At 36.7% G+C, this 144,179-nt stretch overlaps 3 protein-coding genes across 5 annotated transcripts in view; all 3 read right to left on the reverse strand.

The window, feature by feature from the left end:
- Positions 1 to 29,807, reverse strand: part of LOC133640916 (calmodulin-alpha-like) — a 50,455-nt gene extending 20,648 nt beyond the window's left edge. The window contains exons 1-3 of the mRNA XM_062034617.1: positions 29,633 to 29,807; positions 11,469 to 11,499; positions 7,314 to 7,457 (exon numbers count right to left, since the gene is read on the reverse strand). Coding sequence (XP_061890601.1) covers positions 7,314 to 7,457; positions 11,469 to 11,499; positions 29,633 to 29,635 — 178 coding nt within the window. The 5' untranslated portion in view covers positions 29,636 to 29,807. The remainder of the gene's footprint in view (positions 1 to 7,313; positions 7,458 to 11,468; positions 11,500 to 29,632) is intronic.
- Positions 29,808 to 35,575: 5,768 nt separating this feature from the next.
- Positions 35,576 to 59,684, reverse strand: psmc1b (proteasome 26S subunit, ATPase 1b). Its single transcript, XM_062034819.1, has 11 exons — positions 59,598 to 59,684; positions 59,075 to 59,128; positions 55,039 to 55,135; positions 48,558 to 48,682; positions 48,272 to 48,457; positions 48,065 to 48,193; positions 47,214 to 47,310; positions 41,385 to 41,574; positions 41,171 to 41,322; positions 40,936 to 41,090; positions 35,576 to 35,856 (listed from the first exon to the last, which is right to left on the reverse strand). The coding sequence occupies exons 1-11, from the start codon at positions 59,598 to 59,600 to the stop codon at positions 35,722 to 35,724; spliced, it is 1,323 nt and encodes a 440-aa protein (XP_061890803.1). The 5' UTR covers positions 59,601 to 59,684; the 3' UTR covers positions 35,576 to 35,721.
- A 10,346-nt stretch (positions 59,685 to 70,030) lies between these two features.
- Positions 70,031 to 106,653, reverse strand: kcnk13b (potassium channel, subfamily K, member 13b). Of its 3 annotated transcripts, none has more exons than XM_062035099.1 (4): positions 106,294 to 106,653; positions 83,547 to 83,941; positions 83,181 to 83,414; positions 70,031 to 70,345 (listed from the first exon to the last, which is right to left on the reverse strand). In XM_062035099.1, the coding sequence occupies exons 1-4, from the start codon at positions 106,631 to 106,633 to the stop codon at positions 70,187 to 70,189; spliced, it is 1,128 nt and encodes a 375-aa protein (XP_061891083.1). In that variant the 5' UTR covers positions 106,634 to 106,653; the 3' UTR covers positions 70,031 to 70,186. The 3 variants fall into 3 exon arrangements, with proteins under 3 accessions (XP_061891083.1, XP_061891082.1, XP_061891081.1); XM_062035098.1 differs by having other exon boundaries at positions 83,181 to 83,417; XM_062035097.1 differs by having other exon boundaries at positions 83,181 to 83,941.
- Positions 106,654 to 144,179: the final 37,526 nt, after the last annotated feature.

The raw sequence follows: 144,179 nt of genomic DNA on the forward strand, positions 1-144,179 counted from the left end.
CTTGTTACCAACCATTGTGTATTATTCAAACTCCCCTAATTCAGCTGGCTAGTTGTTATCAAGTGTACTAAAACCCTTTTCAACAGGATTCTGACAACTAAGTAGGCTAAATAACTTTCAACTTTAATACATGCTCGGATAGGCCAGTATCTGTATCGGATCGGAAGTGCAAAAACAATATCGGTATCGGATCGGAAGTGCAAAAACCTGGATCGGGACATCCCTAATGGTGACATTGGAGAAGTTACCACACTTCTAAGATGGCACCAAGTATGGAAAGCCATGATTAATACGAATAACATTTGCTAAAATGCTAGCGTAACACGCATGATAGCACAAGAGAAGTTTGCATACTTCTAAGGTGGCGCCTGCCTTCGCAGCAGGCCCATAATGAAGTCAGTGGAGACTGAAAAGTAACCTTTAGATCCTGCCCTTTATGTCATTGTCTTTTATGACTCCTATAACTTGGGACTTTGATCGAGTCTTTATGACACGGGTGTCCAAACTTTTTGCAGCTAGTGCCGAATACATAAAAAATGAAGGATGCGGGGGCCCACATTGATACATTTTGTACATAGATAGGCTCCAGCACCCCCCCGCGACCCCAAAAGGGACAAGCGGTAGAAAATGGATGGATGGAAGATACTAAAACCAATACAATGTAGGTCTATCAATACATGTTTAACTATCTGAACACTAGCTTAGCGCTATCTGTAAGAAAGCATATTCTACATAAGCCTCCCCTAAAAATTAATCATTTTCAAGCATTAAAATGGCAAAATGAAGTAAAAATGCCCAAACTACAGTAATATTAGCCACTTGACAAGACCAAAACAATCAGTGTGGCCATCTTCAGGCAGCATTACTTACATTAGCAGGCTAATGTTTAGCCAGTTTTACTGCCGAATGCCTCAGACTTGGTACTTGGCACATGCTAACTGTTAGCATGCTAACATTACCGTGCTAATTTTGCAGCCGAACACTTTAGTCATATAACTTGTTATATGACAAATGCTAATTGGGAGCATGCTAACATTACCATGTCTACTTTTTTAGCCAATTTGGCAGCCAATCCCTTAAGTATATAATATAACTTGGTACCGTATTTTTCGGACTATAAGTCGCAATTTTTTTCATAGTTTGGCCGAGGGTGCAATTTATGTGTGAAATTATTAACACATTACCGTAAAATATCAAATAATATTATTTAGCTCGATGAGGTGGCGACTTGTCCAGGGTGTACCCCGCCTTCCGCCCGATTGTAGCTGAGATAGGCTCCAGCGCCCCCCGCGACCCCGAAGGGAATAAGCGGTAGAAAATGGATGGATTATTTAGCTCATTCACGATAAGATTTAATGGGATTTAGCGATTAGGAGTGACAGATTGTTTGGTAAACGTGTTCTATATGTTATAGTTATTTGAATGACTCTTACCATAATATGTTACGTTAACATACCAGGCACGTTCTCAGTTGGTTATTTGTGCCTCATATAACGTACACTTATTCAGCCTGTTGTTCACTATTCTTTATTTATTTTCAATTGCCTTTCAAATGTCTATTCTTGGTGTTGGGTTTTATCAAATAAATTTCCCCCCAAAAATGCGACTTATATATGTTTTTCCCCTTCTTTATTATGCATTTTCAGCCGATGCGACTTATACTCCGGAGCGACTTATACTCCGAAACATACGGTACTTGACACATGCTAACTATTAGCATGTTAACTTTTTTTTTCTTTTTTTAACTTAATTTCGCATATATACAGTACATAACCATTTAACTTTTTACTTGACACATGCTAACTGTTAGCATGCTAACATTACCGTGCTAATTTTGCAGCCGAACACCTTAGTCATATAACTTGTTATATGACACATAATTGTGAGCATGCTAACATTACCATGTCTACTTTTTTAGCCAATTTGGCAGCCAACCCCTTAAGTATAATATAACTTGATACTTGACACATGCTAACTTTTAGCATGTTAACTTTTTTTCAACTTAATTTTGCATGTATACAGTACATAGTCATTTAATTTGGTACTTGACACATGCTCACTGTTAACATGCTAATAATACCACGGTAACTTTGCAGCCAAACGCATATAGCTAGTCACATGACACATGCTACCTGTGAGCATGTTAACGCTAGCTTGCTAACATTACCATGCTAACATTATTTGTCAGTTTTTCAGCCAACCCTTAGAGTCATATAACTTGGTACTTGCTAACTTTTAGCATGTCATTTTTTTTAAAAATTAAATAACATTTTTTGCATGCATACACTTCATAGTCATAACTTGGTACTTAACACATAACTGTTAGCATGCGAATTTTGCAACCGAATGCCTCATATAATTTGATACTTTACACATTTTACCTTTTAACATTAGCATGCTAACAATACTTTGCTAAGGTTACCAGGCAAACTTTGTTTTTGCCAATTTAGCAGCAAACCCCTTAAGAGGCATGTGACTTGGTACTTGACACATGCCAACTATTAGCATGTTAACTTTTTTTTTTAATCTTATGAGCTAATTTTGCATGGGTACCCTTCATTGTCATATAACTTGGTACTTGCCACATGTTAACAGTTTTGCATGCTAAATTTACCATGTTCATTTTGCAGTTAAACACCTCTGATTCAAATAACTTTGTACTTCACACATGCTACCTGTTAGCATGCTAACTTTGTTAGCCAAATGCCTCAGAGTCATAACTTGGTACTTGACACATCCTAACTATTAACATGCTAACTTTTTTTTTTAGCTAATTGCACGGCAAGGCACTACTTAAATTGCAGTTTGTAGTTTTTTTTGCAGTGTTCCAATCTGCGGTGTTAATTGTGTCTTTAAAATGTGTCGCGGGCCAATAAAAAAACAAGCTGCAGGCCGCACTTTGGACACCCCTGCTGTGTGAAGACATTTGACCTGCTGGCTTGGATAGTTGGTAGAAAACGGCAGGCAGCTGGCAGATAAACATCATTTCAGAAGCAAGTCATGTGAGTTTGCGTGAGTCAATATTGCCACATGGCTTGGAACTGGACCTGGCCATCCCCGACCTTTGCAAACCACAGGTTTTATTTATTTTAGTCATTGATGTATTTAATTCATGATGATTCAAGGCTAAAGTGGGGACAAGTGCTAGCACCTGCTGCTTTAGCACAAGTTATTGTTAGCACCCAACACAATTTGGTACCCTTCCACATCTCCATGACAACTCAGCATAGATACACCCAATTTTTTGGCATCTTTTTTTTTTTTTTTTAACAGCTGCAACAGAACGACATCAGCAGATACGATATATAAACATACGATACGCATATTTAAGATTCCAACGAGTAAAATTCAGGCTGGTATCAGCGATACTGATAATTTGTGCAAACATACCTAGCGTGTCCGCTACATTTAAAAAAAATTGCGTATTTGCAGATACTAACATATCTAACACAATTTTAGAAAAAAAGAGAAAAATAATTCGGAATGTAGTGAGGAAAAGATTAAGTATTCGAACTAATAATTAATAATAATATACTTAGTCACCTATACCACAAAGTCGCAGTTTTTTTCATAGTTTGGCCGGGGGTGCGACTTATACTCAGGAGCGACTTTTGTGTGAAATTAACACATTACCGTAAAATATCAAATAATATTATTTAGCTCATTCACGTAAGAGACTAGACGTATAAGATTTCATGGGATTTAGCGATTAGGAGCGACAGATTGTTTGGTAAACGTATAGCATGTTCTATATGTTATAGTTATTTGAATGACTCTTACCATAATATGTTACGTTAACATACCAGGCACGTTCTCAGTTGGTTATTTATGCCTCATATAACATACATTTATTCAGTCTGTTTTTCACTATTCTTTATTTATTTTAAATTGCCTTTCAAATGTCTATTCTTGGTGTTGGGTTTTATCAAATACATTTTCGGCAGGTGCGACTTATACTCCGAAAAATACGGTGTGTGTGTGTATATATATATATATATATATATATATATATATATATATATATATACATACACACACACACACAATATATATATATATTAGGGCTGCAACTAACGATTATTTTGATAATCGATTAATCTGTCGATTATTACTTCGATTAATAATCGGATAAAAGAGACAAACTACATTTCTATCCTTTCCAGTATTTTATTGGAAAAAAACAGCATACTGGCACCATACTTATTTTGATTATTGTTTCTCAGCTGTTTGTACATGTTGCAGTTTATAAATAAAGGTTTATTTAAAAAAAAAAAAAAAAAAAAATTAAAAAAGCCTCTGCGCATGCGCATAGCTCCAACGTATCGATGACTAAATCGGCAACTATTTTTATAATCGATTTTAATCGATTAGTTGTTGCAGCCCTAATATATATATATATACATACATATATATATGTATATATATATATATATATATACACACACACACACACATATATATATATATATACTCACACACACACCCACACAACATACATACACAAAACATTACTTTCTACTATATATTTTAAAAACAATAAATTATAACAGAATGGCGCCCTCATACTTGACTTTTTAGTATGCGGCCCTTGTTCTAACATATTAGAAGCTTTCAAAATAAAAATAGAATACACTTAAAATATAAACTTTTAGTTAGTTGATAAAAAATTCAAATAATGCTAACTTATGAATGAATTAGAAAAATTACACCATCCATAATAAACACTGTTAAATGTGTAACTGAACATTAATATTTTCGTACGGGCAGAATAGGTTATGCAGTTAAACAATTGTATTATTATAATGTTTATTTTATTCTTACATGGGAAAAAACAACAGTAAAAATGTAAAGAAAAAGAGCAAAAAAAAGCACTATGTAAAAAGAAAAAGCTGAAAATATAATATACTTAGTCAGATTTAATACACAGCCTAAACAATATCTGTTTTTAAATAAAAAATATCAATGTGGACTTTTCAGTATGTGGCTCTTGGTGGAAAAAGTTTAGACATCAAAAGTATCGAAAGTTTGATTTGAGGATAAAGATCTGGCATCAGTGGATTCTCCCATATGTTTTGATATCTGTCAGGGCATTCAAACGCTTCTCCAGAGAATTCCTCTCCGGTCTGCTCGACCGCGCCCCGTTTAATTTTTTTGGTAGGAAATCCAGTTTTTGTCCTTCTTTCCTGGCATCGACGTTTTGTTAGTTTTCGCTACTGCCGCAATGGAGTCGCAAGTCGCGTGGTCTGTGATTGAATTCAATAACGCGACAGATGCATGGACAAAAGAAAATATATCCCTCGCAAAGATCTGCACTTTGTGTAAATATCTTGACAAATAGGAGATGATTAGAAAAGTAAGGAGGAGCAGGCAGCAGCTCACACATCCTCTTACTTTCTGTAACATCCAGGAAGAAAAATGTCCCAACTGTAAACGACGTGACGGAGTCCAGAATAGTTTTTATTTAAATATTGGCAACATTTGTGTTCCTCACAAGGAAACCTTACAGCAGTGGTCCCCAAACTACGTCCCGCGGGCCGGATCCGGACCGCCAGCTTTCAAAATAAAATAAAAAATGTATTATTTTTTTTTCAATTATTTTTTATTTTATCTGTCCTTTTTCGGCCATCAATCAATCCTTTTCTACCGTTTGTTACTGGGTAAAAAAACCCAAAAAACGTTACCTTCCAAATACAATGTTAAAATATATGAGAAATACAAGCTTATTGCATTTGAAAGGGCGCACTTGCAATATTATTATGTATTATTACATCAGTGGTTATTTGGTGTGGAAATAGTGTCAACAATATCGTTTATCATCAATGTTTATAGTTAAAAAAATATTTTTTTAATTATTATTATTATTTTTAATCTGTCCTTTTTCGCCCATCCATCACTCCATTTTCTACTGCTTGTTACTGGGTAATATATATATATATATATATATATATATATATATATATATATATATATATATATATATATATATATATATATATATATATATATATATATATATATATATATATATATATATATATATATATATATATATATAAATTTTATTTTATCTATTTATTACATTTTTTTATTTGTCCTTTTTCGCCCATCCATTAAAAAAAAAAAAAAATAAATAAATAAAATATATATATATATATATATATATATATATATATATATATATATTTTTTTTTTTTAATGGATGGGCGAAAAAGGACAAATAAAAAAAAAGAAATACACACACATATATATATATATATATATATATATATATATATATATATATATATATATATATATATATATATATATATATATATATATATATATATATATATATATATATATATATATATATATATATATATATATATATATATATATATATATATGTGTGTATTTCTTTTTTTTAATCTGTCCTTTTTCACCCATCCATCACTCATTGTCTACTGCTTGTTACTGGGTAAAAAACAAAACAAAAACAAAAAAATATATATATTAGTTTTATTTCATCAATTTTATTTATATTTTTTTACTTGTCCTTTTTTGCCCATCCATTTAAAAAAATATATATACATCAATCCATCCATCCATCTTCTTCCGCTTATCTGAGGTCGGGTCACGGGGGCAGCAGCCTAAGCAGGGAAGCCCAGACTTCCCTCTATGTATTTTTAAAAAAAACGTAATATTAATTTTAATCTGTTCTTTTTCACCCATCCATCAATCCATTGTGTACTGCTTGTTACGGGGTCTCCTAGACACTCAAGCAAATCGTAGTGTCTAAAAATGCATTTTCCCATAGATAACATGACGTCATCACGCTTGCGCCGCAAAGTTGGGCGGGAGCAACGCAAGTCTGCGCTCTTTCAGTCAATCAGTGCACGAGGGAAACAAATGGCGAAATTGTGGAACTCAGAGTGTAGACTTTTTAAACATCAGTGGACATGTTACTTTTTTTTGTTCAATATAAGGAAAAGGCAGTTTAGATTATAAATATACTGTATATATATGATCCAATCAGGCCCCCGGGTCAAAAAGTTTGGGGAACCCCTGAATTAAATCCATAAACTGTTATAAAATTGAGTAAATGGTTATTTATTGTGATGTAGAGAAATGACATATTTTGAGATGCTAATGTTGATGCTCCTCTTATAGACACACCTAATAAATGTGTTCGATGTTTTTTGCTGCTAAATTAAACACATTAGCAGTTTTATAAAAAAAATAAAAAAAAACTTAAAGTCTTGTCGCATACTGCTCATGTTTAAATAACTTTTACTGCGAATGAATATCGGACATTAGAAGAAGGTACTGACCGTCAGCGTCCACCTCGTTGATCATGTCCTGCAGCTCGGCCTCTGTGGGGTTCTGTCCCAGCGACCTCATGACGGTGCCAAGTTCTTTGGTGGTGATGGTGCCGTCTCCGTCCTTGTCGAACAAGGAGAAGGCCTCCTTGAACTCTGGCAGGGGGGCGAAAGGGAGACCACGTTAGAGCAGCACTCAAAGTCTTGAAGAGTTTTTGTGTGTTAAAACAGACCAAAGGCACATTTTTACGGTGAATATAAACCACAGGGAATACAGAGGACTAACCTTGGAGCCTTTGCACACGCTAATTAAGCCTAATTAGCCACCAAGGGGGGTTTGGTGGTAAAAACAACTAAGAAGCCTCCAGTTTGAGAACATAATCCTCCATTATTTATTCACCAAGATGCTGTAGTCAATGAAACTAACTGTAAACCTAGAAAATGTATTTTTAGGGCTGGGCGATAAAGCGATATCAATTTATAACGCAATGGACACGTAACCGATATCAATAAAACGTGTTCGATAAAACATTACATTTATTTTTTTTCCCTTTTTCGTCGGAATATAGCAGTTGGTTCCATGAACAAAGGCAGGAAGTGATCACTGATCAGTGGGAGTGACACGCTGACAGCCAATCAGGTAACAGCATCAACTATCAAGTTTGCTTGTCTGGCATTTGATTCTCTGCATGGAGTGAGAAGAGGAAGTCAAAATGGAGAAATTGTGGATAAAAGAGGAAAAGTCACCTGGACAGTATGGCACTTTTTTTTCTCAAAGGGACTTTAGTAAACCAATGTGGTCTGTAAATGATGCAAGGCGCTAATACCACACCACCTTAGCCGAGCTCACCCTTTAGAGCACTAAATCTGCAGAAAATAGGTCTTCTCAGGTTTCTTTAACTTTAACATTTTCACACTTTGCACTGTTTTCTTACTTAAATAGGCATTTCTTATTTTTGCACCTTCATTTTAGGAGCTTATTGTCAGGGTTTTGCAGGTATCTGCAAATCTAAAAAAAATGATTATTAATGCCACTTAAAGAAAATTCAAGACCCAGTTCCTACTGCAAAAGGTCATTATATATACACCGTAGTTAAGTTAAAGTACCCATGATTGTCACACACACACACACACACTAGATGTGGCAAAATTATTCTCTGCATTTGACCCATCACCCTTGATCACCCCCTGGGAGGTGAGGGGAGCAGTGAGCAGCAGCAGTGGCCGCGCCCGGGAATCATTTTTGTTGATTTAACCCCCAATTCCAACCCTTGATGCTGAGTGCCAAGCAGGGAGGTAATGGGTCCCATTTTTATAGTCTTTGGTATGACTCGGCCGGGGTTTGAACTCACGACCTACCGAACACTCTAATCACGAGGCCATTATTGTATTTATTTAGCCGAATAATTTTATCTGTACAGATAAATATATAGAATACATATATATATATCAGTGTTTCCCACACATTCATTTATTTGTGGCGGCCCGCCACGAAATAATTATGTCCGCCACAAATAAAAAAATAAAAATAATTTTTTTTTTTTTTTGGGTCCTATCCAGCTTCTCAGGCAAATCATATAGTTGATGTAGATGCCCATATAGGCTGTTCAGATTTACTTTACAAAAGAGAATTGTAGGATACTTCTCTTGTTGCCTTATTTGTATTTGACCACTACGGTTTTCTGTTTATTTGTTACTGACTGTGGCAGGACACCTCTGCCTCTGTTTCACTTTAGGTTGCTGGTAAATAATATGGTTGTAGTAGTAGGCTAAAGTTAAATTATTTAGTATGCACTAATTAAAGGGGCAGAGCTTTAAGAGACATTTTAGCTTTTATATTTTATAAGATATATTTATTGTAAGAACCACAATTAATAAATATATTTCAGTGAATAACTTATTGTTCAAATCTGTATATAAATATGTACATAAAGTGTTGTAATTATATTGTAAAATGGATGGACGTTTAAAACAAAACTGTTATTATTAATTAGTAAGTATACATTTTTTGAGCCTTTTTAGAGAAAATCATATTGTAGTAAATTATGCAAAATACTCGATGATGTAATGGTGACCACGCCCATAGCCACGCCCCCACCGCCACAGGTATCTTGGCAGTTTATGGGAAACACTGTGTGTATATATATATATATATATATATATACACACACACATATATACATACATATATATATATATATATATATATATATACATATATATATATATATATACATATATATATACATATATATATATATATATATATATATATATATATATATATATATATATATATATATATATATATATATATATATATATATATATATATATATATACACACACACATACATATATATATATATACACACACATACATATATATATATATATATATATATATATATACACACACACACATATATATATATATATATATGTAAATATTACATATATGTTATATTGCTACTATGTTACATTTTTAGTCTACTTTATACCTGCATTATCCTTTCCATCCTTTGTCACTGAGCTACTGTGTGGAACAATTTCCCTTGTGGATCAATAAAGTTTGTCTAAGTCTAAGATAACATTGACAATGATAATCTCAAATAGTGTACATCAACTGTAAATTAGAATTGGCTCACAAAACTCTTTAATCAGAGACATTTTTTTAAATTTATATTTCTGCAGTTGTAGCAGCAGCTGCCAGTTGTGGTGGCGACTTTGTTGGTCATGCCAAAGAAAATTGGCCCGGTTCACTCCTGCCTGCCTTTAACCGCCGACTTGTGATTAGCTAATAGCATGTGAGATTTCAACACACTACATTTTTATAACGTCTTTTGACATCAAATTGAAGGCTTTTTAACGCCATTATAAGGCCTTAGTTTCTTTTAAAAGACCAGCGGGATACCTGATTGGTAAATGTTCCATGTGGTTTTAGAATGTTGTTTACATTGTTTGAGTGTTTTCCATGCTTGTGTAGACATTTCCATTCCAAATAAAAATGTTAACATTTCATATACATTTCTCCCAAAAATCAATAATCATCGATATAAAACACTTATATTGTGATAGCGTTTTCAGCCGTATCGCCCAGCCCTAATGGGTCTTAGTCCTGGCTCCTGTGAATACTTCTACTTAAAGGGAAACTTCGGTTTTTTTCAACCTGGGCCCTGTTTTCATAATTTTTTCTGTATATGTGAGTGCTGGATAAAACATTTTTTGAGGTCGCGCCAGTATTGAGCAGGGCAGGCAGCCTCCAGCCCAGCTAACGCTCGTACACAGGGCAAATGGCTCTCGTCAAAATTCGGCCTATAAACATGCATTTTTTTCACACTGACAGGCTCAGATAGTTACAATGAGTGTCCGACAACATACTAGAAAGGAGAAATTAACGTATGTCTCTACCTTTAGCTGGAGATCGCTGTATGTTGTGAGCTGTGTCCAAATCTCACCACGCTACAAATCTCGTTCCGAAATCTCGCGATAACTCGCGACAAATCAAATCGTCCACATCAGGCAAAAATTCAGCCATGACAGACAAACAAACAAACTTTTCTATAAAACTAAAATAACAGTCTTCGGTAATCCAACAGAAAATCACTTCAGTCATCTCTCTTCACCTCAGTCAGGTAACTGTTTTTCCACCGGTGTTTTGTCGCGAGTTATCGCGAGATTTCGGAACGAGATTTGTAGCGTGGTGAGATTTGGACACAGCTCACAACATACAGCGATCTCCAGCTAAAGGTAGAGACATACGTTAATTTCTCCTTTCTAGTATGTTGTCGGACACTCATTGTAACTATCTGAGCCTGTCAGTGTGAAAAAAATGCATGTTTATAGGCCGAATTTTGACGAGAGCCATTTGCCCTGTGTACGAGCGTTAGCTGGGCTGGAGGCTGCCTGCCCTGCTCAATACTGGCGCGACCTCAAAAAATGTTTTATCCAGCACTCACATATACAGAAAAAATTATGAAAACAGGGCCCAGGTTGAAAAAAACCGAAGTTTCCCTTTAATCCCTGATCATTTTGCAGAGAGCTGATGCGCTCCCAACGGAGTAGGAAAAAAAAGCCCCCCTCCGCCCCCCTGCATTCCATGTTACTGAGCCGTGTTGCATAACGGCTGTGACTGAAAAGTTTCATTGAGTAAAAAAACGTTCATACCTGCGATCTGCTCTTCTGTTAGTTGGTCGGCCTGTGGATGGAGAGAGAGAAGGGCGGGGTGAGCGGGTGGCGAACAAACAAGTTACTCAGCACGCACATTTTCCCCAAACCCCAAACGTACTGCTCATCACATTCCACATCCACACCCACCCTCCCCCCAGCCCGCGGTGCAACACTGGCGCCCGTGTTCAGGGCCGTGTTGGCCTCGGACTGACACAGCAAGGACTAAGATTTATTCCAAATTAGCTGCTGCAGACCAGTCCCAATCGATCATTTCCTTTCTGGGGTTTTCTTAGCAAAGCATGATCAGGCTGTGTTAAACCGATGTGATCCGTATCGCACTTTAATGACACAGTGAGTCTCATTCCCAGTCGCTCCTTGATTGCTAAGATCATTCTCACTGATCACATGTTGCCACCGCCTTGAAGAATATTCTTTGAGCGACGTATTCATCTGACAATAAATATTGTCCGGAAAGAGCAGCACGCAGACAGATGTTTGAGGACATACCGTAAATTACGGATTATAAACCGCTACTTTTTTCCTACGCTTTAAATCCTGCGGCTTACAAAACAGTGCAGCTAATTTGTGGATTTTTCTTCACTGATGCAAATAGTTTTTTTTTAATTTAAAACAGGCAAAAAGACTGAAAAGGTATGTTATTGTTTGTGCTGTGACGCCAGCCTTTGGACGAGTTAACTTACTGCAGGTGCTGCAGTGTACTTCTGTTTAGAGCTTTCAACCGGAAGTACCGTCTTCTAGCCGTCCATAGCGTTTCTACACTTATGGATTCTTCATTCATCGCTCCAAGCAACGTTTGTAAGTTATACAATATAACTAAAACGATTCATACTTACTAAACTGTCTGTAGGAGTGTTTTCATGCATATTTGTACTTGCTATTGTATTGTAATCAAGCGAGCGTCGTTAGCATTAGCTAATATGCTAACACATTTGGTGTCTGTGTTAGTATTATTAACTCACAATGGCCTTCTTTTTGTATTGTGTCAGTTTCACATATCCCTCAGTAAATTCACCAAACGTCAACGTGGAGTTATTGAGTCTGTTTAGCTGATTGGAGAGCTAGCTTGCGCAGCTAGTGGGTCCATGACGATGACTTCGGTTTTGTTTCATCAGCCGTTTTACTGCCGTGTTACAGACACTGTTTGGAAACAGGTATGTAAATAAATATTTACTAAATATTTCTGAGTAAATAACTAATCTCACAACGTATATACCGTAATTTCCGGACTATAAGCCGCTACTTTTTCCCCTCGTTCTGGTCCCTGCGGCTTATACAACGGTGCGGCTTATTTACGGCCTGTTCTTCTCCGACACCGACGAAGAGGATTTCGGTGGTTTTAGTACGCAGGAGGAAGACGATGACACAATGATTAAAGACTGACTTTTCATATACCGGTAGGCTGGTTATTTTGATAACGTACAGGCGAGCACTTTGTATTACTTTGCACCGTTGTATTATTTGTACTCTGCACGAATCCTGTTCGCCATGTCAAAGATGTGAAAGTTTGATTGAATGATTGAAAGATTTATTGTTAATAAATGGGACGCTTTGCGTTCCCAAACAGTCATCTCTGTCCCGACAATCCCCTCCGTGGTAGCAGGAACCCCTATATACTACGGTAATTACACATCAAAACCCTGCGGCTTATAGTCGGGTGCGGCTTATGTATGGAGCAATCGGTATTTTCCCCTAAATTTAGCTGGTGCGGCTTATAGTCAGGTGCGGCTTATAGTCCGGAAATTACGGTATCTGCGGCTTACAGTCCGGTGTGGCTAATATATGGAAAAATATCCCCCTCCCCCGAGCTAAAATTGTGCTTATATAACGATGCACTCTTTAATCCGGAAAATACAGTAATTTATCTATCTTTCCACCATCAGGGACCAATAAGGAAGAGTTGATAAAATAAGGAAGGGTTGATAATTCACTAAATCGAGGGTATCCAAACTTTTCCCACCTAAAAATGAAACCTCCCGGGTGTACTTTTGATTTGGTGAACGTTAATGATCCCAGGAACCCTAAAGGGTCTCAGTCATTTAAGTGTTAAAAATAAGTCTTATATTAATGTATTTTTTACATCCAAAACATAAATATCCATAGGTCAACTTCAGATCTATCCGTTGACCTACATTTTTCTGCCCATTTAGTGGAATATTTGACGTGAAGTAATTGGAGCCCTAAATAAGTAAATACTATATAACAAAATTGCTTTTGGTTGATAGTTTTTTGAGCAATGACCGTAAAAAAAAAAAAAAAGATAGCACTTAAGGTCTTGCCGATCCAAAAGGGTCCCACTCTTAAGTGTTACAAATAATGCATACATCAATATATATTATTTTCACTTTCAACGCTTACATCTCTAGATCAACTTCAGATCTATTATTATACAGATAACCAATCATAGGTGTAGTTCTGTTAGGTACCAATCGTATATATGGAAACACTTGGTATCTGTGCCTTTTATAGAATGTGTATATATATTTTTTTATTATTGCTGCTTTTATTTATTTGTTAAGATGCTTTTTACTGAATATGCACAAGCACTGTTTTTAATATTATGAAAAAGGCATTATCATATAATATTAAAAACAGTGCTTGTGCATATTCAGTAAAAAGCATCTAATAAATAAAAGCAGCAATAAAAAAAACAACATATTTATTTAAACATAACTTTATTTATATTTTTATTTTTTACTATTATTTATTTATTATTGCTGCTTTTTACTGAATATGCACAAGCACTGTTTTTAATATTATGTGATAATGCCTTTTATACTGTATTTTGTTTGGTTTATGTACTGTATGTGATTGTATGTCTATTTTTTTTTAACGTTTTCTTTGCTGTCAAATAAAACCTTTGTTTATACGGAAAACACAAAATATACAATATTTTCACCAATTATTTTTTAAAGTGGAATATTTATTATGACATATTTGGAGCCTTGAATAGGTGAATAATTCATACCAACATTGATTTTAATGAATTATGGCAGTTTTAAAATACAAAACAGCCTGTATGGCAACTGTGTTATTAGTTTCAAAATCGCCACAATTTTTCGTTACATTACACATGTCTGCTCTTTTATTTGTTATTATTTTTCAAATGTGCTGCGGACACCCCTGCACTAAATAGAAAACACACCAACAAAAAAACAAAACACCCATTAGAGAGTAGCATTCTTCCTAAACACCAAAAAGGTTCCATTCCCATGGTTCCAGTGAATTAGTCACATTTGCCAGTTCTGCCTCCCAGCCAATTCCCACAGCCGATCGGCGCACTTAAATGTTTGCACCTGCAAATTAGCTCCGGATATAGCCGCGCATTGAGGTCATCGCTGAGTCCCAGAGTGGCGGAAAAACAACCGTGTTTGGGGCTCTTTTTTTTGTGTATCTTGCCAGTCATTTCAATCTGTGGAGACTGAAGCCGAGCTGAAAGGCCAAAGAAATAACTAACGATGCACGATAACAAAACCAAAATAAATACTGTTACGTGATAACTTTATATATTTTATTTCTTACATTCAGATATAACTGCAGTTTGTGCACACCTTTCTTTGGGGCAGCTTTTGTGAAAGAAGTGTTGTAACGATACTGGGGTTTCAGCTGGCTGATAAGGTTTGATGTGTTGATGCTTGATTTGGGGATCATTTGAAGCAAATACCACACAGAACAATGAAGAGGTCCCACACGATCAACGCCATGTTTGTTTACAGTGAGCTCAGGGGAAGAAAAGGAGCGCTTGATTTGCTCACCCTAAGTCTTTGGAGCTTTTTAAAAAATGTATGAAAATAGAAAAATATTTTTTTTTGTTTTAATATGGTTTCTTTAGGAGGACAAACATGACACAAACCTTCCTAATGGTTACAAATTCCACTGTTTATGTTAAACATACTTCACTGATCAGAGTATTTGGCGGGCGCCGTTTTGTCCTACTAGTTTTGGCGGTCCTTGAACTCACTGTAGCTTGTTTACAAGTACACAGAAAGACATGTTTTATACCACTCCTTTGTGTCATTTTGTCCACCAAATGTTTTACGCTGTGCGTGAATGCACAAAGGTGAGCGATGTTGATGTTATTGACTTGTGTGTAGTGCTAATCAGGCATTTTTGGTCACTGCGTGACTGCAAGCTAATCGATGCTAACATGCTATTTTGGCTAGCTGTATGTACATATTGCATGTATTCCTTTAGCCATTCTAAGCCAAGTCATTTCCAGGAGTTATCTCACCCTCTGAGAAGCCTTTTACTAATGTTTTCCAATGTTGTAAAAATGTGTGGAATAAATATTACATTTCAACATTTCTGTCAACAAAGATTTGTGTCAGCCTGCGACTCATAGTCATTTTGATAGTAGGCTAATATGGACACTTATATAATGTGTCGCCTTCATTATAAGACTTATAGAAGGCTTTTAAGTTTTTGCGTCTTCAGACAGATTTTTAAAAATATATTTGGTCCAATATGGCTCCTTCAACATTTTAGGTTGCCGACCCCCAGCAATCTGGCCTCGTTTGAGCGTTGCTTTTATCGGCACTATTTTGTAATGTTAGCGGATTTATTGGTATGGGGTCATAATTCGTCATATTTATCCTGCACCCCTATAAATATTGATATCTTAGTTGCTCAGACAGTAATGTTTATACAAGTTTAGATTGTGGTATGTCGTTAGCATTTAAGGTAGCTAGCCAGCTTTTCCAGTTAACGTTCAGTATCACCGGTTCGTTGTTCAAAGTGCGGTCATCAATCGCAGTTTTACAATGAATTCAAATTAAAACGTAATACTAAGAATAATAAAAGGGCAATTTTAATGTTGATGTGACATTTATTTGGGGGAAAAAATAATGAAGATCATGGCAAGCAGAGCAATGTTTATTTTAACTATTTCATGGTGTTTGTGTTGCGCCCTAAAAAGTGTTAATACTGTAAGTATTGTTCTTTTCACGCAGCAGCTGTTTGATTGTAACGTACGTCTTACTTGTAGTTTTTATGAACAAATTTGGAGGTGTTGGAAGTCGCCATGTAAAATCACTAATGCTAATCGTCAGCATGTCAATAGCAAAGTCAATGTATATTAGCATAAAGCGAGCATTTTTTGGAAAAGTTGTAGCGTGTTTTGAGTCAATTTCTTTGTTGGCATTGGAATTTGCAACATTATTTCAGGGTTAGTTTGGCTGAGTCCGCTCTCGGTGCTTCTGGAGTGACCGCCAAGTGTAAATAGCAACCGGGCGTGACGTCACGCGCAAACTAGGTACTGTAACATGGGACCGTTGGATTTTGGTAGGTGCCACTGGGATTCGGCATCCATTCCTCGTTATTGGATTTATCTGTAATTATTCATATCAATCCGATATGTATCATGCACAATTATATGTTACTTTGTACAAAATTCTATGAAATGCTCGAACTGAATTGATCATTTTGTAATTTCGTCCAACTTTTGAGTCATTTCAGACAATTTCATGCTTCTTGTTACTTGAGTCCTTGAATTGATCATTTTTGTAATTTCGTCAAACTTTTGAGTCATTTCAGACAATTTCATGCTTCTTGTTACTTGAGTCCTCCTTTTCCGATCTTTGTACGAAGTTAAGCTAAAAAGCTGGAGGCGTGGTACAAAACCTATCAAACACATTGTCAGTCTTCTGCACCGACTCCAAAGTTAATTTTACGCGGATCGGTCCTTGGTAGGACCGGCGGGATTGGGTCGGTGCCAATAAAAGTAACGGAATCGGTACCCTTTCTTAGCTGCGGCCCGAGAAATCATCAATACCGTCCGCAATGCCACTTTTAAATCTTGCGGAATAAGTCCAGTATTTCAGAGCCTTGAGAGAACTAACCAATGTCCCAAAGGAGCAGGTTATTGTTTCAACCCATAGTCATGGTCGTAATTGTGTTCCTGACAAAACAAATGGGCTACAACAGCAGAATTAGTTCGTCTCAAATAATGAAGAGATCGACTTCTTCTATCCACGTGACAAGATGACTTTTCAGCTCAGCTATGCAGAAAAACAAAATGCCTCATGACTTGAGCAGCGAACGCCGGATGAATCGATAAAGCCCGGCTGGGGAATGGTGAATAACCCCAGCAGCACTCATACGATTAGCGGACATGATTCAATAACGTCTCTGGCAAACAACGGGGCTCGCTTTTCTTCTTCCTTCCTGCCTCCAAAAGGAAATGTCAAGAGTCCCAATGTCTTAAACGTGCTGGCTCATTTTCTTTGTGTTTCTGCCACGTCTTTGTTGCTTTCAGTACTGCTGTGCGATATACTTTTTAACGCTGCCTGCGTACTGTTCCTCATGTCGTGTCTTCAAGAGATGCAAAAATAAGACGTGTTCAAGTCGCTCGTGACATGTTTTGTAGATTACTGTAAATTCCTGAAGCTTTGAACCCTAAAGCTTATAAAACAATGCGGCTAATTTATGTATTTTTCTTCAACGGCCATAATGTTTTGCGCTCAATAGTTTTCATTACGCTACAATTTTGTATTAAAGTTTGCGCCATCTTATGGAGGTGTTGCGGGTTGAAAATGTACTTTGTTCTAATTAATGCCTTAAACTGGAAGTACAAACGTTCATAATTTTTCGTTCATAACTTTTAGCAACGTTTGTAAGTTTTACAATATATCTAAAACAATTCTTACATACCATAAACCAGGGGTGTAAAACGTAAAATGAGCTGCATTTGTTTTTTTTAAAGAAAGAAACTGCTGTTCTAAATGTGTCCACTGGATGTCGCAATAGCAATTCAAGTCTAACCCACGACACTGTTTAGAAATGACGTGTCAGATGGATTGGCTGCCGCTACTCCAGTCAGCGCAGGTGCAAGCAATCAGCTGCTCCTGTTGTGGCTGGCGGCAGTATCGACGCACAATACATTCTTTCATTGTAAAGTATCCACTTAACGGCTAAAATAACGAAACGGTAAGATGCAAAGACTTGAGTCAACTTGACCATCATCTTTGTAGTTAAGAGTTCTATGCAGCACTTGCAATTAGTTGAATGCACGATGCACACCCTGAACTCCATTGTAAAAATGTGTGTTACTACATTTGTTGTGTGTGTTTTATTTTATGCTTAAATCTACTCACATTGTTAAAGTTTGTAGTTATGTTACCTTGTTTCCGGCTATGGTGTCATTTTGATAAGTGTAATATTTGAATGGTAATAAATTAATGTGTTGTAGCAGTTGCGGATTTCACCAATGCGACGGTTTAAAGAAACACTCGATTGCTTTTCCAAGCGTTTTAAATGGTGAATCATAAACAGGAAGTGCTTAAAGTTTGATGGCTTAAAAAAAACGAGACAGTCTAAGTCAATTGTGTACTTCATGGTGTTTTTGAAACTGCACCAATTTATTCCTCAAAATGTTCTACTAACTTGAAGTGTTTTGCCAAGATGATTATTTGTAATATGCACATTTTCAGAATGTGCTTGTTCTATTTTTGGCCAAAGTAAGACAAAAAACAATGTGAAGTTTATTTTTAAGTTTTAATGTCATGATTTTACTAGTTCGGCCCGCCTGGGAATAGATTCTGCTCCATTCTGCCCCTGAGCTAAAGTGAGTTTGAATCCCCTGTACTAAACTGTCCCATGTGTGATGTCTGCATGAGTGCTTCCATGCATGTTTGTATGTGCTATTATAATGTAATGAAGCTAGCATGAGCCAACACGCTTACAAGTGTCTGTGTGAGTAATATTAACTTACAACGGCATTCTTTTTGTATTGTTTCGGTTTTACAAATTCCTCAGTAAATTCACCAAAACTTCACCGTGGCGTTATTGAGTCTGTTTAGCAGATTGAGAGCTAGCTTGCGCTTCTAGTGGGTTCATGACGATGACTTCTGTTTTGTTTGATCAGCCGTTTTACTGCCCTGTTACAGACACCGTTTGGAAACAACTAAGGTAAATAAACATTTACAAAATATTTCTGTGTAAATAACTCATTTCACAACCTATATATCTGCGGCTTATAGTCGGGTACGGCTAATATATGGAAAAATATGTTTTTCTTCTAAAATTTGGTGGGTTCGGCTCATATACAAGTGCGTTCTATTGTCCGTAAAATATCGTACCGTTGTTTGGTCCATGTCTGACTATTTTCATCAATCATCTTTTTGGCACCAATTCCTCTTTGGGGTTTTGTTGGTTTAGCTTCCATTGTGCTTTTCGTCTAAGCTACATTGTTGACATCCATGTTCTCGCCCTCAAGTTATTTCAAATGACATAAAAATGCTCCCGCAAAGCAGCTCCAGTTACATTAGCCACAGCCCACACCTTAAAATTACGTAACAAATAACATTATTATATCGTACGATAGACATTTTTACGTCATACTATGAAATTATTCGTAACATTGCAAAGCACAAGCTCTTAGACTATGTTCACTATGGAGAGTATTATGCCCAATTTAGATTTGATTTTATTTAATCCGATCTTTTTACTTGTTTGCATTACTGCAGAACCTTCAGACTGCAGTTGCATCGATCTGATTCATATCCACACACGAAAGAGGCATGGGTCAGATTTGAAAAAAAATGTAATTGTACCGTTCTTATTGACATGAATAAATCAGATACCCACACATAAAGAGAATCTTTGAGGTCCTTGATATGGGGGGAAAAAAATCTGAATTGACCTGAAGAGAGAACATAGTCTTAGTATTAATGATAAAAGCTGTAAGGTCACGTGATTCGCATTACAGATTTACAAGTTAACCATTTTAAGGATGTTCCGATCAGACATTTATGCTGCCGATTTCCGTCATCCATGAGTGAAATCGGCTGATACCAATACCGATAGCATGGACTAACTGTAAATGTCCAATGTATTTGTGGCAAGTTTAAAAAGATCAACACAATACTATTTAAACTAGTTATTTATCTTGCATTACACAATATTTTGATCAAATCAAAGTCACTAGTACACAGTAACTAAACTAAAGTAAAAACTACTATATTCTACGTGTTTAAATCTTTTGGTTTTTGCCCTCAAAGTCCTCCTGTGTCCAAGGAATGATTCCCTGAATTTGCAAACATCAACAAAAACAAAGATTTTGAGAAAATAAAAATATTGACCTAATCACTGGAGTATCAACTACATTCTGACATGACCGTAGGTGTCGACACCACCAATTAATGGATCGATCCATGTCAGGTACTTCTGACTGTGACAACGCTGACACATCATCAGTATCCTCTTTATAACTCTTACTTTGTGTTCATTACCTGTTAGTAACTGCTTACTTTCTGCTGTAACGTCTACACTTTTTTTTACCTTTACTAAGCACTATTCTGATGCTTTAAGCTTGTTTAGCTAGCATGCTTGCTCTTGCTTTAGTGATCAGAATACTTAGAAATGACACTTAAGATACTAAGAAATACAGTTTATTTTCTGTAGTGGAGGTGATTGTTTACTTAGTTCGAGGAGTTTATCCACACATATTAAGCTGCTAGCTTGTCGACCGTGGGACAAAAAAATAATGTCAGCCAGGATCGGCGTTAATCGGCAATGGCGATCAAATACTTTTTCATGATAATTGTCCCGATACTGATCAGTGGCAGATCGATCGGCATATCCCCAATACATTCTGATTTTTGTCTTAAGTTACAAAATAATTCGGTACTCACCATTAACTTTGACGATATAAATGTGCAGAGGGCAGATTACTATGTACGGACTATTATCATGTAAATTATATTATTTTGTAAAAAATTTGACGATTTTAACCTTATGAGAAGCAGACTACTTTCCTACACAAAGGTTCATTTCATGTCTACGATCATCATTATTACACTTTGTATCATCGTACTATTCTTTGACGACTGTCGACATCATAAATAAATGCAAAAAAACAACAACAAAACACTCATCTTAATGCACTTCAGGATTCGATGTTAAACCAGATTTTGTTACTGTGTGTTCTTTTATGCGCGTGTCATGAAAATAAATCCTAATCCAAGTTTTACTGATCTGAAGATATTCACACTGTCTAATAAAAACACAACAAATTATTCTATTGGATGTTTAACTGCCCATGGTGATGTTACACACAATCAATTTTAATGTATTTTTTTAATCCAGTAAGCAGTGTTTCCCACACATTCATTTATTTGTGGCGGCCCGCCACGAAAGAATTACGTCCGCCACAAATAAATACATTTTAAAAAAAAAAAAAACAATTTTTTGTCCTGTCCAGCTTCTCAGGCAAATCATATAGTTGATGTAGATGCCCATATAGGCTGTTCAGATTTACTTTACAAAAGAGAAGTGTAGGATACTTCTCTTGTTGCCTTATTTTATTTGACCACTACTGTTTTCTGTTTATTTGTTACTGACTGTGGCAGGACACCTCTGCCTCTGTTTCACTTTATGTTGCTGGTAAATAATATGGTTGTAGTAGTAGGCTAAAGTTAAATTATTTAGTATGCACTAATTAAAAGGGCAGAGCTTTAAGAGACATTTTAGCTTTTATATTTTATAAGATATATTTTTTGTAAGAACCACAACTAATAAATATATTTCAGTGAATAACTTATTGTTCAAATCTGTATATAAATATGTACATAAAGTGTTGTAATTATATTGTAAAATGGATGGATGGATGGACGGACGTTTAAAACAAAACTGTTATTATTAATTAGTAAGTATACATTTTTTGAGCCTTTTTAGAGAAAATCATATATTAATTTATGCAAATTACTTAAAGATGTCATGGTGACCACGCCCATAGCCACGCCCCCACCGCCACAGGTATCTTGGCAGTTTATGGGAAACACTGAGTAAGGATGTTACAATGTAAATATTTCATTTCATGGTTATCAATCATTATTATCGAGCTCAAAATTACCCCCAAAAAAACGCAGCATTAGTTTGCTCGCTATTTTAAAAAAAATGCTAACATGAAAACGAGAGACATTAACGTCTCTCCCCATAATGAAACGACATACCCTAATCGAAACTCCTATAAACACATTACTGTGTGAGAAACTCAGATATTCAACTGTGCACATTGAACCTGAACTAGATGTATTAATGAAAACTAAAACTAAGATTCTGCTGCGTAATGAGTACAATACTTACAGTTGTAACACTTTTTAGGGCGCAACAGACAGCAAAGACTGAATTGACCAACAAACCATAAGCTATACACTACTGCCAACTAACATTTTGGGCTTGCAACTGCAAATTATTGTCATACCTGCCAATGACACTCAGAAATTAAATAAAAAAGCCATTAAAATAATTTGGTGCACCAAAAAAAAAGTATTCCTATCCGAACCATGATTCCTATCCATCCCGATTTTGAATCGATTCATAATTTTCGAAAATCTGGGGTGTGGGAGGGTTTAGACCATCTCCATGCAACTACGAGCTTTTCTAAACTGTAACCTGTTTGGAAAAAGCTTCCTTAAAATAATTATACTAAATAATACATTGCGAGAATTGGATTTAATGGAGAATCGACTCTGAATCAAATAGTCACCCAAGTAATCGGATCGATTCACACGCCTCGTTATCAAAATCAATTAATGTTTTTTAAAACAGACAAAAGTACTGAAAATTAAATACCGGTATTGACTTCCAGGTTTTGGGAATTGGTACTGTATCGGTTCAAATATGAACGGTACCCATGCACTTTTATAAAACGGTGCGGTTAATTTATGGATTTTTTTCTTCACTAACGGCCAAAATAGTTTTCATTAAACACGAGCAGAAACACTAAAATGGTGTTGTTGTTTGTGCTTTGGCCCCATATTTTGGCAGATGTTGCGGGTTGAAAATGTACTTTCTGCCTTAAACTGGAAGTAAAGCCGTCCATAGCGTTTCTACTCATATGGTTTTTGCTTTCATCACTCCAAGCCACGTTTGTAATATAAGTAAAACAATTCATATTTACTAAACCGTCCCATGTGTGATGTCTGTACGAGTGTCTTCATGCATATTTGTATGCGCTATCGTAATGTAATGAAGCTTGCGCCGTTGGCATTAGCTAATATGCTAAGACGTTTACGAGTGTCTGTTAGTGTTATTAACTTACAATCAACGTTTCCTCTAAGGTGCGCGCCTGTGCAATTGCGCACTGCTCAAGCGTCCTCTGCGCATGACAAATCTATGCCACGCACAAAATCTAATAAAAAAATAAGCGCATAATTTTCGACACACGGACACGACAGAGAAAACCGTTTTCGTCATCATTGTTCAAATATTGTAACGTCTGCCGATACGCTTTGAGGACATGAATTCCATCGATCACTTTACTGAGCAAAACTCTTTATTGTCGGCCATAAACACATCACAAAAACATTAGTAAAAAAAATGATATCTGGCAAACTGGTCATTTTCTGCAGTACAAACCAGACCAAAAGCAACTTTGTTATATCAACAGCAGCTTTCTCACTTGCACCAACACATGCACATATGGCACTTAGCCAGTGATGCGTTTACAGCCACACAAAAAGTCAGACAACTCCAACACCACACATAAAGTGTCATTCCAGGTCGTTACACTATGATTTACCAATCAAATGTGTGCTTATTCTAGTGTCATTTATTAGGAATCTTAATTGATCAATATTAATCATGAAATGCTGTTAGTATATTAAATAAATACTAATAAAAATATATTTTTTACAAACAGGAAGTTTCAGGAATGTACACATGATCTCCTGCTTACATCTCATTGTGCAACATGTGAATGTTTTAATGGGAACTAAATGCAATGTCTGAAAGGGGTACACATTATTTCCAAAGCAGAACTTCCACCCAGACAAACAATACAAGTACACAGTTCATGAAAAACAATATTTGTTGTTATTGTCATTGTAAGTGGGCCTAAACACTTATATTAGAAAATAACCTCATGGAAATGACTGCTGTCATTTGATTATAATAATAAGAGAATGTTGTCTGTCTATCTGTGTGGGCCCTGCGAGAGGAGGGGACTTGTCCAGGGTGTACACCGCCTTCCGCCCGAATGCAGCTGAGATAGGCTCCAGCACCCCCCGCTACCCCGAAAAGGACAAGCGGTAGAAAATGGATGGATGGAGATTGAACTTGTTATTTAGTCAGGTTTGGGACAGGTGTGCTGCTGGTGTAGCCACAGTGTGCACGTCTGATGTTGCTCACATGGGCTCCACTGAATGCTCAGGGAGTTTTTGCGTTTGCTCACACACATGAAAAATTAGAGGGAACATTGCTTACAATGGTATTCTTCCTCAGTAAATTCACCAAAACGTCACCGTGGAGTTAAGAGTCTGTTTAGCGGATTGCAGTGATAGCTTCCGCAGCTAGTGGGTCCATGACGATGACTTCTGTTTTGTTTGATCCGCCGTTTTACTGCCGTGTTACAGACACGTATGTGAATAAACATTTACAAAATATTTCGGTGTCAATAACTCATTTCACAACATATATGTCTGCGGCCTGTAGTCCGGTGCGGCTAACATATGGAAAAATGTGTTTTTCTTCTCAAATTGAGTGGGTGTGGCTTATATACCAGTGAGCTCTGTAGTCTGCAGTAATTTAAAACGGTAATACTAACTGACAGTTTTACCCACTTATCATTAATACTATTTATCATTCCTCATTTCCAGAAATGTCAGATTGTTTCCAAATGACCGTAGTGACAGTTTCCTGTGTCTCAGGCCACCCACGGTCTCCTTAAGTGGACTGGGTGTGGGCTCTGGTGAGTCACTGCTCTGGATCTCCTCCCTTGGATTAGGTCCAAGCTGTCAGGGACTCACAAGTGCTGCGGCGGCAGACTGACAACCAGACCCGTTTCTTCCATTTCTCGTTTTTTTAAACGCTTCTTTCCTTTTGGCAACTCCTCTTTTGGCCAGTTCCCGTTTTTTTCCTTTCCACATATGTGCCGTGTTGAGGAAAGAGGAAGGGGATCTTTGCTGGCACAGCGGGTCAGCCACACCCACTGTTGCCATGGCAGCAGTGCCACGGCATTGCGGTCCGAAGAGGACTGCAGCAGGCTGGTCGAGGAAGTTCGCTCGTGTTTCACACCTAAAATCATCTTTTTTCTAACGCCCCAAGTGCGCAAAGGCCAGCTGTCAGTGGGGCAGATGGGCGTGACACAAACACACACACACTCCATTCAGCAGCTCCACACACACGCTCCCTTTGTGCGCCCTCCACAATACACACCATTGTGGCGGCGGTGCGTGTAAACAACACCGGCTTCCCCACGCCCCGCGGACAGGGCCGGTCCGCCATATGGCCGCGGCGGCCGAGCGCCACTCCCGACTCACACGGGACGCGGCGAGGTGTCGGCCGCCGGGTGTTGTCAATTATTCACGGCGGCGGATCGGATGTCCGTAGAGTTACAAAACATGCATCGGGAAACAAGAGCGCGGCGGAAAGGAGATCGGGGCTTCGCGTGGTCAATACTTGCACCGCCATGGGGGCGGGGCTGTTTACACTCGATGCAGACGAGGGGCTTCAACTTTTCAAAGGGGAGGCAACAACAACATTGACTCTGCTGCATTGCAACATGAAGCTGCATCACGGCCAATACTTTAGCACATTTACTGTATATAGTACATTTATTGTATATTTCTTATAGCACTTTATTATTGTCATGACCTTCACTGATTGGACCCCAAGTGTGGCCCTTGGATTAACTTTTCAACGTCCCACGGCACAATCATTGGCATCTACTAACATCAGCATGCTAGCTTTGATGCTAATTTTGCATGTACCGTATTTTTCGGACTATAAATCGCAGTTTTTTTCATAGTTAGTTGCGACTTATACTCAGGAGCGACTTATGTGTGAAATTATTAACACATTACCGTAAAATATCAAATAATATTATTTTAGCTCATTCACGTAAGAGACTAGACGTATAAGATTTCATGGGATTTAGCGATCAGGAGTGACAGATTGTTTGGTAAACGTATAGCATGTTCTATATGTTATAGTTATTTGAATGACTCTTACCATAATATGTTACGTTAACATACCAGGCACGTTCTCAGTTGGTTATTTCTGCCTCATATAACGTACACTTATTCAGCCTGTTGTTCACTATTCTTTATTTTAAATTGCCTTCCATATGTCTATTCTTGGTGTTGGGTTTTATCAAATACATTTTCCCAAAAAATGAGACTTATATGTTTTTTTCCTTCTTTATTATGCATTTTTGGCCGGTGCGACGTAATACTCCGGAGCGATTTATACTCCGAAAAATACGGTATGTGCGTCTTATAGTCCAGCGGGGCTAATATATAGAACATATATTTTTCTTCTAGAATCTAGTGGGTGTGGCTTGTATACTGGTGCGCTCTACAGTACGGAAATTAAATTAACGCTACCCAGCCAACAAGTACTACATTAAATTTCAAAACGCTGATTTTGATACAAAATAGTAAATAATCTTTACTATAATATGTATATGCTACAGCGCTAGCACATTCTGACAGGCATATTTAGCCATCAAATAATGCTCCTAGTACTGCTCGGTAGTCTGGCACGACTTTTATTGTCGTAGTTCCTGTTTGTTTTCACTGAAATTGATATTTAGACCGTGATGAAAAAGTCTACAATTTTTAGCGTCAATGTGAACTTCCCGGCGCCTACTTTTCTACATCAGGGATTCCCAAACTGTGGTCCGGCACGCCAAAGAAGTCCGCAAATATGTACCGTGGAGTATCATTGTTGACGGCTTGAAGACACTATGAAATACATGTATTTTTTAACTAATTACTTGTAGTTCCAGTGACAAAGTCAACTCTTTGTCCACACGAGGCAGCTCACTTTGACGGGTATGTAACTAGACAACGTTAAACGTTGTGTTATGATATGTGTACAGCTCCACTAATGGACATTGGAGTGTTACTTTCAAAGGCAAAATTAAAGTATTGCTAGAAACATAATTTTATAAGGGACTTTATTGTATTATATGTATAGTACATGTTCCAAAAAGAAAAAAGCATAAAACACCACCAGAATTAGAGATATTACAAGTCAAAGTGATGAAGCTTAGTGTTACGCTCATGACTTGGTGTAACTAAACATTACCCTATAAGATGAAGGCAATTGCATTTTATTGATATTTGAAATGTATTTAATGTTTATAAGTGAATATTTAAATGTACTAAATGTAAAAAAGGGAATAAATATTCAAAATAAGATAATTAAATTAAATCTAGTTTGGTTACGCCATCATGAGCGCAACACAAGGTTGTAAATGTTTCCACTACAATTCTAAATAAGATGTCAAAAGCAAACTGACATCAAATACACACAGCTTAAAGATTGATCAATACCTATTTAAATTTAGTAATACATAAATATGATGATTTATCAAAATATAAAATAAATATACCTGAACAGAACGCTCATGATGGTTACACCAAAAAGTAATCTTTCCAAGTTTTTAGGGCATTTTTATGCTATTTCCAAGAATCTCCTTCTTATTATCGTTGATTTTAAATGGTCAAACTAATGCATATTATATATGCATGCCCTAGTAAACAAAAAAAAAAGTCATTTATTTTGATTGTTACATTTTTAAGTACATTTGTGCAGGTGGGTGCCAATGTACCCATTACCAGAGCTGTACACATATATAAAATGAACAGCTTACCTATGAGTAAAGGGGAACTAGAATATAAAAAATTAAGAAGGGGTAGATTAAAAAAAAAAAAAAAAGTATTATCGCCACAATTTCAATTTTGTTATTGCAAATAATGACACACAGGGGCGCCACTGAGTCCTGTGGCGTAATTATTTTTTTCTTTTAAACGAGGCACTTAACTCACATCTATATCTGCAGCCTAACAAAACGTATACTTTTAATTTGTCACTATAGTAAATTGATGTAAGTAAAGTACCGTATTTTTCGGAGTATAAGTCGCACCGGCCAAAAATGCATAATAAAGAAGGAAAAAAACATAGATAAGTCGCACTGGAGTAGAAGTCGCATTTTTGGGGGAAATTGATTTGATAAAACCCAACACCAAGAATAGACATTTGAAAGGCAACTTAAAAATAAATAAAGAATAGTGAACAGGCTGAATAAGTGTACGTTATATGACGCATAAATAACCAACTGAGAACGTGCCTGGTATGTTAACGTAACATATTATGGTAAGAGTCATTGAAATAACTATAACATATAGAACATGCTATACGTTTACCAAACAATCTGTCACTCCTAATCGCTCAATCCGATGAAATCTTAAACGTCTAGTCTCTTACGTGAATGAGCTAAATAATATTAGATATTTTACAGTAATGTGTTAATAATTTCACACTTAAGTCGCACCCCCGGCCAAACTATGAAAAAAACTGCGACTTATAGTCCGAAAAATACGGTAGTTTTAAAAAAAAAGATTTCTTTGCCATTGTCGTTCAGGTTTTTGTGCGGATCCAGTGGGTTTCAAGATACATCATGTATTTTTAAACAATAAAATGTATGGCCCTGCGATGAGGTAGCGACTTGTCCAGGGTGTACCCCGCCTTCCGCCCGTTGTAGCTGAGAGAGGCTCTAGCGCCAACCCGAAGGGAATAAGCGGTACAAAATGGATGGATGGATGTGTTTTTAAATAACGTTTGCTTCTTTAGTACAAAATTGTCGAAATAAAGGGTTACAAAAAAGCGACGGCGTGCACGAACATAACTGCCGTAAACCAAGTTAACAGGAAGCGACGTCATCCTCGCGCATGCGTGGACCCGATCGGCTAGTGACAGGGAGCTCATTTCGACGGAACAACGGCGGCATGTGTCTTGAAGTGGTCCCGACAGTGTGTCCCTAAAACGGGGACTTACGGCCGCGTAGTATCATAACAGTGCCGTAGTATCACCACGTAGTTATTTAAAAAGCAGTCCAAATAAAAACAGCAGTAAAACCCGCGACTTACTTCCTCGTACGGCTCTCAAATGCACCATTCAATTGCGCAGTTGTGCGAAAACGAGGTATATTCCTTCAAATATAACAAAGCGTGATGTAAATTCACGAGAAACGACATTATTTTGTCAACCGGGAGTAAACAGATGCGCTTGGCGGGAGTTTGCTTTCCGAATTAACCGCGCAAATTAATCATTTATACTTAAATTCGGCGAAAAGTGGCTAAGTTCGGTTATGTTTTTTTTTTTTAATTAAATATTAAAGAATAAACGGCAATACGTACCATGTCTGATGGATTGTGTGCTTGTCGGTGTGTGGAGGCAGCAGTCCGAGGATCGGGAATGTGCTCGTCCGTTAGATGGAGCTCCACTGGCGGAGGGACGCCGTGTATATTGCCGCTACCACAAGGGGGGATTGTCCATGTATCCCTCCGCCGAGCCCTTCATCACTTCACTTCCTGGTTTCACTTTAGAGCAGTTTGACAGCTCAAATGTGTGTAAATCATATCCAACGCACTTTATTATTACAATAAAGAACACGAAACATCATTTAAATATAGTATTTACTACTTAATAAATACGGGTGTAAGATGATGTGTGCAAACCTACCTGTTGCTTTGAAGGAAACTAACGATGCCAAAAAAGTTAACTGTGCAAAGCCACAACTCCTCGTTACGAATGTGGATAAACATCCACAACCCACGCAAATAAACACTAAAAGTCTAATTAAGTTTTTATTACCGCTAAAAGACGCACTCGCAAAAAGCACTAGATTGCTTCCGCGGAAGGATTCGGCGAGTGAAGGGGCGCGTTACGGTCGGTTGTGTGAAGTCGTTTCTGATTGGCTACATTAGACCCGCAATATTATACTCCATGTGTCGACGTCTGTGATTGGCTACACAGGACCTGCATTGCACCAGGCAGTGGCGCTTGAGGGGAATATAATAAACATAAATTTAGTGAATTTGAAAAGTAATGTCGCGTTCAGCTGTGAGTGCTTTATTGTCTCATCTTCTACCATAGTCAGGACGGATATAAAACCTAATTTTTCCACTGTTACGAGCTGAGGGCAGATAATTGTGTGCCAGGCCCATGATTCGTTTTTAATCTTATGATTTTAGCCACTTTTTTCAATGCGGTCTTCTGTACTTGTAAGTGGAAAGGAAATTTAAAAAAATATGAATGACAAAGCAAAACGTGTAGCAGGACGTGTTGACATGTTGCTTGCAAGTAGCATCTGTAGGAGTCGGGACTTCCTCGGTGGGAACTCAGCAGCGACACCCAGTGGCCATAAAGCAGAATGCGCCTTTTTCTTGGGGTGGACGATACTGTACGTTTATAATATCGATCTGATACCAAGTAAATATCCATAGTAGTATTGGCGACACGACGGTGGCCGAGAGAGGTCACAACATTTTACTTTCACTTTCTTTTCCAACTTGTTCATTAAAACTTCAACTTGTCCAAGTTGAACCACTTTAGTGAGTCTGTACAACTTGGTCTGTCCTCACTGTTGCTGTTGCTTTATGTTGTCGTGTTGTGCTTTTATGTTGTCATTTTGTGTTTTTCTTCTTGTGTTGTGGTTTTATGTTGTTGTATTGTGATTTTGTTGGTGTGTTATGGCTGTATGTCGTGTTGTGGCTTTATGTTGTGTTGTGCATTTCCGTGGCTTTATGTTGGGGTTTTATGTTGTTATATTGTGATTTTGTTGGTGTGCTATGGCTTTATGTTGTATTGTGGCTGTATGTTGTTGTGTTGTGGCTTTATGTTGTGTTGTGGTTTTATGTAGTTGTATTGTGATTTTGTTGGTGTTATGGCTTTGTTTTTTGTTGTGGTGTGGTGTAACTTTGGGTTGTGATTTATGTTGTGTTGTGGCTTAAAATGACTGCGTTGTAGTTTAATGTTGTGTTTACCATTTTATCTTGTGTTGTGGCTCTATGTGGTTGTGCTGTCGCGTAAAGTTGTGTTGTGGCTTAGAATGGTTGTGTTGTAGTTCAACTGTGTTGTGTAAAGTTGTTTTGTTTACATTATGTCGTGTTGTGGCTTTTTGTTTGTGTTGTGGCATAACATTGTATTGTGATTATGTTGTGTTGTGCTTTTATGTGGCTTTATGTTGTTGTGTTGTGGTTTTATGTTGTCATTTTGTGGTTTTCTTGTGTTGTGGTTTTATGTTGTATTGTGATTTTGTTGGTGTTTTATGGCTTTAAGTTGTATTGTGGCTTTATGTTGAGTTTTTTTGTTGTGTTGTGCATTTTTGTGGCTTTATGTTGTGATTTTGTTATATTGTTGTTGTGTTGTGGCTTTATGTTGTTTTTTGTTGTGCTTTGTTGTGTTTTTTTTGTATTGTGATTTTGTTGGTGTGTTACGGCTTTATGTTGTGTTGTGGTTTTTTATTGTGTTGTGGTGTAACTTTGGTTTGTGATTTATGTTGTGTTGTGGCTTAAAATAACTGCATTGTAGTTTGTTGTTGTGTTTATGATTTTATCTTGTGTATTTTACTCTGTGCTGTCGCGTAAATTTGTGTTGTGTCTTAAAATGGTTGTGTTGTAGTTCAACTGTGTTGTGTAAAGTTGTTTATATTTTAATGCTGTTGTGCAAAGTTGTTTTGTTTACATTACGTAGTGTTGTGGCTTTTTGTTTGTGTTGTGGCATAACATTGTATTGTGATTATATGTTGTGCTTTTATGTTGTTGTGTTGTGGTTTTATGTTGTCATTTTGTGGTTTTCTTCTTGTGTTGTGGTTTTATGTTGTTATATTGTGATTTTGTTGGTGTGTTACGGCTTTATGTTGTATTGTGGCTTTATGTTGTGTTTTATTTGTTGTGTTGTGCATTTTTGTGGCTTCATGTTTTGGTTTTGTTGTTATATTGTTGTTGTGATGTGGCTTTTTGTTGTTGTTTTTTGTTGTGTTGTGCTTTTTTGTGGTTTTTTTGTATTGTGATTTTGTTGGTGTGTTACGGCTTTATGTTGTGTTGTGGTTTTTTATTGTGTTGTGGTGTAACTTTGGGTTGTGATTTATGTTGTGTTGTGGCTTAAAATGACTGCGTTATAGTTTAATGTTGTGTTTACGATTTTATCTTGTGTTGTGGCTTTATGTGGTTGTGCTGTCGCGTAAAGTTGTGTTGTGGCTTAAAATGGTTGCGTTGTAGTTCAACTGTGTCGTGTAAAGTTGTTTATATTTTAATGCTGTCGTGTAAAGTTGTTTTGTTTACATTATGTAGTGTTGTGGCTTCTGTTGTGTGGTGGCATACCATTGTATTGTGATTATATGTTGTGTTGTGCTTTTATGTGGCTTTATGTTGTTGTGTTGTAGTTTTATGTTGTTGTATTGTGATTTGGTTGGTGTGTTATGGCTTTATGTTGTGTTTTATTTGTTGTGTTGTATTTTTGTGGCTTTATGTTGTGGTTTTGTTGTTATATTGTTGGTGTGCTATGGCTTTATGTTGTATTGTGGCTGTATGTTGTTGTGTTGTGGCTTTATGTGTTGTCTTTTGTTGTGTTGTGCTTTTCTTGTTGTATTGTGATTTTGTTGGTGTGTTATGGCTTTATGTTGTGTTGTGGTTTTTTGTTGTGTTGTAACTTTGGGTTGTGATTTATTTTGTGTGCTTAAAGGCCTACTGAAACCCACTACTACCGACCACGCAGTCTGATAGTTTATATATCAATGATAAAATCTTAACATTGCAACACATGCCAATACGGCCGGGTTAACTTATAAAGTGCAATTTTAAATTTCCCGGGGAACTTCCGGTTCAAAACGCCTTTGGAGGATGACATATGCGCGTGGCGTAGCCAGTAGAACACAGGTATGGCTTCCCCATTGAAGCCAATACGAAATAGCTGTTTTCATCTCATTATTCCACAGTATTCTGGACATCTGTGTTGGTGAATCTGTTGCAATTTGTTCATTGCATTATGGAGAAAGAAGCTGAGCAAGCAAAGAAGAAAGTCGGTGCGAAGCGGAGTATTTTGCGAGGGAAGTCAACAACACAACACAGTCGGTGTTTCATTGTTTACATTCCCGAAAGATGGTCAAGATCGAAGAACTCGGACAACAGAGACTCTTACCAGGAGGACTTTGACTTCGTTAACAGACGCAGATGCGATACCGTGAGTACGCTTCCAAACATTTGATCGCTTGCTATAACTAGCTCAAGCTAGTAGGTAGTAGAGCTAGCATTAACAAACATCTAGGTGTTTGTTATGCGGGATTAATTTTTGGCATATTAAATATAAGCCTGGTTGTGTTGTGGCTAATAGAGTATATATATGTCTTGTGTTTATTTACTGTTGTAGTCATTCCCAGCTGAATATCAGGTCCCACCCGCGCGCTTCCAAACATTTGATTGCTTGCCCGTACGTGCGTGTCATGTACGTAACGTTGGTTAAATATATAAGCTTTATGAACCTTGGGTTAGGTGAACGGTTCTTTGGGCTGAGTGAGTGTGTGTGTTGTGCAGGTGTTTGAATTGTATTGGCGGGTTATATAGACGGGATCCCGTCCATATAACCCGCTCGAGCTATAACTAGCTCGAGCAAGTAGCTAGTAGCTAGCATAACAAACACGCAGGTGTTTTTATGCAGGATTAATTTGTGGCATATTAAATATAAGCCTGGTTGTGTTGTGGTTAATAGAGTATATATATGTCTTGTGTTTATTTACTGTTGTAGTCATTCCCAGCTGAATATCAGGTCACCCCCGGCTCTCACAGCATCTTCCCTAACTGAATCGCTTCCACTCCCCACTAGTCCTTCACTTGCACTTTACTCATCCACAAATCTTTCTTCATCCTCGCTCAAATTAACGGGAAAATTGTCGCTTTCTCGGTCCGAATCTCTCTCACTTCATGCGGCCATCATTGTAAACAATAGGGAACTTTGCGTACATGTTCAATTCACTATGTCACGCTACTTCCGGTAGGGGCAAGCCTTTTTTTAATCAGATATCAAAAGTTGCGATCTTTATCTTTATCTATACTAAATCCTTTCAGCAAAAATATGGCAATATCGCGAAATGATCAAGTATGACACATAAAATAGATCTGCTATGCCCGTTTAAATAAAAAAAATTCATTTCAGTAGGCCTTTAAAATGACTGCGTTGTAGTTTAATGTTGTGTTTACGATTTTGTCTTGTGTTGTGGCATAACATTGTATTGTGATTATATGTTGTGTTTTGCTTTAATGTGGCTTTATGTTGTTGTGTTGTGGTTTTATGTTGTCATTTTGTGGTTTTCTTCTTGTGTTGTGGTTTTGTTGTTATATTGTTGGTGTGTTATGGCTTTATGTTGTGTTTTTTTGTTGTGCATTTTTGTGGCTTTATGTTTTCTTGTATTGTGATTTTGTTGGTGTGTTATGGCTTTATGTCGTGTTGTGGTTTTTTATTGTGTTGTGGTGTAACTTTGGGTTGTTTATGTTGTGTTGTGGCATTATGCTGCTGTGGCTTAAAATGACTGCGTTGTAGTTTAATGTTGTGTTTACGATTTTATCTTGTGTTGTGGCTCTATGTGGTTGTGCTGTCGCGTAAAGTTGTGTTGTGGCTTAAAATGGTTGCGTTGTAGTTCAACCGTGTTGTGTTGTGTAAAGTTGTTTATATTTTAATTCTGTTGTGTAAAGTTGTTCTGTTTACATTATTATTTAGTGTTGTTTACATTATTATGTAGTGTTGTGGCTTTTTGTTTGTGTTGTGGCATAACATTGTGTTGTGGCATAACATTGTGTTGCGGCTTTATGTTGTCTTATGGCTTTTATGTGGTTGTGTTGTGGCTTTGTTTTTGTGTTGTGGCTTAAAATGGTTGTGTTGTACCGGTAGTTTAATTGCGTTGTGTTGTCACTTAGTTGTGTTGTGGTGTTGTGACTTTGTTGTGTGAATTTACCTGCAACATGAGCTAAAAAAAGTTAGCGTGCTAGCAAGTGATTAGATGTTGAATACAGAATAAGTGTTACGGAAATGTGGCAACCCTGTAATTGTGTTACGTAGGTTTTGAAGTGTGTGGGGAGAATATAGAGACTTTAAATGCATATAAGATTCATATAAATGATGAAATAGTTGACTTACTTTGCTGTGATTGACATAACCCTGCAGTATATGTCCTTTTTACAACTCCATGTCATTTATTTTTAACACCTTTATATTTAGACTTTTCTATGGAGGTGTCATGTGGGCGGAGGATTCTAGCAATAAGTGTTGAACATGTCATCCTGTAGAAATGAGAAATACAGGACACATTTAGAGATATTCAATCATTCTTATTCATATTTCCAACACAGATCTGAAGATAAAGGATAAGCGGACGTGACAAAATATATGAAATGGACTCTAGGGGGAGGAGTCAGCTCTTGGTTTTGATGTATCATGAGAAGACATATTGGGGTTAGAGGTAAAGACCCTCGGGTGTGCCTTCCTGCTTCTTGTACAAGACGTTCTCCTTGGACTTCTTGAAGTCCTCGTTGGTGACTTTCATGCGGCGTTCTCGCAAAGCCATGAGGCCTGCTTCTGTGCAGATGGCCTGCAGGGGGCGACAGAACAGGAAACACAGGCAGCTTTGTGAGAAAGAGTTGAGGTAAAGAGAGGAAATGTACTGGTCATGGCCACTGGAGGGCAGCACACTGACTCTGAAGAGCAGAGAACAGTTAAACCAAAAGTAAAAATAAAAAAGCTACCATTGAACCATTTTTGTCATCTATTGCAGTTTAAATACACTGACAAGAAGGATTTGTAGGTTTGCTTAAATACCATATTTTCCCGACTGTAAGCTGCTATGTTTTTTTCAACGCTTTGAACCTTGCGGCTTATGAAACGATGCAGCTATTTTATGTATTTTTCTTCGCTGACGACCATAAAAACAAGTTCACATGTTCTGCGGTGTCCTTCCATTTAGTGCTTTCAACCGGAAATAGAAGTGCTGTTCCATCCTCTAGCTATCCATAGCGGTTCTACTCGTATGTCATCAATCCAAGAAACGTCTGTTGCACAATATAACTAAAACTATTCTTACTTACTAAACCGTCCCATGTGTGATGTGTGTAGGAGTGTTTTCATGCATGTTTGAACGTGCATAAGCAATAGCTAATATGCTAACAATATGCTAACGTTTACAAGTGTTTGTTAGTATTACTGTGTAAATAACTCATTTCACAACGTATATATTCTGCGGCATATAGTCCGTTGCAGTTAATATATGGAAAAAACTGTTGTTTTTTTTTAATTTGGTGGCTGCGGCTTATATACCGGTGCGCTCTTTAGTCCAGAAAATAGGGTAAATGAAGTTATTGTTCCACAGGAAATGAGGTAAAGTGTTTTCTATTGGTTCTAGTGAAGTGTCAAAAGTTCATACATAGCATTACTTAAAATAATACGGCTCACCTTTTACGGAGACTAAATACAACAACGTCTTTTATTGTTCTTCTGGCTCCATGTAATTGTTACTTCAGTATTTAAATATGCTTCCCTTCTTTGGTTTTTTATTCACCATAAAACATTCCTAACGATAAGCCAAATGGGGAGTTACGGGCGTCACTTCCAGTTTGGGTGACGGAAGGGAGAGTCCCCCCAGATCTTTTAGGTCTAAGGGGGTCAAAAATGATGAGGTGACTAAAATTGAAGTTTAACAATGTATTCTACAAAACAGAAGTACCGTATTTTTCGGAGTATAAGTCGCTCTGGCCGAAAATGCATAATAAAGAAGGAAAAAAACATAAGTCACACTGGAGTATAAGTCGCATTTTTTGGGGGAAATTTATTTGATAAAACCCAACACCAAGAATAGACATTTGAAAGACAATTTAAAATAAATAAAGAATAGTGAACAACAGGCTGAATAAGTGTACGTTATATGACGCATAAATAACCAACTGAGAACGTGCCTGGTATGTTAACGTAACATATTATGGTAAGAGTCATTCAAATAACTATAACATATAGAACATGCTATACGTTTACCAAACAATCTGTCACTCCTAATCGCTAAATCCCATGAAATCTTATACGTCTAGTCTCTTACGTGAATGAGCTAAATAATATTATTTGATATTTTACGGTAGTGTGTCAATCATTTCCCACATAAGTCGCTCCTGAGTATAAGTCGCACCCCCGGCCAAACTATGAAAAAAACTGCGACTTATAGTCCGAAAAATACGGTAAGTACAAACAATTGTGATACCAGCGTTGGAGAAAGAGAGAGAACCCATCAATCTTAAAAATGGTCACCCAGCTCTCATGTTTTTGTCCACCTAGTTTGCTGCGGATATTGAAACCCGAAGTTAACTTGGTGCGTGTATCTCTTCCTCTTGGCTGGTACATCATGACACCGTTAAACTCGAGGAAATCATATTTTAATTTTCCTGAGGGAACTCTCCTGAAGGAATCAATAAAGTACTATCTATATATGTGTATGGGTACATAGGAATCAATAAAGTACTATCTATGTATGTGTGTGGGTACATAGGAATCAATAAAGTACTATCTATATATGTGTATGGGTACATAGGAATCAATAAAGTACTATCTACAGTATATATGTGTGTGGGTACATAGGAATCAATAAAGTACGGGTACATAGGAATCAATAAAGTACTATCTACAGTATATATGTGTGTGGGTACATAGGAATCAATAAAGTACTATCTACAGTATATATGTGTGTGGGTACATAGGAATCAATAAAGTACTATCTATATACGTGTGTGGGTACATAGGAATCAAAGTACTATCTACAGTATATATGTGTGTGGGTACAAAGGAATCAATAAAGTACTATCTATATATGTGTGTGGGTACATAGGAATCAATAAAGTACTATCTACAGTATATATGTGTGTGGGTACATAGGAATCAATAAAGTACTATCTACAGTATATATGTGTGTGGGTACATAGGAATCAATAAAGTACTATCTATATACATGTGTGGGTACATAGGAATCAATAAAGTACTATCTATATATGTGTGTGGGTACATAGGAATCAAAGTACTATCTACAGTATATATGTGTGTGGGTACAAAGGAATCAATAAAGTACTATCTATATATGTGTGTGGGTACATAGGAATCAATAAAGTACTATCTATATATGTGTGTGGGTACATAGGAATCAATAAAGTACTATCTACAGTATATATGTGTATGGGTACATAGGAATCAATAAAGTACTATCTATGTATGTGTGTGGGTACATAGGAATCAATAAAGTACTATCTATATATGTGTATGGGTACATAGGAATCAAAGTACTCTCTACAGTATATATGTGTGTGGGTACATAGGAATCAATAAAGTACGGGTACATAGGAATCAATAAAGTACTATCTACAGTATATATGTGTGTGGGTACATAGGAATCAATAAAGTACTATCTACAGTATATATGTGTGGGTACATAGGAATCAATAAAGTACTATCTATATACGTGTGTGGGTACATAGGAATCAATAAAGTACTATCTATATATGTGTGTGGGTACATAGGAATCAAAGTACTATCTACAGTATATATGTGTGTGGGTACAAAGGAATCAATAAAGTACTATCTATATATGTGTGTGGGTACATAGGAATCAATAAAGTACTATCTATATATGTGTGTGGGTACATAGGAATCAATAAAGTACTATCTACAGTATATATGTGTGTGGGTACATAGGAATCAATAAAGTACTATCTATATACGTGTGTGGGTACATAGGAATCAATAAAGTACTATCTATATATGTGTGTGGGTACATAGGAATCAAAGTACTATCTACAGTATATATGTGTGTGGGTACAAAGGAATCAATAAAGTACTATCTATATATGTGTGTGGGTACATAGGAATCAATAAAGTACTATCTATATATGTGTGTGGGTACATAGGAATCAATAAAGTGCTATCTATATATGTGTGTGGGTGCATAGATAAGGAATAGAATAGAATGTACTTTATTGATCCCTGGGGGAAATTCAGCAGGGTGAGCTCATAATGTGTAGCTCTTCTAGCATAATAAAGGTCAACCCTAAAGTGTAATCTTCTTAATATTCCTCTAACAGGGACGTCACAGGCGGTTCATTTGCAGTTTTACGAGACGTCCGACTATCGATTTTCTATCAGGAGAACACAGCCTGTAAGTTCAATAAGTACACTTGCATAGTTTGTATACGTTTAGATTGGGGAATAACTGTTGTAATGGGTGTTGTATTCATGTTAGCATTTAAGCTTGCTAACAAGTAGCTCGCTATGACTACAGCTGTGCACATTATTGTTTGATATATTCGTAATGTTCTCTTCTAGTTGTGCCCTATCCTGTGACCAAACACGTTCACGTTCCACTACAGAAGGACACATGTCTCATCATTGGAGGAGTTGTGTATCTGCGCGCAGAATAGTGGTTATTTTTACTAAAGTACAAATGTACTGCGAGGGATGGTAAACAATAAAAAAAATATATAATTAAAGAGTTACTTATCTTCCAGAAAGTCTTCACAGTGCTTCACTTTCCACATTTTGTTTTGTTGCAGCCTTATTCTGGATTGTACCTAATGTCATGACTGGTTCATTTATCTTCTTTGGACTTATTTTTTGCTTAAATTCATTCTTGTTTCTGGTTATCGTTTCTATATTGATGTTATCTTGATTTTGTATGTACTTTGTCATATTTTATTGATTATGGTACTTTTTCGTCACTTAAAATATTGTTTGTCTTTGGTACACTATGCGTATATTGTGGGCCATTGGTTCTTTGTTTTATTTCTGCCAAAAATATATATCTGTTTTTATATTTCTCTTTTTTTATCTTTGGTATGAACATTATTATGTAAACTCCAAGTTGTTTTTTTGTTGTTGCTATTTTTGTATTACAAAATGTTATTATTGATCATGTACTGCATTGTAATCTTTTGTTTTGTGATTGTGTGATGTGTTTTGCCTAGACCCCAGGACTAATGGGGATCCTTAATAAACTAAATACACACAAATTCCATAATGAAATAAATACATTTTTACCCTCAAAATTCTACACACAATACCCCATCATGACAATGTGAAAGTTTTTTTTTCTTAAATAAATGTTTGCAGATTTATATATAAAAAAAGAACCATAAGAAATCACCTGTTCATAAGTATTCACCGTCTTTGCCATGAAGCGCAAAAGTGAGGTCAGGTGCATCTTGTTCTGTTTAATGTAGCATTTTTGCACATTTTTGTTCGTATAAACCTAAAAGTCATGGCTTTCGATTTTCACCGCCATCTTAGAAGTTTGCTAACTTTTCATGTTGTCATGCTAACGTTAGCGTGCTAACATTTTAGCTAATCTTATTTGTTTAAACCTAAAAATCACGGCTTTTACAAAATGCTGCCGTCTTAAGACGTACACCAACTAGCATTTTAGTCATTTTTGATCATTTAAACCTAAAATGTATGGATTTTAGGACTTGTTTACATCTTGCAAGAATTTGAACTTTTCCCATTATATCTAGCTAATGCTAGCATGCTAACCTCTATGCTAGCTTTTTAGCTTAAATCAATTTACAACACAGATAGTGTGAACTTTGTAGTTGTTCATTGCCATTCTAGTGAGACAAGATAATCGCTAGTGACATTATTTTTTTCTTACCTTAATGTCTGCTCCTGATAGGTCGTCCTTGGCCAGAATGAGGTCATCAAGTGTGACATCATCAGCTACTGTCATGCGGCTTGTATGAATCTGAAAGATTCTCCTTTTGGTCTTCTCGTCAGGCAAAGGGAACTCAATTTTACGATCAATTCTCCCTAAAGGAGGACCCCAAAAAGAGAAGGTTTTACTTGTTGTGGTTACTGTAGGATTTCTTGAACGGGTGAGTGATGCTCACCTGGTCTGATGAGGGCGGGGTCCAAAGTTTCTATCCGATTGGTGGCCATGATGACTTTCACGTCACCCCTAGAGTCGAAGCCGTCCAGCTGGTTGAGGAGCTCCAACATGGTCCTCTGGATCTCACGTTCGCCACCGGAGTTGGAGTCGTACCTGCATGACGGCAGCACTGGTGAGCCGTCACAAGCTCCGCCCCCAAACAAAGCGTCTTGTACCTTTTTGTCCCGATGGCGTCGATCTCGTCGATGAAGACGATGGAGGGCGCGTGTTCCTCCGCCACCCGGAAGAGCTCTCGCACCAGCTTGGGTCCGTCCCCCAAGTACTTCTGGATGAGCTCGGAGCCCACCACACGCAGGAAGGTAGCAGACGTCTGATTGGCTACGGCTTTGGCCAGCAGCGTCTTACCTGAGGTACAAACAACGGGATGTATTTTACTCGCTTAGTGCATAAACACATGTATCGATACTTTGATACCAAATCAATAGCTGCTTTTTTCAGTATTGTCAGACAATTAAAAAGTACAGTGGAACCTCCAATGGTTCTTGGACAGGGCTCGTAAAACAAAAAGTTTGTATAGTCAATCAATTGTCTCCATAAGAAATAACGTAAATATGAATAATTGGCTCAAGCCTCGACAACAGTTCATATTTTAGTGAAGGTTTGTGCACTTTGAAGACTGTTTCTATAACAAGCCAAAAAAAACCAACAAGCTAAACTGTATACGCAGCTCTGCTAACACGCCCACACACAGACAGAAGTCCCTTTGGTGCCCTCACAAACGACCGGAAATCACAAACATCCTTTACTTTAACAACCATATTGCTGCAATTACTTTCTAAAAAATAAAATCCCTTTAAGAAGCAGCTGACGTGAGGAGAGAAAAGAGCAGACAAAAAGGACGAGGGACAGTGCTCTTAGAAAAGGCGCCACTGAATAAGAGGGAGTCTTCTCCTTGGCGATTGCATCTTTCTCCAGAAAAGTCTGCTCTCGTCACAATTAAAAACTTTCTGTGGTACGAAGCCGGCTTCCTCAATCTCTTCAATAGGGCAAGCACAAAATGGCTGCCAGCGGGACACAAAAAGAATGAAGTGTTTGTACACAGAGACATGATTTGCAAACAGAGGCAAATTTGGTGCGATTTAAAAGTTCTTAAAACCAAAAAGTTAGCAAATAGAGGGTTTTGTAAAAAAGTTCTACTGTACATAGATTTTTTTGAATAAGTATTGAATAAGTATCGTGGAAATGAATGACATTCTGGCATCGTGAAAAAGAAAAAAAAAAAAATTTCACATACAAATTGCGATTCTTATTCATCCCGATTGTAAACGGATTCATAATTTTTTTTTAAATTGATGAAAAAAAAAAAAAAATGTAACTAAAACATAACACACACAAACACACACACGGTCCTCAGTCTACCGGGCACCACACCTTAGTTATAGGGGACTCCATCACCCGAAACATAAAGCTTAGCAAACCAGCCACAATAAAGTGTATCCCCGGGGCCAGAGCACCTGACATTGAAGCTAATCTTAGGGAGCTAACTCGCAACAGGCCTAGTAAACACGTACGACAGGCTAATCGCACCACTAATTATGCGAATATAGTTGTACACGTTGGCTCCAATGACACTAGAATGAGACAGTCAGAGATTACAAAGAGAAACATAGCCAGGACTTGTGATCTCGCCAGAAAGATGTCCAGGCATCGAGTAATTGTCTCTGGCCCCCTGCCTGCGAGAGGCAATGATGAGAGATATAGCAGATTAGTCTCGCTTAACAAGTGGTTGGCTAGCTACTGTAGGCAGAAGGGACTAACGTTTATTGATAACTGGCCCTCTTTCTGGGGCAAACCAGGCTTGCTGATGAGAGACGGCCTTCACCCTAACCAGGAAGGCGCCATCATCCTGTCTAGAAACATAGACTACTATTTAAGTCTCACTTGACTGACTACACTAGAGCAAGCCCGGTCACAGGCAACTACAATGTCTGTTAGTCCGGGTGAGGAGTCAGTTAAGCTAGAACTAGCCAGCGCCAGGCTGGATAATCCATGTACGCATAGCAATTCTCTTAGAATAATACACAATTCACATAATGTTTTTTCTGTTGTGTCTGTGTCAGGGGTGGACATGCATTCTACTGAGGTGGCAAATTATGATATGTCCAGTCTATTGCAGCACCAAACAAACAATCGGAAAATTCCCGTCATATCAATTCCTAGATATGGTCGAAACTATTTAAAGTGCACTACGCATAATAAACGCAACATTGTTAATATTGCCACTACGGATAATCTTAACAAAAACTCGTCAAAACAGCCCAATACCTATAATATGGGCTTTTTAAACATAAGATCATTGTCTCCCAAGGCGTTATTGGTTAATGAGGTCATTAGAGACAACAATCTTAACGTCATTGGTCTTAGCGAAACCTGGCTCAAACCGGACGAATTTTTTGCGCTCAATGAGGCATCTCCTCCTAACTATACGAATGCGCATGTTGCCCGCCCTCTTAAAAGGGGAGGGGGTGTCGCACTAATATACAATGAAAATTTCAACCTTACCCCTAACCTAAATAATAAATATAAATCGTTTGAGGTGCTTACTATGAGGTCTGTCACACCGCTACCTCTCGACCTGGCTGTTATCTACCGCCCCCCTGGGCCCTATTCGGACTTTATCAGTGAATTCTCAGAGTTCGTTGCTGATCTAGTGACGCACGCCGACAATATAATCATAATGGGGGACTTTAATATCCATATGAATACCCCATCGGACCCTCAGTGCGTGGCGCTCCAAACCATAATTGATAGCTGTGGTCTTACACAAATAATACATGAACCCACGCATCGCAACGGTAATACAATAGATCTAGTGCTTGTCAGGGGTGTCACCACCTCCAAAGTTATGATACTTCCATATACTAAAGTAATGTCCGATCATTACCTTATAAAATTTGAAGTTTTGACTCTTTGTCAACAAGCTAATAATAATAATAACTGCTATAGCGGCCGCAACATTAATGCTGCCACAACGATGACTCTTGCTGACCTACTGCCTTCGGTAATAGCACCATTCCCAAATTATGTCGGCTCTATTGATAAACTCACTAACAACTTTGACGATGCCTTGCGCGAAATTATTGATAGTATAGCACCGCTAAAGCAAAAAAGGGCCCCTAAAAGGCGCACCCCATGGTTTACAGAAGAAATTAGAGCTCAGAAATTATCATGTAGAAAACTGGAACGCAAATGGCGCGCGACTAAACTTGAGGTTTTCCATCAAGCATGGAGTGATAGTTTAATAACTTATAAACGCATGCTTACCTTAGCTAAAACTAAATACTACTCAAATCTCATCCGCCTCAACAAAAACGATCCTAAATTTCTGTTTAGTACAGTAGCATCGCTAACCCAACAAGGGACTCCTCCCAGTAGCTCCACCCACTCGGCAGATGATTTTATGAATTTCTTTAATAAGAAAATTGAACTCATTAGAAAGGAGATTAAAGACAACGCATCCCAGCTACAACTGGGCTCTATTAACACAAATACGACTGTATATACGACGGACACTGCCCTCCAAAATAGTCTCTCTATTTTTGATGAAATAACATTAGAGGAATTATTACAGCGTGTAAGTGGGATAAAACAAACAACATGTTTACTTGACCCACTTCCTGGGAAACTTATCAAGGAACTGTTTGTATTATTAGGTCCATCAGTGTTAAATATTATAAACTTATCACTTTCCTCCGGCACTGTTCCCCTAGCATTCAAAAAAGCGGTTATTCATCCTCTGCTCAAAAGACCTAACCTCGATCCTGACCTCATGGTAAACTACCGACCGGTCTCCCACCTTCCGTTTATTTCCAAAATTCTCGAAAAAACTGTTGCACAGCAGCTAAATGAACACTTAGTGACTAACAATCTCTGTGAACCTTTTCAATCCGGTTTCAGGGCAAATCACTCTACGGAGACAGCCCTCGCAAAAATGACTAATGATCTATTGCTAACGATGGATTCTGATGCGTCATCTATGTTGCTGCTTCTTGATCTTAGCGCCGCTTTCGATACCGTCGATCATAATATTTTATTAGAGCGTATCAAAACACGTATTGGTATGTCAGACTTAGCCTTGTCTTGGTTTAACTCTTATCTTACTGACAGGATGCAGTGCGTCTCCCATAACAATGTGACCTCGGACTATGTCAAGGTAACGTGCGGAGTTCCCCAGGGTTCGGTTCTTGGCCCTGCACTCTTTAGTATTTACATGCTGCCGCTGGGTGACATCATACGCAAGTACGGTGTTAGCTTTCACTGTTATGCTGATGACACTCAACTCTACATGCCCCTAAAGCTGACCAACACGCCGGACTGTAGTCAGCTGGAGGCGTGTCTTAATGAAATTAAACAATGGATGTCCGCTAACTTTTTGCAACTCAACGCTAAGAAAACGGAAATGCTGATTATCGGTCCTGCTAGACACCAACATCTATTTAATAATACCACCTTAACATTTGACAACCAAACAATTAAACAAGGAGACTCGGTAAAGAATCTGGGTATTATCTTCGACCCAACTCTCTCGTTTGAGTCACACATTAAGAGTGTTACTAAAACGGCCTTCTTTCATCTCCGTAATATCGCTAAAATTCGTTCCATCTTGTCCACTAGCGACGCTGAGATCATTATTCATGCGTTCGTTACGTCTCGTCTCGATTACTGTAACGTATTATTTTCGGGCCTCCCTATGTCTAGCATTAAAAGATTACAGTTGGTACAAAATGCGGCTGCAAGGCTTTTGACAAAAACAAGAAAGTTTGATCATATTACGCCTATACTGGCTCAGTTGCACTGGCTTCCTGTGCACTTAAGATGCGACTTTAAGGTTTTACTACTTACGTATAAAATATTACACGGTTTAGCTCCAGCCTATCTCGCCGATTGTATTGTACCATATGTCCCGACAAGAAATCTGCGTTCAAAGAACTCCGGCTTATTAGTGATTCCCAGAGCCAAAAAAAAGTCTGCGGGCTATAGAGCGTTTTCTATTCGGGCTCCAGTACTCTGGAATGCCCTCCCGGTAACAGTTAGAGATGCTACCTCAGTAGAAGCATTTAAGTCCCATCTTAAAACTCATTTGTATAATCTAGCCTTTAAATAGACCCCCCCTTTTTTAGACCAGTTGATCTGCCGTTTCTTTTCTTCTCTCCTCTTCTCCCCTGTCCCTTGCGAGGGGGAGTTGCATAGGTCCGGTGGCCATGGATGAAGTGCTGGCTGTCCAGAGCCGGGACCCCGGGTGGACCACTAGCCTGTGCATCGGTTGGGGACATCTCTGCGCTGCTGACCCGTCTCCGCTCGGGATGGTTTCCTGTTGGCCCCGCTGTGGACTGGACTCCCGCTGATGTGTTGGATCCACTGTGGACTGGACTTTCACAATGTTATGTCAGACCCACTCGACATCCGTTGCTTTCGGTCTCCCCTAGAGGGGGGGGGTTACCCACATATGCGGTCCTCTCCAAGGTTTCTCATAGTCATTCACCGACGTCCCACTGGGGTGAGTTTTTCCTTGCCCGTATGTGGGCTCTGTACCGAGGATGTCGTTGTGGCTTGTACAGCCCTTTGAGACACTTGTGATTTAGGGCTATATAAATAAACATTGATTGATTATATATATATATATATATATATATATATATATATATATATATATATATATATATATATATATATGTATATATATATATATATACACACACAAATATATATATATATATATATTTTTTTCTCCCCCATTACAAAGAATACATTTAAAAAAATTATTTTTTCGGCCATCTCCATGCAACCAGAAGGTTTTCTAACCTGTAACCTGTTTTGAAAAAGTTTCATTATAATTATTATACTAAATAATACATTGTAAGAATCGGTTTGGATCGAAAATCGATATTAAATCAAACAAATCCTCACCCCAGAAACCAGATCAAATCGCTAGGTGCCCAAAGAGTCACACTCCTCGTGACTGCCCTAAACACATGAATGCTCACCTGTGCCAGGTTGTCCGTACAGGATGACACCTTTGGGGGGCTTTATGCCCATCTCTTCATAATACTCTGGATGTGTGAGAGGAAGCTCCACAGACTCCTAAAGCAGATCAGGTCGCCATTAGTGAATTACTATCATTTATGCAATATAGCAGGGGTGTCCAAACTTTTTGACTGGGGGGCCGCGTTGGGATGGATATAAATATATTTATTTAAGAATTTAATATTAAGAGCATTTGAAATTTAAACTCCTAGTATGTTTACCTTCGTGCTAAAGCTAAAATGCGCCAAAAATGGATAAGTGTGGAGAGAGTTTCCCCCCCCCATCATGCCTTGCAATGGATGGGTGTAATTGACATTTTTAATGGTGGTTGGCTGTTTTTTTTAAAATAACATCCACAAACTTCAGTGAGTTGTGTTATGTGTGACATGTTTGTTTACCATTTGTACAAGTTGAAATTTGTTTTCCTGCGCCATGACTAGGGAATGTTGTTTGGATTGGGTCATATAAGTAAATGCTGTGCATGTAGTCAAAACAAAGTACACTCCATGGGCACTGGCTTGAGTCACTCACATCGTCCACAAGGTGGCGATAAATAAGTGCTTATCAAACAACCAGGTATTTAAATGTAATATGTAGACGCCCGGTCAGATTGCTTTTTGGACTCGTGCCATCTGGCGGGCTATATTGAAGTCGCTGGTGGTCCGCAATTGGCCCGCCGGCCGTAGTTTGGACACCCCTGTAATAGCACAATAGTTGAATGCACATTTCTGGCTTTGACACTTTGATGGACCCAACCCAGACTTTTTGCTTGTGTCTTAGCATGGTTGCTACTTGCAAAATAAACATGTGCCTTTATCTCCTGGATCTGATTGTCCAGACCCCCAATGTCAGCATAGGTTTCCTGCGGGGCCTTTTCCACTTTCATCACAGTCACCAAGGGGTCCGTGTCGTCCATCAACACGCCGATAACGGCATGCACCTGATGATAAAAGGAGGCATTTGGTGGTTCAGTTCATGTCTTGGGTACAGCACAATAAACCCCATTGAGGCAGAGTACCTTATGGTTGAGCAGGACTGAGCAGCCCGGCTCCAACAGGTCTTTATCCACGAAGGACAAGATGCTGACATAATGCTCTGACCCCACCGAGGTGGACACAATAGCGTGGTTGTCATCAATGATCTCTTCCAGCGTCCCCACAGACATGGGTGTGCCTCGCAAGTCATCCACTTTAGACCTCTCCTCCTGTCAATGAAACCATTTCATGGAGGTGCACATCACATGACTTCCTCTCCCTGCAGCCTTCTGGTAGTTTAGGCAGAATCAGTACAATGTCAAGTCTCACCTCCTGCTTTTCTTCCAGGGGTTTCATCTGCTCCTGGTTTCGGATAAACTCCTCCTCCATCAGGAGGTAGTCCTTGATGCGCTCCTGCTTCAGTAGCTTCAGGCGGCATTGAGTGTGAGGGGTGACTGAAATGATAGAAAACATTTGTTTAGCCCTTACTCATAAACACATCACACCGCGGGCCTCATCTATTAAGAGTTGCGTTAGCGTACTTTCAAATCCGGAAAACAGTGTACGCAAGAAAAAATTCAGATGACATTTCTTTTTTAAATTCTAATCAAAGTGGAATTGACTCCTTATGAATGCGCAAATCGTATTTCAATTATCAATTTGCCTGAGATTCCACACTCTGCCTAATCAGAATTCAGGAGGAGTCAGTAGGAGGCGCTTATTTCCTGTGTTTCATGCGAACGAAAGAGGGTTAAAACTGTGAGCTTGTCAATGCTGTGTCCATCCAGGCATCCATTTTCTACCGCTTTTCCCTTTCGGGGTCGCTGGAGCCTATCTCAGCTGCATTCCGGCGTAAGGCGGGGTACACCTTGGACAAGTCGCCACCTCATCGCAGGGCCAACACAGATAGTGCTCCTGTTATAAGTGCACACAGGCTGGAATAAAAAAACAAAGTGGTCGGAAGAAGGTGAATAAAGAAGATGGATGTGCCTAGCTAAAACAGACGACAGGATTAAAGATATAAAGTAGTGCTGCACACCGTTTGGAAAAAATAGTCGCATAGATACGTAAAAGTTTAGAAGAGGTGATGACTCTGATTACCCCCAATGATATAATTTGTGTAACCTACAACAAAATGTGTTCATACAAACAATTAACCTGCTAACACACGTTAACGGTTGTCATACTTGCTCGACAGCACAGAGTATCACAAACGATGATTTTAGGTCTAAACATAGAAAATTTGCTAGAAAGTTATAAAACGAGAGACGTTAAACTTCCAAGATGGTGAAAAGTCTTACAATTTATGATTTTTAAATTTAAACATACAACATTTGCAAAAAAACTAGCATAAAACTTTAGCATGCTGATATAAAAGATGTTAGCATACTTCCAAGATGTCGCAAAGTATCAAAATGTATGATTTTGAAGTTTAAACATACAAAATTAGCCAAAAAGCCAGCATAAAAGGATATCATGCTAATATAAAAAGACGTTAGCATACTTCCAAGATGTCCCCAAGTATCAAAATGTATGAGTTTTAGGTTTAAACATACAAAATTAGCTAAAAAGTTAGCAAAATAACTTTAGCATGCTAACGACCGCATAAGTATGCTCACAGTGCAGCATGTGAATGGGCAGAAGACCCATAATTATGGAATATTGGTTTGCAATCTTATTAAATTTAAACATGCCAGAAGGACTTGACTGTTGTTTGAAAACTCAATGTATTATTACAACACAGGAGAGCTTATTGCGGTGCAGCCGTATGTGACACACAGTAGGGCCATTCCTCCAGCTGTCTGCCTGACTGGCCACGCTGTGCTGGATCACAGGAACACATCGCGACAGCAATAGGTGGTAAAATGATCGCCTAGATCAGACCTGGGCAAATTAAGGCCCCGGGGCCACATGCGGCCCCTTAAGCTTTTCAATCTGGCCCGCCTGACATTCCCAAATAATTTATTTAGATGTTTAAGATGTAAAGTGTAGCTGCCATTATGAATGAATGAAATAAGTTTGTTATGATGTGCAGTGATTTTTTCTAATGACCGTAAGTCTTCAACTATACTAAGTCTTTCAATGTTTGGAATCTGCATGATATACTAGTTACTATGGTCATCTAATTAGTTACTATGGTAATGTAAGTCACAGCAGCTCAGTGTGGGTGGGGAGTGTTTCCACAGCCTGAAATGTGGGTGTCAGGGACAGACGTGGAAGGAGATTTTTACAACAAAGTTCTAAAGCTTAGTGATATATCACAAATATCCGATTGTAGGTGGGGTTTTGTTTACCCTTCACCTTCGTATTTCACTGTTTGTTGCATTTTTGTTGCGTTTCGCTTGATTGTAAAATATATGGATGGAGAGGGGGTGTGACGTTCATATGTTGTCAATATTCAGTGTTTTATCCTTCATAGTTAATATTGTAAATCCCCCATTCTTTATTTTCATGTACATTCTGGGTGTCTCATTAAGTAGAAAATGTAAAATTCCATTCCGTTTTGTAACGTTTTTAGCATTCATTAAGACATTATTGTGAGGGTTTGTATTAGTGTTGCTAAAAATAAATATACCGGCCCCCAGACAATTTTTTTTCTCTAAATTTGGCCCCCCGAGTCAAAATAATTGCTCAGGCCTGGCCTAGATACTTTAACAGACATCCTCACAAATATTAATAAGAATCATTAAATGCATTGGTGAAAAGGGGAATTTTGTGTCCTTCTGACATTGTTGAAAATAAATAGTTGACAAAGCGACCACCTGTGTGTCGCCAAAATATCCAAAGCCTGTAGAAATGTGCGTACATGAAGTTGGCGTGAGACAGCACACATTTTCCACGTTCAGTTCACTCTTGATACATCTCAACTTTCCCGTGAAAAAGGGCGGACGCAGGATACATTTATGAAGCTCCTGGACTTCCACAGAATAGAAGAGGAGAGATCAGTGTTGCAAACGTAGTGACTGTCAATACGATTATTCAATTCCCAATCAAGGCCCAAACATAGTCTGGTAGAACGTATGCGGAATGACGTCTAGGAGTCTGTGTGGACTCCAAGCAAACATCTGCGAGGCTCAAATTTCACAAGTGACACCCGTGTGACACAAAACATGTTGCTAGGTAAGCGTCCTAGCAACACCGCAGTAAACTCACTCCCCATGCGTCCCAGGAACACATCCAATGTTCCCGTGAAAAATGACACATTGTGTTTCCAATCACAGTAACTAGTAGAGATGCAACCATTCATCCATGATGTTGCAAAAAATCATGAATCAAATTTGTCAATAATAGTGTCGCTAATATTCACATCATGAAATTGAAAGAAATAATAAATGTGTTCGATAAAATGTTGGCTAATTTCTAATTTTTCTTCTTCGTCAGTAGAAGTTGCATGAATAAAGGCCCTCGCTCTCTGGTAACCGAGCAACGCAGGAAGTGATCACTGATCAGTGGGCGTGACACGCTAACATCCAAATAAGTAACAGTATCAACTATCAAGTTTGGTTGTCTGGCAGTTGATTCTTGGCATGGAGTGAGAAGAGGAAATCACAATGAAGAAATTGTGGATAAAAGAGGAAAAGTCAGTTGTTTTTTTCTTCAAAAGGGATCGTAGTCAGATTAATGTGGTCTGTTAATGATGCAAGGCACTTGTTCCCACCAAGACCGCTAATACCCCACCACCTTAGACGCGCTCACCCTTTAGAGCACAGCTAGTGATGGGTTGATGAGGCCTCATGAAGCGTTTCGACACATTGCAAAACTGTATTGATACTGTGTCGATACTGTGTCACTAAATACTGACATCTGCTGGACATTAAAAATCCCTACAGGCAACCTATGGACCGACTCAACTGACACTGATTTTATGACCTAGTATATACAATAATATAAACCAAGTCATTGTATTCCATTTAGGATTATTTCATATCTTCATTTAAATAAAAATATATTTTTATCTTTTTAGATACAGTCAAATAATGTGAACATGTATCATGACTAGGATGTTAGAAGGTGGGGATTGAACCCCAGTAACCGATTGCTGGCACGGCCACGCTACCAACTTCGCCACGCCGTCATTCCTGTACCTTCTCTAGTAACAGTAGTGATGGGTCCTGCAACACAGATGCATAGGCGCATGCGTCGAGCTCATAGAGCGAAACCCTGTGTCGGTGCGCGTACCGCTTTTAGAAAGTCACGTGACCGATCATGAGCTGCTTTGGTCACGTGACCGATACGCGAAGTGTATCGCACTGACGCCTCCTCTGTGCCCTGTGAGCAACGTTCCCTCTAAGGTGCGCGCCTGCGCAATTCTCAAGCGTCCTCCGCGCACACCGTGCGCCGCACAGCCAATATATGCCGCGCACCAAATCAAACCCATCTGAATTCTAAACAAAATAAACACATTTATTCTGTGTAATTTTGAAATGCAACTTTGAGTGACAGTGACAACAAGCGGCCCTAACGGTGTTCGTCAACAACACGCATTGCGCCGCTTCCTAATAAACACAGTTTGGCGCGCAGGCGTCAGTGCGATACAGTTCATGAGCGGTCACGTGACCCGAACAGCCCATGAGCGGTCACGTGACCAAAACAGCTTGTGTTCGGTCATGTGACTTTCTAAAAGCGATACGCGCACCGACACAGGGTATTGCTCTATGAGCTCGACGCATGCGCCGATGCATCGGTGTTGCCGGACCCATCACTAGTGCGCAGGTGTCAGTGCGATACAGTTCATGAGCGGTCACGTGACCAGAACAGCTCATGAGCGGTCACGTGACTTTCTAAAAGCAATACCCGCACCGACACAGGGTATCCCGCTATGAGCTCGACGCATGCGCCGATGCATCGGTGTTGCCGGACCCATCACTAAGCACAGCTGTAACTTCCTGGCACTAAACCTGCAGAAAATAGTTCTTCTCAGGTTTCTCTATGTTTACATTTTCACACTTTGCACTTTATGAAGCATTTCTTACATAGTCCTTATTTTTTGCACCTTTATTTTAAGAGCTTATTGATAATGTGATTTTACAATTTTGTTTAGATACCATGCTTGTGTTGACATTTCCTTTTCTTTCTGCCTTGATCGCAAAAGGCATTATAATCAGAGGAAGGTTATTTTTTAATAATTTTTTTTTACATTCAATATATTTTTCTCCTGCTCCTTATTTTAGATAGGTCATAACAATATCAATAATTATCTACAGTTAGCTTGTTATCTAGCTTGCTAGCTAACAACAGAGAGACAAAGTTGAGTGAAAAACTATAACTTTAAGTCCGCCAGCTGTTTAAATACCGTATGTTGTATGTCTATATGTGTTCTTTGAGGAACTTAGATAACTGTTTGTATTGCTACTTACTGACAAATGCAGCTTATTATTCCACTTTTTACACTGCCTGTGCCAAAGTCGATTGCAGCTCTAATGCAGGGGTTCTTAACTTTTTTTTAAATATTTTAATATCTAATATCTAACTTATTTAGAGTTTACGACCTTGTCAAATGATATGAAACCATGTGTTAATCACAAAGGTGATTATTAATCTAAGATATAAACCTTAAACTTAGGGCAAGCTGATTAGAAAAATAAGTAATTAAATAAACTGCATAAAAAGGAACTCATAAATAACTGACGAATTTTTTTTTTTACACACAATTATGTTGTGTTGAAATAAACAAACACAATTAATAGTAAATATGTTTCTGAACAAAACTGTCAGAAAAATGAAAGTGCAAATGAAAAGGCAGTTTTATCACTTTAGTCATATTTTTGGCGCTTAAGAAACTTTTGTATGAGTCTAGCTCCAGACCTCTGTCATTCAAAAAAAAAAAGTGGTGGACAAGTGTATTACAACGGAGAACCACTGCAGCACACAGCTGAGAAACAGATATTGTTTGTTGACCATCGAGGGGGCGCTCGCGCCCTATGGTTAAGAAACACTACTCTAATGTAATTCCATTATCATTCATAATAATGACAATGAATGATTGAATATAGTCCTTTGTTTACTTAAAATTAAATTGTTTTATCAGGACTTTTACTGTCCAAAAGCTTATTATACATAATGAGCATAAGCATTTATGAGTGAAGTTGTCATATTTAGGTTACTTAGCACATGCCTAAAAATATCTAAAGATAATTTTAAGCCACAGAATAATTGTACCGATTTTCTAACGCAAGCATGGGAACAATTACTTTAGAAACAATCACAACAAAAAATTATATTTACGTTAACTATAACCATATCATACCATCATCAAAGGAGGTTGAAATTGTGAAAAAAAAAGAATATCAAAAAAATAATGTTTTTTTTCAGATTGGGGACCCATTATATTTCCCAGGTACTCCAGGTACCTGTGGGTCCTGGGGACTCACTACATTGAAAACTTGGCATGTATTTTTCACATTGACCTGCTTCAAAATGTGACAAAATCTGCCTTTTGCCACCACAAATGTTACAGGAAACTCTGCAAAAGCTCTGATGACTGCTCCAGTCTGTGAGCTTTTGAAGAGACCAATTAAATCCCCAGGAAGTATTTGCAGCTCAATTGCATACAACAGCGTTGAATAGTCGTTAAGAACATTTTTTTTTTAGTTTTTTAAAAATTAGTTCAAAGCTAAGATCACCAAAATCATTACGTTCTTGACATTTTACTCTGCGTGCAGTGTAGTGTTTTTACTGAACTACTGAAATGCATACAACTTTTTAAGTATAATCTAATGTATTGACAGAGCTGTATATGAATTTATCATAAAGATCACTACCAAAGTGATTGACGAAATTTGACAACAGATTGTAAGTTTCGTGTTCTTACCCAAGGGTAGTTTACTGGCAGCATCTGGTCCTTTTGTCTTCTTCTTCTTCTTGCCAACTCTGGTGGGAATGGGGGGTTCGTATTTCTTTTTCTTATCCTAGAAAAATAAAGTGCACTATCAGCAATCGGATCACGATGGATGCTGTGCAAACAAAAATTGATATTTAAGCAACCTAACTGGTGCCGACAGATTATTTGTATAGCTGGGTTGCAATCACGTGACCGAGAGGCCCATCAGGCAATTTTTTTTACCTGCATCAGTGCAGATTTGGGCGGATTTTGAAAGGTTTAGAGGCAAATATAAAAGCGATCATGAAAAACGAATTAAAAAAGAGATGGAGTGGATTTTTACATTTTTTTTAAAATATGTAAACCATTCATAATCACCAAGACGTTACTGTTTACCTCGACCACACTTCATTTGACACTCACAAGGATTTAGAGAAGATTGGAGGTACATCATGTCTTTACATCTGAGAGGTCCACAAATTAAACAATCCGTGAAAGACAAAGTTGGATTTATTTGTGCATCGCTAAGTAACGTATTTGATTGACATAATGAGTGATGTGCTGCTGTGATCGGGACGCGAAAGAGAAAATGGATAAGTTGGTTTGCAGTTGATTTCCTGCTACGAGTATTAGTCTCATCTACAATTCATTTTCTGCAGTTGTTTTTAATGATGTGAAGTTCATATTTTGTCTCATTATTTAGCTATAGATGTCCCTGTTGTTCAGCAATATCAAGATTCCGTATATGCTGTTCAGCCTACCAGAGATGTTTTCATCTAGTTTATTAATACTATTAAGGATATTTTCTTGATGCTATCAAATATCACCAAAGACGCTTTCATGTGGTCATCCATGTCCAATAAAGCACTTTGCTTTCGTGCACAACAACAACTCAGCTTTTAGTTTCTCATATTAAAATGGAGAATGAAAATACGGTGGATTGGACCAAAAATCACAATATTTATTTCTAGAAATTAACATGACGTTAGTTTATTTGCACAAGCAGGTCCTCTAGTTATATTTAAGCATAGCAACAACAAAATAACACAAACTGATGCAATCTCTTGTCCTTTCTTTACATTTATAGTTCTGCTTTAAAACACTACTAATATAGTAGACGATAAACTGAATTGCATCACAGAAAGTTTCTCAAACATTTTACAAAGTGATCTCTGCAGACACAAGCCTGTTCGATTGTATTCCACAAGATGATGACAGTGATATTTTTAAGAGCCATTTTCTTTGACACACTTTCCCCCCGACTTTATTACCTTTAAAGAACCACTTTATTCAGGACTCTATGAAATCTCTTTTCTAGCTCTCTGAACGACTGGAACACCCAAGAACAGAACAGCAGTACGGCATTTTCTGATCAAACCTCTACACTCACTCTCACTTGTTTTAAAGCTACATTCAAACTGCTTGACCATCGTGTCAATTAAGCCGCCAAGAAAAAAAGCGGATATGACGTCATATGCAACCCAGCTATTCTATGTATGTATTAAATATCTGCCGAGATGATATTTGACATTTTGACGTGTATCGGACTTAAAAAAAAACAAAAAAAACAACCTACAACAGAACTACATTAGCAAATGCAAAATATACACATATGATACTAGCATTTAGTATCTAAAGATCTTAATAACAAGTGAAGTAGATAGTAATAACCACTGCTTATACACAAGCCCTCTTGCCATGCATGAGAGAAGAAGTTATTTTTGCTGGAGCCCAATTTTAATTTTTTAATTCATAAAAAAAATAAAATATACTCTCATTGTTAATAATTCTCCTCAAATATGTTTTGATATCTGACAGAGAATTTGAGTTCTTGTGAGAATTCTTCTCTTGGCATGCCCACGCTCCCTTTTCCTTCTCCTATAGTCTCTACTTACCTCTCAAAATTTCAATATTTGCCGGGAAATCCCGGTTTATCCTTCTTTCCTTCTTTCCTCGTTTTCCGTTTTATTTGTTTTTGCTACTGCATCGATGGAATCGCTTGACAAGCTTACGTCCGCAACACTCGGAGCATGGGCTTATTAAAGAAGTGCAGCAAGTTTCATGTTCCGTGATTCAATCAAATAACGCAACAGAGCTGGATGGACACAAAGACAACAGAAGAGCTATCTCTGCCAAAAAATCCAGATTTTGTTTAAATATCTTAACAAATAGGATATTATCATACAAGTAAAGAGCAGGCAACAGCTCACACATTCTCATACTTTCTGTAACATCCAGGAAGAAAAAATTGATACGATAATCTACGTAAAGGAGCACAGAGTTGTTTTTATTATAATGTCCGCGGTATTTCAGGCTTCCTCACAAGGAAATCTTAAAATGTATTAAATCCGTAGACTGGTATACAATTGTAAAAAAAAGTAGATGAGTTATTGTGATATAGAATAATGACATATTGTCTACCAATTTTCCCAAGAGATTTCCCATATTTTGAAATGCAAATGTTGATAACAAATGTGTTTGATGTTTTTTGTTGCTAAATTAACATTAGCACAGCATAAAACATTATGTCGCTACTGGTTTCCTCAAAAATTATGTAAAAAAAACCCCCAACAACTTAAAGCCTTGTCCAGCTGTTTACTGGCGTATAATATTCATCCACCCACCCATCCATTTTCTACCGCTTATCCCTTTCGGGGTTGCGGGGGCATGTTTGAATACATTTTATTGCAAATGAATATCGGCCCCAAATATCGGTTAGCGGCCTCATTGACTACTACTAATTGGTATAGGCTATGTTAAAAACATAGTATTTAGTCTATTTAAGTATGATGTCATTCTATGACATAAAAACATTGAAAATGACAAACAAGCTAGCATTAGCCTGACCATGCTAAGTAAGACAATCTCACCTGGTTTTCTCAAAAACAATGTTAAAAAAACAACCTAAAGCCTTGTCCAGATATTTACTGGCGTATAATATTCATGTTTAAATACATTTTACTGCAAATGACCGTCGGCCCCAAATATCGGTTATCGGCCTCATTGACAACTACCGGTAATAATTGGTATAGGCTATGCAAAAAACATAGTATTTAGTATATTTAAGTATGATGTCATTCCATGACATAAAAACATTGAAACTGACAAAACAAATAAGCTAGCATTAAGTTACCTGCACCTTATGTAACATGCATCCAGAGACTGTTTACCACCTGTTTTGGACTTGTGAAAGCACTCGATCATTATGGCAGGGCATTTGTCATTTCATCCTGGACAATATTCATGACAATTTTGTGCTTTGTTTTAAAGATGTCCTATTTGGATTTACACAGTATGACAAAAAATTGAAAAGGAATTTTACCTTTGCAACCTCATTATACTATTGGCTAAGTTGGATATTCATAAATGTAAGTTTCTCAATATCCAACCTGTTTTTTTGTGCCTTTGAAAAAGAATTAAAAAGAACTAAAGCTCTTTCTACCTCTAACAACCAAAAAGCTGTGAAAACTATGATGCTGTGTTCCAAATTTGGATTATTTAAAGAACGTGTGTGAGCCTATGGCTTTACACTTTGTTCCATGTATATATTTTGCATTCTATTTTAGTTGCTTTAATGAGCTTACAACCCCCTGGCACTGTTTTTGAAAAATGTCTGTACTAATTTTGATTATTATTATTTCTTGATAGTATGTAAATGTTGCGTATTATAAATAAAGGTTTATAAAATAAAAAAAATAAAAAACAAGCCAGCATTAGCCTGACCATGCTAAGTAAAACAATCTCACCTGGTTTCCTCAAAAACAATGTTAAAAACACAACTTAAAGCCTTGTCCAGCTGTTTACTGGCGTATAATATTCATGTTTAAATACATTTGACTGCAAATGAATGTCGGCCCCAAATATCGGTTATCGCCCTCATTGACTACTAATAATTGGAATAGGCTATGCAAAAAACATAGTATTTAGTATAATTAGGTATGACGTCATTCTATGACATAAAAACATTGGGAATGACAAACCAAACAAGCTAGCATTAGCCTGACCATGCTAAGTAAGACAATCTCACCTTGTCATCCTTCTTTCCTCCACCTGGACCGTGGCCCCCACTTTGGCTTTGACCCTTAAAAATAGTCACACACATGTTAGTGAAACTGACAGTCACACATTTATTATCCTTATTAAACATACAAAGAAGAACGTACGCGCTTCACATCAGTTTGAATGACGAAGCTAGCTACTTTAAAATAGCTCACACGGCCCAAAAAAACACCCCGTTGGCCAATGTAAACACTTTTAAAATGTATAATCTACAACTTCAACTAAAACGTGTTCTTTATTTACTTAATGTAGATAATTAATGTTGTACAAGTGGAATCCGTGACAACGTAAATGACAGCAAAGCTAACGCTGGGCTAAAGGCTAACTTGTCTGTTAATGAAGCATTTTTACGTAAACAACCGAATGGTCTTTTTCGCTCCCGCAAAACAAAACCATGACCACACACGCTGAATTATACCTGGTAAAAACGCGATAAAATGTTTAAATAGACCAAATTGTATGGACGAAGAGAAAATTGCTTGCTCACTTACCATTGTTTCTTGGCGCTTTGTGGTGACGTCACGGCGCGTTTTGTGACGTCATGGTATTAAAAAAGTTGGCCGTTGTGGAACGTGTCGGCACGTTGCCGCCCCCTTGTGTTCAGAGTTGCACACTATTTGTTTACTTCGGAGCGATAATAAGAAGTAACATACGTGTGCGCTGGTTTTATTTGCACAAATAATTTGTTCCATATATCCATCCATCCATCCATCCATCTTCTTCCGCTTATCCGAGGTCGGGTCGCGGGGGCAGCAGCTTAAGCAGGGAAGCCCAGACTTCCCTCTCCCCAGCCACTTCGTCCAGCTCCTCCCGGGGGATATATATATCCATCCATCCATCCATTTTCTACCGCTTATTCCCTTCGGGGTCACGGGGGGCGCTGGAGCCTATCTCAGCTACAATCGGACGGAAGGCGGGGTACACCCTGGACAAGTCGCCACCTCATCGCAGGGCCAACACAGATAGACAGACAACATTGGATATATATATATATATATATATATATATATATATATATATATATATATATATATATATATATATATATATATATATATATATAAATGTATATTTATTTGTGAAAGCACTAGATCATTATGGCAGGGCATTTGTCATTTCATCCTGGACAATATATATATATATATATATATATATATATATATATATATATATATATATATATATATATATATATATATATATATATATATATATATATATATATATATATATATATATATATATATATATATATATATATATATATATATATATATATAAATCTATATATATAAATATATATATAAATCTATATATATATATATATATATATATATATATATATATATATATATATATATATATATATATATATATATATATATATATATATATATATATATATATATCTAAATCTATATTTATATTTTGTGGAAATAAATGCCAATTTAATTAGCACGCTCACACACACTCTAATGTACTCTAATGTAACAGTAAGTAATATTTACGACAACTCTAAGATAGTATATATTTAAATAATTACTTAAATGTGTCATTATTAATATACATAATTACATCATTAAGTTATACATTAAAAAATAAAGAAAACTTGAAAGAAAACTAAATCATGAAATGATAATAAATAAATATATTTTGTATTAAATAAAATGATAACACATTTAAACATACATGTATGCATTTAATTCCAATAATAATGAACAAATAACACATTTAAGTAATTATTTAAATATTTATTTATCTATTTGAGCCTCCTTATACAGCAACACGTACACGACACAAACACTGTATTTGTGTATTCATAACAACATGATATGTTTCTTTATATATTCATACATGACTGCGTTGATTATCATCGTAGTACTGTTTCTAGCCGCTAGAGGGCGACTGAGCATTGTTTATGTGGCTTGGGCAATGTTCATGGGGACCCTGAAATATGGAGTTAATAATTAATGTTTGGAAGTAACAGCAGACTTCCACAGTTTTTTCATATTCGGATATTTTTTTAAACAATTCTTCTGTTTTAGTGCAAAATAGTATTAATAAGTAGTAAATTATGTTGCGGATAATAATATAATAATATATATATATATATATATATATATATATATATATATATATATATATATATATATATATATATATATATATATATATATATATATATATATATATATATATATACATATATATACATATATATATATATATATATATATATATATATATATATATATATATATATATATATATATATATATATATATATATATATATATATATATATATATATATATATATATATATATAGGTATATAAGCTATATAGTCAAAAAACACAAAACTTAAGTAGGTACTTCTTCAGATGAGGCTGGAATATGGAGGTTCATTTGAGGGTTTTTTTTTAACACTGAATTTGTGAAAATACATTTTTTGTGTTTGATTTTTTTGTGAACGGACATAATTCTTTTTACATAAAATTATGCTGAAAATGTCATGAAATACAAACTTTTGAGTAAAATGCGTGTGTTTTAAAATGGTGTATAAAATGGAATGTAAAAAAATCAGTGTATAAAACATCATTGTCAAATAAATCTGTGTAAAAAAAATCAAATCAGTGAATAAAAAAATAATGTATAAAATGTTGTGTAAAAATCAGTGTATAAAAAAAATGGTGTCTAAAAAATAAGTATATAAAAAATTAGTGTCAAACATCAATGTATAAAATTGACAAAAAAATAAGTGTGTAAACATTCAGTGTTAAACAATCAGCGTACAAAAAATCAGTGCAAAAAAATCCAGTGTATTAAAAAAATTCCGTGTATAAAAAATCAGTGTATAAAAATTCAGTGTGTAGAAAATAAAGTATAAAAATGTTGTGTACATATCAATGTATAAAATAATCATTGTATTAACATTCAGTGTGAAAAAATCAGTGTACATAAAAATTAGTGTATAAAAATTTAGAGTGAAACCAGTGTAAAAAAAATCAGTGTATAATATACATTTAGTGTAAATATATTCAGTGTATAAAAATGTTATGTATATAAAATAGTGTTTACAAGTCTTGTGTAAATATCAGTGTATAAAAATTTAGTGTATGAAAAAAATTACTGTGTAAATATTCAGTGTATAAAAATCAGCGTACATAAAAAATTGTGTTTAAAAATTCAGTGTATAAAAAAATTAGTGTATACAAATTTGGTGTAAGAAACAAGTGTAAAAATCAGCACATCAGTATAAAAAAAATCAGTGTACAAAAATTAAATGTAAAAAATGTGTTGCTTCAAAACTCTTCCGATAAATTAAGACCGGAGCCCCTGATTGGCTGCTTCTGAGAAAGGCTCGATTGCTTCAGTCTTAATTAACCTGAAGCGAGTCTTGAGTTTTGAAGCAACTACATTTTCTTGACTGATTTTTTTTTTACACTGAATTTTTACACATTTAATTTGAAATCACAGTGATTTTTTTAAACACACACATTTTTATTCTGTGAAATTTTCAGCATAATTTCACATAAAAAATAGTGTATAAAAAAATTGATTGCATAAAATAATCAGTCTATAAAAATTCAGCATAAAAAAATTAAATTAAGAAAAACGTGTTGCTTCAAAATTCAAGACCAACTTCAGGTAAATTAAGACTGGAGCACATGATTGGCTGGTTCTAAGACTGCTTCAGTCTAAATTTACCCGAAGTCGGTCTCGAGTTTTTCTGCACTGATTTTTTTTACACATTGAATTTGAAATCACCGTATTTTAACAAACTGATTGTTCAAACTCACGCATTTTTTAACGTAAGAAGTTGGCAAACGTCACAAATCAGGAGGAACCCCAAAGCGCTCGTTTACAAAATGTTTGAGTTCAGATTTAGGGTCGTTCTGAGGCTCCTGAATGCACAAAGGAGGCAAAAGTGGGCAAGACAAGTGAGAAAGATGACGATCTCTCACTCCGTACACAGGGTTTGGCAATCAGCGTTCCAGGCTTTGGCAAAGGAACCCAAAGTGACGAACAAAAGGTAGGAACAAGGAAACAAAGCCACTTTATTCATGGAATACTGAGACAGAGTACAGTGCATGTACAGTAGAGTACTTATTAAGGGATGTGTCACCTGTGGCCATATAGCCTTCACAGCAGGGATATTCAACTGGCGGCCCGGGGGCCAAATCCGGCCCACGCGTTCACTTCAAAACTTGTTCGTCAAACATTTTTGCAGCAACTTTTTAAAAACAGGAGAGTTCTCCAACACATGGACGTTTGAACCTTGCCAGCTCCAAACGTACATAACTGAGGTGTTCCACCTTTTTTATTGATGGTAATGTGATTTGTGTAACTACAGTAAGTGTTGCTTATTTACTTCCCATGCAGTCAGTAGTCCTTTGTTCAACTTCTTGAGTTATGCTCATGGGGTTCCTCAAGGTTCCATCTTAGGTCCTCTCCTTTTCGCCGTTTGAGCTATTTAACTGCTGGACTCAGTTCAGGAAACTTGTGAGACTCCCATTTTTGCAGCAGATTCTTAAAAACCCTTGAGCAAGAGGGTTCAAACTTTTTCCTCTGGGGGCCGCATGCTGAAAAATTAAAGAATGCAAGGGCCATTTTGATATTTTTCATTTTTAAGGCCTATATTATATATATATATATATATATATATATATATATATATATATATATATATATATATATATATATATATATATATATATATATATATATATATATATATATATATATATATATATATATATATATATATATATATATATATATATGAAATATTATTTTATATTGCAAATATATTATAAATATATTATATTATTAAAATTCTTAGGGATCCAAACGGGTTCCAATCATTAAAGTGTTAAAAATAAGTGGTACATTATTTTAGTTTTTTTTACTTTCAATGTTTAAATCTCTAGATCAATTTCAGATCTTTTAACCATTTTTTTTGGTTTGTAATGTAGCTGAGATAGGCTACAGCACCCCCGCAACCTCGAAAGGGACAAGTGGTAGAAAATGGATGGATGGATGAATGTTTGTTTTATGCCCTTTTTGTCATTGAAAACAAAATATAGAACACAAAATATGCAACATTTTCCCCAAAAAACATTCCCAAAGTGGAATGTTTGATGTGAGGTAATTGGAGCCTTCAATAGGCCAATAATTCATTACAACATTGATTTTGATTCATTTAAAAATTTTTGAGCAATGACACTTAAAATAAAAACAAATCTCACTAAAATCCTCAGGGATCCAAGACTCCTAAGCGTGTTAAAATAAGTCATTAATTTTTTTGTTTATGTTTCTACTTTCAACGCTTATATCTTTAGACTTCAGGGGCCGTACTTATCAAGCTTCTTAGAATTACTCCTAAGAAGTCTGCTAAGAGTTGACTTAAGAGTAAATAAATTCTTCGCTGAAAGCTGCACTTAAAAGTTAGTTATCAAGCGTCTTACTCACACTTTCAGCGAAGTGTAGGACTGAATCTTAAGTGTCACACTCAGAGCTGAATTACGACATTACTATGTGCCGTAAACGGAATTTTAGGTGACGTCATTTCTGTGTCCATAGAAATGACCAATCACGGAAGGGAATCCCTTGTCTAAGAATAAAGAAATATCTTAGAAATATTTAAGTGGACAATGGGAGTGTATATTTTGACAATAAACTACAAAATAATACAAAACAAACAAACAATATTGGCAATGAATCAAAAATAAATGTTTCCTTTTTGTTGCACCTTTCCTGCTTCCTGCTCCCAGACCGTAACAAAGAGGCAGGGGAGACACTTCTCCAGGATGTATGCTCGGGGCAACACCCTTCACTTTACCCGGCAGTGGGTCTCCACAGCGGACGACTTTAGAGTGAATGATGAGTCCGGCGATTAGTTGCAAATCTTGCTTTATTGATTGCTTGCACACAGCCAATCCAACACAAAACAAACTAGTCCCCGCTCGCACTCACAATACCGCTCCCTCTCTTCTCTCGCCCACACACTCACTGACGTCACTTACCTCACATGCTGTAACCTAGCGTATGGGTGTGCCACACACATACGCTCATAACAATTTCTTTCCAATTCATTAATTAGGCAACTAATTTGAAACTGGTGTGGGTGGCTCTATATATACTAGCCCACTGCAGCCACATGCAGAAATCAACAAGGAATGGAAAATTATTAAATCTGTGACAAAAATAATACCCGCTCTGTCTAAACGATACCGTTTGATCAGCTGCTCGTCATCAAACAAAGATGAACGTTCGCGCACGTCTCTCTCGCCTCAGTGCCATCCCCTGCTGGCAACTCCTAACCACTTAAGACACCTCTGAAGGTCTCTTAAATATCGTGGAGAGTAGGAGTGATTCTTAGACTTAAGAACGTTGATAAAAAGCTTTTATTCTTAAGTTTGAGAGTAGGACTAAATTTCGCAAATTTTCAGGACTTAAGTGTAAAATGGCACTCTAAGAAGCTTGATAAGTACGGCCCCTGATCTTTTAATGTGTTTTGTTTTGTATGATGCCCTGTTTGTCAAAGAAAACAAAAAACTTGAAACATTTTTGTCAAATATGCAATATTTTCATAGAAAAATATTTTAAGTGGAAGATTTGATGTGAAGGAATTAGAGCCTTAAATAGACCAATAATTCATAACAACATTGGTTTAGGTTCATTATTAGTTTTTGACCAGCAACAGTTAAAAAAAAAAAAAAAAAAAAAAAAAATTACACTAAAATTCTTAGGGATCCAAACAGGTCCCAATCATAAAAGTGTTAAAAATAAGTGGTACATTATTTTAGGTTTTTTACTTTCAATGGTTAAATCTTTAGATCAATTTCAAATTTTTTAGTTTTTTTTTGGTTTGTTAGTTTTACAGGGGTATGCCCTTTTTTGGCATTAAAAACAAAATATAAAACACAAAATATGCAATATTTTCCCCCAAAATATTCCAAAGTGGAATGTGTGATGTGAGGTAACCGGAGCCTTCAATAGGCCAATAATTCATTACAACATTGATTTTGATTCATTTAATTTTTTTTTTAGCAATGACACTTAAAATAAAAAAAAAATCTCACTAAAATCCTCAGGGATCGAAATGGCCCACTCCTAAACGTGTTAAAATAAGTCATTAATTTTTTTTGTTTATGTTTCTACTTTCAACACTTAAATATTTAGACTTCAGGGGCCGTACTTATCAAGCTTCTTAGAGTGCCATTTTACACTTAAGTCCTGAAAATTTGCGAAATTTAGTCCTACTCTCAAACTTAACAATAAAAGCTTTTTATCAACGTTCTTAAGTCTAAGAATCACTCCTACTCTCCACGATATTTAAGAGACCTTCAGAGGTGTCTTAAGTGGTTAGGAGTTGCCAGCAGGGGATGGCACTGAGGCGAGAGAGACGTGCGCGAACGTTCAGGGAGCGGAACGATGTCCTGGATTTGTTTGATGACGAGCAGCTGATCAAACAGTATCGTTTAGACAGAGCGGGTATTATTTTTGTCACAGATTTAATACTTTTTGATTCCATGTTGATTTCTGCATGTGGCTGCAGTGGGCTAGTATATATAGAGCCACCCACACCAGTTTCAAATTAGTTACCTAATTAATGAATTGGAAAGAAAATGTTATGACAGTAGCGTATGTGTGTGGCCGTGAGGTGAGTGACGTCAGTGAGTGTGTGGGCGAGAGAAGAGAGGGAGCGGTAGCGTGAGTGCCGGCGGGGACTAGTTTGTTTTGTATTATTTTGTAGTTTATTGTCAAAATATACACTCCCATTGTCCACTTAAATATTTCCAAGATATTTCTTTATTCTTAGACAACGGATTCCCTTCCGTGATTGGTCATTTCTATGGACACAGAAATGACGTCACCTAAAATTCCGTTTACGGCACATAGTAATGTCGTAATTCAGCTCTGAGTGTGACACTTAAGATTCAGTCCTACACTTCGCTGAAAGTGTGAGTAAGACGCTTGATAACTAACTTTTAAGTGCAGCTTTCAGCAAAGAATTTATTTACTCTTAAGTCAACTCTTAGCAGACTTCTTAGGAGTAATTCTAAGAAGCTTGATAAGTACGGCCCCAGATCTTTTAATGTCTTTTGTTTTGTATGATGCCCTGTATGTCAAAGAAAACAAAAAACTTGAAAAAATGTTGTCAAATATGCAATATTTTCATAGAAAAATATTTTAAGTGGAAGATTTGATGTGAAGGAATTAGAGCCTTAAATAGACCAATAATTCATAACAACATTGGTTTAGGTTCATTATTAGTTTTTGAGCAGCAACAGTTAAAAAAAAAAAAAAAAAAAAATTACACTAAAATTCTTAGGGATCCAAACAAGTCCCAATCATAAAAGTGTTAAAAATAAGTGGTACATTATTTTAGGTTTTTTACTTTCAATGGTTAAATCTTTAGATCAATTTCAAATTTTTTAGGGTTTTTTTGGTTTGTTAGTTTTACAGGGGTATGCCCTTTTTTGGCATTAAAAACAAAATATAAAACACAAAATATGCAATATTTTCCCCAAAAATATTCCAAAGTGGAATGTGTTATGTGAGGTAATCGGAGCCTTCAATAGGCCAATAATTCATTACAACATTGATTTTGATTCATTTAATTTTTTTTTAGCAATGACACTTAAAATAAAAAAAAATCTCACTAAAATCCTCAGGGATCAAAATGGCCCACTCCTAAACGTGTTAAAATAAGTCATTAATTTTTTTTGTTTATGTTTCTACTTTCTACACTTAAATATTTAGACTTCAGATCTTTTAATGTGTTTTGTTTTGTATGATGCCCTGTTTGTCAAAGAAAAAAAAAAAACTTGAAAAAATGTTGTCAAACCAACAAAATATGCAATATATTCGTACAAAAATATTTTAAGTGGAAGATTTGATGTGAAGGAATTAGAGCCTTAAATAGACCAATAATTCATAACAATATTGGTTTTTGGTTCATGATTAGTTTTTGAGCAGCAACAGTTAAAAAAAATAAATAATTACACTAAAGTCCTGAAGGACCCAAATGGGTCCCAATCATAAAAGTGTTAAAAATAAGTGGTACATTATTTTAGTTGTTTTTACTTTCAATGTTTAAATCTCTAGATCAATTTCAGATCTTTTAATGTTTTTTTGGTTTGTTTGTTTGATGCTTTTTTTGGCATTAAAAACCAAATATGGAACACAAAATATGCAATATTTTCCCCCAAAATATTCCAAAGTGGAATGTTTGATATGAGTTAATCGGAGCCTTCAAAAGTCAAATAATTCATTACAACATTCATTTTTTGTTTATGTTTTCTACTTTCAACGCTTAAATCTTTAGACTTCAGATCTTTTAATGTGTTTTGTTTTGTATAATGCCCTTTTTGTCAAAGAAAACAAAACATGCTTTTCTTTTTTGGCAAAAAACCCAAAATATGCAATATTTTCCTTGAAAAATATTTTAAGTGGAACATTTTATGTGAAGGAATTATAGACTTAAATAGACCAATAATTTATAACAACATTAGTTTTGGTTCATGATCAGTGTTTTGAGCAGCAAGTTAAAAAAAAAAAAAGACACTAAAATTCGTAGGGATCCAACGGGTCCCAATCATAAAAGTGTTAAAAAATAAGTGGTACATTATTTTAGTTTTTTTAACTTTCAATGTTTAAATCTTTAGATCAATTTCAGATATTTGAACATTTTTTGGTTTGTTTGTTTTATGCCCTTTTTGGCATTAAAAACTAAATATAGAACAAAAAATATATACGATGTTTTCCCCAAAAAATATTCCAAAGTAGAATGTTTGATGTGAGGTAATCAGAGCCTTCAATAGGCCAATAATTCATTACAACACTGATTTTGATTCATTGAAATTTTTTTGAGCAATAACACTTAAAATAAAAATAAAAATCTCACTAAAATCCTCAGGGATCCAAAAGGGCCCATTCCTAAATGTGTTAAAATAAGTCATTCATTTTTTGTCTATGTTTTATACTTTCAACACTTAAATCTTTAAACTTCAGATATTTTAATGTGTTTCTGTTTTGTATAATGCCCTTTTTGTCAAAGACAACCAAACATGGTTTTCTTTTTTGGCAAAAAAACCAAAATATGCAATATTTTCCTCTAAAAATATTTTAAGTGGAACATTTTATGTGAAGGAATTATAGCCTTAAATGGACCAATAATTCATAACAACATTGGTTTTGGTTATTAGTTTTTGAGCAGCAACAGTTAAAAAAAAAAAAAAAAAAAGACACTAAAGTCCTTAGGGATCCAAACGGGTCCCAATCATAAAAGTGTTAAAAATATTATTATAGTTTTTTTACTTTCAATGTTTAAATCTCTAGATAAATTTCAGATCTTTTAAATTTTTTTTGGTTTGTTTGTTTTATGCCCTTATTTACATAATATGCAATATTTTCCCAAAAAATATTCCAAAGTGGAATATTTAATGTGAGGTAATCAGAGCCTTCAATAGGCCAATAATTCATTACAACACTGATTTTGATTCATAATTTTTTTTTTGAGCAATGACACTTAAAATAAATAAATACATCTCACTAAAATCCTCAGAGATCCAAAAGAGCCCACTCCTAAATGTGTTCAAATAAGTCAGAAGTTCTTAGGGATCCAAACGGGTCCCAATCATAAAAGTGTTAAAAATAAGTGGTACATTATTTTATTTTTTTTTACTTTCAATGCTTAAATCTCGAGATCAAATTCCGATCTTTTAACGTTTTTTTGGTTTGTTTGTTTTATGCTCTTTTTGTCATTAAAAACTTAAATAAAGAAATGAAAATATGCAATATTTGAACAATACAAGCTTTAAAGATAAAAACCGCCAGCTTTGTGTTATTAGAGTCAACATAGCAACTTTTTCTCGTTAAATTTCACCCGTTTGCTCCCCCCCCCCCCCCCCCCCACTTTTTATGTTTGTTTTTTGTAATAGTATTTTTAGAATGCACCGCGGGCCGTTAAAAAAGGAGCCCCCCGGGCCGCACTTCGGACACCCCAGGTCTAGAAAACGCATGCTCCAAAGTCCAGGGAAGCATCTTTGTCCGCCATCCTTTGCGGTCCTCCTATCTGTCCACGCTGGTCTCCGCCAGCCGGTTGTTCATGATGCCCAGGGCGCCCACGCCCTCCGAGAAGCCGTTGGGACGCGAGGACGTGGAGCCGGGTTGGCGCGGGTGCCCGACGGCCATCTCGGACAGTTGCTTCTGCATGAGGGCCAGGTTGACCTGCGGCGGAGGAAGACAAGAACGCGGATGAGTGGCAACCTTTGAAGAAAAATCTTCGCAATTGGCAGACTTGGAGGATGTTTACTCAGTTGTTTCATTTTGTGGAACAAAAGCAAATAATGTGGTCATTTCTGGCTTCAAGAGACGCTAAAAGACATCAAGAGAACCAATCGAGGTGGTCAAAAACTGATGGAATCACTCAATTCTGAGGAAAAAATGATGGAATGATGAGAAACAAAGAAAGAAAAAAAAGACCACCTCTGGCTTTTATGAGAGCTTGCAGCCTCTGAGGCGTCCCAGCAGGCACAAGACATTGAAACAACGTTGAGAACTTGTTGAATTAGGTCCTGATGTTGAGTAACTCATACATAACGTTGAAACAACATGCTTTTTGACGACGTTTAATCAATTCAATTTCAGACCTTAATTTGACCTTTGAAATGTTGGTAATTTCTCAACCAATATTCTACAACTCAAATACAAGGTTTAAAGAACATGATTTTTACGATGTTTAATTAATGTTGGGGTCTGACGTTGATTTGACCATTGGAATTTGGTCATTTCCCAACCAATATTCTACAACACAAATACAACGTTGAAACAACATGCTTTTTGACGACGTTTATTCAATGTCGGGTTCTGACGTTGAATTGACCATTGAATTTTGGTTATTTTCCAACCAATATTCTACAACACAAATTCGTAGAAACAACATGCTTTTTGATGACGTTTATTCAATGTCGGGTTCTGACGTTGATTTGACCATTGAATTTCGGTCATTTACCTAATAATATTCTACAACACAAATACAATGTTGAAACAACATGCTTTTTAAAGACGTTTAATTAATGTTGGGGTCTGACGTTGATTTGACCATTGAAATGTGGTCATTTCCCAACCAATATTCTATACACAAATACAACGTTGAAACAACATGCTTTTTAACGATTATTCCATTGAATTTTGGTCATTTCCCAACCAATATTCTACAACACAAATACAACATTGAAGCAACAAGCTTTTTGACGACATTTAATCAATGTTGGGTTCTGACGCTGATTTGACCGTTGAATTTTGGTCATTTCACGACCAAAATTCTACAACACAAATACGTTGAAACAACATGCTTTTTGACGTTTATTCAATGTCGGGTTCTGACGTTGAATTGACAATTGAATTTTGTTTATTTTCCACCTAATATTCTACAACACAAATACGTTGAAACAAAATGCTTTTTGATGACGTTTATTCAATGTTGGGTTCTGACGTTGATTTGACCATTGAATTTTGGTTATTTTCCAACCAATATTCTACAACACAAATACAACGTTGAAACAACATACTTTTTGACGACGTTTAATCAATGTTGGGTTCCTACGTTGAATTGACCATTGAAATGTGGTCATTTCCCAACCTATATTCTATGCACAAATACAACGTTGAAACAACATGCTTTTTAACAACGATTATTCCATAGAATTTTGGTAATTTCCAAACCAATATTCTACAACACAAATACAACGTTGAAACAACATGCTTTTTGACAACGTTTATTCAATGTTGGGTTCTGACGTTGAATTGACCATTGAATTTTGGTTATTTTCCAACCAATATTCTACAACACAAATACGTTGAAACAACATGCTTTTTGATGACGTTTATTCAATCTTGGGTTCTGACGTTGAATTGACCATTGAATTTTGGTTATTTTCCAACCAATATTCTACAACACAAATACAACGTTGAAACAACATACTTTTTGACGACGTTTAATCAATGTTGGGTTCCTACGTTGAATTGACCATTGAATTTTGGTTATTTTCCAACCAATATTCTACAACACAAATACAACGTGGAAACAACAAGCTTTTTGACGACATTTAATCAATGTTGGGTTCTGACGTTGATTTGACCATTGAATTTTGGTTATTTCCCAACCAATATTCTACAACACAAATACAACGTTGAAACAACATACTCTTTGATGACGTTTAATCAATGTTGGGTTCTGACATTGATTTGACCATTGAATTTGGGTTATTTTCCAACCAATATTCTACAACACAAATTCGTAGAAACAACATGATTTTTGATGACGTTTATTTAATGTTGGGTTCTGATGTTGATTTGACCATTGAATTTCGGTCATTTTCCAGATAATATTCTACAACACAAATACAACGTTGAAACAACCTGCTTTTTAACAATTATTCCATTGAATTTTGGTCATTTCCCAACCAATATTCTACAACACAAATACAACGTTGAAGCAACAAGCTTTTTGACGACATTTAATCAATGTTGGGTTCTGACGTTGATTTGACCATTGAATTTTGGTCATTTCACGACCAAAATTCCACAACACAAATACAACGTTGAAACAACATGCTTTTTGACAACCTTTATTCAATGTCAGGTTCTGACGTTGATTGACCATTGAATTTTGGTTATTTTCCAACCAATATTCTACAACACAAATTCGTAGAAACAACATGATTTTTGATGACGTTTATTCAATGTTGGGTTCTGACGTTGATTTGACCATTGAATTTTGGTCATTTCACGACCAATATCCTACAACACAAATACAACGTTGAAACAACATGCTTTTTAACAACGTTTATTCAATGTCGGGTTCTGACGTTGAATTGACCATTGAATTTTGGTTATTTTCCAACCAATATTCTACAACACAAATTCGTAGAAACAACATGATTTTTGATGACGTTTATTCAATGTCGGGTTCTGACGTTGAATTGACCATTGAATTTCGGTCATTTACCTAATAATATTCTACAACACAAATACAATGTTGAAACAACATGCTTTTTAAAGACGTTTAATTAATGTTGGGGTCTGACGTTGATTTGACCATTGAAATGTGGTCATTTCCCAACCAATATTCTATACACAAATACAACGTTGAAACAACATGCTTTTTAACGATTATTCCATTGAATTTTGGTCATTTCCCAACCAATATTCTACAACACAAATACAACATTGAAGCAACAAGCTTTTTGACGACATTTAATCAATGTTGGGTTCTGACGCTGATTTGACCGTTGAATTTTGGTCATTTCACGACCAAAATTCTACAACACAAATACGTTGAAACAACATGCTTTTTGACGTTTATTCAATGTCGGGTTCTGACGTTGAATTGACAATTGAATTTTGTTTATTTTCCACCTAATATTCTACAACACAAATACGTTGAAACAAAATGCTTTTTGATGACGTTTATTCAATGTTGGGTTCTGACGTTGATTTGACCATTGAAATGTGGTCATTTCCCAACCTATATTCTATGCACAAATACAACGTTGAAACAACATGCTTTTTAACAACGATTATTCCATAGAATTTTGGTAATTTCCAAACCAATATTCTACAACACAAATACAACGTTGAAACAACATGCTTTTTGACAACGTTTATTCAATGTTGGGTTCTGACGTTGAATTGACCATTGAATTTTGGTTATTTTCCAACCAATATTCTACAACACAAATACGTTGAAACAACATGCTTTTTGATGACGTTTATTCAATCTTGGGTTCTGACGTTGAATTGACCATTGAATTTTGGTTATTTTCCAACCAATATTCTACAACACAAATACAACGTTGAAACAACATACTTTTTGACGACGTTTAATCAATGTTGGGTTCCTACGTTGAATTGACCATTGAATTTTGGTTATTTTCCAACCAATATTCTACAACACAAATACAACGTGGAAACAACAAGCTTTTTGACGACATTTAATCAATGTTGGGTTCTGACGTTGATTTGACCATTGAATTTTGGTTATTTCCCAACCAATATTCTACAACACAAATACAACGTTGAAACAACATACTCTTTGATGACGTTTAATCAATGTTGGGTTCTGACATTGATTTGACCATTGAATTTGGGTTATTTTCCAACCAATATTCTACAACACAAATTCGTAGAAACAACATGATTTTTGATGACGTTTATTTAATGTTGGGTTCTGATGTTGATTTGACCATTGAATTTCGGTCATTTTCCAGATAATATTCTACAACACAAATACAACGTTGAAACAACCTGCTTTTTAACAATTATTCCATTGAATTTTGGTCATTTCCCAACCAATATTCTACAACACAAATACAACGTTGAAGCAACAAGCTTTTTGACGACATTTAATCAATGTTGGGTTCTGACGTTGATTTGACCATTGAATTTTGGTCATTTCACGACCAAAATTCCACAACACAAATACAACGTTGAAACAACATGCTTTTTGACAACCTTTATTCAATGTCAGGTTCTGACGTTGATTGACCATTGAATTTTGGTTATTTTCCAACCAATATTCTACAACACAAATTCGTAGAAACAACATGATTTTTGATGACGTTTATTCAATGTTGGGTTCTGACGTTGATTTGACCATTGAATTTTGGTCATTTCACGACCAATATCCTACAACACAAATACAACGTTGAAACAACATGCTTTTTAACAACGTTTATTCAATGTCGGGTTCTGACGTTGAATTGACCATTGAATTTTGGTTATTTTCCAACCAATATTCTACAACACAAATTCGTAGAAACAACATGATTTTTGATGACGTTTATTTAATGTTGGGTTCTGACGTTGATTTGACCATTGAATTTTGGTCATTTCACGACCAATATTCTACAACACAAATACAACGTTGAAACAACATGCTTTTTGACAACGTTTATTCAATGTCGGGTTCTGACGTTGAATTGACCATTGAATTTTGGTTATTTTCCAACCAATATTGTACAACACAAATTCGTAGAAACAACATGATTTTTGATGGCGTTTATTCAATGTTGGGTTCTGACGTTGATTTGACCATTGAATTTCTGTCATTTATCTAATAATATTCTACAACACAAATACAATGTTGAAACAACATGCTTTTTAAAGACGTTTAATTAATGTTGGGGTCTGACGTTGATTTGACCATTGAAATGTGGTCATTTCCCAACCAATATTCTATACACAAATACAACGTTGAAACAACAGGCTTTTTAACAACGATTATTCCGTTGAATTTTGGTCATTTCCCAACCAATATTCTACAACACAAATACAACGTTGAAACAACATACTTTTTGATGACGTTTAATCAATGTTGGGTTCCTACGTTGAATTGACCATTGAATTTTGGTTATTTTCCAACCAATATTCTACAACACAAATACAACGTTGAAACAACATGCTTTTTGATGACGTTTATTCAATCTTGGGTTCTGACGTTGATTTGACCATTGAATTTTGGTTATTTTCCAACCAATATTCTACAACACAAATACAACGTGGAAACAACATGCTTTTTGACGACATTTAATCAATGTTGGGTTCTGACGTTGATTTGACCATTGAATTTTGGTTATTTCCCAACCAATATTCTACAACACAAATACAACGTTGATACAACATACTCTTTGATGACGTTTAATCAATGTTGGGTTCTGACATTGATTTGACCATTGAATTTTGGTTATTTTCCAACCAATTTTTCTACAACACAAATTCGTAGAAACAACATGATTTTTGATGACGTTTATTCAATGTTGGGTTCTGATGTTGATTTGACCATTGAATTTCGGTCATTTTCCAGATAATATTCTACAACACAAATACAACGTTGAAACAACCTGCTTTTTAACAATTATTCCATTGAATTTTGGTCATTTCCCAACCAATATTCTACAACACAAATACAACGTTGAAGCAACAAGCTTTTTGACGACATTTAATCAATGTTGGGTTCTGACGTTGATTTGACCATTGAATTTTGGTCATTTCACGACCAAAATTCTACAACACAAATACGTTGAAACAACATGCTTTTTGACAACGTTTAATCAATGTCGGGTTCTGACGTTGATTGACCATTGAATTTTGGTTATTTCACGACAAATATTCTACAACACAAATACAACGTTGAAGCAACAAGCTTTTTGACGACATTTAATCAATGTTGGGTACTGACGTTGATTTGACCATTGAATTTTGGTCATTTCACGACCAAAATTCCACAACACAAATACAACGTTGAAACAACATGCTTTTTGACAACCTTTATTCAATGTCAGGTTCTGACGTTGATTGACCATTGAATTTTGGTTATTTTCCAACCAATATTCTACAACACAAATTCGTAGAAACAACATGATTTTTGATGACGTTTATTCAATGTTGGGTTCTGACGTTGATTTGACCATTGAATTTTGGTCATTTCACGACCAATATCCTACAACACAAATACAACGTTGAAACAACATGCTTTTTGACAACGTTTATTCAATGTCGGGTTCTGACGTTGAATTGACCATTGAATTTTGGTTATTTTCCAACCAATATTCTACAACACAAATTCGTAGAAACAACATGATTTTTGATGGCGTTTATTCAATGTTGGGTTCTGACATTGATTTGACCATTGAATTTCTGTAATTTATCTAATAATATTCTACAACACAAATACAATGTTGAAACAACATGCTTTTTAAAGACGTTTGATTAATGTTGGGGTCTGACGTTGATTTGACCATTGAAATGTGGTCATTTCCCAACCAATATTCTATACACAAATACAACGTTGAAACAACAGGCTTTTTAACAACGATTATTCCGTTGAATTTTGGTCATTTCCCAACCAATATTCTACAACACAAATACAACGTTGAAACAACATACTTTTTGACGACGTTTAATCAATGTTGGGTTCCTACGTTGAATTGACCATTGAATTTTGGTTATTTTCCAACCAATATTCTACAACACAAATACAACGTTGAAACAACATGCTTTTTGACGACATTTAATCAATGTTGGGTTCTGACGTTGATTTGACCATTGAATTTTGGTTATTTTCCAACCAATATTCTACAACACAAATACAACGTGGAAACAACAAGCTTTTTGACGACATTTAATCAATGTTGGGTTCTGACGTTGATTTGACCATTGAATTTTGGTTATTTCCCAACCAATATTCTACAACACAAATACAACGTTGATACAACATACTCTTTGATGACGTTTAATCAATGTTGGGTTCTGACGTTGATTTGACCATTGAATTTGGGTTATTTTCCAACCAATATTCTACAACACAAATACGTTGAAACAACATGCTTTTTGATGCGTTTATTCAATGTTGGTTTCTGACGTTGATTTGACCTTTGAATTTCGGTCATTTCCCCACCAATATTCTACAACACAAATACAACGTTGAAACAACATGCTTTTTGACGACGTTTAATCAATGTCGGTTTCTGACGTTGAATTGATCAATGAAATTCGGTCATTTCCCAACCAACAACGTGGATCCAACGTTAGACATCAACGTTGTCTCAACGTACAAATACAACTATTTTGCAATGATGTTTCAAAGTCAGTTTTAAAGGACACAAACGTATAATCAACGTTGTATCAATGTCTTGTGCATGCTGGGGTGGACTTAAAAGGGAACTGCACTTTTTTGGGGGGGGACTTTTGCCTTTCATTTGCAATCCTTATGAGAGTCAAGAACACATTTTTCTTGTTTTTATGCATTCTAAATCATAAAATACGGCAAGTACGAGGTGGCTAACAACGCAGCTAATGGGAATACACTATTCCGCCCATAAATCCCATTGGAACCAAAAGCAAACTAATGTTCCAGCATCATCACCTTGCTCAATGCAGATTCACCATCCTCTCTGAATATGACTTTCATCCAGTCATCCATAGTCCACCATTCCTTTTCCTTAGACCGTTGCAACCATTTGTTTTTAATGTTTACATGTTAAGGACGACTTTGGTTGCGCTTTTCTGTATTTAAATACCATTTCCTTTAAACGCTTGCCTACAGTTGTTTTTCATTTGTTTTGCTGTGCATTGTTCTCTTCTCAAGACATATTGCTTGAAGTTGTCCTCGGTCTACCAGTATGCTCGCCTTTCACAACCTTCCCACGTTGTTTGTGCTTGCTCCACATAACACACAGCTGACTGTGAACAATCAACATTTTTGGCAACATTGTACTTTTTGAAGAGCTTTGACAATCCTCTACTTTGTTCCAATAAAATCCCACGTGTTGAGGCCATGATTCATGTCAATCCACCTGCTGCAACAGCTCTCCAAGGTGTAAACACTCCTTTTTCACTGCAGACTAATAAACAGATTTCCTCTGATGCTAGCTTTGTAAATAAAAATGTATTTAAAAGATAAATAAAAAAAATAAAATAAAATAAATACATTCATAAATAAATAAAGAATTGAATGATTGTATTTTTTTCCCCACTGTGCTTAATAAATAAATAAAAAAAAACAATACAAATAAATAAAATAAAAATAATGAAATAAATAATTAAACACATTAATAAATACATACAAATAAATAAATATATAAATAAATAAATAATTTAATGATTCTATAATGTTTTCACTCTGCTTAATAGTGTTGTTAATCTTTGGGCACCACACGATTCGATTCGATTATTTGGGGAAACGATTCGATTCTGAATCGATTCTCGATTCAAAACCAATACTTTTTAATTAACATTGTTTGCCAGTTCTATGATTAACTACATTCCTTCATAAAATAGATAAACAGCTCTGATAAACTTATATAATACTTAAAAAAATGAATAAAATTCTACCCAAACATTTAATAAAGTGAAATAAAGTCAATTTTCTAAAGTAAAACTGTACAGCAGATATAGATAATCTACATCAACAATTATTTTTGCCTTCTGAAAACGACTATAGTTTTGTGTCATGTCTGTTATTTGATTGTTTTTCAACAAAATGAAACAAATGACATTTTTTTGCCAGGAGTTGTATTCAAATAAACAAAGACGAACACAAACTGACAATTCTGCTATTTTAGTTTTTTTTTTTCCACTTCAACAAAACAACCAATCTGCCTGACACACACACTTTGAGCCCACCAGCGCTGGCATCTTAAACAACATCTTTATTCACACAGGACTAATTGGACCTCATTGTTGCTAGGTTACCAACAGCTCTTCTACTCTCCTTCTCCTGTAAACACTGTATCTCGCTACATTTGGGAAAACATGATCGCACACGTCGGATATAATACATACATGTATTAATATAATGGATATATAATTAATAATTAATATCATTGATATTAAGAGGAAGTAAAAGTTGGACTCCTACCTTGTTTACTTCCTAACGACCTCCTTAAAGTTTTGTAATCAATCCGAAATATCAAGCAGCTAAAATGCGGCAAACATGGATAAGTGTGGAGAGTGTTTAGCATTTTCTCACCATTTCTTGTAATTTTTTTCATGGTGCATGGATGTTTTTTTATAATATCCACAAATAGTGTGATATTGTGTTATGTGTGACCATGTCTGTTGGCATTTTGTGTTAGTTCGATTTTTTTTTTTTTTTTGCACCATGACTGGGGAAGGTTGTTTGGGTTGGATCATAAAAATAAATGCTGGGCTTTTTGCTTTTTCTCTCTCAGTCCTTCTTTTGTAAATCCGATAGTCAGATTTCAGACTTCATTTGGAATAAAAAGACTCAACAATATTTGCATAGACCCAAATCGTCGTAGACACCAAATGCTTCAGCTGAAATATTTGACTTAGACATTTTTCATGGGAAAATATTGCATAGTTTGTGATTTTGCCATTAAAAAGGGAATACAATATAACAAGCCCCTTCAAAATGTTATATCAAGGGATACATCTGAAATATGTATGATCTACAGATTTTATCATTGAAAGTAAAACAATTATGATATTTCTTACTTTTAAGACTTTTGTGCGGGACCCAAGGGACCTACAATGTCCATTTTTATTGAAAAAAACTGTCAATGCTCAACAAAAAAGTATGACTCAAAATCAATGTTGTCAAAGTCTTCAATCACTGCATACATCCCAATTTCTGACTTTGAAATTTATCATGGGAAAATATCGCAAGAGTTTGTGTTTTTTGACATTATCCATGTTTTTTTGTTGTCAAAAAGAACATAAAACATAAAAAGTCCTCAAAACTTTACATCAACGAATATATCTGAGATTGATCTCGAGATTTTAGCGTTTAAAGTAAAACAAAAATATTGATAAATGTCATACTTTTAACAGTTTTATGAGTGGGGCCCTTCATGGTCCGCGAGTGAGTGAGTTAGTGACCTATTTAAGGCGCCTATCACTTCAGATCAAGTATTTGACTTTAAACATTTTTCATTGGAAAATATTGCATAGTTTGTGTTTTTGCCATTAAAATGTGTTTTCTTTGATAAAAATGGGCATTAAACATAAAAAGAACCCCTAAAAACCGGTATATCAAAGGATACATCTGAAAGTGATCTAGAGATTTAAGCATTGAAAGTAAAACAATTATGATATTGCTTAATTTTAAGACTTTTATGAGTGGAACCCTCGAGTGGCCAAGGGACCTACAATGTTGATTTTTTATTTAAAAAACGGTCAATGCTAAAATATTAATTATGAGTCAAAAGGCTCCAATCACTTCATGCAGCAAATATCTGACTTTAAAATTTAACATGGGAAAATATTGCATTATTTGAGTTTTCGCCATGAAAAATGTTTTTTTCTTTGACAAAAACTGCATAGAACCTGGGAAAAACCTCATAAAACTTCATATCAACGGATAGATCTGAAGGTTTTTGCTTTTTTTTACACATTTAAGCGGTAAACGTAGAAAAAAATATTCATATATGACTTACTTAAACCCTTTTATGAGCGGGACCCTTGAGGGTCCAAGGGACCTACAATGTAATTTTTTAATAAAAAACGGTCAATGCTCCAGAATTAACTACGACTCAAAATCAATGTTAGGAATTTTTGATCTATTTAAGGCTCCAATCATTTCACATCAAAGGCTTGAGTTTGAAAATATTGCATAAATTGTGTTTGCCATTAAGAAAAAATAAAAAATAAAAAATAAAAAACTTTATATCAACAAATCCACCTGAAGTTAATCTAGAGCAGGGGTGTCCAACCTAAAGCCTGCGGGCCAAGTACGGCACAAACCCAATCGGCAAATTGGCCGGGCCTGGTGTCTTCTAAAAATATACAAATAGTCAGAAGTATGATAGCTGCCATTATGTCACCATCTGGTGGTCATAAAAAGAAATACAAGTCACAGCATTTAGTTATATGACCCGATCCAAACAACCTTCCCCAATCGTGGTGCCAAAAAAAAATAAAATCAACTAGTACAAAAATTAAACAAACATGGTCACACAAAACACAACCTGCTCCCTGAACTTTGTGGATATTATAACATTATAACATTATATATATATATATATATATATATATATATATATATATATATATATATATATATATATATATATATATATATATATATATATATATATATATATGTATGTATGTATGTATGTATATATATATATATATATATATATATATATATATATATATATATATATATATATATATATATATATATATATATATATATATATATATATATACATACATACATACATATATATATATATATATATATATATATATATATATATACATACATACATATATATATATATATATATATATATATATATATATATATATATATATATATATATATATATATATATATATATATATATATATATATATATATATATGGGGATAGGTTGATTGGCAACACTAAATTGGCCCTAGTGTGTGAATGTGAGTATGAATGTTGTCTGTGTTGGCCCTGCGATGAGGTGGCGACTTGTCCAGGGTGTACCCCGCCTTCCGCCCGATTGTAGCTGAGATAGGCTCCAGCGCCCCCGCGACCCCGAAGGGAATAAGCGGTAGAAAATGGATATATATATATATATATATATATATATATATATATATATATATATATATATATATATATATATATATATATATATATATATATCCATTTTCTACCGCTTATTGTGTACATACATATATATATATGTATATGTGTACATACATATATATATATATATATATATATATATATATATATATATATATATATATATATATATATATATATATATATATATATATTTATATGTATATATATACAGTATATATATATATATATATATGTAAATATGTATGTAAATATATATATATATATATATATATTTATATATATATATATACAGTATATATATATATATGTATATGTAAATATGTATGTAAATATATATATATATGTATGTAAATATATACATATATACATTAATAAATATATATATACATATACATACATATATTTATATAAATATATATTTATATAAATATATATATATATTTACATACATATACACACACACACACACACACACATATATATATAATCCAAACAACCTTCCCTAGTCATGCCGCAAAAAAAAATAAAAATCCACCAGCACAAAAATTCAATAAACATGGTCACACGTAACAACCTTTTTTTTTTTTTCACGTAACAACCTGCTCACTGAACTTTGTGGATATTATAAAATTATATACAAACATATAATCCAAACAACCTTCGCTAGTCATGGCGCAAAAAAAAAAAAAATCAACCAGCACAAAAATTAAACAAACATGGTCACACATAACACAACCTGCTCACAGAACTTTGTGGATATATATATATATTTATAAATATATATATACAGTATACCCCTGATCTAGGGGGACAAAAAAACAATATTGATATCTGACTTACTTTAAAGACTTTTATGGCCGAAACAATTTGGGATCTTTTGGGACATTCACCACAGTTGGGGGACCCCCAAGCGTTAATGGCGCGTGATGACCTCAGACCGGACGCTCTCACCTTGTTTGCCGCCAGAAAGTCCCTCATGGAGATCATCTCTCCAGACATCCTGCGCCCGGCGGCGTCAGTCTCGCTGTCATTGACGGCGTCTGTCTCTATGGAAGGTTCTCTGCGGGTTCGCAGGTGACCCGGGGCCACCACATTCCGACGGGGGTGGCAGTGCGGGCGGTGGCCCCTTTTGGGGTAACAACATCTGCAGGGGGCTTCGAGGCTCCTCAGCAGCCAGTTGAGGACCTGCTTGATGACAATGGAGATGACGTTGAAGAGGGAGTAGATGCAGCAGACGCCCAAGAGGATGAACACCAAGTTGCCCAGCCGGTACGCCGCCGTGCCGTGGCCCTCGTAGACCACGCGCTGGCTGCTCACCATATCTCCAAAGCCGATGGTGCTGAAAGCCACGAAGCAGAAGTAGAGCGAGTCCAGGTAGCTCCAACCCTCGGCGGCAGAGTACATGAACGAGGCGCAGCAGGACACCGACACGGCCGCCGCTCCCAGGATGAGCATGACGCAATACACCGACGGCCTCCAGCCGGCCAGGTCCTCCGCCTTGGTCTTGGCTCGGACTTTGGGACCGTTTTGGGCAAGGGGAAGCGCCTTGTGGTGGCGGCGCTCGTGGCAGGACTTGAGGACCACGGCGATGACGGTGATGACCCGCTCCAGGAAGAGGTTGAAGAAGAGGATGGTGGCGGCGCAGCCCAGGAGGCCGTAGAACATCAGGAAGACTTTGCCTCCGACGGTGGCGGGTGTGGTCATCCCAAAACCTGCCGCACACAACAAGACTTTTTAAAATATGCTCGCCGAACTACTCTGCACTCTCTTCTTCGTCGGAGGGAACCAGAAGTTACGAAGCAGGAAGTGGGAGTGGCACGCTAACAGCCAATCAGGTAACAGTATCAACTATGCAAAAATGCCGGAAAACCCCCCCCCAAAAAAGTCACTCATCAGCCGATCAGTTAAGAACAGCTTATTACAAAATTAACATTTTAGTAATCTCTCATCTAACAAGAAGTCTAACTAACAGGCCTCTTGTGATTTACCGTATTTCCTTGAATAGCCGCAGGGGCGTTAATTAATTTAAAACCTCCTGTCACACCTGCGTTTACCGGAAACCGGCGGGATGGCCGTGCATGCGGTAATTATTTTAAAACCTCTTCTCACTCCGGCGTTTACCAAAAGGAATCCATAAAATTTAGGCGTGCGCTTTGAGTGTGATGTAAGCATACCATCATGAAAAGCACATTTAATTAAAAAAAACGTTATTATGGTCTTACCTGTACTTATAAATGGAGTCCATTTGCAGCTCCTTCTGACCAAAAGCATCGATAACTTGTTTATAGAAGTCTTCCTTATTTTCTTTCTTCAGTTTTAAAAGTCTCTATTTCGATGGAGATATTCCTTTAATTATTACCTCCTGCTTCGATTGAAAGTCCAGTTTAGAAAACTGTTTTATTTTAGATACCGGTATGTAATCCTCCATGTTAAAAGTTCAGGCAGAGGAAAAAAAAAAAATCTCTTGCTGCGTGTGTTCACTTCTTCTGCAGTACCGGAAGTCGCAAGAAGGATCACTAGCGCGGCAGCGCCCTCTACCACCAGGAGGCGGGAGTCATTTCATGACTTATACAGTATTTCAGACACGCAGCTACGGTATATTAATAAAACATAGCTGCTTACTGTTCTCTTTAGCATACTGTACCGGTATTCAATAGCTTGGACCTTAAATCCTACTGAAAAGCTCTTTATCTTTTTTCCTTTGTGCGATTGTAAACTACTGAAAGCAGCTTCCTCCATTTTCAAAATGAGGACAGGTAAAGCGTCACTCGTGACGTAACGAATTTGACCCGGTGGAAGTTCTAGCCATATGCTAAATATTTTGCGAAACGAGTTTGACCCGGCGAAAATTATAGACATGCGCTAATAAAATTAATATTTTGCGAAACGAATTTGATCCAGCTTCAATAATAAACCGGCGATAAGGCCAAGCATGCGTTAATTATTTTGAGAAACGAGTTTGACCCGGCAGTAATTCTAGACGTGCGAATACTATATTCCCTGCGCCAATTCAAGGAAATACGGTATGTTGTATTGCTTCCCTTGACTGCATTGGCCTGGTCTGTGTCTAAAAGACACTTTAAAGGCCCCCCTGATAAATTCCTCGGGCCCCCCCCCCCCCATCTTCCAAGAACACGAGACAGGGACTGTTGTGGGGACGGTTGGGAGAGTGGCCGTGCCAGCAACCGGAGGGTTCCTGGTTCAATCCCCACCTTCGACCAACCTCGTCACGTCCGTTGTGTCTTTGAGCAAGACACTTCACCCTTGCTCCTGATGGGTCGTGGTTAGGGCCTCGCATGGCAGCTCCCCACATCAGTGTGTGTGTGAATGGGTGAATGTTAGAGATGTCCGATAATGGCTTTATTGCCGATATTCCGATATTGTCCAACTCTTGATTACCGATTCCGATATCAGCCAATAACGATATATACAGACGTGGAATTAACACATTATTATGCCTAATTTTGTTGTGATGCCCCGCATGCATTAAACAATGTAACAAGGTTTTCCAAAATAAATCAACTCAAGTTATGGAAAAAAATGCCAACATGGCACTGCCATATTTATTATTAAAGTCACAAAGTGCATTCTTTTTTTTAACATGCCTCAAAACAGCAGCTTGGAATTTGGGACATTCTCTCCCTGAGAGAGCATGAAGAGGTTGAGGTGAAGGGGAGGTAGGGAGTATAGCGAGGGGTGTGTATTGTAGCGTCCCGGAAGAGTTAGTGCTGCAAGGGGTTCTGGGTATTTGGTCTGTTGTGTTTATGTTGTGTTACGGTGCGGATGTTCTCCCAAAATGTGTTTGTCATTCTTGTTTGGTGTGGGTTCACAGTGTGGCGCATATTTGTAACAGTGTTAAAGTTGTTATATGGCAACCCTCAGTGTGACCTGTATGGCTGTTGACCAAGTATGCTTTGCACTCACTTGTGTGTGTGAAAAGCCGTAGATATTATATGACTGGGCCGGCACGTAAAGGAAGTGCCTTTAAGGTTTATTGGCGCTCTGTACTTCTCCCTACGTCCGTGTACACAGCGGCGTTTTAAAAAGTCATACATTTTACTCTTTGAAACCGATACCGATAATTTTGAAACCGACACCGATCATTTCCGATATTACATTTTAAAGCATTTATCGGCCGATAATATCAGCAGTCCGATATTAAATATAGTCAATATATATATATATAGACTAGGGCTGCAACTAACGATTAATTTGAAAATCGATTAATCTGTCGATTATTGCTTCGATTAATCAATTAATAATCGGATAAAAGAGACAAACTAAATTTCTATCCTTTCCAGTATTTTATTGAAAAAACCCAGCATACTGGCACCATGTTGTGGACATTGGGGGTGCAGCATACACCAATAATAACACAGAAATGTAACTCATCAGAACTGAATCAGGTATTGTACACGTTTCTGTTGTGAATAATAAAGGATTCATTTTAGGCTGCCTCTGAATAATAGCATGAAATATTCCAGCACCTTCATAACGTTTAGTTATACTAAAGCGTCACTCAAATCTAAATATATTTATATAGCTTTATCGGCCCGGCTACATTGATCCATTATGAAACTAACCTGAGATATTTCTGTCCGTTACGTTTATTTCCAAATTGGTAACCGTGCGTTTTCTCTCTCAAAACGGAGTCAAATGTGCCGGAGAAACACTATCAGCAGGGCCGGCCCGTGGCATAGGCCGTATAGGCAAATGCTAAGGGCGCCGTCCATCAGGGGGCGCCACGCCAGTGCCACAAATGTTGGAGAAAAAAAAAAAAAAAGTATTTCTAAATACAAAAAATAATCCCACGTTAATTAAAATGCAAAGTAAAGCCTATTTAATAGAAATATTATTTGTTACAACATTACGCCCCCCTCCCTCCCCCCGCACGGTGCGCCCCCTCCCTTCCCGTATCATGACTCTTTTTGGACGTCACCACATCAAAAAACAACACAAGATGTCAAAACGGCCAAAACTGTCAGGTGCCCAGGGAAGAAAAAAGAGAAAAGAAGAGGAGAAACGAGAAAAAGACAGAGGTAGCAGGTAGGTAACGTTAGCCTACATTAAACTATTTGTCTGTTACAGAATGTGATAGTAACCTGGCTTTAAGCTAATGTTACATGATTCGGCAATTGCTAATCAATAAATAGCTAGTTCTGTTTTAACGTCGGGTTAATATTGTGGAGGGGGCTAAATTGTTATGGAAAATAATAATGTAACGTTAGGTAATTACAGTACACCCTGGTGTACAGTAATTTGTAAGTCATTCTAGTTAATGCAATATTAAAAAGCACAAATAGAGAACTCTGTAGGATCCCCTTTTTTTGTAATATAGTTGTTAAAGTCATACTGGTTTGATATCTTGTTTTGTGCAGTGCCTTATTTATATTGTATTTTTAATTTATTTTATGCAACTTGTTGACACGTTTTATTTTGTGTTTATGTATGTAAAAAATATTGTATTTCATATATTCATTTTTTGTATTCATTTATTTATTCATATTTTTTTTTATCTTGTTAACTATTCTGATTGTTAATTTGCTTTCTTTAAGTAAAAAAAAAGGTCAAAGACAAAGCTATTTGGTTTCTTGTGAGTATATACACTTCACTTTTCTCCATTGAAGCAATAACCTCAAGATGTTTCTCCGCTAAACTATCGGTAGTGTTTTCCTGCGCCATTTTTCGAATTTTTCCAGCAAAGGAGACGCCGTCATCACGTGAGCTGCACATGACACATCATTGGCTAGTTTACGCCACCTCATGAGACGTACGCTGTTTTGTACTGTTGTTGTACTTATTTTGATTATTGTTTCTCAGCTGTTTGTAAATGTTGCAGTTTATAAATAAAGGTTTATAAAACAAACAAAAAAACAAACAAAAAAAAATAACCCAAAAATTAAAAAAAGGAATAATATTTTTTTAAAAAGCCTCCGCGCATGCGCATAGCATAGTTCCAACGAATCGATGACTAAATTAATCGCCAACTATTTTGGTAATCGATTTTAATCGATTAGTTGTTGCAGCCCTAATATAGACTATATATATAATAAATTATTGTACATACGACCCCCTGGTGTCTGTTGCCGTCATCTCCCCTTAGTCAAACACAACAGTTATGAATTAGTGCCCTATTTAAGGCCCCAATCCCGTCATTAAAAAAGGAGAAAACCGTATTGCTCTCATAAAACATGACTTCTGTTTTGTTTGATCAGCCGTTTTACTGCCGTGTTACAGACACTGCTTGGAAACAATTAAGGTATGTAAATAAATATTTACAAAATATTTCTGTGTAAATAACTAATTTCACAACATTTATATCTGCGGCTTATAGTCGGGTGCGACTAATATATGGGGAAAAAAAGCCTTTTTCTTCAAAAATGTTGTGGGTGTGGCTTATAGTCCAGAAAAAACGGTACCTTAAAGACCTTAGCTTTCTCTGCACGTTTTTTTATTGCTACTACTTATTAGAGCTGTAAATCTTTTGGCACCAAACCATTCGATTTGGTTCTTGGGGGTAACGATTCGATTCACAACGATTCTCGATTCAAAATCCATACGTTTTTAATAACATTAGGTGCCAGTTCTATGATTATTTACAATCCTCCATAAAATAGATGAACATCTGTTTTTGTATTACTTATTTTTTATTTGTATTTTTATTTTATTTATTTATTTATTTTTTGTCCTGTCCAGCTTCTCAGGCAAATCATATAGCAGATGTAGATGCCCATATCGGCTGTTCAGATTTACTTAACAAAAGAGAAGTGTAGGATACTTCTCTTGTTGCCTTATTTGTATTTGACTTTATTAAATTTATTTATATTATCATTTGGTGCAGCCGGGCCGGAGCAGGAGGGGATAGAAAGAGAAAAAAAGGAAGACAGAGGGGGGAATTGTGGGGACAAGAGGGGGATTAGACAGAGAGACGACAACAACAACAGCAAACACAACAACAACAACAACAACAACAATAGAGCAACATCAGCAAATACGACATGTACAAATATGATGGTAAAAGAAATAGCAAATAAGCAGTTAGCGAAAATAAAAAATAATACAGAAATGACAATGAGCATTATTACACTAAAAATGGAGCAATACAAATACCAATAGAAACAGCACTATTGATAATAAACAATACCAATACTTTACCTTTATTATCAACAATACAGTTGTTCAAATGCAACAATACATATACGTAATGATAACTTGAGATACGAAAGAATGCAGAAAAATGGAGGGGAAGAAAGAGAAGCAACCTACATTAACCTTGTAGATTGTTATAGTAACAATAGGTTAAGCTTTGTCAGTGTGCCATGTGTTATACCCAGTTTAACCTAGGGCAACAACGTTAATATATGTTTGATGAAACGTGATTATGTGCATGAGTGTATGTGTGCATATGTACTTGTATATGTACAGTACGTGTATATGTGTGCTTGTACAGTGAATGTATATGTACAGTATGTGTATATGTGTGTTTGTACAGTGAATGTATATGTACAGTATGTGTATATGTATGTTTGTACAGTGAATGTATATGTACAGTATGTGTATATGTGTGTTTGTACAGTGAATGTATATGTACAGTATGTGTATATGTATGTTTGTACAGTGAATGTATATGTACAGTATGTGTATGTTTGTATAATGAATGTGCGTGTGGATGTACGAACGTTGAGTGTGTAAATATGTACTGTATTTGTATATGTGGGAGCGTAGGTACCTATGTATGTGTGTATGTATGTATGTGAGTATATGTGAATTTGTATGTACAATACATTTGACTCCCAGTGTGTGCGGGAGCCAGAGTACGGCCCCAGCCTCCAGAGAGCCCAACCCACAAACAGTAGGTGTGGTGCCCAGGGAACCAGGGACCACCGCCCCCACGCAGCCAAGCCGGACAGTGACAGGAACCCCAGAGCCTGGCCCACCGCGCCGCCCACAAGGGCCAGCAGCAGGCCGCAGACAGACGCACCTGGCAGAGGACAAGGCACGAGAAAAGCGGGGGACAGCCAGACCCCAAGCCAGCGAGAGACCACACCCCACACGGGCGGGCTCCGCCCGTGTGGCCCGGAGACCCCCCGCTACCGGACGGGAAGACCGCCCCCGCTCCACCGGCAACCGGGCCCCCACGAGCCCACCCCCCACCCCAGGAGAGCGCGGCGAGGCCAGCCCCCGGCCACCCCACCCAAGCCGGCCGCCACAGGACCACCCAGCACGGGGCCACGGGAACCACCCACCCCACCCGCAGGGACCCCAACGATGGAGATGGAACAACCAGCAACCGCCCCGCCGAGTCCCCCCCTGAGGTAGGGGGAAAATAAATAAAAATAATAATAAAATTAATAAAATATATTAAAAAAAATAAACATAAATAAATAATTAAATATAATTTTAAAAAAAGAATTAAAAGAAGATCACAGACATACTGACACACAAGGTCACTACCCCAACAACTGGGCTTTTTGTATTACTTAAAACGTTTTGTTGAATAAAATTCCACCCAAACATTTAAATAAAAACAAATACAAATAAGGCAACAAGAGAAGTATCCAACACTTCTCTTTTCTAAAGTAAATATGTGCAGCAGATGTAGATCCTCTACATCAACAATATGATTTGTCCGAGAGGTTGGACAGGACAGGTTGGGAAAACAAAACAAAAACCTTTTTTTGGGGAAAAAAATATCGAAATTTGGATGTTTCATCAAAAAGTGCCTATTCCTATGAGACTGTGTTTACTTCTTTGCAAAGTAAACACATTGACTCTCACACTGCACTGTCAATAAAATCATTGTTCTGCCTTCGCTACTCGTTTCCAGCGTGTGCAGCGAGACAGATAGTTAACGGCATGAAGAAAAATAAGCTCTGTGAGTTTTGTTAGAAGATTGGTGTTCCTTCTTTTGAATTATTTTCCTTTCTCGGCTCTATTTCTTTTAAATTCTTCCTTCATTTAAGGTTGTAAGACTGAAAATATAAACATAAAATAAACGTCACAAAAATATAACGTCCATTGTGTATTTTACATTAAAAAATAGAAGGTTTAGGGCAGGGGTGTCAAACTCATTTTAGATGGAGAAAAATCTATTCCCAAGTGGGCCAGACTGATAAAATAATGGCACGATAACTTAAAAATAAAGACAACTTCAGATTGTTTTCCTTGTTTAAAAATAGAACAAGCACATTCTGAAAATGTACAAATCATAATGTTGTTGTTTTTTTTTTTTACACTTTACATGTTGCGGTTAATAGTATTCTATCTTAATATGTCGTTATTTATACTTTCTGAATAAATTATGTGATAATGTTCATCAGTCAACTCATTGGTGTTAATTTTCAATCTATCACATTCAAACAATTATATCAAAATCAAATTACAGGATCTTATTTATGTAGCTGGCTCATTTTCCTCGACTGGTGCACTAACATCATGTGGTTTATTTTTTTTTTTACATATGTAGCATCACCTACAAAGATACAAAGAATTGCTATTGTGACATCTAGTGGACACATTTAGAACAGCAGTTTCTTTCATTTAAAAATTTTGGCTCTTATACTTAGCAAAATCATCCCGCGGGCCGGATAAAACCTGGTTTAGGGTAATACTTTCACACAATAAACTGCTACTACTACCCTCTGTTGGTCAAATTCAGAGCTGCGTGTATTAAACAAGCTTTAATGAGTTAAACAACCAAAAAAACGACACGACCACAAACACAAAATACATCACAAGTCAGCAATTTCAATGCATTCATACTTTGTTGTCCAGTCGCTGTTAAAAGTTCGATTTTCGCAATTTATTTAGATTTTTTTTCTGTGTCGATAGTGCCATGTTTGGTTTGAATGAGTAGTACAGCATTCATGGGCAACCCTTTTTTGAAGGGTTTCATCAAGTCTATTTGGGTGACGTGAAACGATTTGACACGTTTTCCATATGTGCAATGTTTTTTTTCTTAATCTAAAAAATAAAAGTAAGCAGGAGCCACTTTGATATTTGTGTTACCATGGTTTCCATAACGTTTCTGACAAGTGCAAAGAAGTCAGTGACGTCTCTCTGCTCTTCTTGGGTTTTTACCTCATGGCTGTTCTAAAAATGGCAACATTTAGCGCTGACATTGTCCTTAAATACCAGCTGTCAACGCCACTCAACTCTAATTGGGTCTTCTGGAGCCTTCCATGGCTTCTGCTTTCAAACGAGTTCTGAAAGTGATAATTGAAGATGAGTCACAAGAACTGTTCTAACAAGAAATGTGATCCCCCCCGCTCTTTGTGTCACACCCCAAGTAGTTCCAGCTAACCCAAGGCCCTTAATAAGAGATATAACAGACAGACAGGGGTGTCCAAAGTGCAGCCCGGGGGCCATTTTTAAGAATACTGTTTTAAAAAAAGTTTAAAAAGTGGAATACTGTAAAAGATTAAACAGGTGAACCGTAACGAGAAAAAGTTGCAATATCGACTGTAATAACACAAAGCTGCCATTTACGTAGTTTTTTTTGTTTTTTTAAACTTTAAAACGGTCTTGCTCAAAAAATTAAAAAAAAAAAAAAAAAAAAAAATATATATATATATATATATATATATATATATATATATATATATATATATATATATATATATATATATATATATATATATATATATATACATATATATATAATCCAAACAACCTTCCCTAGTCATGGCGCAAAAATAAATAAATCAACAAGCGCAAAAATTCAACAAACATGGTCACACATAACATTTTTTTTACTTTCATTGCTCAAAAAGTTAAAATAATGAACTAAAATCAGTTATAAAATATTTTCCTATTTAATAATTTCACATCAAATATTCCTCTTTGAATAATTTTTTCCGGAGAAAAAAATGGCATATTTTGTGTTTTCCCTACTAAATAGAGAGGGTTTTGACACAAAGGGCACTGTGTCAACGCATAGATCTGAAATTGATCCATAGATGTTCATGCATTGAAAGTAAAGAAAAGATAAATACGTTACTTATTTTTTAAGAATATAATGATTGACACCCTTTTGGGTCCCCAGGACCTGTAGTCTGATTTGTTTATAATTTTTGAAAAAATAATAATGAATCAAAAGCAACGTTGTTATGACTTATTGAATTATTTAAGGCTCCCATTACTTGACATCAAATATTCCTTTTTGAAAAATGTTTGAGGTAAATATTGCATATTTTTTGGGAAAAAATAAAAATAAAAAATAGGACTTTCTTTGTAAAAAAAAAAATGGCATAAGAAATAAAAAAATTCAAATATTATTTTTTTAATTTAAAAAAATATTTATTCTGCTCTAATTTAGAAATGTACATACACACACACACACATACTTACCTGTACATACACACACACACACACACACACACACACACACACACACACACATATATATATATATATATATATATATATATATATATATATATATACAGTATATATGTATATATATATATATATATGTACACACACAATTTGTTGGTTTTCTGACATGAACTTGTTTCTTCAGCATTGTCCACACGTTTAAGTCAGGACTTTGGGAAGGCCATTCTAAAACCTTCATTCTAGCCTAATTCAGCCATTCCTTTACCACTTTTGACGTGTGTTTGGGCTCATTGTCCTGTTGTAACACCCAATTGCGCCCAAGACCCAACCTCCGGGCTGATGATTTTAGGTTGTCCTGAAGAATTTGGAGGTAATCCTCCTTTTTCATTGTCCCATTTACTCTCTGTAAAGCACCAGTTCCATTGGCAGCAAAACAGGCCCAAAGCATAATACTACCACCACCATGCTTGACGGTAGACATGGTGGTGATGAGACAAAAATTGAGCTGTTTGGCCACAATACCCAGCAATATACGGCGTGGGGACGGCGTGGCGAAGTTGGGAGAGTGGCCGTGCCAGCAATCTGAGGGTTACTGGTTCAATCCCCACCTTCTACCATCATAGTCACGTCCGTTGTGTCCTTGAGCAAGACACTTCACCCTTGCTCCTGATGGGCCTGGTTAGCGCCGTGCATGGCAGCTCCCGCCATCAGTGTGTGAATGTTTGAATGTGTGTGTGTGTGTGAATGGGTGAAAGTGGAAAATAGTGTCAAAGCGTTTTGAGTTCCTTAAAAAAAAAAAAGGTAGAAAAGCGCTATACAAGTAGGACCCATTTACCATATGTTTGGAGGAGAAAAGGTGAGGCCTTTAATCCCAGGAACACCACACCTACTGTCAAGCATGGTGGTGGTAGTATTATGCTCTGGGCCTGTTTTGCTGCCAATGGAACTGGTGCTTTACAGAGAGTAAATGGGACAGTGAAAAAGGAGGATAACCTCCAAATTCTTCAGGACAACCTAAAATCATCAGCCCGGAGGTTGGGTCTTGGGCGCAGTTGGGTGTTCCAACAGGACAATGACCCCAAACACATGTCAAAAGTGGTAAAGGAATGGCTAAATCAGGCTAGAATGAAGGTTTTAGAATGGCCTTCCCAAAGCCCTGACTTAAACGTGTGGACAATGCTGAAGAAACAAGTTCATGTCAGAAAAACAACACATTTAGCTGAACTGCATCAATTTTGTCAAGAGGAGTGGTCAAAAATTCAAGCAGAAGCTTGTGGATGGCTACCAAAAGCGCCTTATTGCAGTGAAACTTGCCAAGGGACATGTAAGCAAATATTAACATTGCTGTATGTATACTTTTGACCCAGCAGATTTGCTCACATTTTCAGTAGACCCATAATAAATTCATAAAAGAACCAAACTTCATGAATGTTTTTTGCGACCAACAATATGTGCTCCAATCACTCTATCACAAAAAAAATAAGAGTTGTAGAAATGATTGGAAACTCCAGACAGCCATGACATTATGTTCTTTACAAGTGTATGTCAACTTTTGATCGCGACTATATATAGTTCACATTTATTCATCCAGCGTAAGACAATGAAGAACATATTTTCATTTGCAAAGCTGCCCTAGCAAAGAGGTAGCGTTTACATGTTGGAGATGTTGAAGTGTAATGATAGTCTCTCATTTACCAACAAAAATGAGCGCTCTGAACAGTCCACAAATGTTCTTAACGTGCGGGGGTCAGTCCTAGATGTATTCTTGCACCCCGGCCTGACATGCCGGTGAGCGATTCAGCCAATATTGTTCTAGAATTGCTGAAGAGCATTGTCTCTCCCTGCAGCTAGTAATATCACCGTGTTTAACCATGACATCCCCAGATGAAAATTAAGATTAGATGAGTTCATCAGCGCTGAGGAAGCAAATGAAAATGAGTAAACATTTTAATTTCCTATTCGGTACTTAGGGAGAAAAAAAAACAGAAGCATATTTGACGCCAACGATGCCAATAATCACAATACGTGTTGTTTGAAAATCACTAAACATCCATCATGGTGCTCGTTATAAAGTCCATGCGGGGCGGCCAATCACGCAGCCTGCCAGTGCCATTGATTATAGAACACTATGAGGAAGGAACAGTAAGGGCCAGGGGCCTCATGTATCAAGCGTGCATGCGTGCGCACATAAACCTGGCGTGTGTTGACGTTTTCGTTGAATACAAAAATGTGTGAGCAAAGCGCGTGTTTAGAAATTCCACTTTGTTTCAAAAAGAAATGTGTAGAAATTCAGTGTTAAAAAATATCACTATTTAAAAATACAGTGTGAAAAAAATATGTCTATAAAAATTCTGTGTAAAAAAAAATCAGTATATAAAAATTCAAGGTAAAAAAACATATCAGTATTTAAAAATTCAGTGTAAAAAAAATCAGTGTATACATTTCGGTGTAAAAAAATCTTTATATAAAAATTCAGTGTAAAAAAAAAATCAGTACATAAAAATTCAGTGTAAAAAAATCAGTATATAAAAATTCAGTGTAAAAAAAATTAGTATACAAAAATTCAGTGTAAAAAAAATCAGTATACAACATTTCAGTGTAAAAAAATCAGTATATAAAAATTCAGTGTAAAAAAAATCAGTATACAAAAATTCAGTGTAAAAAAAATCAGTATATAAAAATTCAGTGTAAAAAAATCAGTATTCAAAACTTCAGTGTAAAAAAAAATTAGTATACAAAAATTTAGTGTAAAAAAAATCAGTATATAACATTTCAGGGGAAAAAAAATCGGTATATAAAAATTTTGTGTAAAAAAAAAATCAGTATATAAAAATTCAGCGTAAAAAAAATCTGTATATAAAAATTCAGTGTAAAAAAAAATCAGTATTCAAAACTTCAGTGTAAAAAAAAATTAGTATACAAAAATTCAGTGTAAAAAAAATCAGTATACAAAATTTCAGTGTAAAAAAATCAGTACATAAAAATTCAGTGTAAAAAAAATCAGTATACAAAAATTCAGTGTAAAAAAAATCAGTATATAAAAATTCAGTGTAAAAAAAATCAGTATACAAAAATTCAGTGTAAAAAAAATCAGTATATAAAAATTCAGTGTAAAAAAAATCAGTATTCAAAACTTCAGTGTAAAAAAAAAATTAGTATACAAAAATTTAGTGTAAAAAAAATCAGTATATAACATTTCAGGGGGAAAAAAATCGGTATATAAAAATGTTGTGTAAAAAAAAAATCAGTATATAAAAATTCAGCGTAAAAAAAATCAGTATATAAAAATTCAGTGTAAAAAAAAATCAGTATTCAAAACTTCAGTGTAAAAAAAAATTAGTATACAAAAATTCAGTGTAAAAAAAATCAGTATACAAAATTTCAGTGTAAAAAAATCAGTACATAAAAATTCAGTGTAAAAAAAATCAGTATACAAAAATTCAGTGTAAAAAAAATCAGTATATAAAAATTCAGTGTAAAAAAATCAGTATTCAAAACTTCAGTGTAAAAAAAAAATTAGTATACAAAAATTTAGTGTAAAAAAAATCAGTATATAACATTTCAGGGGAAAAAAAATCGGTATATAAAAATTTTGTGTAAAAAAAAAATCAGTATATAAAAATTCAGCGTAAAAAAAATCAGTATATAAAAATTCAGTGTAAAAAAAATCAGTATTCAAAACTTCAGTGTAAAAAAAAATGAGTATACAAAAATTCAGTGTAAAAAAAATCGGTATATAAAAATTTTGTGTCAAAAAAATCAGTATATAAAAATTCAGTGTAAAAAAAAACAGTATATAAAAACTTTGTGTCCAAAAAATCAGTATATAAAAATTCAGTGTAAAAAAATCAGTATACAAAACTTCAGTGTAAAAAATCAGAATATAAAATTCAGTGTAAAAACAAATCAGTATATAAAAATTCAGTGTAAAAATAAATAAATCAGTATACAAAAATTCAGTGTAAAGAAAATCAGTATTTAAAAATCCTGTGTAGAAAAGGGTATAGGTTGATTGGCAACACTAAATTGGCCCTTGTGTGAATGTAAGTGTGAATGTTGTCTGTCTATTTGTGTTTGCCCGGTGATGAGGTGACGACTTGTCCAGGGTGTACACCGCCTACCGCCCGAATGCAGCTGAGATAGGCTCCAGCATCCCCCGTGACCCCGAAAGGGACAAGCGGTAGAAAGTGGATGGATGGATGGAAAATTCAGTGCAGAAAAATGTGTTGCTTCAAAATTCAAGACTCACTTCAGGTAGGGTCTCATTTCAACAGCCTCCACGCGGCGAGACCCGGAAACTGGAAACAATTCAATGACTTCTAGGCTAATGATGAATACACGGAGACGCTCCCGGGGTGGTAAAAGGATAGACCCTCGGCCTGGAAGCAAAGAGGTGTCAAACCTAAAGATGTTCCCTGCGGCCTATCACTGCCAAACATATTGAAGCTCAACATCAAGGGCTTAACCGCAAGCAAGATCTGCGTCACCAGCCAGCTGGCTATCAGGCATAAAGCCCTCGTCATCCTACTACAGGAAACACACTGCACATGTGCAGACCGACTAGTGGTTCCAAATTTTTACACTACCGGGATGGGTCCTAAGCAGGAAGCTTGGCCTTGCCACGTTTGTCCATAAGAATCTTAGATGGACCATTGTCGATCAATTTTTAAGTGGATTGGCAATTGAGTGGTTATGCGTGGACATTGATGGCGTAAAAATTGTCAATGTCTACAAGCGACCGACCTTGCGACTAACACCAGCAGCCATCCCGGTGTTTCCACACTCCAGTATCTATGCTGGCGACTTCAATTGCCAGCACACAAACTGGGGCTAGAGTTCCACCAGTCCAGATGGGGAATGTTTGGTTGACTGGGCAACCAGGAGCACCCTCGTATTGTTACAAAACCCCAAGGATGCCCCTAGCTTCTTCTCTGGTCGCTGGAACACCAGAACTAATCCAGACTTGGCTTTTGCGAGCACTGGTTAAATAGCTGGCACTTGGACAGACGTATCTTGGGGAGGTTTCCAAGGTCCCAACATCGACCCTCACTTGTAACGGCCTCAAGAACTATGGTCCCAGTCCAAAGCGAGTCACATAAGCGTTGGAACTTCCTCATCACAAACAAGCTTTCCCAGAACTTACCATCTGCTGATACTAGCTTTGTTGATGAGGCATACCAGGACTTTTGTCATGCCATCTTAGCAGCAGCTAAGAGATCAATCCCACGCGGTCGAAGAAATAACTACAGACCATGCTGGGATGCCGAGTGTGAGAGCCTCTACCAGGCCTTTTTGAGGGCCCCGCAGGGCGAAGCATCAGGTACTGCTGCTTCTCCACTGCATGCTCGACTTGATGAAAAGCAAAGACAGCGTTGGTCAGAGGCTGTCAACACCATCAACTTCACGCACTCCAGCCGGCTGGCATGGAATACAGTCAACAACCTGACTGGCAGATCCAGACGATTGTATCGCCCATGCCCCATCTCTGCGAACTCTATTGCATCGCAATTGGTAAAGAATGGGGTCTATGGAACAAAAAATCGCGAATCAGCCAAACTTATGAACAAGGAGGTGGCTGAACTCTGGAGGATCACTACACTACCCTGGTGAAACAGTCTCTAAAGATTTTACTCCAGAGGAGTTTGCCAGTGCCCTCCAGTTGCTTAAGTCTGGGAAAGTTCCAGGGCTTGATTCAATCTGCCCAGAGCTGATAATCCATGCCGGAGATGTTCTAAAGTTCCTATCTTCCTGCATGCGCACACTCAGGCTTCCAAAAATCTGGAGAAGAGCATTAGTGGTCGCCATCCCAAAGCCGATGAATCCACAAGAGGTTCCAAAGAGTTATAGACCTCTCTATTTTGTGTATCCCTTTCAAAATCCTGGAGAGACTGATCTACGCTCGTGTCGAACCTATTATCGATCCACTGCTCCCTCAAGAGCAAGCTGGATTTCGGCGTGGAAGATCAACTGTGGATAAAGTTGCTCTCCTGACTCAAGAAATTGAGGACAGCTTCTCGGCCAAAGAATAAAGCAGGTGCTGTGTTTGGTGATCTTACAGCAGTCTACGATACCGTTTGGCACCGTGGCCTTACCCGCAAGCTTTTGTGCATGCTGCCGAACAGGCACACGGTCTCTTTGATCATGGAACTCGTCCAAAACCGCAGTTTCACCCTTAATGGTGATGGCCCAAAAAGCAGGTTGCGACGTCTGAGAAATGGCATCTCTCAGGGATCAGCCCTGGCTCCCCTCTTATTTAACATCTACACATATGATCTGCCAGTAACAACTGCCAAAAAGTTTGCATATGCAGACGGCTTGGCAATTATGCAGCGTTGCAAAAAACTGGTAGGAGTCAAAGGGGTCTCTTACCCAGGACTCGGCGACCATACCCACTTATCTCCAGAAATGGAAGTTGAAGCTCAGTGTAACCAAAACGGTGACGGCAGCCTTACACCTTTACAACAGAGAGGCACAACGTGAGCTTAACATCACTGTTGATGGACGTCCCCTGCCCGTTTCTGCCGAACCAACGTATCTCGGCATTAAGTTGGACAGGGCACTTACGTTTCGCTGCGTTTTCACTGCGCAAAAAGCTAATACACTTTGGGATTTTGAGACGACTGGCTGGATCTAGCCTCCCTTGCCTTGGTCCACTCTGCCGCTGAGTACTGCACACCTGCTTGGTGTCGTAGTGCTCACACTCGTCTCATAGATAAGCCGATTTACTTCGCTTTGGGTTTGGTGACTGGATGCCTGCGTCCCACACCAACGGACAATCTTTCCATCTTAGCAGGTATTCAACCAACTGAGCTTCGTCGCAAGAGAGTCACACTGTCTCTAGCACGCCGGGCACTGGAGCCTGGGCACCTTTGTCCCTGCTGCATTGGAATTGCTAAAAGACTTTAACCAGTCCAACGGCAGTGTAGCAAACTGGGCGGACTACAAATGGAACATGGAATGGCGGAAAAAATTCTTCCAGACTTCATGATTACATCCCTATATATATATATATATATATATATATACACACATATATATCATCATCATCGGCGGTCACTCGAACGAGTATGACAATCCTCCTGGTAGGGGTGTATCCCTTTATGGAGCATGCCTGTGCGTGACTTTGTTTTACGTGGGGAGACTGGTGCACAGACAGTCACCACACGATCCTTGACAGAATCGGGGTCAGGGTCCAGTGGCATGGAGTCCAAGACGACTGGGGACCCTTTTCTGCTGCAGCCTTCTGCCGCCATCGCGGCCGTTGTGGTAGTTCTTAAATCTACCGTCTTCCGCCTGCTCCGCCGTTGAGGTCTTCACCGTATCCCTGGCTAGGGGGCAGTCAGGTACTAGGCCTTTGCCAAGGGCCACCTGGGGTAACAGTAGTAAAGGGGTTAACATCCTAGTGCCCCAAGACCCCATAGAGGAGCCTCCACTGCCGGATGCACTTTAACGTCAGGCCCAGGACCCTATATATATATATATATATATATATATATATATATATATATATATATATATATATATATATATATATATATATATATATATATATATATATATATATATATATATATATATATATATATATATATATATATATATATACACACACCCCTACTCAGTGGCCTAGTGGTTAGAGTGTCCGCCCTGAGAACGGTAGGTTGTGAGTTCAAACCCCGGCCGAGTCATACCAAAGACTATAAAAATGGGACCCATTACCCCCCTGCTTGGCACTCAGCACCAAGGGTTGGAATTGGGGGTTGAATCACCAAAAATGATTCCTGGGCGTGGCCACTGCTGCTGCTCACTGCTCCTCTCACTTCCCAGGGGGTGAACAAGGGGATGGGTCAAATGCAGAGGACAAATTATAAATATATATATATATATATATATATATATATATATATATATATATATATATATATATATATATATATATATATATATATATATATATATATATATATATATATATATATATATATATATATGTCTGTGCGATATAGAAAATTACTATATCGTGATATTCGAGTATACGTTCTCACGCAGTTGCGTTTAGCTGCGGGCATTACACCACAGGCGTTTTTGACTCTTTCTTGTCTATTCCTTCTCACAGAGACATAAAACAAGCGCACCTTCTTACATACGTCACATACTGTCGCGCGTGCAACGTCATACACCCTCGCCGAGCAGAGAGGTAGCGGCATGGGTAAAGTTAGCTGTGGCGCAAGCGGAGCGGTGCGAGTGGTAATACGAGAGAAAGAAGGTGCGAATCTGGTAACCAATGAAGGAAGAATAATTAATTCCCAAGAAAAACAGCAGGGGGTCCATCGTCTGGCGGTGGTTTGGCTTCAAGCGGCAAGATGTTGAACAGACAACCGTAATACGTCAAGTATGCGGCAAAAGCGTTGCTACAAAAAATAGCATTACTGCTAATGTGTAGCTTCATTTGAAACGTCACCCGCTAGAGAATGAAGAGTGCTTACTCCGCATGTCAACTTCTCCGTTCGGTGCCACACCCACAAAATGCCGAAGCAACCATTTCCACATCAACACCGTATGAAAAAAATAGTCAACAACAGAAGGAGATAACGTCCGCAGGAACCTACCACATAGCGAAGGACATACACTATTTGATTTCCTATTATGCAGCTCATTTTTATTTGACAGTTATTGACATATCTTGTGTGACATCGTGCACAAAAGTGCACTTTATTTGTTTTTAACTATTGTAGTGGCGTTCTGTACAAAAAGTGCACTTTAATTTAGTGTTGTTTTGATATGTCATCTTAGTGACATCATGCACAAAAGTGCACTCATAGCTTGTTTTAAAATGTCTGACAATCTTGCACTTTCTGTTTTGAAATGACATGAATGTTTGTGCCACTGCTTAATAACTGTTTAATAAATACAGTTTTGGTCAATTGACTTAGTTGTGGTTTCCCTCTCTGCATGAAAGTTTAAAAGTAGCATATATTAATGCAGTATGAACAAGAATGTTTTAATGTAGACACATAGAATCATCATACTGCTGTGATTATATGCATCAAGTGTTCATTCAAGGCTAAGGCAAAATATCGAGATATATATCGTGTATCGTGACATGGCCTAAAAATATCGAGATATTAATAAAAGGCCATATCGCCCAGCACTAATATGTGGTTTATCCGTTACACAGTGCTTAATACCGGAGTAGAGCGGAATATACGTTAGGTCACAAAAAACACAGAGGCTAACCTGTGAAACAGGCTTGTAGGGATGATCTAGCCCAGGGGTCACCAACCTTTTTGAAAGCAAGAGCTACTTCTTGGGTAGTGATTAATGCGAAGGGCTACCAGTTTGATACACACTTAAATAAATTGCCAGAAATAGCCAATTTGCTCAATTTACCTTTAACTCTATGTTATTATTAATAATTAATGATATTTACACTTAATTGAACGGTTTGAAAGAGGAGAAAAAACGAAAAAAATGACAATGAATATTTAAAACATAGTTTATCTTCAATTTCGACTCTTTAAAATTCAAAATTCAACCGAAAAAAAGAAGAGAAAAACTAGCTAATTCGAATCTTTTTGAAAAAATTAAAAAAAATAATTTATGGAACATCATTAGTAATTTTTCCTGATTAAGATTAATTTTAGAATTTTGATGACATGTTTTAAATAGGTTAAAATCCAATCTACACTTTGTTAGAATATATAACAAATTGGACCAAGCGATGAGGTGGCGACTTGTCCAGGGTGTACCCCGCCTTCCGCCCGATTGTAGCTGAGATAGGCTCCAGCGCCCCCGCGACCCCAAAGGGAATAAGCGGTAGAAAATGGATGGATGGATGGATGGACCAAGCTATATTTCTAACAAAGACAAATCATTATTTCTTCTAGATTTTCCAGAACAAAAATTTTAAAATAAATTCAAAAGACTTTGAAATAATATTTAAATTTGATTCTACAGATTTTCTAGATTTGCCAGAATCATTTTTTTGAATTTTAATAATAAGTTTGAAGAAATATTTCACAAATATTCTTCATCGAAAAAACAGAAGCTAAAATGAAGAATTAAATTAAAATGTATTTATTATTCTTTACAATAAAAAAATAAATTTACTTGAACATAGATTTAAATTGTCAGGAAAGAAGAGGAAGGAATTTAAAAGGTAAAAAAGTATATGTGTTTAAAAATCCTAAAATCATTTTTCAGGTTGTATTTTTTCTCTAAAATTGTCTTTCTGAAAGTTATAAGAAGCGAAGTAAAAAAAATTATGAATTTATTTAAACAAGTGAAGACCAAGTCTTTAAAATATTTTCTTGGATTTTCAAATTCTATTTGAGTTTTGTCTCTCAGAATTAAAAATGTCGGGCAAAGCGAGACCAGCTTGCTAGTAAATAAATACAATTTAAAAAATAGAGGCAGCTCACTGGTAAGTGCTGCTATTTGAGCTATTTTTAGAACAGGCCAGCGGGCTACTCATCTGGTCCTTACGGGCTACCTGGTGCCCGCGGGCACCGCGTTGGTGACCCCTGATCTAGCCTCTGTGTTTTTTTCTGATCTATATATACAGTATACATATATATATTAGGGATGTCCGATAATGGCTTTTTTGCCTATATCCGATATTCCGATATTGTCCAACTCTTAATTACCGATACCGATATCAACCGATGCCGATATATACAGTCGTGGAATTAACACATTATTATGCCTAATTTGGACAACCAGGTATGGTGAAGATAAGGTCCTTTTTAAAAAAATTCATAAAATAAAATAAGATAAATAAATTAAAAACATTTTCTTGAATAAAAAAGAAAGTAAAACAATATAAAAACAGTTACATAGAAACTAGTAATTAATGAAAATGAGTAAAATTAACTGTTAAAGGTTAGTACTATTAGTGGACCAGCAGCACGCACAATCATGTGTGCTTACGGACTGTATCCCTTGCAGACTGTATTGATATATATTGATATATTATGTAGGAACCAGAATATTAATAACATAAAGAAACAACCCTTTTGTGTGAATGAGTGTGAAGAGGGAGTTTTTTTTTGGGTTGGTGCATTAATTGTAGGTCTACCTTGTGTTTTTTATGTTGATTTAATAAAAAAAATAAAAAAATAAATTTTTAAAAAACAACAACAACGATACCGATATTAAAAAAAACGATACCGATAATTTCCGATATTACATTTTAAAGCCTTTTTCATCTCTAATATATGTATATATATCTATATACATAGATATATATATATACATATATACACACATGTACATATATACATACATGTATACATATACATACATATATACACATATAGATATACACAAAGTAAACACACGCCACAGCTCTCATGTGCGCTCAATGTGTGAAAAATGTAGAAATGTAGGGCTTTATACATTTTTTTTAGTTCCACTATACCAGGGGTCACCAACGCGGTGCCCGCGGGCACCAGGTAGCCCGTAAGGACCAGATGAGTAGCCCGCCGGCCTGTTCTAAAAATAGCTCAAATAGCAGCACTTACCAGTGAGCTGCCTCTATTTTTTAAATTTTATTTATTTACTAGCAAGCTGGTCTCGCTTTGCCCGACATTTTTAATTCTAAGAGAGACAAAACTCAAATAGAATTTGAAAATCCAAGAAAATATTTGAAAGACTTGGTCTTCACTTGTTTAAATAAGTTCATTATTTTTTTTTACTTTGCTTCTTATAACATTCAGAAAGACAATTTTAGAGAAAAAATACAACCTTAAAAATGATTTTAGGATTTTTAAACACATATACCTTTTTACCTTTTAAATTCCTTCCTTTTCTTTCCTGACAATTTAAATCAATGTTCAAGTAAAATTTTTTTTTTTATTATTGTAAAGAATAATAAATACATTTTAATTTAATTCTTCATTTTAGCTTCTGTTTTTTCGACGAAGAATATTTGTGAAATATTTCTTCAAACTTACTATGATTAAAATTCAAAAAAATTATTCTGGCAAATCTAGAAAATCTGTAGAATCAAATGTAAATCTTATTTCAAAGTCTTTTGAATTGATTTTAAAATGTTTGTTCTGGAAAATCTAGAAGAATTAATGATTTGTCTTTGTTAGAAATATAGCTTGGTCCAATTTGTTATATATTCTAACAAAGTGTAGATTGGATTTTAACCTATTTAAAACATGTCATCAAAATTCTAAAAATTAATCTTAATCAGGAAAAATTACTAATGATGTTCCATAAATTCTTTTTTTAAGTTTTTCTCTTCTTTTTTTCGGTTGAATTTTGAATTTTAAAGAGTCGAAATTGAAAATAAACTATGTTTCAAAATGTAATTGTCATTTTTTTCGTGGTTTCTCCTCTTTTAAACCGTTCAATTAAGTGTAAATATCATTAATTATTAATAATAACATAGAGTTAAAGGTCAATTGAGCAAATTGGCTATTTCTGGCAATTTATTTAAGTGTGTATCAAACTGGTAGCCCTTCGCATTAATCAGTACCCAAGAAGTAGCTCTTGCTTTCAAAAAGGTTGGTGACCCCTGCACTATACAATCAATTGAAGCAACAGAACATAAATGAGGACGCTTTATTCTAATCTAGTTAATAAAATAAAAAAAATAAAAAAAATAATAATTCTGCTTGGGGCGCCAATTTAGAAGTGGCCCTCCTGAAATGACTTTTTTTTAGAGGCACAAAAACATGAATTAGATTTTTTCCCTTCATGGTTTTTCATCACTCACCAATAGTGGAAACCACGGTCCCCACGAAGTAAAACGCCCCGGTGAAGTCCCATCTCGGTCTGACGGCGTCCACGCGGATCCCCGCCACGTTGGCTTCCTCGTAGTTCCTGAGGAAGTTGTCGAGCTCCTTCCTGCTCAGGTTGTGCGTCTGCCGGAAGAGCTCGAACCTGTGCGCCCAGCGCTCCTTGGCCTCCTTCTCCTTGGGCTGCTCCAGCGCGGAGAAGACGGCGGCCCCGCACAGCAGGTAGAGGACGATGAGCAAGGCGAGCAGCAGGAACCGCGCGTTGTCCTCGTTGATCGGGCCGCAGCCGCAGCAGCCGGCGCTCCGACTAAGCGCCATGATGCCGCCGTTGTGGCATGACGCCGTCGAACGTCGAGGACGGGGAAAGACGCGCCGGGAACGGCATGTCGAGATAAGCCGAGAACGCGCCTTTTTAACGGAGGCGGTGGGATGTGCGCTCCTGGAGCGCGCAGGAGCGCAGAGGAGGAGGAGGAGGAGGAGGAGGAGGAGGGAAGAAGACATGCGCGCAACAACCTGTGGATTTTATTTTTTATTTTTTATTGGCGAGTCGTGCATTGACTTTGGTCCTAACTCCTCCTACGCAAACCTCCGCGGGTCCTGCCGGGCGCACGTTTTACGCACGGCGTCCTCTCATGCAGGCTGCCTTTTAAAAGGAGCCTTTGAGAGTTAGACCAAAACATGGGAAAACTAATTGTTCAGTATCTCATTTTTTTTTTGCTGCAAAATGACAAATTAAACCGTTAAAGGCCTACTGAATTGAATTTTTTTTTATTTAAACGGGGATAGCAGATCCATTCTATGTGTCATACTTGATCATTTCGCGATATTGCCATATTTTTGCTGAAAAGATTTAGTATAGAACAGGGGTCAGCAACCCGCGGCTCCGGAGCCGCATGCGGCTCCTTGACCACTCTGATGCGGCTCAGCTACATACATGCCGACCCCCCCGATTTTCCCAGGAGATTTATGGATCTCAGTGTCTCTCATAGATTACTCCCAGGGAAAAAATAATCCTATTTACACTCTAATTACTAAATAAAGGGCGTGCCCTAATTGCACTGCAGTAATTGTCCTCTATAGCATTTACATACAGCGTGCCAGTCCAGCCACATGTTGCATGTTGTTATTACTTGCACACACAGGAGACAGCAAAGCATACTTACTCATCAGCCACACAGCTTACACTGACGGTAGCCGTATCAAACAACTTTAACATTGTTACGTTACAAATATGCGCCACACTGTGAACCCACACCAAAAAAAGAATGAAAAACACATTTCTGGAGAACATCCCACCGTAACACAACATAAACACAACACAACCATTACCCAGAATCCCATGCAGCCCTAACTCTTCCGGTCTACATTATACACCCCCGCTACCACCAAATCCCCCCACACATCAACCCCCCCGCCCCATCTCCGTGCGTTGGTTGAGCGGAAGAGTTAGGGCTGCATGGGATTCTGGGTATTGGTACCGTCAGTGTAAGATGTGTGGCTGCTGAGTTAGTACGCCTTGCTGTCACTTACGTGAGCAAGCTGAAATTGCATTCTACGTGTGGTCGAGCAGGTACACTGCTAGGGCAGACTGTAGAGGGCGCCAAATGCAGTGTCATCACGCTCTGATATTCGGGAGTCTCCTGGGAAAAATGAGAGGGTTGGCAAGTGTGACGCTATCAAGCGCCATTCATTCAAAACTCGCGGGCTGCACTAACATCAAACTTCCACATTAAAGTGCGTGCCGGTGCGTGTGTCGGAGACCCCTAGTTAACATAGCACAAAGCGTTTAAGCTTTGTATGCGGTGTTTTTCATTTTAAATTTAACATTTTTTTTTGTGGCTCCCATTACTTTCTTTCATTTGTGAAACTTGCCAAAATGGCTCTTTGAGTGGTAAAGGTTGCCGACCCCTGGTATAGAACAACGACGATAAAGTTTGCAACTTTTGGTCTCTGATAAAAAAAAAAAGCCTTGCCCCTACCGGACGTAGTCAGTTGTTCGCCTCCTCATATTTTCCTATTGTTTTCAATGCAGCGAGAGCGATTCGGACCGAGAAAGCGACGATTACCCCATTAATTTGAGTGAGGATGAAAGATTCGTGGATGAGGAACGTTAGAGTGACGGACTAGAATGCAGTGCAAGACATATCTTTTTTCACTCTGACTGTAACTTAGGTACAAGCTGGCTCATTGGATTCCACACTCTCTCCTTTTTCTATTGTGGATCACGGATTTGTATTTTAAACCACCTCGGATACTATATCCTCTTGAAAATGAGAGTCGAGAACGCGAAATGGACATTCACAGTGACTTTTATCTCAACGACAATACATCCACGAAGCTCTTTAAGCTACTGAGCTAACGTGATAGCATCGGGCTCAAATGCAGATAGAAACAAAATAAATACATCCCTGACTGGAAGGATAGACAGAAGATCAACAATACTATTAAACCATGGACATGTAAATGCACGGTTAATAATTCTCAGCCTGGCAAAGCTTAACAATGCTGTTGCTAACGATCAGAGGTGGGACCAAGTCATTGCTTTGCAAGTCACAAGTAAGTCTCAAGTCTTTGCCCTCAAGTCTCGAGTCAAGTCCCGAGTCAAGACAGGCAAGTCCCGAGTCAAGTCCAAAGTCAAGACTGGAAAGTCTCAAGTCAAGTCACAAGTCCTGCATTTTGAGTTTCGAGTCCTTTCAAGTCCTTTTAACCACAGACTAATATTTTTACACAGATTGTGTATGCTTTTAAACGGCTGTATTTATTTATTAAAACAAGTGCATTTGAAATAGCAGGAAAAAAATAGTACTGACATTGCAATTCATAATAGCACTATTAACCAGTCATTTTAATAGTTTAAACAATTTTAAACATTTAACTCATTCCTTTACAGAATAAACACATTTGCAAAAACAAGTGCAACTGTACTTATTTGTACAAAAGTGTTAACATTGTATTTCCATGGCATATTGCATTCTAACTAGTTCCACTGCAGTTTCTATTCTGTTCTTACCTTATCTCATTGATCTCATCTCATACTGTATGTGTGTTTATGTGTGCGTACACATGAAAAACATAACAAATACATGAACATAACAATGAACAGAGTTGTACTTTTTAGATGTCAGGGCCCTATGCAATATGTACACATATTCTTAATATAGTATACATTTTAACTGACCTTTATTTGACTATGTTTGTCTTTTTGTAGGTGGCTAAAATATGCGGTGCTGCTGACCGCCGTCTAACGTTATGTTACTGTGTGTGATACATTGACTAACGTAACGTTAAGTGTAGGTACCTCATGCAACCCTGCTTAAAAAAATCACTTGACAAAAAGTATGAATAAGGAAGCAAACTGCAGTGGACGCAACATATTGCTGTGTTTGAAATGATGTTATAACCATAGACATCTTATAAGTAGACGCAGTATTGGTTGCTGTGACGCGAGCAAATTGCATCTTGAAGTGGTGATGAGGAGCCGGCGAGCAGCCTAAACTGACAGTTGACAGGTAGAAAACAAAGATGGTGTTCAGCGTTTTCCTGCTCAAATGAGCGGACTGTTGAAAATAGGAATCGGGGGATTACTTTTCACAAGTAAGATTTAACATTAATGTACTTTTGGTTGTATTTTATGAAAATAACATTACCACAGAGTTAAGAAGGAGCAAAGATCTTCAATATTTGTATGTGAAAATCACAAACAAATCTTCTGGGGGAGGATGACCCCCCTACAGGGGTTTGGTTTACAAACTTTCAGCCCCACCTAAAACAAAATTCACCAGCCGCCACTGATTATGATGCATTCTCATTTTAGGCAAAATATAAGACAATACTTTCTTAACAGTATAATTGTAACCAGGAATAAGTCTTCAAGTAACAATATTCAAATACTAACATTGTTGGGTAAGACAGCATTTGGATTTATTCTGAATCCAGTGAAACAGATTGGTGGTTTTAGCTGATATAAAGACTTTCAGGTGTTTATATATGTTTAAGTATTTGGCAGACGCTTTTATCCAAAGCGACATACATAAAAAATACATATATAACAATCACTGTAAACATTATCATTTAAGGGAAGAATGTAATACAAAATATCAATACAAAGTGTCAAGACAGAATAAACTCTCTGCTGCTGCAGCAACAGAGATACGGTCTATAAGATATATAGATATCTAATGTATTCATACATTGTTTATGTAGGATATACGCATGTATATATAACGTAATTATATTGTTTCTTCAACTTAAAAATAGCTGACCGTTTTTTTCCCCCTTCTCTGGGCTTATATTCCCAGTTTTGATCTCGGACGTCTGGTCACTTATAGCATATAAGAATATTCTATTACTGTTAAGCAAACTATGAATAATAAAACATGTGTCCGTTATCATAGCTACACGTATGACAAAAAAGCGCGTGAAAACGAGTGGTATTCAGTGAGGTAAAATGAATTAAATGCGCTGACAGTTCATTGCTCCTGACAAATGAATTGCACTGAGTGGAGCGGATCACCACTCCAAGATGGCGGCCCCGCGTCTCGTCTGCGCCAGTAAGCAGTAGCGCTCGATGCTGCGTCTACTTATAAGATGTCTATGGTTATAACGTTAGCAGTGAGTTTACAGTCTCACTGATTTAACTACACAGCAAATAAAAGTCATGTTACTTAGCCAATAAACGTTAGCTTACATTCAAAACTTACCCTTCTTTGTGCAACTTCAAATGTCGAACGAAGTTGGAAGTTGTTGCGTCTCCGTCTGTAATATTCGAACTGCGTGATTTGCATCCGGCAATTCGTTTTTTGTTGACCAAGTCGTAGTTTTTATACCCGAACGAAACCAACTTTGGTATAAATCTTTCTCACTGGCGCGTTGTTTGACAACTCTTGTTCATTGGTTGTCCTGCAATTTGATAGGCTGAATGCTGTGTGATGAAAACAATGTAGATCTAATTTGATTGGCTGTTGTACTGAGAGCACACACGCTGACACGCTGACACGCAGTACACACGCTGATAGACAGACACGTACAAAATGAAAGCTACGGAGCTCTCCCAAATAACTTTTTAAACTTTAGGTTTTGGGGAAAGTAGCAAGTCATGTCAAGTCAAAAGGCTCAAGTCCAAGTGAAGTCACAAGTCATTGATGTTAAAGTCTAAGTCGAGTTGCAAGTCTCTTTACATTTTGTCAAGTCGAGTCTAAAGTCATCAAATTCATGACTCGAGTCTGACTCGAGTCCAAGTCATGTGACTCGAGTCCACACCTCTGCTAACGATGCCATTGAAGCTAACTTAGCAACCGGACCTCACAGAGCTATGATAAAAACATTAGCGCTCCACCTACGCCAGCCAGCCCTCATCTGCTCATCAACACCCGTGCTCACCTGCGTTCCAGCGATCGACGGCGCGACGAAGGACTTCACCCGATCATCCATGCGGTTGGCGGCTAGCGTCGGCTAGCGCGTCTGCTATCCAAGTAAGTCCTCCTGGTTGTGTTGCTGCAGCCAGCCGCTAATACACCGATCCCACCTACAACTTTCTTCTTTGCAGTCTCCATTGTTCGTTAAACAAATTGCAAAAGATTCACCAACGCAGATGTCCAGAATACTGTGGAATTATGAGATGAAAACAGAGCTATTATGTATTGTTTTCAATGGGGTACCGATACTTCTGTTTCACTGGCTACGTCACGCGCATACGTCATCATCCAAAGACGTTTTCAACCGGAAGTTTAGCGGGAAATTTAAAATTGCACTTTATAAGTTAACCCGGCCGTATTGGCATGTGTTGCAATGTTAAGATTTCATCATTGATATATAAACTATCAGACTGCGTGGTCGGTAGTAGTGGCTTTCAGTAGGCCTTTAAATATTATTTGTCTTAAATAGGAATATTCCCTGCGCAACATTTTGTCCATTGTCGGTCCTGCTTAAGTTAAAAAAGTATCAATTCAGTGTGTGCAGCTTGAAGATCCAGCAGGTCTCTTCATCACCAAGACAACGGCTACTATGAGCCGAGTTGTCTTCTATTTGTATGACTGGCAACAATAAAACTACTTCATCACGTGTTCTTTTTCAAACAGAGTGTTTTTTTAAAATCTTTTTACTATATTGTGATCATTAAATATGTTTAATGATCACAATATAGTAAAAAGATTAAAAAAACACTCTTAAAAATACTACAGCTGATGTTATTTGACCCTTTGGTGAGTTACAACCACCTATTGTACACCCCTGTAGTGTCACTATCATGAGGTGTAGTGTCACTATCTTAAGGTGTAGTGTCACTATCATAAGGTTTAGTGTCGCTACCATCAAAAAGTAGTGTCAATATCATGAAGTGTAGTGTCACTATCATCAAAAAGTAGTGTCACTATCATAAGGTGTAGTGTCGCTACCATCATAAAGTAGTGTCAATATCATGAAGTGTAGTGTCACTATCATAAGGTGTAGTGTCACTATTATAAGGTGTAGTGTCACTATCATCAAAAAGTAGTGTCACTATCATAAGATGTTGTGTCACTATCATCAAAAGTAGTGTCACTATCATTAAGTGTAGTGTGTCACTATCATGAAGTGTAGTGTCACTGTCATGAAGTTTAGTGTCACTATCATGAAGTGTAGTGTCACTATCAACAAGTGTAGTGTCACTATCATAATGTGTAGTGTCACTATCATAAGGTGTAGTGTCACTTTCATAAGGTGTAGTGTCACTATCATAAGGTGTAGAGTAAATGTCATAGGGTGTAGTGTCACTGTCATAAAGTGTAGTGTCACTATCATAAAGTGTAGAGTCACTGTAATAAAGTGTAGTGTCACTATCATTAAGTGTATAGTGTGACCATCATGAAGTGTAGTGTCGCTATCATGAAGTGTAGTATCACTGTCATAAAGTGTAGTGTCATTATCATAAAGTGTTGAGTCACTGTCATAGGGTGTAGTGTCACTGTCATAAAGTGTAGTGTCACTATCATAAAGTGTAGTGTCACTGTCATAAAGTGTAGAGTCACTGTAATAAAGTAAAGTGTCACTATCATAAAGTGTAGTGTCACTGTAATAAAGTAAAGTGTCACTATCATTAAGTGTAGTGTGACCATCATGAAGTGCAGTGTCACTATCATTAAGTGTAGTATCACTGTCATAAAGTGTAGTGTCACTATCATGAAGTGTAGTGTCACTATCATGAAGTGTAGTGTCACTATCAAAAAGTGTAGTGTCACTATCAAAAAGTGTAGTGTCACTGTCATGAAGTGTAGTATCACTGTCATAATGTGTAGTGTCACTATCATGAAGTGTAGTGTCACTATCATAATGTGTAGTGTCACTATCATAAAGTGTAGAGTCACTGTCATAGGGTGTAGTGTCACTGTCATAAAGTGTAGTGTCATCATCATTAAGGGTAGTGTCACTGTCATAAAGTGTAGAGTCACTGTAATAAAGTAAAGTGTCACTATCATGAAGTGTAGTATCACTGTCATGAAGTGTAGTGTCACTATCATGAAGTGTAGTGTCACTATCAAAAAGTGTAGTGTCACTGTCATGAAGTGTAGTGTCACTGTCATAAAGTGTAGTGTCACTATCATGAAGTGTAGTGTCACTATCATAATGTGTAGTGTCACTATCATAATGTGTAGTGTCACTATCATAAGGTGTAGTGTCACTATCATAAAGTGTAGAGTCATTGTCATATGGTGTAGTGTCACTGTCATAAAGTGTAGTGTCACTATCATGAAGTGTAGTGTCACTGTCATAAAGTGTAGAGTCACTGTAATAAAGTAAAGTGTCACTATCATTAAGTGTAGTTTGACCATCATGAAGTGCAGTGTCACTATCATGAAGTGTAGTATCACTGTCATAAAGTGTAGTGTCACTATCATGAAGTGTAGTGTCACTATCAAAAAGTGTAGTGTCACTATCAAAAAGTGTAGTGTCACTGTCATGAAGTGTAGTATCACTGTCAAAAAGTGTAGTGTCACTATCATGAAGTGTAGTGTGACCATCATGAAGTGTAGTGTCACTATCATGAAGTGTAGTATCACTGTCATAAAGTGTAGTGTCACTATCATGAAGTGTAGTGTCACTATCAAAAAGTGTAATGTCACTATCAAAAAGTGTAGTGTCACTATCATAAAGTGTAGTCACTGTCATATGGTGTAGTGTCACTATCATAAAGTGTAGTGTCACTATCATGAAGTGTAGTGCAACTATCAACAAGTGTAGTGTCACTATCATAATGTGTAGTGTCACTATCATAAGGTGTAGTGTCACTATCATAAAGAGTAGTCACTGTCATAGGGTGTAGTGTCACTATCATAAAGTGTAGTGTCATTATCATAAAAAGTAGTGTCACTGTCATAAAGTGTAGAGTCACTGTAATAAAGTGTAGTGTCACTATCATTAAGTGTAGTGTGACCATCATGAAGTGCAGTGTCACTATCATGAAGTGTAGTATCACTGTCATAAAGTGTAGTGTCACTATCATGAAGTGTAATGTCACTATCAACAAGTGTAGTGTCACTATCATAATGTGTAGTGTCACTATCATAAGGTGTAGTGTCACTATCATAAAGTGTAGAGTCACTGTCATAGGGTGTAGTGTCACTGTCATAAAGTGTAGTTTCATCATCATAAAGTGTAGAGTCACTGTAATAAAGTGTAGTGTCACTATCATTAAGTGTAATGGGACCGTCATGAAGTGTAGTATCACTGTCATAAAGTGTAGTGTCACTATCATGAAGTGTAGTGTCACTATCAACAAGTGTAGTGTCACTATCATAATGTGTAGTGTCACTATCATAAGGTGTAGTGTCACTATCATAAAGTGTAGTCACTGTCATATGGTGTAGTGTCACTGTCATGAAGTGTAGTGTCACTATCATGAAGTGTAGTGTAACTATCAACAAGTGTAGTGTCACTATCATTATGTGTAGTGTCACTATCATAAGGTGTAGTGTCACTATCATAAAGTGTAGTCACTGTCATAAGGTGTAGTGTCACTGTCATAAAGTGTAGAGTCACTGTAATAAAGTGTAGTGTCACTATCATAAAGTGTAGTGTCACTGTCATAAAGTGTAGTGTCACTGTCATAAATTGTAGTGTCACGATCAAAATGTGTAGTGTCACTATCATAAAGTGTAGTGTCACTATCATAAGGTGTAGTGTCACTATCATCAAAAAGTAGTGTCACTATCATAAAGTGTAGTGTCACTATCAAAGTGTAGTGTCACTATCATAAAATGTAGTGTCACTATCATTAAAAAGTAGTGTCACTATCAAAGTGTAGTGTCACTATCATTAAGTGTAGTATCACTGTCATAAAGTGTAGTGTCACTATCATGAAGTGTAGTGTCACTATCATGAAGTGTAGTGTCACTATCAAAAAGTGTAGTGTCACTATCAAAAAGTGTAGTGTCACTGTCATGAAGTGTAGTATCACTGTCATAATGTGTAGTGTCACTATCATGAAGTGTAGTGTCACTATCATAATGTGTAGTGTCACTATCATAAAGTGTAGAGTCACTGTCATAGGGTGTAGTGTCACTGTCATAAAGTGTAGTGTCATCATCATTAAGGGTAGTGTCACTGTCATAAAGTGTAGAGTCACTGTAATAAAGTAAAGTGTCACTATCATGAAGTGTAGTATCACTGTCATGAAGTGTAGTGTCACTATCATGAAGTGTAGTGTCACTATCAAAAAGTGTAGTGTCACTGTCATGAAGTGTAGTGTCACTGTCATAAAGTGTAGTGTCACTATCATGAAGTGTAGTGTCACTATCATAATGTGTAGTGTCACTATCATAATGTGTAGTGTCACTATCATAAGGTGTAGTGTCACTATCATAAAGTGTAGAGTCATTGTCATATGGTGTAGTGTCACTGTCATAAAGTGTAGTGTCACTATCATGAAGTGTAGTGTCACTGTCATAAAGTGTAGAGTCACTGTAATAAAGTAAAGTGTCACTATCATTAAGTGTAGTTTGACCATCATGAAGTGCAGTGTCACTATCATGAAGTGTAGTATCACTGTCATAAAGTGTAGTGTCACTATCATGAAGTGTAGTGTCACTATCAAAAAGTGTAGTGTCACTATCAAAAAGTGTAGTGTCACTGTCATGAAGTGTAGTATCACTGTCAAAAAGTGTAGTGTCACTATCATGAAGTGTAGTGTGACCATCATGAAGTGTAGTGTCACTATCATGAAGTGTAGTATCACTGTCATAAAGTGTAGTGTCACTATCATGAAGTGTAGTGTCACTATCAAAAAGTGTAATGTCACTATCAAAAAGTGTAGTGTCACTATCATAAAGTGTAGTCACTGTCATATGGTGTAGTGTCACTATCATAAAGTGTAGTGTCACTATCATGAAGTGTAGTGCAACTATCAACAAGTGTAGTGTCACTATCATAATGTGTAGTGTCACTATCATAAGGTGTAGTGTCACTATCATAAAGAGTAGTCACTGTCATAGGGTGTAGTGTCACTATCATAAAGTGTAGTGTCATTATCATAAAAAGTAGTGTCACTGTCATAAAGTGTAGAGTCACTGTAATAAAGTGTAGTGTCACTATCATTAAGTGTAGTGTGACCATCATGAAGTGCAGTGTCACTATCATGAAGTGTAGTATCACTGTCATAAAGTGTAGTGTCACTATCATGAAGTGTAATGTCACTATCAACAAGTGTAGTGTCACTATCATAATGTGTAGTGTCACTATCATAAGGTGTAGTGTCACTATCATAAAGTGTAGAGTCACTGTCATAGGGTGTAGTGTCACTGTCATAAAGTGTAGTTTCATCATCATAAAGTGTAGAGTCACTGTAATAAAGTGTAGTGTCACTATCATTAAGTGTAATGGGACCGTCATGAAGTGTAGTATCACTGTCATAAAGTGTAGTGTCACTATCATGAAGTGTAGTGTCACTATCAACAAGTGTAGTGTCACTATCATAATGTGTAGTGTCACTATCATAAGGTGTAGTGTCACTATCATAAAGTGTAGTCACTGTCATATGGTGTAGTGTCACTGTCATGAAGTGTAGTGTCACTATCATGAAGTGTAGTGTAACTATCAACAAGTGTAGTGTCACTATCATTATGTGTAGTGTCACTATCATAAGGTGTAGTGTCACTATCATAAAGTGTAGTCACTGTCATAAGGTGTAGTGTCACTGTCATAAAGTGTAGAGTCACTGTAATAAAGTGTAGTGTCACTATCATAAAGTGTAGTGTCACTGTCATAAAGTGTAGTGTCACTGTCATAAATTGTAGTGTCACGATCAAAATGTGTAGTGTCACTATCATAAAGTGTAGTGTCACTATCATAAGGTGTAGTGTCACTATCATCAAAAAGTAGTGTCACTATCATAAAGTGTAGTGTCACTATCAAAGTGTAGTGTCACTATCATAAAATGTAGTGTCACTATCATTAAAAAGTAGTGTCACTATCAAAGTGTAGTGTCACTCTTATAAAATGTAGTGTAACCATCATAAAGTGTAGAGTCACTATCATGAAGTGTAATGTCACTGTCTTAAAGTGTAGTGTCACGATCATAATGTGTAGTGTCACTATCATACAGTGCAGTCTGACCATCATGAAGTGTAGCGTCGCTATCATAAAGTGTAGTGTCACTGTCATAGAGTGTAGTGTGACTATCATAAAGTGTAGTGTAACCATTTTAAAGTGTAGAGTCACTATCAAAGTGTAGTGTCACTCTCATAAAATGTAGTGTAACCATCATAAAGTGTAGAGTCACTATCATGAAGTGTAATGTCACTGTCTTAAAGTGTAGTGTCACGATCATAATGTGTAGTGTCACTATCATACAGTGCAGTCTGACCATCATGAAGTGTAGCGTCGCTATCATAAAGTGTAGTGTCACTGTCATAGAGTGTAGTGTGACTATCATAAAGTGTAGTGTAACCATTTTAAAGTGTAGAGTCACTATCATAAAGTGTAGTGCCACTGTCATTAAGTGTAATGTCACGATCATGATGTGTAGTGTCACTATCATAAAGTGCAGTGTGACCATCATGAAGTGTAGCGTCACTATCATAAAGTGTAGTGTCACTGTCAAAGTGTAGTGTCACAATCATAAAGTGTAGTGTCACAATTATAAAGTGTAGTGTCAATAGCATAGAATTTATCGTCATTATCTCAAGTGTAGTGTCACTATTATAATGTTTACTGTCACAATTGTGGATTGTAGTTTCACTATAATAAAGGGTAAGGTCACTGCCATGAAGTGTTGTGTCAGTATAATAACATTTAATGTCATTATCATAAAGTTTAGTGTCACTATTATAACGTTTACTGTCATTGTCATGAAGGGTGATGGCACTATCATAAAGTGTGGTGTCACTATCATGACGTGCAGTTCGACTATTATGTTTAGTGTGACTATCATAAGGTGTAGTGTGACTATCATCAAGTATAGTGTCACTGTCATAAAGTGTAGTGCCATTATCATAAAGTGAAATGTCACTGTCATAAAGTGTAGTGTCACTGTCATAAAGTGTAGTGTCACTATCATAAAGTGTAGTGTCACTGTCATAAAGTGTAGTGTCACTATCATAAAGTTTAGTACCACAATAATAAGGTGTAGTGACACAATCATAAAGTGAAGAGTCACAGTCATAAAGTGTAGTGTCACTGTCATAAAGTGTAGTGTCACTATCATGAAGTGTAGTGTCACTATCATAATGTGTAGTGTCAGTGCCATGAAGTGTAGTGTCACAATCATGAAGTGTAGTGTCACTATCATAAAGTGTAGTGTCACTGTCATAAACTGTAGTGTCACTATCATAAAGTGTAGTGTCACTATCATGAACTGAAGTGTAACTATCACTAAGTGTCGTGTCACTATCATGAAGTGTAGTGTCACTTTCATAAAGTGTAGTGTCACTTTCATAACGTTTACTGGCATAATGATGAAGTGTAATGTCACTTATAACGTTTACTGTTACTATCAAAAAGTGTAATTTCACTGCAATAGAATGTAGTGTCACTACCATAACGTGTAAGGTCACTATCATAAAGTGTAGTGTCACTGTCATAGAGTGCAGTGTCACTACCATAACGTGTAAAGTCACTATCATAAAGTGTAGTGTCACTGTCATAAAGTGTAGTGTCACTGTAATAAAGTGTAGTGTCACTACCATAACATGTAAGGTCACTATCATAAAGTATAGTGTCACTATCATAAAGTGTAATTTCATTACCATAACATGTAAGGTCACTATCATAAAGTGTAGTGTCACTGTCATAAAATGTAGTGTCACTACCATAACGTGTAAGGTCACTATCATAAAGTGTAGTGTCACTGTCATAAAGTGTAGTGTCACTGTAATAAAGTGTAGTGTCACTACCATAACGTGTAAGGTCACTATCATAAAGTGTAGTGTCACTGTCATAAAGTGTAGTGTCACTATCATAAAGTGTAGTGTCACGGTCATAAAGTGTAGTGTCACTACCATAACGTGTAAGGTCACTATCATAAAGTGTAGTGTCACTGTCATAAAGTGTAGTGTCACTGTCATAAAGTGTAGTGTCACTACCATAACGTGTAAGGTCACTATCATAAAGTGTAGTGTCACTGTCATAAAGTGTAATGTCACTACCATAACGTGTAAGGTCACTATCATAAAGTGTAGTGTCACTGTCATAAAGTGCAGTGTCACTGTCATGAAGTGTAATGTCACTACCATAACGTGTAAGGTCACTATCATAAAGTGTAGTGTCACTGTCATAAAGTGTAGTGTCACTACCATAACGTGTAAGGTCACTGTCATAAAGTGTAGTGTTACTACCATAACGTGTAAGGTCACTATCACAAAGTGTAGCGTCACTGTCATAAAGTGTAGTGTCACTGTAATAAAGTGCAGTGTCACTACCATAACGTGTAAAGTCACTATCATAAAGTGTAGTGTCACTGTCATAACGTGTAGTGTCACTGTCATAAAGTGTAGTGTCACTGTCATAAAGTGTAGTGTAATTTTCATAAAGTGTAGTGTCACTATCATAAAGTGTAGTGTCACTGTCATAAAGTGTAGTGTCACTATCATAAAGTTTAGTACCACAATAATAAGGTGTAGTGACACAATCATAAAGTGAAGAGTGACAGTCATAAAGTGTAATGTCACTGTCATAAAGTGTAGTGTCACTATCATGAAGTGTAGTGTCACTATCATAATGTGTAGTGTCAGTGCCATAAAGTGTAGTGTCACAATCATGAAGTGTAGTGTTACTACCATAACGTGTAAGGTCACTATCACAAAGTGTAGCGTCACTGTCATAAAGTGTAGTGTCACTGTAATAAAGTGCAGTGTCACTACCATAACGTGTAAGGTCACTATCATAAAGTGTAGTGTCACTGTCATAACGTGTAGTGTCACTGTCATAAAGTGTAGTGTCACTGTCATAAAGTGTAGTGTAATTTTCATAAAGTGTAGTGTCACTATCATAAAGTGTAGTGTCACTGTCATAAAGTGTAGTGTCACTATCATAAAGTTTAGTACCACAATAATAAGGTGTAGTGACACAATCATAAAGTGAAGAGTGACAGTCATAAAGTGTAGTGTCACTGTCATAAAGTGTAGTGTCACTATCATGAAGTGTAGTGTCACTATCATAATGTGTAGTGTCAGTGCCATAAAGTGTAGTGTCACAATCATGAAGTGTAGTGTCACTATCATAAAGTGTAGTGTCACTGTCATAAACTGTAGTGTCACTATCATAAAGTGTAGTGTTACTATCATGAACTGAAGTGTAACTATCACTAAGTGTCGTGTCACTATCATGAAGTGTAGTGTCACTATCATAATGTGTAGTGTCACTTTCATAACGTTTACTGGCATAATGATGAAGTGTAATGTCACTTATAACGTTTACTGTTACTATCAAAAAGTGTAATTTCACTGCAATAGAATGTAGTGTCACTACCATAACGTGTAAGGTCACTATCATAAAGTGTAGTGTCACTGTCATAAAGTGCAGTGTCACTACCATAACGTGTAAAGTCACTATCATAAAGTGTAGTGTCACTGTCATAAAGTGTAATGTCACTACCATAACGTGTAAGGTCACTATCATAAAGTGTAGTGTCACTGTCATAAAGTGTAGTGTCACTGTCATAGAGTGTAGTGTCACTACCATAACGTGTAAGGTCACTATCATAAAGTGTAGTGTCACTGTCATAAAGTGTAGTATCACTGTAATAAAGTGTAGTGTCACTACCATAACGTGTAAGGTCACTATCATAAAGTGTAGTGTCACTGTCATAAAGTGTAGTGTCACTGTCATAAAGTGTAGTGTCACTACCATAACGTGTAAGGTCACATAAATGTCAGTAGCTGCAGAAGAATAAACAGATGCCAGAAGAAAAGTGGAACTGCAATAAGTGAGCAATCCGACACTCGGTTATCGATTGGTTGAGCCTGTTTCAAACTATTTTTTATTCTCATGATAACAAAAATACCGGACAAAGTGCCCCCTTTGATAGCTCCCTACAGATTTCCAAGGGATACTTGGCAACCAGTGATTCTCACGCTGCGGTACGGGTACCACTAGTGGTACGCCAAGTATTATTTTCCTATGTTCTAACACAGTGTTACTGTTCAAACTGTGTGTACTGTTACAGTAGCCATATACTCGTTAAATACAACCTCTGCCTTTGTTTTTAATGGATTCTTAGGCCTACTACGCTACTGTATTTTAATGTTGGTCATTACGGTGGCACTTGGAGAGCCTAGTGACTTCTGAGGTGGTCCTTGGTGGGAGCAAAGTTTTAGAACCACCGATCTAGACTATTCCGCTCATTAACACTTCAGTTGAGCGGGCGCCGGGGCGTCCCTATTATCATGTCAACTTGCCACTGAGAGGTTGGGGGGGGGGGGGGGGGTGCTGGCGGGGGATCAATTTGTGTGCGAGTGAAATGCAAACGATAGACTCAGCCTGGATGATGGGTGATCAAACCGCTTCCAGAAATGTGGTATTTGCATTCAGACAATTAATTACCATTTCTATTTCCATTTACCTAACCAGGTAAAAAAAACACATTTAGATAAAAATCTATTTTGCAAGAGTGACCTGGCCTGGAGGGCAGCAAAACAAGGATTCATGAATACATAGAATGACAAAAATGTGAGCATTATAGTTAAAAGTACAAATTACTTACAACTAAAACATAAAAACAAACAATAGAACTTGTGTCCGGATCCTTTAAAATGGCCTGGAATTCCTCCAAAGTGATGAGTTCAGGTAACCTCAACCCTTTTGGAATTATTCCCATCACCATGGCGCAGCAGATCTGAAAGTCCTGTGACTTTAAAGCAGGGATCGGCAACCCAAAATGTTGAAAGAGCCATTTTGGACCAAAAATAACCCCCAAAAAAATCTGTCTGGAGGTGCGAAAAATTCAAAGTCTTGTATAAGTGTTATAATGAAGGCAACACATGATGTAAGTGTCTATTAGGGCCGCAACTAACGATTAATTTGATAATCGATTAATCTGTCGATTATTACTTCGATTAATCGATTAATAATCGGATATAAGAGACAAACTACATTTCTATCCTTTCCAGTATTTTATTGAAGAAAAAAAACATACTGGCACCATTCTTATTTTGATTATTGTTTCTCAGCTGTTTGTACATGTTGCAGTTTATAAATAAAAGTTTACTTTAAAAAAAATATATATATAAAAAAATAAATAAAATTGCCTCTGCGCATGCGCATAGCATAGATCCAACGAATCAATGACTAAATTAATCGCCAACTATTTTTATAATCGATTTTAATCGATTATAAAAATGTTTTATTTACATTTTTATTCTACACGTTTTACTACATGAGGAACCATTAGTAAATCAGAGGCTACTCAGAAGGTGAAATACACTATATTGCCAAAAGTATTTGGCCACTCATCCGAATGATCAGAATCAGGTGTCCTGATCACTTGGCCCAGCCACAGGTGTATAAAATTGAGCACTTTGGAATGGAGACTGTTTTTACAAACATTTGTGAAAGAATGGGCCGCTCTCAGTGATTTCCAGCGTGGAACTGTCATAGGATGCCACCTGTGCAACAAATCCAGTCGTGAAATGTCCTCGCTCCTAAATATTCCAAAGTCAACTGTTGGCTTTATTATAAGGAACTGGAAGAGTTTGGGAACAACAGCAACTCAGTTGCTACAGAGCTCCAAACTTCATGTGACCTTCCAATTAGCCCACGTACAGTACGCAGGGAGCTTCATGGAATGGGTTTCCATGGCCGAGCAGCTGCATCTAAGCCACACATCACCAAGTCCAATGCAAAGCGTGGGATGCAGTGGACTCTAGAGCGGTGGAGACGCTTTCTCTGGAGTGACGAATCACGCTTTTCCATCGGGCAATCTGATGGACGAGTCTGGGTTTGGAGGTTGCCAGGAGAACACTACATTGTGCAGAGTGTGACATTTGGTGGAGGAGGAATTATGGTGTGGGGTTGTTTTTCAGGAGTTGGGCTTGGCCCCTTAGTTCCAGTGAAAGGAACTTTGAATGCTCCAGGATACCAAAACATTTTGGACCATTCCATGCTCCCAACCTTGTGGGAACAGTTTGGAGCGGGCCCCTTCATATGTGAGTCAAGGCAGGTGGCCAAATACTTTTGGCAATATAGTGTAACTCCTGGAAATGACTCCCTTAGAATGATCAAAGGTATAGATGTGTGTGTCCAAGTTTAAGGAAACGGCAGGCTCTCTTCTTCTAATGGATTTATTACAATCTTTGCAAGCTGGGCAACGTTTGCTGTGGTCTGGAACAACATGGCACACAAACAACTATGAGAAATGCAGCCAATATTACATTAGGATAGGATAGGATAGGATAGGATAGGATAGGATAGAATAGGTCTTTATTGTCATTGCATACAGTGTACAGGGTTACAGAACAGGAACGCTGATGGGTCGCCACGAGGCGCCCCGTAAATGGTGGGAAAAAGGTAAAACGCTGAGGAAGAAGATGAGTAAAAAAAATACAATCTATACTAGGCTCCTAAGGGGGCCTAGTCTGGAGTGGGGAAAAAACCTCCATGCCATGCACACATAAACATGTTACATTTAATCACGGCAACTCGCAACAGAGGGTGGGGGAGTTGGGGCCCTGGAGGTCGACTGCTGCTATGAAGCGCTGCCAGCCGTCCATCACCCCGAAGGGGAATCAAGCGGTGGTGAAGGCGTGGGGTGGGGGAGGGTGTGTGTGTGTGTGTGTATATGCCCATTGTCTTGGGTGTGTTGATGTAGTATTCATGTTCATAGGCCTGGGGCCGTTCTGCATGCAAGCAACAGTTCAACTCCAGGTGTCGTTGAGGAGGGAGGGAGGTCAAAAGCGTCCATTATTGAAATTCAGATAGCGTGTCGTGAGTTAAATGCACAGAGGACATAAGTAAAGGAAATTAAATGAGCTGAAATATGTCTACAATGAGGCATAATGATGCAATATGTACACACAGCAAGCCTAAATAGCATGTTAGCATCGATTAGCTCGCTGTCATGCACTGACCAAATATGCCTGATTAACACTCCAACAAGTCAATAAAATCAACAGAGCTCACCTTTGTGCATTGATGCACAGCATGACACGTTTGGTGGACAAAATGAGACAAAGAGGGAGTGGCATAAAACACGTCTTTCTGTGGCAGCATCGGAGAAAGTTGTACATGTAAACAAACTACGACGAGTTCAAGGATCGCTGAAATTAGTAGGACAAAACGGTGCTTGCCAAATACTCTCAACAGTGAAGCATGTAATATAAACAGTGGGCTTTCTAACAATTAGGAAGGTTTGTGTCATGTTTGTGCTCTACAGAAAATATATTCACAAATCTCTGAAAGAGGTCCAGGGAGCCACTAGGGCGGCGCTAAAGAGCCGCATTCGGCTCTAGAGCCGCGGGTTGCTGACCCCCGCCTTAAACTGTGGCGACTGGAGTCTCTGCATGTCATTTGTCAGGTTCAAAAGTGTGGAAACACATGAATCCGTGCATGCAGGTGGGAAGATACGTCACATACTGAAGATGCATGCACAGATATGTGGTTTTTCCTCTGCCTGGGAATGAACTCGGGCTCCATGATGGACAAAAAGGTTTTCCGAGCTGAAGCTTTTAAAAACATACGCGTTTCATTTCATTTTAACCATTTGTATTCGTGTGATGGGTAAAATGCTAAAACCAATCCAATGTAGGTCAACTCATGCTCAGCTATCTTTAACGAAACATCTTAGCTTTCTGTTATCACGGACAAAGTAATACCTATGTCAATGGTGCCCAAAGTAGGGCCTGGGGGCCAAAATCGGCCCACCAATTTAGGGGCCAAAGGTCAACCCAGAAAGGTCAACCAACGAACGCGATTTCTCTGCAGAATCTCCTCTCTGGTCAACAAAAGCACCTTGAAGATTCTAGCGGGAACTCTCGTTCAACCCTTTTTCAATTACGCTTGCACCTCCTGGTACCCCGGCACCTCCAAAACCCTCAAATCTAGACTCCAAATATCCCAGGACAAGCTAGTCAGATTACTGTAGACCTCCACCCCAGATCACACCGCACTCCTACCCACTTCTCCAAAGTGGGCTGGCTCAAGGTGGAGGACAGAGTTCAACAACTTGCACTGAGCCTAGTCTATAAAATCCGCTACACCTCCCTGATACCGAAGTACATGTCAAACTACTTCCTTAACGTAAATGACCGCCATAACCACAACACCAGGGGGAGCTCCACAAACCACGTTAAACCCAGATTCCGATCTAACAAAGGTCTTAACTCATTCTCCTTCTATGCCACATCAATGTGGAATGCGCTCCCAACAGGTGTAAAAGAAAGTGCATCTCTATACTCCTTCAAAACCGCACTAAAAGAACACCTCCAGTCAACAACCCTAGACTAGTTTGACATGTACATTGGTATCAGGGAGGTGTAGCGGATTTTATAGACTAGGCTCAGTGCAAGTTGTTTCAGTAAAATTACTTTTCAAAAAGTAAGTACAGTGATATCTCAACTTACGACCTCAATTGACCGAGCTCGTAACTCAAAACACTCACACAATTAAACAAATTGAAATCAATTAAATTGTTCCCATCCTCCGAACCAGCCCAATTTTTTACATGGAATGTACCTTTTAAAAAGACAAACAAACTTTTAGATAACAAATATCGTATGATCGTCCATGACAGGCACACCATTCAGCAGCTTCTCCATATTTTCGTGAATAAATGTCCGCTTTGTGGAAATTTGTCTGGCTCGCAGGCTGGATTCCGCTTCAGAATGGTGCAGACTGACGGTGCGTCTACCAGTGTTGTCCAAAGTGTGGCTCTGGGGCCATTTGCGGCCCGCAGCTCATGTTTTACCGGCCCACGGCACATCATTCTAAAAATACTAAAAACAATTTTTTTAAACTTTAAAATGTGGAATAAAAGAGCAAATAGGTGAAATGCAACGAGAAAAAGTTGCATTGTTGACTTTAATACGATTTTTAAAAATAATTTCTCAAAAAATAATAATTAATCAAAATCAATGTTGCTATGAAATATTGACTGATTTAAGGACAGAAAGGACACAAATACAACAAACAAAAAAAACATGAAAAATATGAAATAAAAAAAGAAATACATACAAATGATATACTAATACTAATTATACTATTTATTGTTTTTATAAATATATTAAACTAATTACACTATATATTATCTGAAACTGATACAGAGATTTAAGTGTTGAATGTAAAAAAAAAAAAAAAAAAAAAAAAAAAGCATGACCGTTTTATTTTTGGATCCCCCAAAATGTTTGTGGAATTAAAAAACACCTGTCTTTGCTCAAAAAAAAATTAATAATAAATTCTAATCAATTTTGCTATGAATTATTGACCTATTTAGGGATCAAATTACTTCACATCAAATATTCCACTTTGAAAATGTTTTTGGAAAAATGTTTGTATATTTTGTATTTTTGTCCCGAAAAATAGGGTTTTGACAAAAATCTCATAAAATGTTAAAAAATAAATACATACAAAATAACTCATATATATGTGTGAATGTTGTCTGTCTATCTGTGTTGGCCATGCGATGAGGTGGCGACTTGTCCAGGGTGTACCCCGCCTTCCGCCCGATTGTAGCTGAGATAGGCTCCAGCGCCTCCCGCGACCCCGAAGGGAATAAGCGGTAGAAAATGGATAGATGGATATATATATATATATATATATATATATATATATATATATATATATATATATATATATATATATATATATATATATATATATATATATATATATATATATATTTTTTTTTTTTTCACCTGAAGTTGAATTAGAGATTCAAGCATTTAAAAAAATAAAATAATATATGACTTATTTTTAACCTTTTTTAAGACTGAAACCCTTCTGGGTCCCTAGGACCTAACTTGAGGGAGCCCCAAAGGTTAAAAAAAAAGTGTATATTTTATTGGTTTTGAAAATGAAGAAAATATCAAAACGGCCCCCGCGTGCTTTGATTTTTCAGTGTGCGGCCCTCAGAGGAAAAGGTTTGGACACCCCTGGTCTACACAGTTGGTCATATTGTAATTTTTTTCATTTTTTACTTCCCACCAACTTCCTCAGTCCCGGTGGTTGGAGGGCAGGATTGTGTCGATCTCTGTGGACAATCACTACTATAACCTGGGGCGGGGTGGCGCATTACTCCATTTTATGCTCGCAATTTAGAGCGTCACAGAAATCCAAGAGACAGCTCGTATCTCAAAATACTCGTAATTTGACGTACCACTGTAGTTTGTTTACTAATTACTCTCCGAAATAAAGTATTTCAATGAGTAACGGAATTTCTCCCTAAGTTACCAGGAAAAGTAATTATTTGGCTCTTTCAATATGGCAAGGGCCGAAACGTTTCATGAGATTAGAGCGCCTGATTGATTGAAACTTTTATTAGTAGATTGCACAGTACAGTACATATTCCGTACAATTGACCACTAAATGGTAACACCCGAATAAGTTTTTCAACTTGCTTAAGTCGGGCTCCACGTAAATCAATTCATGGTAAATTCATGGCCTCATGTAATATCTGTGACTTAGAGTGCGGGCCCTTAAAAGGCGGGGCCTGTATAGTGACGAGTGACGTCAGCTGTGCTACTCAGGGTTAGCAAGGTGTGTGGAGTGACTGGTTTTGGAGTTGTGACCTACAGCCACTCTTATTGAATGTGTTCAATGCCTGTTGTGTTTTAAGCAATCAAGGGTCCTTGAATGCACCACAGCTAGATGCAAAAGTGAAACTTAAACATAACTTTCTCTGATGCTGCCACAAATATTTATATTTCTACACTTCTTTTTCCAGGGAATCAAAATTTAAAGTTTCAGAAACACACTTATTTTACAGACGCATTACTTTTTTCCAAGTTATACGTGAACGATATTTACAGAGGTTAAATTTATCAGACTAAAATTTGAAACGATACAGACTGTTGACGCAGGCCGATCAATATTACGTGACATTTGCGAGCTCTGCTGAGGGATTGACACTCCTGCCCGCCTTCCCCGGGGACCGTGTGAGCAAATGTCATGTTAAATATGGATCACGGTCAATTTCTTCAGGTCTGAAGCAATGACAGTCAAAGGTTTGCCATTTCTATTAAAAATAAGTCATATAAGCAAATTATATCTGGTCTGACACTGAATGGAATTCGGCGTTTCAGTGCACATCCGTTTTTAATTTTAAAAACTGGCAACTCAGTCGCCAGAATTTTACCATAAAAATGACAGTGGTAGTTTTCCATTTATGTAAAAACAACAACCGTCAATTTTAGGGTAAAAAAAAATGGCGGCCGAGTGGCCAGAATTTTACCGTAAAAATGAACGGTGGTATCGTTTCTCCGTTTTCAGTAATTGGTACTCCTCCAAGTTAGGGCCTTGTACCTAGGGATGCTTTAAAATAAATGTTTTAAAATGTAATATCGGAAATTATCGGTATCGGTTTCAAAAAGTAACATTTATGACTTTTTAAAACACAGCTGTGTACACGGACGTAGGGAGAAGTACAGAGTGCCAATAAACCTTAAAGGCACTGCCTTTGCGTGCCGGCCCAGTCACATATTATCTACGACTTTTCACATACACAAGTGAATGCAATTCATACTTGGTCAACAGCCATACAGGTCACACTGAGGTTGGCCGTATAAACAACCTTAACACTGTTACAAATATGCGCCACACTGCGAACCCACGCCAAACAAGAATGACAAACACATTTCGGGAGAACATCCGCACCGTAACACAGCATAAACACAACAGAACAAATACCCAGAACCCCTTGCAGCACTAACTCTTTCTCAGGGAGAGCATGTCCCAAATTCCAAGCTGCTGTTTTAAAAACAAATAATGCACTTTGTGACTTCAATAATAAATATGGCAGTGCCATGTTGCCCTTTTTTTTCCCATAACTTGAGTTGATTTATTTTGGAAAACCTTGTTACATTGTTTAATGCATCCAGTGGGGCATCACAACAAAATTAGGCATAATAATGTGTTAATTCCACGACTGTATATATCGGTATCGGTTGATATCGGAATCGGTAATTAAGAGTTGGACAATATCGGAATATCGGATATCGGCAAAAAAGCCATTATCGGACATCTCTACTTGTACCTAATTAAATATTTTCATTAAGTGGACTCAGGTTCAAAGTAATCGGCACTAAAAGTAATTGATCGGCAATGACGATCACATACTTTTTCACGAAAATCGCCACACACCACCTCAACCCAGTCTTGCTTCGTGAGGATTCAAAGTTTCAAAATGCATGTTCTCACTTGAACTGCTGAGATTGAAACGAGTCGGACGAAGGTGTCAACTGGTCAGGACGTAAACATTACTCTTCATGTCGCCGCATTGGCAGCCTTGATTACTGTCATTGGCGTTGTTAGGCCTATTTTAGGGGGGCTCAAGCCCCCCTAAAATGTTCTTAAGCCCCCCTAAATAATTTAGTGTTAAAAAAAAAATAAAAAAAAGTAATTTTTTTTTTTTTTTACAAATACATGCCGACGTATTCATTATAAAGCGGCCCGAATATGAGTTTAAATAAATAATCATATAACCTGTCATTATTCACTCAGTTTCCCCTCACTTCATAGCGTAAGGTAGAGAGCCCCTTTAGTGCGTCGGTATCCAATCCATTCCACTTGTTCATATAGAAAATGCCCACATCACTCAAAATCCAGTCCCCATTTTCTCTGCGACCTTGCTTGCGGTCCTTGGACTTGTTCTTATACAAAATGTCCACATCACTCAAAATCCAGTCCGCATTTTCTCTGCGACCTTGCTTGCGGTCCTTGGACTTGTTCATATACAAAATGCCCACATCACTCAAAATCCAGTCCCCATTTTCTCTGCGACCTTGCTTGCGGTCCTTGGACTTGTTCATATACAAAATGCCCACATCACTCAAAATCCAGTCCGCATTTTCTCTGCAACCTTGCTTGCGGTCCTGCAGGTGTACGAAGCACATTAGCACACAGCACTGCAGAACAAGAACCTTGTGTCTGCAATTGTAAATAATTTAGTTTTTAAGTTTTGTGTTTCTTGTAGAATCTATATAAAGTAATATACATTAGCCTATTGTTAAATTAATGAAAAAAACATCATTAAATATATTTGTTTTATTGTATTGTTACATTAATAGCTGTTGTATTATTATAGGATGGCTTGTTAAACATTTCATAGGATTTTCAGAGGGTGAAAAAACCAAGACATTTAATATACAATGTAAAATGAATAAATACATAAAAAGAAAAAGAAAAAAAATGGTTAAAAGCCATCGTCCCGGGTAGCATTTCATTTCGTCCCGTGCATTCTTTTTACCGTCCCCGGGACGACGGGACTACGTTAATCTCAAGCCCTGGAAGTTACATTTTATTGTTTGCATTATTTGTTTCAGCATTACACTTTGAAGATGGTCCCTCAGCTCTTTGACAGCAGACGGACTCTAAGTCTTTCTTATTTACAGTATATATAAAAGTTTCTCATTTCTATTCAGACTTCCATATATATTTAATTTCCTTAACGGCTTGCCATAAAATGCATATATATAAATATATTATATACAAGCCAAATTATCCCGATCCAGATATTACTTTAATTCAAGTAATCAAGTAATATTTCCAGGGCTCGAATTTCAACCATTTTAGTCACATATGTGCCCAAAATGTAATCTGTGCAACTTCAAAATATTTGGGAACAAACAATTATTGTATTGTGAGCGAAAGTGGTGGCATTAGCCTCTATGTTGTGAATGAATAACATAGAGGCTAATGCCATGACTTTCATTGTGTTTCAGTGTATCTTGAAGGATCATGCAAGTCATTTCTTGTTGATGCTGTAAACAAAATGTCACTGTGCAAACCCATGTTTGTTGTTGTACTGAACACAGATCGACAATAAACCCACTGAAATAATAATAATAACAATGATTCATTTCTAAGTCTTTGTTAGCCGTTTGTGAAGTTTTGTTCGCTCGCATCCTGTGCATCTCCTGGGGGCTAAGCCCCCCCTGTCCTTAAAAGCTAGTGACGCCCCTGATTACTGTAAACATATTCTGCTGGATGTTGTGTGACAACATGAGTTATTCATGACCCATATTTAAAAAGGAACATTATTCAAACCGTGAACACATTTAAAGTTAAAGTTCATCTAATTGGTGCGCACACAACTTTTTCTGCAGGCTGTCCTTCCATGCATTTGTTTTGGGCTGTTTTTCTTAATTTTTTTTAAACTGCTGCTCCTCTCCAGGGAAGCTGTTTTGGCATCGGTTTGTTTTTTCATACAAAGGCAAAATAATACATGACATATTTCCAGTTTTTTATCTCAGCATGTCCGAAAAGGGGTCGGAGGAAGCAGAGTTGCCCCTTTTTGTATCGTAGCAGTTAAACACATTTGATTGTACTCTAATTGTAACACCACAGTAAATAAATACATACATTTATAAATAAATACATGAATGAACAGACAATTAGTAAGTGAATAATTACTAAATTCATAAATAAGCAGCAATTAAAGTTCTCATACATAATTAGTAAAGTAATGTATGGTATGAGATGAATAAGATTTTGTCATTTTCTGATTAGGTTCGAGATGTCTATCAAGATTCTTCTTCTTTGTACTTTGTAAACACTTTGAGTTTGAACAGTTTCTTAAAGTGGATCATATTAGTGCATTCTTTATTAATCTATTCAAAAATTAAATTCCACATACTGATATGCAAAAGGTTTTAAGTGTTGTACGTGCATGCAAACGTTTTAGGTTATATTTCTCCTCTTTTGTTGAGAATAATTGTTGTACATTCTTGGGTAGCAGGTTGTAGTTTGCTTCACGCATAATTGTATTAGATGTTTGCAAATGTATGGAGTTCATTTGTGTCTTTATTACAAAAAATGTTTTCGATACTGAATTTATGTACCTACATTTTTTGCATTTTAATTTGGTGAACTGAATTTTTTTGCATCAAAATATGCTGACAATTGAATTGAAAAAACAATGTTCAGCACCGAATTTGTTTCACTGAATTTATATACACTGAATTTTTCAACACTGATTTTTTTATACTGAATTTTTAAACACTATATTTTTATACACTGATTTTTTTTAATACCCTGAATTTCTTTACACTGAATTTTGTTACACTGAATTTTTCAACACTGTACTTTTATACACAGAATTTTTCAACACTGAATTTTTATCTACTACATTTTTATACACTGATTATTTTGTATACCCTCAATTTCTTTACACTGATTTTTTTACACTGAATATTTCAACACTGTGCTTTTATACATTTAATTTTTCAACACTGAATTTTTTAATGCTGATTTTTTATACCCTGAATTTTTCAAAACTATTTTTATACACTGAATTTTTTTTATATTGATTTTTTTATACCCTGAATTTATTTGCACTAATTTTGTTTCACTGAATTTACTTGCACTGAATTTTTTTTACACTGAATTTTTCAACACTACTTTTATACACTGAATTTTTCAACACTGATTTTTTTCGTACTGATTTTTTATACTTTGAATGTCTTTACACTGTACTTTTCAACACTGAATTTTTTATATGCTACATTTTTGTACACTGATTTTTTTGTATACCCTGAATTTCTTTACACTGAATATTTCAAAACTGTGCTTTATATATTTAATTTTTCAACACTGACTTTTTTTAATACTGATTTTTTTATACCCTGAATTTTTCAACACTATTTTTATACACTGAATTTTTTTATACTGAATTTGTTTCACTGAATTTATTTGTACTGAATTTTTTTTACACTGAATTTTTCAACACTACTTTTATACACTGATTTTTTTGTACTGATTTTTTAAACCCTGAATTTCTTTACACTGAATTTTTCATTATGAATTTTTAAACACAACATTTTTATACACTGATTTTTTTTAATATCCTAAATTTTTCAACACTGAATTTTTATACCCGAATATTTTTACACTGAATTTGTATACATTGTATTTTTACACAGTGAATTTTTAAACACTAGTTGTTTTATACACTGATTTTTTTCATAGACTGAATTTTAAAACAGATTTTTTTTCACACTGATTTTTTATTTAAAAAAAAAAAAAAAATTCTACCCAAACATTTAATAAAGTCAAAGACAAATGAGGCAATAAGTATCCAAAACTTCTCTTTTCTAAAGTAAATCTGTACAGCGGATATGATCATCTACATCAGGGGTCGGCAACCCAAAATGTTGAAAGAGCCATATTGGAGCAAAAATACAAAAACAAATCTGTCTGGAGCCGCAACAAATTAGAAGCCATATTACATACAGATAGTGTGTCATGAGATATACATTGAATTGAGATGACTTAAAGGAAACTAAATGAGCTCAAATATAGCTACAAATGAGGCATAATGATGCAATATGTACATATAGCTAGGCTAAATAGCATGTTAGCATCGATTAGCTTGCAGTCATGCAGTGACCAAATATGTCTGATTAGCACTCCACACAAGTCAATAAAATCAACAAAACTCACCTTTGTGTATTCACGCACAACGTTAACAGTTTGGTGGACAAAATGAGACAGAAAAAGAAGTGGCATAAAACACGTCCTAGGAAGTCGGAGAAAGTTATACATGGAAACAAACTAAAGGTGAGTTCAAGGACCGCCAAAATTAGTAGGACAAAACGGTGCTCGCCAAATACTCGAATCAGTGAAGCATGTTTAATACAAACAGTGTGCTTTATAACAATTAGGGAGGTTTGTGTCATGTTTGTCCTCCCACAGAAACCATACTAAAACAAAAAAAAAAGGTTTTTTTCCCCCTCATCTTTTTCCATTTTTCATACATTTTTGAAAAAGCTTCAGAGAGCCACTAGGGCGGCGCTAAAGAGCCACATGCGGCTCTAGAGCTGCGGGTTGCCGACCCCTGATCTACATCAACAATATGATTAGCAAGGCTGGACGGGACAGATTAAAACATTTTTTTAAATCTTTGTTACAAAAAAAAAAAAATTCATGTACAGTACAGCGCATGATTTGTGTATTGTCCTCCAACATGTACTTCCCCTGAATTTGTTCTTGTACAAAACATGCCACACAATAAATTCAGGTTTGATTGGAAACACTATAAAAGTAACTTCACATAAATAAAAAAAATTTGATTTTTTTTTTATGTGGGGGAGAGGGGCACATTTCAATATCATAATATTATTAATTGAAGGCATTGCCATGAGGTAAAGTCATATTTTGAAGCATTGGCAGAGGCTCCATTGACTACAAGAATGATTGTGAAGACGTTAAAAATGGCCGACAAGCATATGGAAGTCACCTGATGTATATGTCGCAACTTTCATGCGGGGACTTAATTGCGGTGATCGATTGCTGGAAGACTATCCATTGATTGTGCGGCTCACTAATTACGAGTATGAGCCTCGGAGAAAACCTAACGAAAACATTCTGCACCGAAAAACCAATTTGGCGGCTTGATGTCATTTTGTGTGAGCGGGCTCCCGTGGGGGTCCGAGGGTCTTCATGTTTGTTTTCCACACGTTAGCCTGAAGTGGCTCTCTGCAGCAAATATCCTTCTGGCTTTATTAGGGGACGCGTGCGATGTTGCTGTTTGTGTCTTAGCTGGAGATGGGTAACTGACTGAGCGTAAGGCACACTCATTAACTGTATGGACACATGAGCTGGCACGGTGTTGCTGTTTCGTAATGGTCCCAGCGCCGTGACATGTGAGTAGAAATCTGCATTTGAATTAGTGATCCTCAAACAGTGGGGCGGAAAAATATCGGGGGGGCAGGAGAGGCAATAGCGTAATAGCATGTAGTTTGACACTTGCAGATAAATAAATAAACATTCACTTCAGAGGGGACGTGAAAAAAATCAGTCTTCTTTAAAAATATGATTGTAAGAAATTCCCTTTAATAGTGGGGCGGGTGCCTAGAGGGGGGGCGTGAGAGGCAATAGCTTAATAGCATTTAGTTTGACACATAGAGATAAATAAATAAATATTCACCTAAGGGGGGAGTTCGGGGGCGTGAAAAAAATGTTGTGCCCAGAATAATGTTGTATATATTATCACACAACTCTATATTTTTCCAATTTTTTTTTTCCATTTTATTTTTATTGACATCCAGCATCAGACATTCCTATCTCAGTGTTTCCCATAAACTGCCAAGATACCTGTGGCGGTGGGGGCGTGTCTATGGGCGTGGTTATGGGCGTGGTCACTATGACATCATCCAGTAATTTGCATAATTTACTACAATGATATGATTTTCTCTAAAAAGGCTCAAAAAATGTATACTTACTAATTAATAATAACAGTTTTGTTTTAAACGTCCATCCATCCATCCATCCATTTTACAATATAATTACAACACTTTATGTACATATTTATATACAGATTTGAACAATAAGTTATTCACTGAAATATATTTATTAATTGTGGTTCTTACAAAAAATATATGTTATATAATATAAAAGCTAAAATGTCTCTTAAAGCTCTGCCCCTTTAATTAGTGCATACTAAATAATTTAACTTTAGCCTACTACTACAACCATATTATTTACCAGCAACATAAAGTGAAACAGAGGCAGAGGTGTCCTGCCACAGTCAGTAACAAATAAACAGAAAACAGTAGTGGTCAAATACAAATAAGGCAACAGGAGAAGTTTCCTACACTTCTCTTTTGTAAAGTAAATCTGAACAGCCTATATGGGCATCTACATCAACTATATGATTTGCCTGAGAAGCTGGACAGGACAAAAAAATAATAAAAAAATAAAAAATATATATATTTATATTTTTTAATTTTTTTTATTTGTGGCGGACGTAATTCTTTCGTGGCGGGCCGCCACAAACAAATGAATGTGTGGGAGACACTGTATCTATTACATCATATATCTGTTGTCTTCCCTAAATGTCAAAATATTTTTTGTTTATATCCCAACTATACCACCCCCCCCCCCCCCAAAAAAAGAAACAGCAAAAAAAAATAAAAATAATAATATCTACAAATACATCAATTAAATAAACAAAAAAGAAATAATAATACATTAATAATAATAATCAGAAATAAAAAAATAAAAAATAAACAGATACATATATATATATATACACACACACATACATATATATATATATATATATATATATATATATATATATATATATATATATATATATATATATATATATATATATATATATACACATACATACCACATATAGGGAGTAATCCTTTTTTTTTAAGCAGTACAATCACTAATTTGAAAAATTAAAGTCAGGCTTATGGGGCGTGACATAGTTGACCCAGTTTTCCCAGTATGAAGTAAATTTACAACTCTTACGCTTAAGGGCCGTTGCTATAGTTGTTATCAATTGTGCTGAAGTTGTATTTTTCTATCTGTGCAAAGCTGGCAATCCAAAAGATTGCCAGTCGTCTCGTATCAGTGTTGTGTCCAGACTCGGCCTGCTGACTGCCAAGGCCGAACATCGAGTGCCGTGACGCAGACGGAGCAGAGTGAGGGCGATATCACGAGTATCAACACATTTGCCTTCAATTAATAGTCATATATTGTGTCTAACTGGGGCTGTCGAGATTACCCCCTTCCCTCAGCGACAGCTTCAGTGATGTAACCAGGGACCTCCCGAATAAATAGGGATCTGTAACTAGAATACAGCCCAAAAAAGGTCTCTCCTCAATTGAGCAAAATGTAACTCTGTCTCTGCATGATTCCTTGCTTCTTGTCTGTTTAATAAATGTCATCAGTGTTTGAACCTGACATGCCCTACAAAAATGCAATTATGAGCAAGTTCCAAACAGCTCCTTTAATGCGGTGCTTCTGAAATAGTGGGACGGGCCCCCCATGTGGTGTCGGGAAAAGGGGGCGTGAGATGCAATAGCGTAATAGTGTTAGAAAATAACTACATTGACACATAAGATTATAAAATAAACATTAATTCCAACGGGGGCGTGACAAAAAAAACAACTCTATCCCCTGGGAAGGTGCCGTGACATGTGTGGGAGGGAGGCTGGGGGGCGTGAGAGCCAATAGTCTGATAGCGTATACCTTGCCACGTACAGATAAATACATAAAAAATGGGAGGTTGTCTAGCGTGAAAAAATTCTGTCTCCTGTAAAAATATGATTGTGAGCAAGTTCCAAACAGCCCCTTTAATGCAGTGCTTCTTAAATAGGGGGGCGTGAGAGGCAATAGCGTAATAGCATCTTTAGTGTTAGTAAAGAACTATATGGACACCTAAGATTAAAAAAATAAAGATTAATTTCAAGGCGGGCGTGAAAAAATACTCTGTCCCCTGGGGGTAGGGGAGGTAGCGTGACATGTGTGTGTGGCGGGGGTAGCGGGGGGCGTGAGAGGCAATTGCGTAATAGCAAATATGTTGGCATATACAGATAAATAAACATTCAATAAACATTCAATTCAGGGATGAAAACATTCTGTCTCCTATAAAAATATGATTGTGAGCAAGTTCCAAACAGACCCTTTAATGCAGTGCTTCTTAAATAGGGGGGCGTGAGAGGCAATAGCGTAATAGCATCCTTAATGTCAGTAAAGAACTATATTGACACGTAAGATAAGAAAATAAACATTCATTTCCAGGGGGTCGTGAAAAAAACACTCTGTCCCCTGGGAGGGTGCCATGACATGTGTAGGAGTGATGTGGGGGGGGGGGGGGGGGGCGTGAGAGGCAATAGTGTAGTAGTGTATATCTTGCCACATGGAGATAAATAAATAAAAAATACACTTGGGGAGGGGAGTGGGCTCGCGTGAAAAAATTATGTCTCCTATAAAAATATGCTTGTGGGCAAGTTCCAAACAGCCCCTTTAATGCAGTGCTTCCTAAATAGGGGGGCGTGAGAGGCAATAGCGTAATAGCCTCTTTAGTGTTAGTAAAGAACTATATTGATGCGTAAGAAAACACTCTGTCCCCTGGGAAGGGGAACAGGGGTGCCGTGACGTGTGTGTGTGGGGTGCGGGGGGGGGGGGGGGGGGTGCGTAGTAAATTGAACGGTGCGGACACGTTTGTTACTAGATACTTTTTAATGCGCTTCCGCCTTGGAGACTTTGTATGTGTAAGTAATATGCAAATATAATTATTTGATACTTGTCTATATTGACAAATGTGATATATTACACTGCAATATAGTTCAATTATTACGTACGGCAAGCTTGTGTGCTATTGTGTGCTTAGCTGTTGTGTATCCGCTATAGCATGTTTACCTTTTGTAAACGACATGACGAGTATAAGTAAACACGCTGCAGGACTGCTTGTCATTTAACATGCAAACAGATATCATTCGATACTTGCTTTTTTGTTGTTGATATCGGAAGCGATACGGATCTGGACCCCCCCCTATTTATGACGGCAGATGTTGAGTTTTAGGGGAACCTGTCAATACAATCATGAGACTCAAATCGTGTTTTGGTGTGTTGGTGGTCCATCTTGCCGTGTAACACAGAAACAAACATCTGCAGAGGCTGAGGTAACCATGGTAACCAGAAAGTAGGTTAGAAAGTGGCGCGTATAAACATCAATGAGTGGAGTGGTGGTCTATTCAAGCTCACCAGCGCATGAAAGGACATGTTTTGAACTTTTCAGCCACTTTCTTTTCATTAAAAAAAAATACCAAAACGTGTACAGTACGTCCAACATTACTGAAAGACCAGGAACGATTGTATAACAATTACTTTTTTATTGCAACTCTTATTAAAAAAAGTGATGAACATAATAATCATCTATTATCATGTCTTTCAAAAATAATTAAAAAAAAAATGCTTAAGTGTCATACTGTAAATATTAAATGTAAATATTTAAATCCTTCATTTTTATTCATATTTATATTGCGGTAGTATTTGTAAATGTATATTTGTGATGTGCGGATCCATAATAATATCGATATTATTGATACCGGAGTAGTATCAGTGTCGGATCCATAATAGAATAAATCTTCTTATCTCCTATTTATTTTTACGAGCATTTGTGGTTGATTTTTGTGTGCTTAATTAATCAAGTGTGTTGATACAAATATGTTTTGTTGTTCCCTGATTAGAATCATGATCAGCAAATTGAAGGCAAAAATGTACAAAATGATTAAAAGTAAAAAGTGTCGAACGTACAAAAAAATATTTGGTAAAATTAGATAAACCTTTAAAGGCCTACTGAAATGATTTTTTTTTTATTTAAACGGGAATAGCAGATCCATTCTATGTGTCATACTTGATCATTTCGCGATATTGCCATATTTTTGCTGAAAGGATTTAGTAGAGAAAATCGACGATAAAGTTCGCAACTTTTGCTCGCTGATAAAAAAAAGCCTTGCCTGTACCGGAAGTACACTGCTAATACACCGATCCCACCTACAACTGTCTTCTTTGCAGCCTTCATTGTTCATTAAAAAAATTGCAAAAGATGTCCAGAATACTGTGGAATTATGAAATGAAAACAGAGCTTTTTGTATAGGATTCTACGGGGTACCATAACTTCCGTTACTCGGACTTCGTCACGCGCATACGTCATCATACCGCGATGTTTCAGCCGGATATTTCCCGGGAAGTTTTAAATGTCACTTTATAAGTTAACCCGGCCGTATTGGCATGTGTTGCAATGTTAAGATTTCATCATTGATATATAAACTATCAGACTGCGTGGTCGGTAGTAGTGGCTTTCAGTAGGCCTTTAATCACGCTTTTTTTGTGGATATATTTTGACTATTTAGCTCACTTTTTTACATTTAGCTCATTTTTGAGGAATAAATTAAATGTAAAATGTAAGTACTGTACAAATGTTAAATATTAAATCTAAACCTAATGTTAAATATCAATCTAAGTGGTAAATATAAATGTTAAACGTAAATCTAAATATTGCATAAAACAGTTAAAATAAAATCTAAATCTAAAATGGATATAGAAAATCTAAATATATATGTTAAGTACAAATGTTAAACATAAATGTTGAGTATAAATGTTAAATGTCAATCTACATGTTAAATATTAGATACAAAAATCCATCTAAATGTAAATGATTAATCTAAATGTTAAATATCAATCTAAATATTGAATATAAACATTGAATCTAACTTTGAATGTAAAATGTATGTATTAAATCTGGGGCCATTTGCGGCCCGCAGCTAATTGTTTAAGTGGAATGAGGTGAAATCTAACGAGAAATAGTTGCAATGTTGACACAAAAGCTGCCATGCAGGCTGTTTGTTTTTCTTTTGTCTTTCTTTCTTTTTCTTTTTTTGCCACTGCTCAAAAAAAAAAAAATGACAAAAAAAATCCGTGTTATAATTATTTTCAAAGCTCCAATTAGTTCAAATATTTCACTTTAAAATGTTTTATGTGGTAAATATTGCATATATTGTGTAGTTGCCATATAAAAACAAAGTTTTCTTTGACAAAAGAGCATAAAACAAACAAAATAATAGTTGAAACGTAAAATGGACAGATATATCTGAAGTTGATCTCGTGACTTAAGTGTTGAAAGTTTTAAAAAAAAGAAACTAATAAAAATGTATCACTTTATGAGTGGGGCACCTTTTGGATCCCAAATATATTTAGTGGTATTTTATTTATCTTTTCACTGATTACTCAAAAATATTAACGAATTAAAATCAATGGTGTCCTGCATTATTGATCTTTTAGGGTTCTAATTACTAAATACTGCATATTTCAGTTTTACTATAAAAAACAAAGTTGTTTTTGACAGAAAAGCCATAAAACCTTTTTTTTTTTAAAGTTGATACAGAGATTTACTGTAAGCGTTAAATAAAAAATAATAATAAAAATTAGACTTATTTTTAACATTTTAATAACTGAGACCCTTTATGGTCCCCTAAAGGTAAAATAAATAAAAAAAATCCATATATTTTGTTATGGTTTGAAAAGAAAAATTTAAAATGGCCCCCACATGCTTTAATTTTTCCGTGTGCGGCCCTCAGTGGGAAAGGTTTGGACGCCCCTGGGTTATGTGGTGTGTTTTTCTCAGAAGCTAAATTTTAAAAAAAAGGTCACAAAACCATCACCGCATATATTTAGGCAATTTGTATTCGTCATCCCGGCCCACTAAAACCTAACATATTTATGATTTCTAAGTAAGACAGAATTCACATCCGCTGGATGAGAACTGAGAGAATAGAGGATCAGACGACAGCTTCAAGTCACATTTTCTATACTGTGGTGTACTCTTTGTATGTGCTGCTCATACATAATGGAACAGTGAGCCCTGTAGCGTGTACAGTACAACGTGATGCATACTAACCATTCTGTGCTGGACATGTCTTCAGTCAGACTCTTTTCTGTCTTTTTTTTTTTTTTCCCAAATGTAAGCACTGTCAAACGTGTAAGGCAGGGGTGTCCAAACTTTTTCCATTGAGGGCCGCACGCGGAAAAATTAAAGCATGCGGGGGCCGTTTTGATATTTTTCATTTTCAAATCATAACAAAATATATAAATAAATTAAAGCTGCAAGCAGCGTTGGTCGGGCCCGCATATTTGGCAGGTGCTAGTTGCTGAAGGATGTCAATCTATGAAATGTAGGTCTAAGTGAGACCTACATAGAGGTTTTTGTTTCATGTCTCTATGACGTTCCTACTGGAAGTTACAAGCAGTTTTGTCTGTGTTTTCCTCTGAGGAGCAGTTTTGTCTCTGTTTTATTCAAAAATTGCGCTAGAGCACAATTTTGAGTTTTGGGGTTCGTTTTTTTAATTAGATCGATTGTGTGTGAAAAGTTTGGTGAGTTTTGAAGTATTTTAAGGGGGTCAAATTACAGCTCAAAGAGGCAAACATGAGTGTTTTTAGTCATTTTTTGTCTTGAAGGGGAAATTGCCAACTTCCTGTTGATTTTTGCCCCAAGAAATTAATTAATGAAAAGTAGGTCTAAGTGAGACCTACATAGAGGTTTTTGTTTCATGTCTCTACGACATTCGTACTGGGAGTTAGAGGCAGTTTTCTTCCTAGGGGGTGCTAGAGCGCAATTTGGAGTTTTGGGGTTTGGTTTTCTGACTAAAGAGTTTTGTTCGCGTTTTTTTATGTGTGTGTCAAATTTGGTGAGTTTTGAAGCATGTTAAGGGGGGCAAAGTAGTCCGCAAAGCTGCGGAATAATAAAGAATAATAATAATAATAAAACCTTACAAATTCAATAGAGTCCTTTGTCCCTGTACAAAGGACTCCCTGTGGGAGTCCTTTATACAGGGTCATGCGGACCCTAAAAAGGGTCTCAGTCATTAAAATGTTAAAAATAAGTCACATTATTATTATTATTTTTTATTTAACGCTTACAGTAAATCTCTATATCAACTTCAGGTGGATATAACGTTAAAAAAAAAAGGTTTTATGCCTTTTCTGTCAAAGACAACTTTGTTTTTTATAGTAAAACTGAAATATGCAGTATTTCCCCCATCGCCCAAAACATTCAGAAAGCAATGTTTGATGTGAAGTAATTGGAGCCCAAAAAAGATCAATAATGCAGGACACCATTGATTTTAATTTATTATTATTTTTGATTAATCACAGTGAAAAGATCAATACAATTCCATTAAATATATTTGGGATCCAAAAGGTCCCCCACTCATTAAGTCAGGGGTGTCCAAAGTGCGGCCAGGGGGTCATTTGCGGCCCTCAGGTCATTTTTTAACGGCCTCAGGGCACATTTTAAAAATACGGTTGAAAACTATTGTGTTAAATGTAAACAGTAAAAAAAAATTCTAATTTTGTAACACTTTAATGAGTAGGGCCCTTTTGGATCCCCAATCATTTTAGTGTGATTTGTTTTTAAGTGTCATTGCTCAAAAAATAATAATGAATTAAAATCAATGGTGTTATTGACCTTTTTAAGACTCCAATTATTATATAATCTCAAATATTCCACTTAAAAATTTTATTGGGTGAAAATATTGCCTATTTTGTGTTTTTTCCATAGAAAAACATGGTTTTCTTTGACAAAAAGAGCATACAACTTAAATCTTTAAAAACGATATATTGACAGATAGACCTAATGTTGATCTAGAGATTTAAAACTTGAATAATAATGAAAATAATAATACTGAATAATGACACATTTTTAATATTTTTTTGACCAAAACCCTTTGGGGTCCCCGGGATCAAGCCTGAGTGGAGGCCTAAATGTATATTTTTTATACATATATTGTATTGGTTTTTAAAATAAATGGCCCCCGCTTGCTTTGATTTTTCAGTGTGTGGCCCTCAGTGAAAAAAGTTTGGACACCCCTGCATTAAGTGATACATTTTTATCATATATTTTTTTACTTTCAACACTTAAATTACGAGATCAACTTCAGATATATCGGTCCAT

Source organism: Entelurus aequoreus, linkage group LG23 (genome assembly GCF_033978785.1).
Source record: "Entelurus aequoreus isolate RoL-2023_Sb linkage group LG23, RoL_Eaeq_v1.1, whole genome shotgun sequence".
In the NCBI taxonomy this organism is placed as follows: domain Eukaryota; kingdom Metazoa; phylum Chordata; class Actinopteri; order Syngnathiformes; family Syngnathidae; genus Entelurus; species Entelurus aequoreus.

Coding starts and splice junctions, on each gene's coding strand:
- psmc1b (XM_062034819.1), bottom strand. Junction 48,194..48,271: donor CAGTCCTGCTCAACCATAAG/GTACTCTGCCTC, acceptor TTTTATCATCAG/GTGCATGCCGTTATCGGCGT. Junction 41,091..41,170: donor CCCCGCCCTCATCAGACCAG/GTGAGCATCACT, acceptor GTCCTCCTTTAG/GGAGAATTGATCGTAAAATT.
- kcnk13b (XM_062035097.1), bottom strand. CDS start 106,633: ATGGCGCTTAGTCGGAGCGCCGGCTGCTGCGGCTGCGGCCCGATCAAC. Junction 83,942..106,293: donor GACCGTGGTTTCCACTATTG/GTGAGTGATGAA, acceptor TGTGTGCGGCAG/GTTTTGGGATGACCACACCC. Junction 70,346..83,180: donor ACTTTCTGGCGGCAAACAAG/GTGAGAGCGTCC, acceptor CCTCCGCCGCAG/GTCAACCTGGCCCTCATGCA.